This window comes from Ambystoma mexicanum, chromosome 10 (genome assembly GCF_040938575.1).
Source record: "Ambystoma mexicanum isolate Mex_15411 chromosome 10, UKY_AmexF1_1, whole genome shotgun sequence".
In the NCBI taxonomy this organism is placed as follows: domain Eukaryota; kingdom Metazoa; phylum Chordata; class Amphibia; order Caudata; family Ambystomatidae; genus Ambystoma; species Ambystoma mexicanum.
The window spans coordinates 1,361,397,075-1,361,541,253 of record NC_090932.1 but is presented as its reverse complement, the minus strand read 5'-3'; positions in this window follow the sequence as shown (position 1 = coordinate 1,361,541,253).

Sequence of the window (144,179 nt, the reverse complement as noted above, 5' to 3'; positions counted from 1 at the left end):
GCTAAGTGATATTCACGCCTCAAAGTTCGCCAAAGTCAGCGAATATACAGTTCAATCACATACAGATCACGGGTTTGCTGTGCATAGTTATTACAGCTCCACACGGATGCTATGAATGCAAATGTAACAGGAAATTCATCGTCGCGTGTAAGTAATCTGCATTTTTGTCTCAGTTTACCTGCCTGATAGAGAAGCCATCTTCCTGGAATAAAAACACGCTTTTCTTGATTCTTGCATAAAAGGCTATTTCCCATCATTCCTCTCTGATTCAAATCAAAGCTATTTAAAAAAAATCAAGCTACCTGGGATGAGATCTGTAGCTCCACAAAGGCAAAGTAGCGTGTCACAAGTTACAGACCTAGAGGGGGAAATAGCTGGAATCAAATAGCATTGCAATAGCGTGGCGAGAGAACGTGCATGCATAACACCAAAAGCTGCACTGTGGTCCATTCTTGATTGCTGTGCCCAAAACATTTCAATCACAGTAATGAGCGAGGGGCATCTGTCAATTATTTGATGAATTCACAATGGAGCATTTGCTATACCTGAACAATGAAGAGACTGCTTTATCCAATCGTGCTTGCTTATCTTGCAAAAGAGAGCAGAAGTATTGTTTTCTCTATTTAGTGTGGGTTTCCAGAAACTCCACTACCACTGAAACTACCAAAGATTTGGAATTTGATGCAGACGTGTCCCTAGTAGGCCTGACTGAATAGGTTTATCTGAACCCAAATGCACACCCTCTTTCAGTGCATTTGGGTTCATGGAGCATGCAGAGCTTTTAAGTAGCCTCAACCTCCACTGGTTCCCAGTTGCCAAACATGTCACATTGGAAACATCCAACAAGGTGAACAGAGCTTACAACAACCTTGGGTCATCCTTTCTCACCTCCACACTTGAGTGTTACTGTCCAACATAAACACCTGTTCTTTTTCAGGCAATTGCTCTGCACTTCTGCATATCACACTATGGAGAACATGCTTTCTTAGTCTGCACTCCATAACTGTGGACATGAGTGGACGGGCCAATTGGGAATTCTGGAGATGTCCCGGTAGGGCTCTGCATCCTTGGTCTCTTTTGTGTTTTATTTCCAATATGGTTCCCAGTCCACACCCGAGTGTGGAACCACCTCCCTTCTTGAATTCACCCCATTCTGGACCACATTGCCTTTCGCAAGGCCCTGACAATTGGAATCGTTAAATGCCCGACTGCTTTACCATTTCTATGTTGATCACAGTGCCAAGGTAGCACTGTGCTGGTGAACACTGCAATACAAACAATGGACATACGGTGGGCATTCTTTAAAGGTCCTCAATCTCTGCACCTCCTCAGCAGTCAATCGAATGCACACAGAGAGGACGTTGGGTGTGGCTACCATTGTTCTAGAGCCTGTTTAAGCAGTTACTGCGATATCCAAAATTCAGAGTTTTACCCTGGCTTTAATAGAACATAGTTCGTTCATGTATTTGTCAATTTTGCAGAGTCAGAAAGCAACATTACATTACCAGGATCTTTGAAATAAGAGAGAGTGCCCAGTGTAAGAAACCTGAAGGTGTCTCACCCGCTAGTTCCCAGGGATCTGTCATCCAGGTGGCCAGGACACGCCCATCGCTTTTGGATCCAGTTCCTGGGGGTGGACTAGTGCGGGAGGATCACCTAGATGAGGGGTCTTCGGGGAGTGGGAGCAGGACACCGAATGGGAGATGCAGTATTCCCTGGCCTGTAACACCTTTACACCATCCTACCAGGTAGGATACTTAGGAAATCACCCCCCACCTTTCAACACTTTCTCACAAACAGCTCTCGATGAGAGAAAACACCTGAGCCGTAAACCTGACATCTCCCAATACAATGGTCAGGCAGGGTCAGGCCATTACTGACCATCGGCACACCTACAGCTTTTTAACATGGCCCGGGTTTATAAAGATTGGGGTATGCGAAGGAGGAGGAAGAAGGTGTTGAACGAGTGAGGCAAAGCACACAAGGAAACAGCAGTTCCAAGATGACAGTCTAATATGAGGAGAAAGGGCAAAACAGAATGGGATCACAAGGGGGGAAGTGCCCTTGACCTTTTCGACAAGAAACCGTTGCTTTCACAAATCCTTAAGAATAGAAAGTGTAAGACCAGGAAACAAGGCTGAAGGAACCTACATTATGTGTCGGAGGTACCCGGGGCGCTCCCACGTTGATAGTCAAGAGTCAAGGTGGGGAAAAGAATCGCCTGCTATTGTGATACTGTCATTGGCTCCTACAACAAAGCAGCGCCAGTGAAATAAACACAACCGGTGAGTTGGGGAGACTGATACCAGACTGGTCTGTGTTGAAGCCAAGGTTGCAAGCAGCAACATTATATGGTGAGCGCTGAAGCGAACAGTGTATGAAATGCATGGGATAGCAACGTGAGTAAAATTGAAGAACAGACGAGTGATTGAACTTTGAAACCAAGATACAATACCTTTGGCAGAGCAGTCCAGCACCGTGTGCATGCTCATTCGAAGGTCTGTGTAAGATATTCAACTTGAGAGTGGCAAAGAGTTGTGCATCTGCGAATGGTCAAGCAAAATCCATTGCACAAACAACATTCTTTGATGTTGATTTTGCCAAGAAAGTTGATGACAAAGTAGATAAAGTTGGCCAGAACCCGAACGAGGGAGATCAATTGAAAGCTTTGGGTTAAAGCAAGTTCATGTTCCAGTGAATTAAATTGGTGCGAACCCAGCAGAGGGAGACTGATTGAACATTTTGTTAAAATGGATCTGAGCACAGCAGAGGGTGGTCCGTGGTGAACCGTGAATCACCTGAGAAATTGGATACACAAATATCCTACAAGCATTGTGTTAAAGGGGATCTGAGCCCGGCTGAGGGGTATCTGCGGTGAATAGTGAATCACATGAGAAATTGAGTACATGTGAAATCCTAAAAGGAAACAAACGTATTGTTTGTTTGTCGCATCAGGCCCTCTGAAAGAAGAGACTTTGAAAGGAAAAGAGACTTGGTCACGGAAAGCCCTAATGCTAATGTTTGAACAGTACCCTCATGCTAGAAAAGCCAGAAACTGCTAAACTCGAGTGTGCTGCTTTGTCCTGTGCTGAAAACATGGGGAAGGGATGCCAAAGGCCTGAATCTTCTGACATATCATTTCTTGAACACTTTCTTTCTTTTACATAACCTTTTTTCCCACACTATTTGTATTTAGAGGTAAGGGTTTGCAATATGTTTTTTTTTAGTATATTCCCTTATTATTTTGAAAAGACACAACTAGGACTGCATTATTATTATGTGATGGTTGTAGCTTGCCCCATCTTTAGATTTAGGATTAGATAGAATTTTCCAAACTTTTTTTGAAGTTCAACACACACCCTTGAACTGTGGTTACTGGTGTCTGTCTTACTGTTGATAACATGCCTTCCTTACACCAGACAGAGATATTTACTTTAAATAGCAGTTCAGAGAGGCGTTAACACACGTTTATTTTTGTATTCTTGAGGAGAGACAGAGAAAGAGAGACAGAGATATAGAGAAGAGAGAGAAGGAGACAGAGAGAGGTGCAGGGAAGGGAGAAGCAGAGGGATCTTCTATCTAGATTTTGCTGAAAGGTTTGCAGGGCAGTGCTGGGTTGTCTTTCACTGCAATTTAAGGCAGATTTCACTTTCTTAGAAGATCTTGTTCTTGCTTTCAAACTTTTCACCTGGTGCTTCTTTAATTATGCATTATAGGGAGCACTACACTTTCTCCTAAATGAGTCTCCTGCTGGTTAATTGTTTTGAAATGTCGAATTGTTCAGAGGGAGGTGCTGATAGAAGGTGACTCTGGCAGGTTGTCTGATAAGAGACACACCATTGCCTTCTTGAGGATTTCCAGCAAGTGGTTCATTGAAAGAGTACACTCCACAAACAAAGTAATATTGAACACTCTAGATATTGCTCACACTTTTTATGACACTACTTTCTAGGAATATTACATTGTTTGGAAAGTGGTGTACTTAGGATTTGTTCTCATATATACTGCAACACCACCTACTTGATCATTTAGTGCTAGGCCGCTGATTGAAACATAACTTTGGGGGTATGTTGCATTATTTAGAGGATGGTTTGGGGGAGTGCCACTGCCACTAATAAGTTGTTCTGGTGTTTATGTTAACAACAGTACTTTGAGGAATTTGCAAAATTAGTTTGAATTCTCAACAGTATAACAGAACCGTCTATATTTTGCTTTCAATTGTGGCACTACTTTTAGGGCAGGATACATTTCATTAAGAGTTATATTATGTTGACTTATTCCACCCACTGTTAGCATTTATGTACACTACGAGGCTGCACCTGTCTGTTCTCCACTGGGGCATATAGGGCCTGCTCCAAAGGAGTGGAACCCCCACACAGTAGAGAGAAATTCCACCCACAATGTCTTCACGAGCATGTACACTCATGAAATGGTGGACCAGGACACTAACTGCGAGTGAATCTGCACTCCCTGTCCTGACAACGTATCCCGCCTCCACCCAAGCACACCAGCAACCAGGCATAACATAGACTTCAAACTCTCCCCTAATGAGGGAGAGTGGTGACATATACCCTGGCCAATTACCTGTTCTCATAAATACCCAGAGGTTATGCTATTGTTTATTTTACCATTGTGGCTTATGCCGCCTCAGCTAGGCCAATGCGACAGTTCTGCATTCTCACTCCCAAACTATTTTGTGTCTTTCTCAATGGAGTCATCCAAAAATTGCTTAAGTTTCCTTCGGGTACCTTAACTTCGGCAAGCAATATAATTCCAAACCTTCGGTTTGCCAATGATGCACTACTTATGTCCCTCACTCCGAGTGGGCTCAAGCTAAAGATGACTGCATTTGGGGAGTTTTGTACTGCCAATGGGTTATCAATTAACATAGGCAAAACCAAGGCCCTGGTATTTAAAGGGAACAGGGCCAAGTAAAAGGCAAGTATCAAGTTGCAATTAAATGATGAATCTATCAAGCAGGTGGCCATGTATAATTATCTTGGGCTGCGAGTAAGAGACGATTGTAGGTGACCACCCAAATAACCTTAGCTGGCTTGACCCTGACAAGATACAGTGGTGCAATCGCAAGGTTCAACCATGAGCATGGGAATGCTGGGTTAAAGTCTCAATTGAAGCCTATAAACAGCAGGCAAGACAGGCAGCTTAGTATGGAGCGGAACTTTGGGGGCATGTTGATTGTGGCGCTATGTCTGTAATTGAAAATAATGTTATTAAAAACCTATTGGGTTTGCCAAGCAATGCCTCCAACTTGCCTGTTTTCTTGGAGTTGGATTTACAGAGATTGGAATCATTGTGGCGGTCCAAACCAATATATTTATGGGCAAGGATTTGGGCCACAACAAAGCTCCAAAGTTACAGGGAGGCAGTGAAGGACCTTATGACTCAGCCAGGGGGGGTTTCACTCCCATAGTTTTTTCATGTAACGAGTGAACTTGATACTGTTGGACTAAGTGCGTTCTAGGCTCAACCTGACTCAATGAGTACCGCGTTTAAGTTTGGGATCAGAAGGACATTTAAGCAAAAGCAGAGGTTGACATTCTGAGTTTAGTTAACCAAAAATCCAGGCTGAAGTCGTATAGGGATTGCAAGCTCATTTTTGGATAGGATGATATGAGGAATATTTGGATGCAATAACGCCCAAACCACTAAGAATGTTATACATGAAACAAGGATTGGGTAGTTTATCAGGCAGGCAATGGAATAGCAACTGGAGTAATGATGGAACAAATGTATGCCCAATTTGTGGTGACTCACCAGAGAGTATTGTCCATTTCATGATAATCTGCCAGGGTATTTAGATATCAGGAAAAAAGATCTGAAACCATTGTTCCTGGTTAGATTCATCTGTACAACAAACAAGCCAGCAATCAATAGACAGTTTAGCCGTACATTCTGTGTGCAATTATCTGATCAGAGAAAAGGAGGCGGTGAGTGACAAAAATGAGATCAATGTAAAATTGGGACACTTTGTCTCCTCCTATCTAAATATTTGATGGGGTCCAGTTGTGGTGATTTTTGTTCATTTTATCTGTGTTGAAGATCTAGTAAGGTCCTTTAATTCCTCTGCGATTTAGCACTTCAGAGCACCTGCACTTTAAAAATGATGGACCTCTCTTTTCGATTTGGTGTTTTAACTAGCAGTTATTCTGTCTTTTGTTTTTAAATATCTGGGGGGCTTGATGTTGTGATCGATGTTTGTCTTTAATGTGCTGTTTATCTAATAAGGGCCCGCAGGACCCCCTTGCAACTCAGCATACCGAGCACGTGCACTTTTTATATGATACTTCTAGTTGTTAGCTGGATGCTTTTAACAAGTAGTGGAACTGTATATTATCATTTTTTAATCTGATGTGTATTATATCTTGCTTGTGAATGTGCCTGCATGGCAGTATTGCTGAAACAACGCAGAATAATGTAAGGGCCTGTTCTCATAAATACGCTGGGGCTATTACATTGCTTATTTTACCATTGTGGCTTAAGCTGCCTCAGCTAGGCCAAATTCGGTAGCATGTCACAGCCAAACATTTTGGGGCCGTTTAGTTTGAAGAATGTTCTCCTTTTCCCAATAGCCTTCCATATAGACCACACAAGCCGCACTTCGAGGTACTGACATTCATTCTCACCAGTCACCATCTGCCTGCATAGGGACCTTTACATCTTTTCCAGTCATTCCCCTTCTGAATATTTTCCTTTTTCGACAAACACATTCTTCTTCTCATAGCACTTTGAAGTTTCATTCAGTTGGAATGTAATTTTCTGCAAATAAAAAGATCACATTAAAATGGGCTGACATAGATTCGAATCACAGGAAAGAATCTGGCTGTAATGGCGGCTGGGCTCTTTACTGCGATTTGAAACACCCACATTAAAATGAGGGCCTCAGTGCTTGAACATGGCACTATTAGCAATGGGCAGAGGTTTCTGGCTGCCAGGGGTCCAGCTAGTCGTTGAGCTACCACCAGAGAGATCTCACAGTGCTAGCAAGGCTTGGCTGTGTGCCAAGGCACCACGACGCCCACCTTCCCAGTGCCTTGGCTTGCAGCATGAACCTCACTGTTTGATGTGCCTGTCTGGAGAGGGGTCAAAACGAGCTGCAAGTGATACATCAGCTGCCTTGAGCCTTTAAATACACCATGGTTTAATGCTGAGGTGCATTAAAGGAGCTGCTACTGAGCTTCCCATGTCTACAGAATGCACCCTCGTGTGACATGTACAGTCTATTAACTGCACTAGAACACGCACATCAAAAACACACATTGGTCTGCAAATCCTCAATTAATATCCGACGGTTCAAGCATCATCCTGGAAGCAAATGTGCTGTTCATCCATATTAGAATTAGCTGTCTGCTATATATTGTTACAGATCAAAATGAATTACATGAATGCAAATTTACCAGCGGACTCAATATTATATGTATGCAATTTGCATTTTTGTCACACATACATTCGCATACAGAACAGCCATCCGCGTTTCTCGACTCCAAAACAAAGTGCTCGCTGCCGTGGTTCGTCTGTGATTCACATGAAAGGTATTTTACATAACATCAAGATATCAGAGAGGACATCAAAGGCAAGCCCGTCTAACACGAGTTAAAACATGGCGGGGAAACTACTGGGAGCCAAAGCATCTCAACAGCGTGAACCGATATTGACGTGAACATTAATTTGATATTTAAATATGAAAGCCACTGGGCAAGCTCGTGAGTAAAGCTGGAAAACAAAAACCACAGGTAACTTGGCATACTTCCGGCAAGGACGCCCTCTCCACTGCAGTGGCCATTACATTCCAAGTGTAATGAGATATATATGGATACCAATACTTTTGAATCAAAGTCACGAGGGAAGTTTAGAACCCCTAAACAAAAAGTCATACTATGGGCCTCATTACGAGTTTGGAGGCAGCCATGCCCTTATCAAGGGTATGGCTGCCTCCAAACTCGAGTCCGGGTCCGTGATCCCTGAATGGGGAAATACTGGGCCATTCCGACTTTGGAGGGCCCTGTATTTCCCCATTCAGGGCTCAATGGGAATAGGGAGCATGCTAACAACGGGCCAGTTAATGACAGGCCAGTTGCTAGCATGCTGGTCCTCTCGTGGGACCCGCAAAGGACTTCTGGTCTGACCAGACGTCCAGTGCGGGTCCCGCGAGGGGACCTTGTAATGAGGCAGTATGGGTTTAACGACCCGGCACCTTTACCGGCGCCGTTAACCCCTTACAGCCTCACTTGTAATGAGGCCGGATGTCATTTTTGAGTATTTGAAAGTTCCAGTATGAGCGTAAGACCCTCCCCTTCAATATCAACGGCTCCTCCCTAACACGTGGGTCCACACACCCTCCACTCCCTAGTCTACCTGAGATTGGGTGAACTGCTCCCAACTGTTTCCTCCCCTTATTGCTTGTAGAGCACTTGCTACAAAACTGCCCGCCCTCCACCACGCCTGTTAGCTCCCCGCTCCTTTGTATGTCTGCTTCCCACATCATGTTCTTCCGTTTATGATTGTAAAGCACTCCATTACTTCCTGAGCTAGGTTTGTGCTCAATAAATACAATAATAATAACAATAATAATAATAATAATAATAATAATAATAATAATAATAAGAATAATTATTATAATAATAATAATTCGCTCCAAGTACTAAGAATATTCTGAGTTTGGAGAAGTTTGCTGCTACAGAAAAAAAATACAAATTGCTCTTCAGACATTTTATGAACAATTTGTATCTAGCTAATTGCAGTCACAGCACTTGTACGTCTGAATTTCACAAGGCCTAGTAGGACCATGGGCCTCATTAGGAGTTTGGAGTTAACCATGGCGCTACTAGCGCCATAGCTGCCTCCAAATCCTTACCGACTCCGCCCTGGTGAATGGAGCTATTACCTCCCCATTCCAAGGTTGGCGGGGTGGTAATTCCCCATTCACCAGGGCCCTTCCCCATTCCCATTTGAGCCCCCATAGGGGCATAAAACCAGGCGTTAAGGGAGGACCCACAAAGGGAACTCGTAATAGGGCGGTAAGGGATTACCGGTACCGATGCCCTTACCGATTCTGGTAATCCCTTACCGCCCACCTCGTAATGAGGCCCCATGTTTGTATACTTTCTGTTCTTCTGCATTGTATTTACTCCCCTTGTTCTCTCCCCATTTGCCTTGTGGTGCTTGAAAACATGATTGTTGTGTATGAGTGCCTAACAAATGCTCAATAAATAAATAAATAAATACACACTAGCACTGGGACATTACCTGACCTGGTAATGTCCCCCAGCAAGGTGTTTATTGCTATTAGCATCCCGGCGAGTTATATAAGCTTGCTAAATTGTTTTATTTTTTTCAAGTTGAGAAACAGTGCTATTTCTCAACTTGAAAAGAAAACTTCAAAGCATGATGGCCGCCATAGATTAGGGAGAAGGGAACTACATTTAATCCCTTTCCGTGGCTGGCATTTGCGTGACTGAGATGTGCCTGGAACACCAAGTGTTCCCAGTTCTGGTGAGGGACAATGGAGCACAAGTTAAGGAGGTGAGTCAGGATGTGGAAATTGGAGTTTGGGAGATGGTGGAGGGAGAGGAAAGGGAGCGCAGGGCACACTTACTTGAATTGCAGCCAGGAAGATGCTGTTCTCCTGTTTCTGGGGAGACTTGGAGCGGAGATTCAATGATTTGCTAATGATTCAATGCACCCACAAATGGTCCAATGAGAATGCTTCATCAACCTTCCAAGGATTAAAAATAAGCTTTATAGACCTAAGAGTCTAGAGACTGTTGTGTCACTGCAATGCAAACAAATAAATTGACTGTATATAATAATGTTTTTGCTAGATGTGTTCAGTAGAAAAACATTGCATTTTCTTAGAGAAGATGAGACAACATATCCCCAATGCTTGTAAAAAATTAAACACAGTGATTAAAAGGTGTTGCACCATGATAGATGTTAACTCTGAGGAGAATTATGAGTGAGAGGGTAACCAACCTATCGTTCCTTATCAAATGATTATAATTTATGATGTCAGTATTTAGTCCACAGCAGATATCCCAATGCACTGGGGGTTGTGAAAACTCCTACGGATCCGTCACTGAAACCCTACCTAAAGTCTCCTCACAGGTGGACAGGTGAAGGCAGACGCTTCCTGATTTAAATCCTGGGGTTGTTGTACTGTTTGAGGATCACCTGGGAGGAGACAGGGCCCAGGGTGGTGAGGAGATTCCAAGGGATGAGACACAGTATTTTTCCACTGGAAGGAAGAATCTTCCCAAGGTACCTAAAGCCGTATTGGCTTTTTGTCATTTTAATGTCCATAACTCTCATGTTAGATCTCGAGTTCTGGACCTTAATGCTGTAAGATCTGAGCAAACTTTACCAAAAGAAAGATCCTTTTTGGTATCCCAAACTAAGCCCCTTCCTCAAACCCAAGGGTACACTATAAAAGAATGCAGAAATATTTTCTTCAATAAACTGGCTTCCTCTGTAAAGGCTGGTCTTCATAGCCAGTCTCTTAGTAACTTTAAGGGACATAAACCTACACTTAAAAATAATTTAGATATGCTAGAACCTAACTTTGTGGAAAGAAACTACAAGTCCCAGAATCCTAGAGGGACTGAGACGAGGAAGAGGGCCAAAGAAGCATGCAGTTGTCGAAGTCAGGCAAGTAAGTCTGGTCCCCATTGCAGTAGTCAGGTAATTGAGGTTAATAGCCCACACCTGAAAATGATCACTGAACCTGGAAGGCATAAAAGCTCCCTCAGGGAGTGAAAGGAGGAAGACATGGAAGAAGCTAGAATGTTGGCTGGAGTAGAGGCTGTGACAGCAGAAGCAGAAGGAAGACACAAGGCTGCCAAACCAAGCAGAAGTGGCAGAACAGGAGGGACGCTGGAATGAGGAGACTCCAGATTTCACCTGCATGTTCTGAAAGAGTCCTGCTCGCCAAAACTCTGAAGTGCAGAGACTGTGCAGGAGACGACATGCTGGAAAAACAGTTTTCCCCATGTGAGCCTGATTGCTGTGGTTGCTGAGGTGCTGAACATTGAGGAAAGATGTAATTGCCAAGTCGAGGGTCTCAGGATTAGAGGAAACTCCCAAGACGCCTGACCGGAGCAGAGACACCTTTTCATGAGAAGGGTGTGGGTCCCTAGCAAGCTACAAGCAGTAGAAGTTGTAGCAGAAGTCAGGAAAGTGCGACCCACAGAGTAAATGCTTCAGAAGCCCGGTGAATGAAGCTCAGCATTCTAAAGCATTGCACGCTACTTGCCGGTAACAGTAACCAGCTCCTTTTTCCACTTGCATAAGATTTTCAGCAAGTAGAAGTAGACCACTGCATTTAAGATGCTTTCAACAATGGAAAAGTAACACATGCGTTTTGATGAAAAGGTGTCTTGCTCATGTAGGAAGCTAACATTGTTGCAGCTCATTGTTCCTTTAACAAAAGACTTTTAATGTTCAAGAAGTGGTCAAGTGTCCCTAGTTATGAAAAGGGAATGCTGCGGAGACTATTGCAGAAAACTTAACCGTGACAATTTCAAAGTTACAATCTTTATCATGGGAAAACTACATTAACGATTGATCACGTGTTCATTATTGTGATTCCCCAAGGAGGCCTGAAGTCTATCCTTCAAGACTACAATTTCACAACCACATTTAAAGTTTGATAATTCAATCAAAGACTGGTTGTGGGTGACTAATTGTGGTTTCTCTTGAAAGACTGAACCTTTTACTTTGTATATGAGTGACATACCTTTTATTCACAAGAGTATAAAATACTGAAGAAGAGAACCAGCATTGCCCAAAGCCAAGAGGTACCCCATATTAATTGTGAAGCTGAAACTTTCTCAGAGTTTAAAAAAGTTCATTGGCATAAACTGTTAGGGAGAATTCTCCAGAATGGCTAATTTCCCTTATCTACTGAGTGTAATGAAAACTATCTAAGTTCCAATCGGACTTCAATGTTCACAGTATGCTTTATATGCCAACACACTTTCCTACCTGATCTTCAGAGAAGACTCTATCGAAGTGGTGATAAGGTAAGAAGGTATTAAGAATCCCCCTGAGACCACTGGCGCGACTCTGCTCAGTAAGGCTCAATCACAAAGGCAATCCCAGGGAAACCCTCCTGGGGGGGAAAAAAACCTGGGCTGAGCTGCTAGGGAACGTAGGTCCTGTGTTCCCCAAAAGCCATGTGTTGAGATGAACTGGTCTTGATCTGGAATCCCCAAGATGGATGATGTAATCCCACAGGTTCTCTCAGCTGGATACAAAAGTAAAATGTATTACCTCATAGTGGAATTATAGAAAGGATAGAAAATAGCCCCAGAAACTTGAAAGGGTCTTACCCTAGGTGTAAGACGTAATTATATGGCTGCAATAAAAATGGCAGGAACATGTCTCGCGTATAATTCTAATGTCAGAGAATGAAAGGAAATTCTGAATAAGAAGGAACCTCAACACGACCAGATAAAAACAAACACTGAAGTAAACACTTGCTAACCTGAGAGGGAACGCTGATTCAGAAGCACTAAGGATGAAGGATTGTGGGACTTGCAGTTCCAACAATCCAGTGCCTTTGTTAACAAACCTAAACAACAAAAAGTTGTGTTTATGCCAAATAAACGCTACTAAGGGTCTAGCCGACCTGATAGCAGTCTGTAATAACCCACTAAACTTACCCACGTAACCAGTCGAAAAGACCTGGATCATGCAGGGAAAAAGAGCACCGGTAGGAGGTAAGATCCGATCGTGGAAAGTCCTTGAAATGGGGTGCCGTTCAGGAAATAATCTCTAAGGAACTGAAAGAAAGCAGGGAATAGGAGTAGGGAGACAGGTAGACAGAGGTTTAGAACAAAATGCAGTGATTATTGGCTAGGGGACTGTCCTGCCAGGACAGCCACCCTGCTGTGTGATTGACAGCCAGGCTGTGCGAGTGGGGGAAACTGCATAAAAAGCAGGTATCTGGGAGTTGGAAGGCAGAGTCACCACTGGATAAAGAGTACTGAAGAGAAGCTGAAGGAAAAGGACTACTGCAACTACTGAACCTCTCGGTGAAGACCTGCTGTGGGTCCGAAGCTCCTACACTTCAACGACAGAGAGGATCTGCAAGGAATCTTCTTCCCCTGATCTGGTGGGACCAACCAGTTCGCCAAACACCAAGCAAGGCCTCCCTCCCCTGGTGGAATTTGCTGTGCATCGCGGCAAGGAAACGGATTGCCAGGAGGACCAGACTCTGTTTGGGTTTTAAGGAGTGCACCTTTTATTTGTCGCTTTGCTCTGCTGCTTGTTTCTTCCCTGGGCAGTGAAAGAACCTCCAGTCTTCCTCCTTCGTGTCAGTCCAACAGTTGCTTCAGGAATCATGAGCCTGCAGGATCTGCCAGGAACATCTGCCTCAGCTACAGCATTCTTCTTCTACTAAGGTACTGTTCAAATCCGGTCGTTCGTTCCGTCCGACCGCGGTGAAAGTATTTGAAATCTTTTGTTAATCTGAGGGCTTGTCCATCTCTACTCTTTTAAATACAGTTTCTTCTGACCAACTTAATTTCAAACTCTTGGCAAAGACTTAATCGCAAACTACTTTGAACTTTGTGTTCCTCTGCAAAGACACTGAACCATTGACATTGACCCAGGCCTATTGATTTGAATCCTAGTTGTAGTAAGCCTTTCCTAGATTGCCCTGCCTACTTATTGTTGGTGCTGCTTGATTTTGATTAACCTTGTCTTTCCCTCCCTTTCTAAATTGCTGGAGTGCAATTTTGCTCACACTTCATTTTTAGCTTAACTTGTCCAGAATTCATTGGGTGGTGTGTAGTGTATTAAGATTGTGATTTTCTGCTGCTTTACATTAGTGAACTGTTTTACAAATGATTGTGTAAATAAATGTATATTCTTTTACTCAGAAACCTTGAGTCAGTGTTTCTTTGAACCATAGCAATTGCTGTCCTTTGTGTAACTTCTGATATTGCTCACTTTACTCTTGAGATAAGTCTGGTTCCTCAGCCATCGCTACCACTTTACTGTGTAGTACAGGCTTGTACCAAAGGTGAATTTGTACTGTCACTTGTAGTCTTAATTGTGTGTGGTGTTCCCAAAGAGTAATGCATATGATTCTGCCTAACACTGGGGGCAGTGATTACACTTAGAGTGCTGCTATTGCCTTGGATCAACTAACCACAAGGCTAAACATCACTATAAATCAAAATGTTAATCATGTCTGATATGGAAAGCTACAGTCAGGAGACCCTCCTTAGTTACACTGTTGATTATCTGTAAATTCTGTGTAGAGAAAGGAATCTCTCTGTTGAAGGCAAAAAGTCAGAATTCATTGAAATGTTGTTAGAGAAACAAAGTCTGGAGAGTGGGTCTGAAATACCTAACCCTCCAGCAAATGTGGAAGATGATGAGGATGATAATGTGTCAGTTGATTATGGATCAGTTAGATGAGGCAGATGTGCCTCACAATGTAGGCCTAACTTCTCCTCCACCTGCTCAACAACCTCAACCTTTGTCCACTGGGACCCCATCATGTCCTACGCTCAGTCCTGTATTCATTGCTCTAGAAAAGATGAAGCTTGAATTGGAATTCAAACATATTAATGCTCAAACTGGACAAAAGCATCAAGAACTTAAGCTCAGAGAAATGGAGATGAACCATGCCTTAGAAATGAAAAAGTTATCTATTGAAAATGTTTCTCTGCCAGAGTCTTCTAGGTCTTCCAGTCCTAAAAGACCCTGTATGCCTAAAGACATTGTTGGTATGTATGAGGCTAAGCTTGATATTTTGGATTGGTTGGCAATGTTTGAGTATAACCATGGGATTCAAGACATTACAGGGAATCAGTTGTTTCCTCTGCTCCCTCTAGGATACCCACTGCTGCATCTGATGTTGTGATGGAGTTGGGGGAGGTGGATAGGATAGATTATGAGTGTGTGAAGCTAGCTTTAATTGCTAGATTTGGGAAGACCCCTTACCAGTGACATAAGAGGTTTAGGACCCTCAAAAAGCATGGTGGTACCCCTTCGGCTACCTTACCTGAGTATGTGATTTTTTGAAAAACTTAGATGTTTGGGTTAAGGGTTAAAGAGTAAAGACTTATGAAAGAATGATACATCTTGTTATGTTGGAGTCAATGTATGATGCCTGCTCTTCTGTGCTCAGACAATACTTGGCTGATTCTAAGGAGATAGATCCAAAGAAGTCAGCTAAGGCTGCTGACTTGTGGGTTGCCAACAGGGATACTCACAAGGATTCTGGGGCAACTCAGAAGAAGGATGCCAAAGAAAGATAACAAGGAGTAATCTAATACCTCCAATCCAAAAGAGGGCCCCAAACAGAGCAATAAGGGTAATCCACAAGGGAAACCGAATCAGGCTAGCGTACCATCCGAACCCAAACCAGATGGAGGTCAGAACAAGCCCCCATTAATCAAAACATTTTGGAAATGTTATGTTTGTGGGTCAACTGACCATGTGAAAGGGGATCCCAGATGTAAGGGTAAACCTTCAGGAGTCCACATTGTCTCTTTAGCCTTCTCCCCAGACGAAGAAGTACATATGGCAAGTGGAAACTTTCACCTACTGGTTGATGAACCCATGAGAGTCTCAGCTTGTATTTCTTTAGAGTCCAGTCCATGGGTTTGTGGGAACAACAGAATTTAGATGTCTATAATTCCATCCCAGATAATACTAAAGAGTATTATAAAGATAGTATTCTTTTAAATGGCCAGGAGACCCCTGCCATCAGGTATCCTGGATACTCATATGTTGAATCCTGCAGGAGCAGCAGGTCACTACATCCCCTACATTTCAACACCTGGGAACACCCTGATCCCATTGCCCCTTCATCCCTGAATAGTATCAATTACACTTACAGACTCTTGTCTATTATGTTTTCTTCAATATGGTCTTTAATTAGAGCCCACAGACTCCATTGAATTGAATGATGTGATCCGCGATAATGACAGATGTTTACATCTGACGTCCTCACGCTCACGCATGCACACATCATTCAAAAAGCGTTTGATCTATGCCTAGGCAGTAACTCTGGATCGTATGAGTTCTGCATCAATCCCGCTCGCGTCTGGGCAGCACCACTATTGAAGTAAGTTGGAGAGACAGATACTTTAGCCTTTGATGGCGAAAACATGGGTGATTATTTTAAACATCCCACATCCCGTATACGTTAGTTTTTACTACTTCATGGAGCCATTCCTAACAGGCACTACGTGGCACCTTTACTAATTTTGATTTAACAACTCTCCAATATGTATTTGCACTTACATAACGGCACGCTTCTGAAAGGTTGTTTATACTCGAAAACTGCATCCACAGTTACAATTATAGAGAGGATGCCCTTTTCATATTTATATTTTTTTAATTTTAGTTTATTGTCAAAGTAACACTTGAAGTTAGACCTTTTATGAATTCTTATTAACAGATGTAGACTATTTCTCTTACTTTACGTCATGTTATCCACATAATCTTCTAGATTCACTCCTGTTACGACTTCCAGTGCTTATAACACGGCTGGGGATTAGTTGAAGACCCCATTAATTGAATGACGATGACAAACAAATCTTGGCATATTAACCAGAGACGCTAACCACACATGACCAAGCTTCCCACGGGGAGGTAAGCCCTAATTGGTATATATTCTACAATTAAGGAACCTTTAGCACGCATCCCATTCTAAGTCATACTACATTTTTCCTTTTCAGCGAAAAGACGTGGGGCTAGGCCCTCCATTCTATATACCTAATAATCTGCACCAAGAACTAAGAGCAACCTCCTTTGACTCTACAGGAAATTCAGCTTATACTCTGGAAGTAACTTCTTAGGCAGAGGTACGTCCCATGTTACTGCTGGTTACAGATTAATAGAAACAAGCAACTTTTTGGGGAATCTCGGGTACATTTAATCATGTACCTTTGGACATTTGCAGGTTAACTTTCCAGCCATCAAATTGGATCCTTACCCAGTATAAACACAGGCAGAATCCCAGAAGGGCACCTATGCCGGGTAGTTTCCTCATTTATTTTTCCAACCAAATATTTGCAAGTGTATTTGCTTAACACATAGAAACTGAGAGATAATTATTTGTTTTACAGCACACTAACTTTAAAACCAGCAGATAAAGGCGGCGCAATTGTGGTGATGGACACAACCTTTTACAACGAACAATGCATGGCATTACTGGACGACCAAAATACATACATTCCTATTGATGAGGATCCAACATTGAGAATCTTAACACTAATCGATTCAGTCTTAGAGAAAGCCTCTGAGACGGTTGTATCCCAGAAAAGACAAAAAGATTCTTGTACAAAACAAATCCCATTATACCATTATTTTATGGTTTACCAAAGATCCATAAACAATTACCAAGACCACCTCTGAGACCAATTGTAGCCGGCACAGACAGTGTATTCCACCCATTGGCTATATACGTAGACCGTATCTTACAACCTATTGTCCAAAATACCAGCACGTACCTACGTGATACTACTCATTTTATTAACATCTTCCAGAATATCCATGATCTGGACCCAAATGATCTACTTGTCACTCTGGATGTCCAAAGTTTATATACATCTATTCTGCACATCAAAGGGATTGAAGCCCTAGAATGGGCACTACTGCAAGAACCTCACTGCAGAGCTGACAAGACTTTCATCTTAGAACTTACAAAGATCATTCTACACAATAATTATTTCAGATTTCATAATCAGTTCTACTTGCAAGCATCTGGTACCTCAATGGGTTCGGCAATGGCCCCTGCTTAAGCCAACCTATTTATGTATCGAGTGTTGCGAGTCCACAATCATTGTACCCGGTTTTCTTGTCGCCTTCACCTGTGCCAGCTGACCATCACTTATTTACAATGGCTGATTATATGTCTAATAGAGATCAAGATAGAGCGGCATTATTTGCCCCAAGGGGCAGCACGGCGAATGCATACAAAAGTAATTTCTCTGTACCTGAGACTTTGAAACAGAAATTCATTAAACTTGAGAGATTATCGAAAAAAGAAATTAATAAATAGTGGGAGCAAGCTTCCCTAACCAATTACCTTGAGAATAATCTTATCCCCAGAGGTTTACCTAATCTAACTTTTCCCAATTTTGACAATTAGGAGGATGCCGACCTAGCGGAACAGTGGGTTGATAACCTCAATCAGAGCTCCAAAAACATGTTAGAGTTACTCATAGTTCATGCTACTAGGGAGCATAAAAGAGTACTTGCTCAAATCCAGGAACTCAAAGAAGAAATCTCTAAAATGCCCAATGCTGAAGAAAATAAACAAAAGAATTTTGAAAAGATGCACGAAATTCTAGTAGAGTATCAAGATGAGATTAAAATGCGAAAATGCAGAAAGTTTTTCCGGGATGAAAAAGATTATCGTCAGGATAGAGTTTACACATTTCAATCCAAATATGATAAAAACAACATTGGTTCCATGCCTACTTCTGCTAATACTTCAGCTAATACCACTACGGCTAGTTCAGTTCCTGATTCTGAAACAGAACCCAGTGAATCACAGACAAATGAAACACCAATTACTGAAACAACCAACCAAAACGGAACATTTTTTTAGGAGAAATCAGACGTTATAAGAAAGGAAACATCAGATTTGCCAATACCAAACAAGTTTGCTTCACCAAAACTCCCACAGTATTGTCTCCAACTCTACCAAACATACCAGGGGTAGGAGGGGGGGCAAGCGGCAGCGGAAGCGGCAGTTTGGGCGAAGACCAGGCCCGTCCAGGTATCTTAACACGCTCCAAATAATGTTTGGGACAATAACTGATGCTGATCTAGTAATTAACCTTTCCAAACGTACCCTATCTGCTCATGAAATGACTGCCCTTAATAAAGGTTTATCATTTTCACCCAGTGTTTGTACCAACTTTGTTAACTTCCAGGTAGATCTGTACAAATTTCTGAGAAAACTCAAGTTAAAAGAGTCTTTGCTACACAGGTGACTATGTATACTCCCAAGCCCAAACTGGATCCTCCGAGCACTCTCAGTATTGGAGATCTGAGAGCCATTAAAACCTTGTTTTCCTTGGATCAAGAGGCCAGCAGTGACCCTGCAAATGTCTTTCCTGATTTGGAAATCAATTCACTTCATTTGGATCTTAAGGGACTAAAATCGAAATCCAAATTCACTCCACAATTTACTGGTGACAACGTCATTGAGACTTTCAATCAAGCAATAACTCGAGACAATCATCAATATCTAGACAGGCGCTCTAAACCTTATTGGAAATCCAATCTTACTAACAATCAAAAAACTACTCTAAGAGAATTAGCCAATGACACCAACATTGTGATTAAAGAGGCAGATAAGGGGGGCAATATTGTCATTCTTAATACTTGTGACTATATTACTATGGGCCTTAAACACCTCAATAACCACGGGTGTAACCTGGTACTAAAATCCAATCCTAGTAAACGGGTTGTATCGGATATAACTGAGTTAATTGATTGCTGGTACACCAAAGGTTATCTGACTGATGAGGAAAAGGAATTTTTATTGATCAAAGATCCCACCTTACCTACAATATACTTCTTGCCCAAGATCCATAAATCTTTTGAGGTCTTGCCTGAAGTCAGGCCGATAATGAGCGGAATCAACTGGGCTACAGAAGGCCTATCAAAATATTTGGATGAGGCACTCAAACCGTTTGTAGTCCAAATGAATTCTTACATCAGAGACAGTACTCATATTCTCCAAGCCATTCTTGCCATCACATGGCAATCAGACTATTTGTTAGTCACCATTGACGTTGTCGCCTTGTATACTAACATTAATCATGATTTAGCTTTGCTCACACTCGACTATGTCTTTAGAAATAGCTCGGCATCATTTCTTGAACATGTCCTTATGCTAAAGCAATTTCTACAATTTGTTCTAGCCAACAATGTTTTCATTTTCAATCATCAATTTTATCTCCAATTGAAAGGGGTGGCCATGGGGGCCAAATTTGCTCCCTCACTGGCCAATCTCTTTATGGCATACTATGAAGAAACCCATATCTTGAACCAAACCCAGTTTGCTGCCAATATCATCACTTGGCGACGCTTCATAGATGACATCTTTCTGATTTGGAAAGGCACTGAAGATGCTTTTAATGACTTTCTCACTTTTGCAAACACTAACTCATTTGGGATCAGCTTAACTAGTACATGTGATTCCAAACAAATTGACTTTTTGGATTTACATATCTTTGTAGAAGGTCAACAGCTTCTGACCAGTACTTACAGGAAGCCTACTGAGGTTAATTCTATGTTAGCATCACAAAGCAATCACCAGTGTACGACTATTAACAATATTCCAACAGGAGAATTTCATAGGGCAAGGCGTAACTGCATGCGTCCTATAGATTATGACATGGAATGTAATATTATTAACCAGCGCTTTTTGAACAGAGTCTACAAAAGCTCAGTCATCGATGAAGCTTACGCTAAATTCACTAATGTCACTCAGCTTGACCTCCTGAACAAGGTGCCAAAATCTAAAGATTCCCTACAATACATCTCTCTGGTTACCCCATTTACGACATACTCCTCTATGCTTTACAAAATGGTTGCTAAACATTGGCACATCCTGAGACTCGACTAAGACCTTGAACCTTTTTTGACACCTAAACCCAAATTTACTTTTTTCAGATCACCTACTATCAAATCACAGGTTAGTCCATCATTTTTTGAGAATAAAGTGGCCAACCCCTTTTGGCTACGACAACCGGCTGGTTTTCACAAGTATGGAAACTGCAATCAGTGTCCTTGGGCCCATCCCAAATGTCAAACTTTTACAGATAATTTTGGATCTAAAGTGGTTATACTGGATTTCATCAACTGTAAAACAACCCATGTGGTGCATGCCATCATGTGAGTTTGTGGCAAAATTTACGTGGGAAGTACCATACGTCAACTCAGAATCCGTATTAGAGAACACTTGACCAGTCTTGTGTGAACCAAAATCCTATCTAGCCGTTCACTGGCAGGCTGAACATCAATTGGATTTAACCTCTGATTTGCGCTTCATTGGATTAATGAGAGCGCATAATGGGAAAAGGGGCGGAAATCTTCAATTGAAATTGCGGCAGATGGAAGCCAAACTCATCTGTCTACTGCGATGTAACACTCGTGGACTAAATTCTGACCACGAGATGCATGTTTTTCTATGAATCTGGCCTGTATTGGAATGTTAATTTGAATGTACTGTTGTTTAAGTGTATACATTTGCTTATCAATCAATCTTTAGCTACTGGCAGTAATTATGCTAATGCTGCCAGATATCACTGTCGCAATTCCCCTGTGCTTTTTCACTCCCCAGCACTCCTCTGTAATTAGTGCTAACTCACATGGTTTGATTGTCCAACACAACTGTGTCGACATCGGATTGCTTCTTCTATCTGTCAAGTTACTGATTATCTGTGCTAATAATGAATTGTATCCGATTTCTAGTCATTCATGATAATTACGCGGTTACCGTGAACACGTTTGTAATACCACAGTCCCTTGTTGACATAACTCGTCATCTCTGCGATTTTGTTGAATTTTCTTTTGTGTTCTGTATATTTATTGACATTGATTTCCATTCAACCACGATGCGTTCAAAGACTTTAACTTTATATGAGTTATTGATTATTTGTTTGATTAGTGATTAGTATCTAATTATGAGTCACTTAGTCACACGAACGCGGCGATTGCGATCACGCACACAGTACTTCGGCGTAATGTCAGGTCCTTTGTTGACAGTAGACGTCATCTTTGCGACCCAATTGAATTTCACTTCTGCCGACGTCACAATGTTGACAATGTACGTCACTCACGCGACGTAATTCGCTCGCGCCGCTGCCGTCGTCACTTCCGTGATGTACACGGCAGCTATCAGTATTTTAGAGCAACCCAGGTAAGCATTCGTTGGATTTGTCTCATTTAATTTGCTCCATACGCGATTTACCGAGTGAGTTTATATTCTTTTTCCTTCTTGCTCGTGGCCGTCAACTGATGGTTCTGTGTTCCCATCTCTCATTCAATATGTTACTTTTTGCAGGTGATATATTCGTCCCAGCCAATTGGCTTTTCATATTGAATCAAGATATACATTCTTCAACGGGTACTTACCCACCAATCTCCAGTGTGGTAAGTTTCGATAGTTATCGTTCTCTCTTTTTTTCAGTTGATTCCAGGTATGTCCTGGCATTCATTACTAATTTACTCTTGGTCATGTACCAATAGGTTTCCCATATTCATTGGCCATTTCTAAACCCTTATGTTAAGCGTATCTTTATTGGTTACACCATTTTATACTGACCCATATGGTACATTTGACACTCTGGTTTTGGGTTGCTTTGTATTGGTCACTTCACTGGATTTGGCGACTCTTCAATGGACGCTGTTCCTGGATCTAGCCATTTTCCTTAGAACCTTTTGTATTGATCCTGCAACTCCTGTCAAGGGTGCCATCTATATATTTATTATTATTTCCTTTGATGACTATCGGCACCACTACCGATCGGACTATTTTTCTGGCTTGACACTACTACTTTGTAATTATGGCACTGTGCTGGTGCGTGATTTGCATGGGGGCCTTGCGAGGGTGTGTGTGGCATCAACTACACTTGAAGATGACACAGTATTGATTACAATTATGCTCATGTACATTCTCCATATCCTTGTTCTTTCTGTGATGTGCCTATATTGATCCATTACTGCTGTCCTACCCTTCTTACCGGATATGGTATGTCCCTCATTTATTCATTCATTTTTTCATTTTTTCATGTTGGATTATTCAATTTTGTACCTTATGTTGCTATAAATGCTGATGAATTATGCTATCGTCTATTGTACATGATACTTGAATGTGGTTTAACCATCCAGCCTTCAAGACGACGCAAGTGTCGAAACACGTGTCGGCAGTTCTTCATTCCAAACCATTAAAATACTGTAATTTGATTGTTGTCTCTTAGCCTAATGGTGTTTAGCGCAATTCCATCCCCCACATCCCACAAATTGTTAATATAGTATCAACCTGTGTGGCCAGGTTGACTGGGATTGGACTGCTGCTCACACCGCCCCTTAGATTTCTTTTTTAGACTCCAATAGTGATAAATAGCGCACAGGTACCGTGTTGCGAGTCCACAATCCTTGTACCCTATTTATGTATCATCTAGAAATTGAACACATCATCACAAACCCAAGATGGAGTACCAAACTAATTTGCTGGATGAGATACATCGACAATTTATTCATGATTTGGAGAGGTGATAGAGAACTATTACTAAACTTCTTAACATACATTAACTCTGTCAATGACAGGATAAAGTTCACCATGGAAACAGGAAATTCTAAAATCCACTATCTAGATGTCGAATTGGAAATTAAGGATGGCTTGATTGTAACCAATTTTTTTCAAAACCAACAGATGTGAACAACACCTTTCACTATTGGAGCTACCACCCCAGACATCTGCGGAATAATATTCCATATAGCCAATTTCTTCAAGCCAAAAGAATTACGTCAGTTGAATCCACATTAACCTTAGAGATTGATAAATTGGCTGATAAATACTCTAAAAGAGGTTACCCTGAGGAGTTCATTGCTGTAGCCAGAGAAAGAGCCGCTCTGAAAACACAAACTGAACTACTGAGCAAAATGCCAGAACCCAAAGAAATACCCTTCTTGTACACCCTCAAATATTCAAGTCAGAGCCACCACATCACCAGGTTGATACGTAGAAACTGGAGGATCATTCAAATGGATCCACAACTTCAGAAACTCTTCCCAGAGCCTCCATTGATAGCCTACAAGCAAGGTCTTAATTTCAGGGACCAATTAGTGAAAGCTGAACGGATCCAAGAACCATGCAAGACAAAACTACGAAAAAAGAAACTAGGAACCTTTGCTTGCCTACATTGCTCAAATAGTAATAATATCACTAAAGGGGACTATGTAAGACACCCACGCACAGGCGCAAAAATTAAACTGAAACAATATACCACTTGTGACACCACATCAGTTGTGTTTGCTCTCAATTGCCCTTGCAGTATCTACTATGCAGGCCAAACCCTAAGGAAAATGAAAGAGAGGCTCAAGGAGCACAAGAGCAACATCAGAACCAATAATCTATGCTCTCCAGTGGCTAGGCACTTCACAGAGAAAAAACACAAAGTGGCTCAACTTTGTTTCCAAATCTTAGAGGTAGTCCCACGAGCCCCAAGGGGCGGTAACCACTCTAATAGAATTGACCAACGAGAACTCTATTGGATCGACAAGTTAGACAGCATGAGCCCTCATGGAATGAACAAAGACTTTCATGTAGGGGCTTCTCTTTAAAAAACTGAAGTATCACCAACTGTTCGTCATGTCACCGTACTACACCTACCTTGGGATGCACAATGCGTCCTGATGAACTCTGAATCTGTGGGTCACTGATCTCGGGGAATGTACCTTAGACTCACACACAGAATAACTAACTGTAACCAACACACCTATTGTTCTTATACATTCTCCAGAGCCACTCTAGTGGTGTCTCTCCACTCCTTTACAAAAGTTGCAATGATAAGTCACATATCCTAAACATCTTAAGCAACATTATAGGTATTCACCAGCGATTGCACATACAATGCATACTGCAAATGTTTTAATACAAATAGAATTCTGCCAGATGATCTGGTCTTTACAACAAAATAGGGTCTCTTGACATCTATATCACCAAACGCAATAGTGAATGTAACTTGTAATGCTTTAGAACATCTGCAAAACTATAGCGTAGGTATGTCATGTTTTCAGAAACAAAATGCCATGTTGTTTGATCTTTCATTTTATTCCTCACATCTGTACACTGGCTAACTATACTATGAACTCAGTGGTTTTTCTGCGCCTCAGTATTCAACCACTAGAATGTAAGCATAGGTGCCCCATGGTTAGGTGATTTATTCCACTAAAGATACTTTGTAACATTATCTAACATTCAAACAAGTTGGGAATTAGTTCCTCCCCCCTATGTCAACATATCTTAGGTATCCTGGATACTCTTATGTCTAATCCTACAGGAGCAGCAGGTTGCTATATCCCCTACATTTCAACACCTGGGAACACCCTGATCCTATTGCCCCTTCATCCTTTAACATCTCCACTCATATTCCCTGAATAGTATCAACTTTGTTTTAGTAACAATTACACTTACAGACTCTTGTCTATTATATTTTTTCTTCAATATGGTCTTTAATTAGAGCCCACAGGCTCCATTGAATTGAATGATGTGATGTGAGATGATGATAGATGTTCACATTTGACGTCATCACGCTCACACATTCACACGTCATTCAACAAGTGTTTGATCTATGCCTAGTCAGTAACTCCGGATCGTTTGAGTTCTGCATCGATCCCGCTCACCATTCAAGCAAGTTGGAGAGACAGATACTTTAGCCTTTGATGGCGAGTACATGGGTGATTATTTTAAACATCCCACATCCTGTACACGTTAGTTTTCACTACTCCATGAAGCCATTCCTAACAGTCACCATGTGGCACCTTTACTGATTTTGATTTGACCACTCTCCACTAAGTATTTGCACTTACATAACGGCACGCTTGTGAAAGGCTGTTTATACTCGACAACTGTATCCACAGTTACAACTATAGACAGGATGCCCTTTTCATATTTATATTTTTTAATTTTAGTTTATTGTCAAAGTAACACTTGAAGTTAGACCTTTATGAATTCTTATTAATCAACATCTACCACAGATGTAGACTATTTTTCTTACTTTACGTCATTTTTTCCACATAATCTTCCAGATTCACTCCAGTTATGACTTCCAGTGCTTATAACACGGCTGGTGATTAGTTCAAGACCCCATTAATTGAATGATGACAACAAACAAATCGTGGCATATTAACCAGAGATGCTAACCACACATGACCAAGCTTCCCACAGGGAGGTAAGCCCTAATTGGTATGCATTCTACAATTAAGGAACCTTTAGCATGCAGTATCCCATTCTAAGTCATACTACATTTTTCCTTTTCAGCGAAAAGGCGTGGGGCTAGGCCCTCCAGTCTATATACCTAATAATCTGCACCAAGAACTAAGAGCAACCTCCTTTCACTCTACAGCAAATTCATTTTATACTCTGGGTGTAACTTCTTAGGCAGAGGTAGGTCCCACGTTACTGCTGGTTACAGATTAATAGAAACGAAGGGCTTTTTGGGGACCCTCGGGTACATTTAATCATGTACATTTGGACATTCGCAGGTTAACTTTCCAGCCAACAAATTGGATCCTTACCCAGTATAAACACAGGCAGAATCCCAGTGGGGCACCTATGCCACATAGTTTCCTCATTTATTTATTTATTTCTCCAACCGAATATGTACAAGTGTATTTGCTTAACACATAGAAACTGAGAGATAATTATTTGTTTATCAATTTGCAAATATCAGAAACTGACATTTCAGAATGTTTTGAATGTACCCACAAGTAACCACTCCTGATGAAGGAAATTGTTTTTCCGAAACTCCTTGAGTTTTTAATTTGAATCATCTCTGAGGACACTGTATCAATATGAATGTAATATTGTAACGCTTTTCTTAGAGTTGGATTGTTTCTTGCTCTACTCTTTTGAGTTAAAGTGAAAAAGAATGTTTCAATTTCGAATCTAGGTTGAATTAAGTTGCCTTATTTCATACCGTGTAAAGAATTAACTTTACATCCCATTCAGTTTACTTATAGTTACCATATTTTGAAAGAAATTCTAAAAATCTTTTTTCCTTCTTCCCGGAGGTTAGATAACTTGAAAGAACAGATCGTTAATTTGCTAATTCACCAATTTTCAATTGAACTTGTTTTAGTTACTGTTTGTTACCATACAATGACTCGAGTGTGCAGGGGACGTGAGTGATCCACATACCGTGGACACTTTCCTTTTTTGTACATCAGAGTCACTGGAGCCAGCATAACTGTGGTTGATGAATCGTTTCTCAAGGTAGAGGATGTTGCTAAGGCACCCAAACACCTAGTCAAGTTGGCTGGAGGCCCTCTGCAAATGCTTCCCCGGTTACCAGCTCTCATCCAGTGCAATGGCATGACAGTCAAGATACCGCTTAGTGTGCAGAGTGAAGGGCCTGTGAGAGTCCTGTTGGGTAATGACCTGAAAACACTTGGAGTTGTGTCAAGTATCCTCAGGCCTCCCAGTGAGAGGAGACAGGAGCCCACTAGGCCAGCAAGGGAGAGGGCCTTGAGAGGCTCTCCAGGGGAACTGATAGAAGAAACTACCACCACCAGTCCACAGGAATTGCTCACTGCAATTTCAGGAAAGAAAGAGACAAAGGGGAAACCTAAGACTTCCAAAAAGAACGCAGATAGCACCCCTGTGCTACCAACAAGGACATCCCCAAGATTGTCCAAAGTCATACCTGTGACTCCTCCACCTGCTGAGGCTGAGTGTGAGGGACAGCCCTGTGTGGCGAGACAGCTTCTGAAGAGTCAGATCTGGAAGAAGACATTACTGTATTTGGAGATCTGGATGCTGATGACCATCCTGAGCTGCAGTCTTTACTGGCAGCAGGTGGACCTAACAGGCAGACTTCAGCAGAGGACAAAGAAACTCTACTACTCTTGAAGGTCTTCACCTACAGGCAGCTTGTCAGCTTGATGGGCAAGAGCCTGGGAAGCATAGGTTGCACTGGGAAGATGGCCTCTTCTACAGTGAACCAACTGAGTCTATACCTGGGGACTGCAAAAGGCTTGTAGTGCCCCTAGTCCTGCAAGGCCCTCTGCCTTGTTGGCACCATAACTAGTACAAGTTGGTCTTGAGTAAACTCAACCATGTTGGTCTTCTGGTCATGCCAATGTTTGACCAGAGCTTGACCTGCTTTCAAGTTATCGATAGCTTCTGCCATCATGTGTGACATTCTCCTCCAGAGACTTATCACAAAGTCAGTCAATCTGACTGGTTTGGTGAAAGGAGCACTCTCCAATCCATCCTTAATCAGGGCCAGAGGACCTATAACTGGATGGCCATAAAGAAGTTCAAAGGGACTTTATCCAACTCACTCCTGAGGCACTTCTCTATAAGCAAAGAGAAGGCATGGCAGTAGAAGGTCCCACTTTTTTAAAGGGGTTCTTCCAAAGCACCTATCATGCTCTTCCTAGTACGATTAAACCTCTCTACCAGTCCATTTGTCTGTGGATGGTAGGCTGTAGAGAACTTGTAAGTGAGAAAACAGTTTTTCCACAGGGCTTGCATGTAGTAGGTCATAACATTGGATCCCTTGTCGGATATCACTTCCTTAGGAAAGCCTACTCTGGTAAAAATACAAAGTAGTGCCTTAGCCACAGCCTGAGCCATAGCAGTCCTAATAGGTATTGCTTCAGGATACCTAGTAGCATGGTCGACTACACCCAGGACAAACCTGTTTACTGAAGATGTGGGAGAGTCAAGGGGACCAACAATGTCGATGTCCACCCTATCAAAAGGAACTCCTAAGTTTCCATAGGAAGAGCATTTTTTGGGTGGCTTATACTTCGCTCCCTCTAGACGAATCCTCACCAACCTTTGCAAGAAAAGTATATGGCCCACTCTGAATTTATTTGCAAAGTTTGGAGAGGTTTGGTCCAGGGGGGGCAAAGTTATAGGGGGGGGTCCCAAAACGTTTGTTTTTTCCCATAGACATAATGGGAAAAAACTTTGCGCACGCCTACAGCCCAAACCGCTGGACGGATTTACACCAAATTTGAGGCAGGAGCGGGGGCTTGGTCCCGAAAGTGTGCTTTTGTAAATTTGGTGTAAATCCATCCAGTAGTTTTTTTTAAAAAATTACCAAAATATATGGCAAAAAAATTAGTGATATCTCCGTTCGCTATGCGGACAGACTTCCCTATTCGCTCCGCGGACAGTGCCATGATTGGCCGAGCGGCTTGTGCGATGTCCGCGGACACCCGATGTGTTCGCCGATTGGACGTCGTGGTGCGTGAAGCATGTCAGATTTTCTGTGCCGCCCGCCATCTTGCATTTGCGGACGACCGCGGACAGCGCAGTGAAACTTGGATTAAAAATTGTGTTTAATCAAGTGTGTTGGTGTGTAAGAGTGTTTGGGGAGGGTAGGGGAGTATGAGATAGGTTAAATGTTCTGTTTGTTTATGTGCTAGACAATTTTGTTGTGTTCGATTTTTCTGCGGACAACACAGCTGTTCTGAAATGTTTGTAAATAAACAGAATGAATTTGGTGTCAAGTTGAAAGTGTTCTAAGAAGACTCATGGGGTCTTGGAATGTTCGCAGGGGGTGTCCTGAAGACGTTGTCTGTATTGTTCGTTGTCAAGCTGAAAGTGTTCTAAGAACACCCGCGGTGTCCTGAAATGTTCGAAAATAAACAAAATGGGGGTGTTCTGAGGACGTTCTCCGTATTGTGTGCCTGATTAGCTGTATCCAATGAGGGAATGGCACTGAGAGTGAAGTGGAAATGGTAGAAGGGCTCTCTAAGAGTTATCGGTCCGCGTACAGGGCGTGCTACATCCGGGGTTTTCCAGCAAATCCAGCATGGAAAGAAGACTGTAGGGATCAGCCAATCAGATGTTGAGGTTGTGGATTTGTGTTCAAAGAGACTGTGTGTAGTGAAGATGGCAGAAGTGGAGAAAGTCAGGGTGTTGGTGCTTGGAGATATGTTTGTGCATGGTTTACAACAGTATGCTCAATGCAGGCATGTTGCAAATAATTTTGATGTTAAAGGAGTGTAGGTGGTGTGGAGCACTGTGCCTGATTTCAATGTACAGGGAATTGTACAAGTTTGTGAAGATATGGGCAGGATGAACAGTCCCCATGTGGTAGTTTTGCACTATGGTGGTTTCCATTTGGGCTATGTCAGTGCCCTTACTTTGTTGGCAGATTTGGAACACTTGCTTCAAGCAGTAATGAACATGCCAAAGTATTTTTTTCTGGATTAGTACCTAGGGCAATATAGGACAATAGTTCAGTATTTTGTCCTCAGCAAAACAATGCTAGGTGTGTAATCAACCGAGGCATGTGTGCCTTCATGCTTAGAGCTGGTATGTTCTTCTGTAAAAATGAGAATATTGATTCCAGTAATGCTGTTTATTTTAAAGAAGATGGCATTTCCTTATCTGTTATGGGAAATGCCATTCTGTTTTGGAATGTAAGGGTTGCTTTGGAGAAGGTTATGTGAAGATTTTAGGAGTAAAGTAAGAAAAAAAAAATACAAAATAACAGGTGTCTGTCAAACATCTGCAAAAAATACGGCTCTTTTCAGAGCCAACCTCAAAGGGGAAATGGGGCACACTATTTAAATTTACATTCACCATGCTCAGATTTTCGATATGTCCGCGGACATGGCGGTAGTCCGTGGACATTGAAATCACTAGCTAGGAATTCAGTATGTTCTATGTTACATGTATATAAAGTTAGGGATATTATGGTTAAGTTGTGCTACTAAAAACATATGAAATTCAGTAAAAAAAACTTTGTTAAAGGGACGTTATGGTGAAGCTGCGCTAATAAAAACCTATGAAATTCAATGAAAAAACGATGTTAAAAGGGACGTTATGGTTAAGTTGCGCTACTAAAAACCTATCAAATTCAGTAAAAAAAACTTTGTTAAAGGGACCTTATGGTTCAAAGTAAAACCGAAAAACCCCTGAAATTCGCCAGTTATGCTAAGCTAAGCAACCATAACTCGCGCCACCGTGCACTGCTAACACTAACACCCAGGACATCAAAGATCACATCACAAATGTCATTGATGACATCACTGATGACATCACATGTGCATTTACTTTTCATGAAAACTCTGTCGGAGGGATTCTTATAATGTTGACCAAAAAGTGTCAAGGATTATTTGAATAAATATCATGAGCTAATTAGTGCATTAAGCAATGCATTGAAATAAATAGCATTCTATTATGAAGTTCTATCCACTATACTAAGCAACTCATGCAGAAACTTAGGCAGTGTGTGCAGTATACATGATGAAGGTGCAATATTCATAATTTTGCCACGTAGAATAATGAAATGATAACTGCTTTCTTATTAGAGTTTTGCGTATTGTGAAACATGTAATAAGTAGCTAATAAAACCCACTTAATACATAATTACATTATTACAGACAAAACACAAAGGGGCCGATTCATGGAACAAACGTGCGCCGAAAATCCATGCAAAAGCAGGCGCAAGGGAGCGCAAGCGTGAGAAACGCAGCGCACGGACACGCGTGCGATTCAAGGAAGACGCTGCGCGTGTTTCCCGCTGTCCGTGTGCCCAACCCAGCCATGGCGCATGCAGGCATACACGGCGTGCGCCACGCCCACAGCAAAAGCGCACATAGCGTGGCGCACACAACCAAAGTGGGCGGAACAGTGGGCATAACACGCGGAATGGGGAACAACGCGTGAAAAAGAAGGCGTAACTGGGGAAGTACTGCAGGGAACTACACGGAACGCTCACACGCATGCGAACAACCTGTATTCATGGATCCGAATACGGGAAACCCCCGCACGGCAAAAGACGCGCACAGGCATCAACGCGTCCGCCACACGAAGGCAGGCGGAAGCGTCCCCACGCACAGTACAAAAGTGCGCGCAAACAACAAACACCTATATACAGCTACGATGCCCCATTTGTCGCAGCACTGATCGTGGGACACCGCAGCAGGAGGAGAATAGCCAGGGCATGCATTTTCGCACCACGGACAAGCCTTTTTGGGATGCCTGACGACCAGGTCTATGGCAGGTATAGGTTTCCATCACATATCATCCTAGACCTGGTCAGGGAGTGGGAAGATGACCTTACATCCCCCACCCTTTGCTCCCAAGCATTGAGCCCCTTGGAGAATCTGCTCAATGTCCTGCATTTTTTGGCCACTGGGTTATTTCAGCGGACTACTGCCATAGTGGGGGGGGTCTCACAGGCCATGCAGTCACGCTGCCTACACCAGGTACTGGCAATCATGACAGCGCGCCCCTCAGTCCGCAGGCACATATACATGCCCAGAACACCCGCAGAAAGGCAGGCCGTTGTCCTGGATTTTTTCAGGGTGGCACACTTCCCCAAAGTGCTCGTGCCATAGATTGCACCCATGTGGCCCTACGTCCACCTAGGGCCACTGAGCACATCTACCGAAACCGCAAGCACTGGCATTCCATCAATGTACAGGTGGTATGCGATGCAAAGGGAATCATCACCTCTGTCTATGCAAACTACCCTGGCTCCACCCATGACAGTTTCATATACAGAATGTCCGCCCTGAGCCGGGCCCTGGAAGCTGGGCAGCATGGCCACACATGGCTCCTAGGTGAGTACAAATGCCCTTGCACATGCATGCAAGTCACACACAGACAAATACCCAAACCCTAATAATCTCAACTATTATCACCTCCCCAGGGGACAGTGCCTACCCTCTGAGCAACCGCATGATGAAGCCAATCCGGAACCCCACCACACCACCCCAGGTAAGATACAACGCCGCCCATATTGCAACCAGGGCCATAGTGTAGCGCACATTCGGAGTGCTCAAGTCACGTTTCCGCTCCCTTGACCGCTCTGGCAGGCAACTACTCTATGCACCACCAGTAGTGTGCAGGATCATTGTGGCAGCATGTGTCCTGCACAATGTTGCAACACGGCAGGGCGTCCCGGTGGACATGGTGGTGCCCCCACATCCCCAACCACAGGCACAGGCGCTGCCCATGGGAAGGGACAGGGCACGTGGCGAGGAAGCCCGGACCCAGCTTGTGGCCACATTTTTCACCTAAACTCCCACCCTTGAGGAGTGCACACAGGCTTGGCACATACCAGGTGACAATTGATGATGACAAAGAGACAGTCAACTGTCACAACCCTACCACCCTCAGATAGTTGCCATGGAAGTGCCACATTGTCTGCATCCCTAGCTACTTAAACACAAGCTATCCTGTGTGGCCAAAAGGCACACATATGACATGATATGGCCTATACACAAGTATTTCAAGGTGCGATGAGGCAGGGAGGGGGGAACAAGGGAAGACAGACAACGGTACTACTAGGCCAGGTGTCATTTAGATTGTGCAAGTGCAGGGGTAGGGGGAAGGGAAAAGTGCAAGGGGAAGGGGAGGGGGAGTGCAGTACAGGGGAAGTAGACCAAAAAACAAATACATAGGTCGGCTGGTGGCAACTGCAAAGGTAAGTGCAGACAAGTGCTGGGAAGGGGGGGTGTAGGGATAGAGAGACAGGGGGCCCTGCCGCGGAGAGAGATCTACCCCCAGCTAGGTGCTCTGAGAAGAGGATGACCCTGACATGCAAGGTGTGCATCACACACACCTGCAAAACAGGCCATGGCCATCACTGTCATGTCACTCAAACCCTCCCAAACCACAACATGACATGGCAAGCAATACCCATACACCAACACAGTAACGATAAGGTACACATTGCCATGTCCAAAATCTACAGTGGCATCAGACAATGATGCCTGACCTGGAATCAGATGAAATGACAGACCAACAACCTCCCACCCAAAATAAGTCATTTCCAAATGCATTACAAGAGTTGTAGACGTAACATAACAATGAATGCTTGTCTACATGCACATTGTGCATTGCAAAATCAACACTGCAGCTTCTGTGTGCTGTGTCCTACTCCTGCAACACACTGCTCAGCGCACAGCACAGTGAACAGCCATTGTGTGTGATGCACACCCTGAGCATCACATCTAAGTGACATACCACATCAAAAAGCAAATTAGGCATGTACAGGATCCATAATTGGTCACAGAACATGTGCTGCAGGGACACAGTGGCCACCAGAAGGCAAACAGTGTACACATGGCTATGCAAGGGTGGGAGTACATGTAGTGCATCAGAGTGCAAGTGTGTGGTTCTGCAAGGACATGCACTCCACATATGCATGTGCACTCAAGTGACCATCAGTGTTCTCTACACATCACATGTGAACATTCACCATGTGTACACCCCAGCATGTCAAACCACAACTATCCCCTCGCACCTGAAAGGTAAACACAACACATGAACAGGCATTGATCAGCAGAACACAACATGTACATGGAAAACCACCATTACAATGTCAGAGTTCCCATCACACTGCAGGGCAAGGCAACTATCAACAACAACCCCCCCCTCCCTCACAAATGACCATGACCCACTGAACAACTGCACCTGGGTCATGCAGCCTTCAAACCTCAATTCCACCTGGCCACAGGATCAACTTTACCCTTCGTCACCATCTCCCACCTTGTGTGTAAAAAGGTGCCTGCACCCTCATAATCCACACTCATTTCCAAAATCACAAAATCCAAGCAAGAAAAACGAACCAGAACACCCTGCAGTAGATGCCTTGACGTAGCAGTACCTCACAAAGGCCAAGTACTACCACAATGATGCAACAACCAAGGTAGCACAGTAAAACAATGTCACAACAGGATGTGAACCATGTGTGGTACATGACATAGGATGATGCACCATGAAAGGATGTGTACTGTCACAGGTCCCGTGTAGAGGCGCGGGAGTGTCACGAAACAACCACCCCCACCGTGTCCCGGGTGCTTGCAAGGTCAAACTCACACAGGCCCCTAAGACCCTGGTGGGGAAGGAGGTTCAGGGATATGCAGTCGGGACAGGTGTTGACACACTGGATGACTGGAATGAGTGGCAGAAGAGGGGAGGAGGAATGAGACATGAAACTAGGGAATGCACGAAAATGTACTACCTGCATGAACACATACACAATCCAATCAAACTTGGACATCATTGTCATGGCCTTCTGTAGTCCAGGCTTAGGAGTGGTATGAACCAACCACCCCCTCTAGGGTTTTGGCACCTGCAAGTTTGGGGCTTACACAGGCATCCTCAACCCCAGCGGGGAAAGAGGGTTAGGGAACGTTGCTTGGATAGGTACGGGAAGCAGGAACACCGGGTAGAGGGTACAGGGTTCAAAATTGCATAGGATTCCGGGTGATTAGGGGAAAAAAACATACCAAATTGAACCACACATACATCCATGCATTAGTACACTCCCCAGCAAGCCTATGCAGAGCAGTTTGAAAGAAAAACAACAAGACACTTAGCTCTGGTTTTGAGTGCTGGCCTCCTGCCTGCACACTCTCAGGTCCGGTTACAGGAGCACTGCAATGCTGCAAAGAGAGCCACAGTCAACAACCTGTGCATGCAAATTACACAAAAACACAACACCAAACATGCCCCATAGCAACAAACTACTCTCCAAACAGACAATCTGGTGTAGATGCTTCGTACCCATATATAACATTACCCCTGTGACAGGTAATACACAGTCAATGCAGTAAGTCAGCCGCCGGTGGGTGCGTGGCAAATGGAACAACAATGTGTCACAATTCACACAACATGCAATGCTCCCTGGGTAAGCAGACAGACCCATATAGCAAGCCATGACTTCTGAGCAAGTTGCGTACCACCATGACCAACAAACAAAGTTGGCAGTGCATTTATCATAAAGTACATGGAAATGATATGCACTGCACCCGAGTATGTCCCTTGCTGTATGTCCCTGTGAGCTGCCCCTTTCCATGTCTCGGAAGGCTACATGGTTGATACAAGTGCCTCAATGGACCTTGGTGTACCGGATGGTATGTGCCACTGCCCCTGCACGTGTCACAGACAACCTTACAATCAACAGCCATCACTCCACCAACACATGTGAGCTGCATTGTGTGCTTCAACACCAATATTTGTCTAAGCTCACCCTCAGTGCTGTGACTAAGCCTGCATGTGCAACTCAGCTGGTGCAAGCTTTGCTGTGTTGTGGCCCCCTGTGCTGCTCACCTTGCCTGGAGTTCCTTGGAACACGTCAGCAGTTCTAGGATGTAGGTCTGCAATCCCTGTGCCTCTGCTTGTGCACACATGTGCATGTGGGCACCAACAAACGTGTCCAGAATTCCGTCGTCCAATGGGCCATGTCTGCTGGCAAAGGTGCTCTGGAGGCTCATCCCCCTGCAGAAAGGGCATGAAACACATGATTAATGCTTCAAAGTCATCTGTGTGTGTCTCATCAGGCATCTCATTACTCGACCATGTCAGAGAGTCACATCATAAATCACACCATCAGTCCATCTTTCACATCCAAAGTGTGGAACACTATCTACAGCATGAATTGCAACAAGCACGTGTACAGTAAAGATAAGAAACATACTACACAATGCATAGCAATTAATCTACACATTAATCATGACACACCCCATATAGCAAAAGCTGAACAGTGGACAATAACACCAAAATCATCCCCACTAGGGGTGTAAACACAAGTCACACAGCACCAGACATGCCACAGATATGACAGTCCAAAGCCCTTGTGTAAAAGTCTGTGACACCGAACCATCCTTGCGAGCCCATGGATAAGGGAGGCAGGAGTTGCATATGTGAGTCAAGGACCCCAAGCAGCAAACAAATACACAAGACAAGCCTGAAGGGCCCAGCTGGAACAGACAGTGGATGCCTTCAAAAGCCACAAAGCACCACACCGTCACATGAAAGCACAATAGACAAGCAATTTTAAACTAAATCAACTATTAACTAATTACACTAACAATGGAAAACCTACATTACCTAATTAAACTAACTATCAAACAGAAACTTAACTAACTAAACTAAAATAAAAATCAAAAATGGCCACATACCACCCGGGGGGGAGGGGAGGCACCAAGGAGGGGGGAGGTACAGGGTGCTGCTCAACATCCACATGCGATGATGCTGAGCCAAAAAAAAAAACCTCCATGGGCTCAACGCCTACACAGCCCGACCTATGTGGGAGATAGATGGTCGTCCAAGTCTAGCTCATCCTGGAAAGGAGGATGTGGCACAGTAGTCTGGCCACACCTAGCCGCAGCTTGCCCCTCGTCAGCAGCAAGTCTGCCGGACGAGTGAGCCTGGTTCTGTGTGGCGATGTGATGTAGGTCTGGATGCAGAACCTCACGTGATACACGTGCTTCCTCTTGCAAGGTAGCACGTGTAACACGGAGTTCCTCCTGCAAGGCCTGGCTGGACAACCGCTGCACCTCCCGGCAAGCCTGTAGCTCAGCCGAGATGGTACGCTCAAGCTGTGCAAACCTCTCCTCTGCCTGCTGCCTCTGGGACATCATAAGGACACCCAGAGTGGATCTGACGGAAGCATACTCCTCCCTCAGGGCATCCATGTGCGCCTCTGCGTGAGCAGCAATTGCTTCACGCAGAGACGACATTTCAGCCTGGCGTGCCCTGTCTGAGGCCGCCATGCCCAGCCTGAGCGAGCAGGCCGTGGACTGTGCCGCCTGCTGCTGGAGAAGCACCTGCCTAGCAGGGGGGAGCACAGATCGAGCCACACGCTCCATGCTCTCAGCGATGTTCTCCTTTGCTGCCCCCTGCCGTTCGGAATTGGCAGTCATGTCTTGCTCCCACTCAGTATACTGCGGTTGCGCGCAGTGACCACGTTGCCGGCTTGACCCCTGCGAGACCCAAGGACCGGGGGTCCTCGCTGTGTTGGCACCGCCCGCGGCTGCACGACTACATGCCCCCATCGACGTGATGTCCCAGGCACATCAGTGACTGGTGTGGAGGGTGACCATGCGTCCCGATCCACCATGGGCGGAGGAACCAAGACTGTCTGATCCCTCAGTGCAGGGGTCGCAGACAGAGGAGTGTCCACATCAGAATCACTCACCCCTGACACATGGACTTGATGCTCATGCAACTCAACATGGACGTCAGAGTCGTCATCAAGGCTGGACTCATAGGCAGCCAGAGACAAGATGGACTGCAGCACTTGGGGGTTTTCTTGGCCTACCACCCCACGACCCCCACTAGTGCCGGGATGTGGTGGTAACAACCCTGTGTCTGGCATGACAACACCATCCTCCGCCTCCATTGCATCATCACCTGAAAAATAGAGAGAAAAAAGGTCACTACACATGTCAGAAGCACACAACACACACACACACTGACAGCATACGCATCCGGCAGACATGTGACACACAACATATAACCTGGCATGCATGCTGGTTCAACTTTGAATAGCTTCTGTGATCAGAACTGTTGAAAGGTGGCAGTTTCCATGGAAGTGGGTCTATGCAGTGCAGAAAATGTGTACGCAACTCAATACCTACATGTACAAGAACTCCATGGTGTGTGCCAGGAAATGTGAAGGCAGTGCAATGTCAAATTCAGACATCACGTGCATTGTGCATTCAATGTGTACCATATCTAGAAGCCAAGCACCCCTCCACCCCAGTACCAACGCAGGGATGCCTAGCATGGTATCAAAAGGCTGACCATACACCTGTGTATTGACAGGCAGTGTTGACTGGCATCAACAGCTTAATGTGATTCAAGTGACAACACTGCAAATGATGCTGGGACAGTAAGCAGGACACATGATGAAAACTCTGGATTCCGCCCATGTGTGACGAAGACACAACAACAGTTGGACAGAGTCATTGGCCATTGAACAGGCTGAGGCCTGTGAGCCACACAGATTGTCAGACCCTAAACATGTGTGCAACGCAGGACTGAGCCATAGTTGACATGGGAAGGCTGATGAGATGCCAGGCAATGTATGTAACCAAGGACTTGTATTACAGTGATCATCCAGTCAAGGACACATAGGGGCATGCGTGCAATGCACATGGAGCATGAATGGGCACTCATGTCCCTACGGGACATCTGACCTATGCACAGTACAAGTGAGATACCCTGCATCGAGTACTAAGGCTGTACCACACAGCATATGTCTGGCAGATTCTACGCTGGAAGTTAGCATCTACACAGGACACATGAACAAGAAAGTACACATTGGCAAGATTGAAGCAGACCAGTGCAAAGGTGGAACTGGGGTGCAGAGTGGCAGAGGAGGGGCAAGGGAGCATGCCTACATGGAGTCCCTGCATGCAGGCAGAGGAGACATGCATGACGGAAGCATTGCATTACTTACACATCAGAACCATGTACACGTCACATGTAGCGGCAATCATGCACAACACATCCCACAAGTGAAACACACATGTCCTCAACAAACACGCATCAACACTCACTGGACTGCGCATCAAAGTCCAGCATCTCTCCCACTCCTTCGACCAATTAAGGTGTTATGAACTCCGCAACGAGAGCCTCATGAGGAGTGAGCTCTTCCTCCTCTGGTGCAGGCCCACCGCCAGTCACCAGAGTCAAGTTGTAATTAGAGGCACGCTTAGCCTTAGTGCTGCGTATGATGTCATTCCAACGCTCTTTGCACTCTTGCGCCGTGCGCACCTCATGGCCGAATGAACTGACATGTTCCGCAACATGCTTCCAGTGGGTGTCATGTTGGGCAGCCGTAGTCTGACTATTGGCACCCACTAGCATGTCACGGCTGCGGCCCCGCACGTAGTCCACGAGGAAGTCCAGTTTCTGCTTACAGAAAGGCTTCTTCCTCGACGTGCAGGAGGTCGTGGCTGTGTGTGGGGTCCCAGCCTGTGCTGCAGGTGCTACCTTCCTCCTCTTGGACTGTGGCGCAGACCCTGGCTGGCTAATGCCGCCCTGACCAGTATGGCCAGTGGGTTCGGTGGATTGAGCCAAGGGAGTGGCAGGTGGAGGGATGACCAAAGGCCTGACTTGTGTCAGTGGCAGCTGGGTGCCCACTAATGGATCCTGCGCAGCAACATCAGCTGTGGCAGGGTCATTGACCGCAACGATCGTGGTTGGCAGACTCACAACCGGGGTGCTGTTGGGTGCATCTGCCCCTGCACTTGCCAACACCCGGCTGTTCGGGGCAGCAGATGACATGACTGCCCCAGGGACACGTGTCTTGGTCTGAGCAGCCCGGCCTGCCCCTATGGTTTCCCCCCTGGCCTGTTGGAGATCTACCAAGGGCTCTTCAAGTGCCAACGCAGCCTGCGCTGGCAGACCCCGAGCCTGGGTGGCGGTGTCCACAGCTGCACCTGCAGCTACCACCACCCTTGGGCCCGTGGCAGTCGATGGAACGGACTGCTGGGTCATATGGGTGCCAGTGCCAGATGCAGGAGCTGCATCCCCCAGAACCACAGGGGGTGGTGGCATGGCTGCACCGACACATGGCACAACATTGTGCTCAAGTGGCGCACCCCTGCCTCTTCCCCTTCTGTGGCTGCCCTGGACACCCTGGAGTCCCCCTACTCCCTGGTCACCACAGCCACATCCCCGACCACGCCCGCCACGAGGAGTATGCCCAGCTGAGGCGCCCCTCACCTTTGGTGGCCTCCCAACCATGGCACAGATGTAGTAGTGCTGGCACAGATGGAGTGGTGCCAATGGGAGGTGTACACCACAATTGACCTGGGCAATTGGGGTGAAGGGGGTGGGAAGCAAGATGTTAACAGCCCTCCTGCAACTGCAAGGCTGTATGTAACCCCAGTGATGTGGTGACGGGTCATGCAACGCTCAGGCACCCCAAAACTGCAGTAAAACTGTGCACGCAACCCTGCAGCCTACGTGTGTGGATTCAACCTCCCGCAGTACGCGGTGGCACCCAGTAACACGAATAACGCGTATGCGTGGGGCACGCAGGCTACTATGACATCGAAAATGGGTGCGATACACAGGGGCACCCGCAGTGGGAAAAAGAGCGTGTGCGACTCACCGTCTGACTAGCGCGATGCAGAAAAACACGCGTAGCCAATACCCCCACCAAAAGAAGAGATACGTCCTTGATAGCTGTGAAGTTGTGATGGCGCGCGAAACAACAGGAAGCAGCAACACACGTCGGTCTCCACGAAAGGCACGTACAGCGAACTGCTGGGCCCGCTCACTTTTAACCCGTGCTGAGGGAAACGCACGCGCGCGTCACGTCACTTACGCGCATGGGCCCTTTCCTCGTATTACACGCGGACGTGCAGTTTTTCACACGCGCTGAAATGCCCATGCACGCCTGTGCGCGTCACGTCACAGGGGCGCTTGCGCTTCTGGGGCCTTCTGTCCAATGAAATTGCGTATGCGTGCAGACGCGCTTACGCGCTAAGGGCCTTTCCTCGAATTACACGCTGACGTGCAGAATTTTCACATGCCAAATCACTCCGTATCAAGCTGGCCACGCGTAAGCACACGGAAGACCACGCTCCTGCCCAGAAGGCCGAACTACTGCCCCCAAGAGCCCCGAGCACGCTCCCACCTGCCATCTGCTGCTGCCTAACTGCCTGCTGCCCACGTACCCTGCCATTTGCTGCCTGCACATCAGCCAGGGGTGCTGTTGCTGTGACCACCCCTGCTGGAACCGAAGACTCCCGACTGGGATTCCATCGCTCCACAGCCCAGCCCCAGGACCCAGTTGCCCACCCACTCCTGCCTCTGGGGTTGTCATGTCGGGCACTGCAACATCTGGCACCACTGACAACCCCCGGCCAGACAAGGAAGGACGGACTCGGATCTGGACTGTCATCGTGACTGCCATCAACGCGGAGGGGGTGGCAGTCCGTGACTTCCAACATGTCAAGAATCGCTGGGAGGACTTCAGGTCCAGGACCCTGAACAAGGCCCGGCGCCTCTTGAAGGCAGCGGATGCCAAGGGGCACCGGGACCACTTGTCAGACGATCAGATGAGGGTCCTGGAATGCATATCCCCAGCGCTCCACGTCCAGGTCCTTGAGAGGCAGACCCGTCTGGAGTCGAGCGGTAAGTGTACATGCATCCTGATTGTGAGCTGTGCGTGTGGTGATGTTTCAGTAGTGTGCAGGTTGCACATCTGTTTGTATGGGGTCGAGTATGGGTGGGGGTTTACAGGGCTGTGGGGCTAACACATGCGAGGGCTATAATGTGTGAGGCATGGATGGTGCTTGTGTGTGTAGGCTTGCATGCCAAATGCAGTTGTTTTTGCATTTGTGTGTATTTGACAAGGGTGCAACAGTGATGCAACATGGATGCATGTGACAGCCGGATGTGGAAGCCTGATTGGCAGATGTCACATGGATGCCCATCTGAACACTGCGACACTTGGCAGAGGTGTACACATGCATGCAATTGTGGTGGTGTGTGTACATGTGTGGTGCACTTCCTGTGTTACATGTGATGTCTGGCTCACCTTTGCCTGCTCATGCTGTTGTATGGGTATGGATGGTGCTGGCAGTTGCGATATGGCTGTGGTATGGCTCATGTGTGCGAGTTGAAATGACATGTGTGTTGGGGATTGTGATGGCATGTCTGAGGTTTGCCAATGCCACTCATGTACAACTGTCATGTGTGTATGTGTCCATTGTACAGTGCCCTGATGCCTGTGTTTTATTTCTCACTGTCTGCAGCATCAACTGATGAAGAGTGCGGAGAAGGTGCTGTGGAGCACAGCGGTGGGGATCCCACCGCCAGCCGGAGACGCAAGGCCCTGCTCCCCTCCCATGTTGTCATCTCGTCGTGGAGTGAGGAGTCTGGAGCCGCGTCCCAGGCCGTAGCTGCCGGGGGGAGGTCCAAGAGGCGGAGGTTGGAGTTGGACTCCTCGGCAGCAGAAGGGGCAGCTGGGACCCCACAAGGCCCAACGGGGGAAGATGGCACAGAGTCATCCAGGTTGGTGGGGGGTTTGTTGGAGGAGGAGGCCGTGCAAGCAACAGAGACGGGGTCTGGAGGTGGGGATCCCACTGGTGCTAGTGGTGCAGTGCAGGACCAGGGACAGGAGGCAGCACAGGCCGCCGCGGAGGTACTGTGTGCAATCCTGTCCCTGATCCTGTCCCTGCATCATCTTGCACCAGCAGGGATGCCTACGTCCAGACCCGTTTTCAGGCAGGGGATGAGCAAACAACAACTGGCCTTCCTCTGCCTGCAGACGTGGCTATCAGGGTCCAGGTTTAGCCTGTCCTGACTGGTGTGGCGTTGCGTCAACGGGCTATGCGAGGTGACCTGCAGTCTTTTCATGAGGAGACTGCACGTCATCTCAAATGGCTCGTTGACCACGCCAGCCTGCTGGGACAGGTAACCCAGGCCGGATTCCTCCGTTTGATGGGGCTTGCTACGACCCCCTCCTCAACTGAACCCCCTACGCGCCAGTCGTCCTCCGTGCCATCTTCCCACCCATCAGTCACCTGGGTGCCCTGTGGAGCTGCCTCTGACGGTGCGGCCAGGCTGGTGGAGGAGGCATCCCTGCCACAGTCGGGAGTCGGACGTCCAGCAGGGGTGGCCACATCAACGACTGCACCCGAGCCGGCGGAGGAAGTGCAGGCAGCAGGAGGCAGTGCACGGGCAGAGGCACAGCAGCAGCAGCAACATGGTGGGAGCCATGAAGCCTCGGGGCCTTCAACATCGGAGGGGCAGGCATCGGCCGGAAGGCAGGAGGACCCAGGACAGAGAGTGTCTTCCGTGTGGCAGCGGTTGGGCCACGCCATAGATGCGGAGCGGCAGCGGGCGGAAGAGGCACGGCTCACAATGGTCAGGGCGGAGAACTCCATGCGGAGGGCCTGAGGCGGGCCAAGTGCCTCGAGGCAATCCCCAGGGGGTTGGAGGTGGACACGTCGACATCCAAACACCTGGCCCGGGACATCCAAAAGTGAGCCGTCAGACTAGCCCGCTGCCCTTGTACATAGTTATGTAGGTAGTGTTAGGTTTCCTTTGTTTTTTGATTTATTTTGGACCTTTTGGCCACATTTTTGTATATAGTTTATTTTATTAGTTAGTGTAGTTAGATAGGTTTCATTTCTTTTGTTGGGATAATGGACCCTGGCTTGTTCGTCTGTACATAGTTCACTGTTGGATTTTATTTTTCTTTCACAATTTACCCATGGAGCAATGGCTTTCAATTATTATTTCCCATTGGATTTTCTTTTGTGTACAGTGACTTTGGACACCATTACTTTGGATTATGATTTTTGGTTTTGCTTTTTTTCACGGACATGCTTCTTTTCATTTTTGTACATTCCCATTTCTGTTTCTTTATTTTTGATTCTATTTATGTTTCCTTTAATACGTATTTTTTTATCGAACTTCAATGTGTAGTATCATCTCATTGGTTTCATGCATATCATGATTTGGGTTTTGAGATTCACTGACACCCATTGGGTGTATGTGAGGGACATGTGTTTGTTTCGAAACTTGCAATTGGTGTTCTGTCATGTAATTGCCAATTATGAGTGGGTGGATTCAATACTCGGGTGGGTGTTTTGCATTTGGAGGCTGACCATAGGGACCAGGGATCTAGATTGTGATGACATGTTGGCTGGGGAACATGAGTTGGGGCCTGCTGGCAGGTGCCCCACAGTGCTGGGGGGCGGGGGAGGTGGGGAACATGAGTTGGACATGGGTGGGGGCCTACTGGCAGGTGCCCCACAGTGCTGGGGGGTGGGGGTGGTGGGGAACATGAGTTGGACATGGGTGGGGGCCTGCTGGCAGGTGCCCCACAGTGCTGGGGGGTGGGGGTGGTGGGGAACATGAGTTGGACATGGGTGGGGGCCTGCTGGCAGGTGCCCCACAGTGCTGGGGGGTGGGAGTGGTGGGGAACATGAGTTGGACATGGGTGGGGGCCTGCTGGCAGGTGCCCCACAGTGCTGGGGGGTGGGGGTGGTGGGAGACATGGGTGGGGGCCTGGTGGAGGGTGCCCCTGAACTGCTGGGGGGTGGGGGTGGTGGGACACATGGGTGGGGGCCTGCTGGCAGGTGCCCCACAGTGCTGGGGGGTGGGGGTGGTGGGGAACATGGGTGGGGCCTGGTGGAGGGTGCCCCTGCAATGCTGGCGGGTGGGGGTGGTGGGAGACATGGGTGGGGGCCTGGTGGAGGGTGCCCCTGCACTGCTGGGGGGTGGGGGTGGTGGGGACATGGGTGGGGGCCTGCTGGCAGGTGCCCCACAGTGCTGGGGGATGGGGGTGGTGGGAGACATGGGTGGGGGCCTAGTGGAGGGTGCCCCTGCACTGCTGGGGGGTGGGGGTGGTGGGAGACATGGGTGGGGGCCTGGTGGAGGGTGCCCCTGCACTGCTGGGGGGTGGGGGTGGTGGTAGACATGGGTGGGGGCCTGGTGGAGGGTGCCCCTGCACTGTTGGGGGGTGGGGGTGGTGGGAGACATGGGTGGGGGCCTGGTGGAGGGTGCCCCTGGTGGCTGGGGGTGCAGGGGGACATGCGTTGGTGGGCAGTAGTGCAAGTTGACATGTGGGTTGGCTGGGGGGCATGGCCATGGTGGATGGGGTGCCTGCAGGACATGTGCAGAGTAGGCCCCTGTGGTGTGAGCCACCTGCAGGGGCCGTGGAGGGTGTAGAGGGAACACCTGGGAGGACCCACACGTGCAATTCACATGTGGTGCTCCCCGCGCACCCCTGTAAAACACGTACCATGATGGAATCGCGTGTGGAACTTCAAGCGCACCCCTGTGATACACGTACCCTGCTGAAATTACGTGTGGAACATCCCACGCACCCCGAAATACACATAGAAAGGACCTTCGCGTGTGGAACTTCCCGCGCACCCCTGATATACATGTACCCTGCTGAATTCACGTGTGAAAATTCCCGCGCACCCCTGATGTACACGTACCCTGATGAAATTGCGTGTGGAACTTCAAGCGCACCCCTGTAATACACGTACCCTGCTGAAATCGCGTGTGGAACTTCCCGCGCACCCCTAGAATACACGTAACCTGCTGATATCGCGTGTGAAACTTCCCGCGCACCCCGAAATACACGTGGCCTGGACATTCGCATGTGGAACTTCCCGCGCACCCCTGGAATACACGTACCCTACTGATATCGCGTGTGAAACTTCCCACGCACCCCGAAATACAAGTAGCCAGGACATTCGAGTGTGGAACTTCCTGCGCACCCCTGGAATACACGTACCCTGCTGATATCGCGTGTGAAACTTCCTGCGCACCCCGAAATACACGTAGCCAGGACATTCGCGTGTGGAACTTCCCCGCGCACCCCTGGAATACACGTACCCTGCTGATATCACGTGTGAAACTTCCCGCGCACCCCGAAATACACGTAGCCAGGACATTTGCATGTGGAACTTCCCGCGCACCCTTGATATACACGTACCCTGCTGAATTCACGTGTGAACATTCCCGCGCACCCCTGATGTACACGTACCCTGATGGAATCGCGTGTGGAACTTCAAGCGCACCCCTGTAATACACGTACCCTGCTGAAATCGCGTGTGAAACTTCCCGCGCACCCCGAAATACACGTGGCCTGGACATTCGCGTGTGGAACTTCCCGCGCACCCCTGGAATACAGGTACCCTGCTGATATCGTGTGTGAACTTCCCGCGCAGCCCGAAATACACGTGGCCTGGACATTCGCGTGTGGAACTTCCCACGCACCCCTGGAATACATGTACCCTGCTGATATCGTGTGTGAAACTTCCCGCGCACCCCGAAATACACGTAGCCAGGACATTCGCATGTGGAACTTCCCGCGCACCCCTGGAATACACATACCCTGCTGATATCGCGTGTGAAACTTCCCGGGCACCCCAAAATACACATAGCCAGGACATTCACGTGTGGAACTTCCCGCGCAACCCTGAAATGCACGTACCCAGCAGAAATGACGTGAGGTACTTCCCGCGGACCCCAGTGATACACGTAGCCCGCTTGCCGTGCTGGTACAGGGTTAGCGCAGCCCTTTGCGCTGGATTGGGGATTTTGATGGCTTTTCCCTGCGCGCGAGGCGTTTTTGGGGGCGTAACTGGCGCTGCTGCAGGGTCGCTGCGCCACTGTGCGCCACGGCTGGCTTTGGTAGCTGGTATCCATGAATACGCTGTGCGCTGAAATGGGTTTTGGCGCACGTGGCTGGCGCAGGGACACTGTGCGCCAGCCGCGTGCGCCACTTGTGCGCTGAATTCTATGAATTACCCGCAAAGAGACAACAACATATACAAATATCAGTATATACAGGGACAGAGAAGTAATCAAAAAAGGAGAAGTAGTAGCAGAAAGAGTTCTTAACCTACCTGATTATCTTTATGCAGAGAAATGATTGCTCTGTTTCAAATCTGCTACTTACTGTATGTATGTGTATCAAATGATGTCAGTGAACCCTAAGGAAAGGAGTGTGAGTACAATGTATACAAATATGAGCATATACAGGGAAGGTATAGTAATAAAAATAAAACTATGAGAAAGTGCTGATAACTCTAATGATTATCTTCATGCACAGAAAGGATTGCTCTCATTCAAGCCTGTGTCTTCCGCTATATATGTTTCATATGATATGACTTGACCCTAAGTCTACAAATATAGTACCTTTTCAATGTTTACTTCCTGACTGTTACTGAAGAAAACTATGTGGCTTAGATATGTCAGTAAAGGAAAAAAAGGGAGAGCCAGTCATGTGATGTCATCAGTGATGTCATCAATGACATTTGTGATGTCATCTTTGATGTCCTGGGTGTTAGTGTTAGCAGTGCACGGTGGCGCAAGTTATGGTTGCTTAGCTTACCATAACTGGCGAATTTCAGGGTTTTTTCGGTTTTACTTTGAACCATAACGTCCCTTTAACAAAGTTTTTTTTACTGAATTTGATAGGTTTTTAGTAGCGCAACTTAACCATAACGTCCCTTTTAACAAAGTTTTTTCATTGAATATATATATATATATACATATATATATATATATACAAAATCCCACACTAGGAAAAATACATGCAAGCAGTCAAAAATGAAAAAGTGAATCCTTTATTAGGAATAACAAGCCTCAGGGAGGTAGCAAAAGAATTTGCAGCATGCGTTTTTTGCACCACTTGGTGCGTGTGCAAACAGCTTGAGATAATGCACAGGCCAGACTATTTAAATAAAATAACAAATGCAGAGTCCTACATTAATTTCCATTATTCTATAGGTAAGCTGTACATTAAGTGCAAAGCAGAATGGCCAATATTGAATGGAGAAAAAGTGCATTTAAAGCAACACAGTGCATTTTGAAATCATGATTATCAAGAAACTCTGGAAGAGGGAAAGCAATAAATATCACATAGAAAACATTAATCAATTTTTCTTTTTATTGTATTCGGTTTGAAAAAAAAACCCTTTACAACATTTTACTTTAAATTAAAATTCATTCATTATAAAACCATAATAAATACAACACAGTAATAATACCAATCATAATATTAGAGCTGGAAAACTAAAATCAAGATGAAAGAAGGACAGTCAAGAGGTTTTCTTCAATCTGATTATAAATTATAAAGAAATTGATTTAAAAAAAACATGCAACTGCTTGCACATTTGACGTATTTGGTGAGTTTAAGCATCTTTGCCACAAAGAGCCAGTACTTCCCCAATTTACTGAGAGGAAAAATGTTAGGTGTTTTGCTGCCTGAGAAAAGGGCTTTGGGAAATTGGAAAAAACGTTCGTTTTTAAACTTTGGAACTGACCTGCACTGCGAGCTGTGAGGGGGCTCTTGCAGGTGCTGACATTAGAAACGCTGTGCTGAGGAGGCGGGGCTAGGGCCTGCCACGTGACCTATCACGTGATCCAACTCAGCCTTCAAACCCTTTGCCATCCGCCCGAGCGGTGTGTTTTGCTGCCTGAGAAAAGGGCTTTGGGAAATTGGAAAAAACGTTCGTTTTTAAACTTTGGAACTGACCTGCACTGCGAGCTGTGAGGGGGCTCTTGCAGGTGCTGACATTAGAAACGCTGTGCTGAGGAGGCGGGGCTAGAGCCTGCCACGTGACCTATCACGTGATCCAACTCAGCCTTCAAACCCTTCGCCATCCGCCCGAGCGGTGTGTTTTGCTGCCTGAGAAAAGGGCTTTGGGAAATTGGAAAAAACGTTCGTTTTTAAACTTTGGAACTGACCTGCACTGCGAGCTGTGAGGGGGCTCTTGCAGGTGCTGACATTAGAAACGCTGTGCTGAGGAGGCGGGGCTAGGGCCTGCCACGTGACCTATCACGTGATCCAACTCAGCCTTCAAACCCTTTGCCATCCGCCCGAGCGGTGTGTTTTGCTGCCTGAGAAAAGGGCTTTGGGAAATTGGAAAAAACGTTCGTTTTTAAACTTTGGAACTGACCTGCACTGCGAGCTGTGAGGGGGCTCTTGCAGGTGCTGACATTAGAAACGCTGTGCTGAGGAGGCGGGGCTAGGGCCTTCCACGTGACCTATCACGTGATCCAACTCAGCCTTCAAACCCTTTGCCATCCGCCCGAGCGGTGTGTTTTGCTGCCTGAGAAAAGGGCTTTGGGAAATTGGAAAAAACGTTCGTTTTTAAACTTTGGAACTGACCTGCACTGCGAGCTGTGAGGGGGCTCTTGCAGGTGCTGACATTAGAAACGCTGTGCTGAGGAGGCGGGGCTAGGGCCTGCCACGTGACCTATCACGTGATCCAACTCAGCCTTCAAACCCTTTGCCATTCACCCTCGCGGCGTTAAGCCCGTTAGGGGTAAAGGACGCCGGCTGTTATACGGCTGTTGGACGTGCTGTGGAGTGTGTAAAATAACTACTAATACCCAGGAATCGAAGTAAGTTAACTCCACCACTCCAGGATAATACAATTTCACCACCTGGTGGGGGGGGAGAGTCGGACTAAGGCCGCTCCTCAAGCTGTCGGGCGTTCCCTTACCGGGTGGGTTCTTTCCACTAACAGTTTGACACCACATTGATTTGGACTGAATCTATTATTTCCCAACCGACTATTTAGACATTTTCTAATATGTTATGTGATTTTAACTCATGAACCAAAAGGTGTATTTGATTGCTAACACTCACTTTTTTTTATTTTATTTTTTTTTTTTTTTTTTTTTTTTATTTTATTTTTTATTTTTTTTTTTTTAATTGTTTACTTATCAATTGATGGTATCGGCTGCCCATTATTGCGGAGGATCTTTCCTTTCCCAAGTTTTATTTATTTATTATTAATAGACGTATTGCATTTTGGGTATAGGTATACTTAAGTCTTCGGTATAGTAGGACTGATCTAATTTTTTACTTGTTGGATTTTATGGAGACGTGACTCCTTAAGGATAAATTAACATATATTATTACTAACTCTCTCTATTTCTATTTATATTACATTTGTATATACCTATTACTCTGTGTTATACTAATATGGCCCCAAGTACACGATCTAAAAAGAGGAAGAATAACATACCTACACCAAATACCAAACTAGCCACTCAGAAGCCTGGTAACGGGGAAAAATCTAAGAAGGGTGGTAAGAATGGAACTACTGGTGATGGTAAAGGTGTATTAGATCAACCTAAAATACTCAGTTTTCTAACTATTAAGGAAAAAGTAATGGTATCTGACAAAATACAATCTCTACCACCTCCCACTAATAGCTCTATGATAGATAATAATTCACTATTGACATTAGTACATAACTTTAGGCGACAATCTATGGGAACATGTACTAATTTGGAAATTTCTGTGGTTGAAGATACCGATATGAATAACAAAATTGGATCCAATTTGTCAGCTTCCCCAGACTTGAATAAATTTGCTCAAGGAGAAGAGGACTCTCATTCGTGTGATGAGTCATATAACTCTAGGGGAAACTACTCGGAAATCGAGGATAAAAGTAATAGAAGTAGGGGGTGTGAAAACTCACTGAAATCAGGTGAGAAATTAGACGCCCTAACTACTATGATGGATGTTCTTTTGACCATCTGTACCAAATTGCTTAAAGAACATAGTGATATAAAATCAATGGTACTACAGAACATTGATAATACTAGATCACTTGGGATTATGATAGAGGATTACTGTGGCAATGACTCTAACAAGGAGAAAAGACATACCACGGAGCCAAATCAGGTTATAGGAGATCTGAGTGAGTTGGTTATGGTGGCTGAAAAAGAAAATGAGAATATTATGACACAGACTAATACTTCCCATATGGAACAACTCAACTCTAGGGAAAATCTGGTTGAAGAGATTAATAATAGTGTGAGTGAGATAGAAATAAGGGTAGCCCAAGGCTCTAAGAGGCGCACTAGGCGAAATAGGAAAAATAAGAAAGCACCTCGTAAAAGGATGGTGATGGCCAAGACCAAAGTGAATAAAACTGTGAAAAGAAATTCCATGTCCCTTGCTAACACCGCCCCATTAGACTCGGAATGTGTAGAAGTAGGGAACCACTATGAAATCATGGAACATCAAAAGAAGCTGGATGAAAGGAAAAAATTGGCAATTAAAAGTAAGGGTCTAGAAAATTGGCTAAAGGGGAAGGACGATCTCATTGAGGAAAGTGAAATAGAGGATACGGTATCCACTGAAAATAACTTTAAATATGTTGAAATCCCATATAATAGTAATATTGGGCCCCTTACTAAAAGGGAGAAGGAAATTTATACCAAAGAGATGGAACGACTGGCCATGCACAGTAAGCAAAAAACAAGTAGGGTAAATAGTGTGGGAACAAATGAAGAACCCCTACTTATAGTGGGGAAAAGTATTAAAATCATAGAAAAATCCTCGACAGATGAAAGCCCTTTTCTTAACCGGGCCTGGTTACTTAATAAACTATCACATATTCCGCAGCTGCAAAATATTAACTCAGGGGATATTGAAACCATTATCCTACCTGAATATGGAAGCTGGGAAAATTGGGTTATTGTCCAATTTAGATCTGCGGTTTTTGTGGACCTCGTAAGAGAATACTCTGATGGAATATGGGGCAATAACTATGAAATTGTGATATGCCACTCTGCTATTCATAATGATTGGAATGACAAATACACGGAAGGGGTGGGAGTTACTCCTATTAATATGGAATTAAGAAATAAAAACGTACAAGCTAACTCCCAGGAGGCAAATACTATAATCCAAAATTGAGATAAGGCATATAATAATACTTTTAACCTCCTGTCTTGGAATAGTAGAGGTTTCAAATCCCTTCTACACAAGGAAGGCATACAAATGTTGATGGAGAGTGACATCTTTGCCTTACAGGAAACTTGGGTAACTGGGGAAATTTTACTAGATGGATATAGTATTTGGAATAAAGCTGCCCGCAAAGGTGAAAAAGGCAGGCCTTATGGAGGACTATGTATTGGGATAAAAAATCACTTATCATTTAAACAGTATGAGATGTATGGGAATCTACCTAATGTTATGTGTGCAATTATAGACAGGGGAAATCAATTAGGGAGTTTCCTTCTTATTAATATATATTCTCAACCAGGGCGGGAAGATATACAAGAGATTGGGGAACATATAAACCACACTATTGAAAGTTGGATCCGGGATTTCCCTGAGTCTGATATTTGTATAGTGGGAGATTTTAATGCCCACTGTGACTCCGCTGTAAAGGAGATGAACAAATGCAAAGAATTGTGGGAGGAAACAGCCATTATAGCATCATTGAAAACTCATGAGGGTAACCTGATGGCGGGTTTAAATACACAGATTAGGCAGGGTTGTCGGTGGATGAACCTTATGACCAGCTGGGACCTAGAATATTTACAACCTCACTTAGGTCCAGGTGAGGGGGCAACTTGGACAAATGGGAAGGTAGGCTATAGGTTAGACTATATGTTTGTAAGTAAACAATTAAGCCTATCAACAATCTCCTTTGAACATATTGCTACCACTCTGAGTGACCATACACCCATTAGGGGCACATTTACTAAGGGCTCGGAAAGTAAATGTTGGGAAGTGAGTAAAGAGATGGACATACAATTTTCAGCATCCGGAAATAGGATCACATGGTCGGATAAAAATCTAATCATCTTCAATGAGCTGTTTGATCGGATGCCCATTGAGGGGCAGGATATTGCATTGAATGGTCTTAATCCAATAACTAATTTGTTGGGTATAATTCGGAGGCTAAACAGCAAGGTAATTGTGAAAAATATAAGGGGTAAAAATCACTCCCACAAATATGATCAAATGATCTATGATAGGAAAAAAGAAATGCTGGGTGAGATTCGCAAACTTAAGCAGACATGTGACTTGGATGAAGAAGAGAGAAGTAAGAAAATTAAAAACATAAAGACTCATTACAAAAATTGGATCAAGGATTATAAGTATAACACCAGCAATGCCAATTGGAGGTGTTTATACAAGATATGTAAAACCCATGATTCAAAAAAATTCTGGTATCTATATAGACAGTTCCTGATGGATGAGGATTGTAGGGAAAATTCTAATGTGAGCCAAGATGCATGGAAGCAATACATTACTGACCTCTACTTTAAGACTAGTGACATGTCTGCTAATATCAATGGGATAAACTCATATGACCAAGATAGTATCCCCTTTGGTATACTAGATATTTTGAAAGTGATCTCTAAAATGAAATCCTCACGTGCCCCAGGCCCGGATGGCCTTGCAAATGCTGTCATAAAACAAAATCCTAAGAAATGGGCAGTGATTTTGCTCCAGCTGTTTACTGGTATATGGGAGACAGGCCGCATACCAGATAGCTGGAGGAAAGCCATAGTGGTCCCTATTTTTAAAAAGGGAGATAGAAAACTGCCTGATAACTATAGATTGCTGGCCATGGCAGACAGCAGTTGTAAGATCTTCTGCTCCCTTTTAGTGGAGAGGTTAAACATTTGGATAGAGGAAAAGGGACTGCTATCTACTCTTCAAACTGGATTTCGAAAAGGGTACAGTACCACCGATAACCTAACAATGCTGAATTACATTATAGCAGGGTCAAAGGATAAGGGGGAAAAACTATATGTGTGCTTTGTAGACTATTCGAAAGCCTTTGATAGTGTTAATAGGGGGCTTCTGTGGAAGAAACTAAGTGAGAAAAATATATGTCCCAAAATTTTGCACTTTCTGAGGGAAATGTATAGGGAAACCACTGTTTCCATCTGTTTGGGTAAAGGAGGGATGATATCTCCAGAGATCGCCACTAACACTGGTCTAAAGCAGGGATGTGTGACATCTCCCATACTATACAATTTGTATGTCTCAGATATGTGGGAAAGTTTTTCGACTATAAATAACTTTCCACCAATAGTAGCGGGAAAACCCATTTGTGGCCTGATGTATGCGGATGATACCGTCCTCTTGGATAAAACTCCAGTAGGGTTGCAAAGAATGTTGAATGGACTATTATTGTATTCCGAAAAGAATAACCTAAGTATCAATATAAACAAAACTAAGGTTATGGTATTTGGAGCCACCAGGCTCGAAAAGAAAAGGCTTATTACTAGGTGGCAGATAAACTCGATAAAACTAGAGGTAGTGGAGGCCTACCCTTATTTGGGGATGCCTATTCTGAGCAATCCCTGCATACAATTTTTCCAAGAGGCGGTAAGTTTAAAAATAGTAAAGAAATGGAAAGTTATAAGAAAATATATCACCAGTAAAGGAGGTCACTCTGTCGAAGGTCTACTCGAGATATATAAAAGTTGTATTATTCCTGGAATTTTGTATGCATTGGAAACTGTAGAAAGCAAATATCTGAGTAAGTTACATCTCCTTGAAGGCAAGATTTGGAGACCAGCTTTAGGACTCCCAAATTCGGTACCAATACAAGCGATAAGATGTGAATTGGGGCTAATATCCCTCTCGACCCTATGGAAAATAGAATGTTGCAAACTTTATTTAAGAATAATATTGGGGGATGGGGATGAAGGTAACATGCTCAACCTTATAGGTAAAAATAAAAGTGAAGGCAGATTTAAGAATCCCTATTTTTTAAGTTTACAAAAAATAGTATTAACATTTCTTGAAGTCCTAGGATATAATGTACATATGGGAAAAGATAACATTATGTACATCAAGAAAAGCCTTAAAGATAAGGCTTTTATCTGGGATTTATGCGAAAACCAGTCCTATTTATTCAAAAAGTCTAGATATTCCTCTTATGCTCTCCAAGGCCTCAAGCCTGCTACACCAAGACAGTATCTGCTTAACACGGGAAATAAAGCTATGAGAAGATTCATACTACAATTACGGCTGAATATTCTCCCGTGTAATGAAATTATCGGGGCAAGAACAAAAACTCCTCGTACAGAAAGATTGTGTAGATACTGTAATATCGAGGTGGAGACAGTAAGACATATTTTAACTCTCTGCCCAAACTTAAAAGAATACTACACTAAAGGGTATTCAAATTTAGTAGGGGACATGCAAAGAATTGAATCAGACCAATTTTGGTCAGTTATTTATGACGGAGAAATTAAGGTTTTTATTGGGGCAGCCTTTTATATTTGGAAGCGTGTAATGGGATGTATTTTGTAAATGTGTTTTTTAGAATCTAGTTTGTAAACAAGAATTCATTATTAAATGTGTTGGCTAATGTTTTTCTATGTGAAATATGTAACTATGTATGGTTAATGTAAACATTTTGTAGTGTATAAGGTTTTAATTAACCAAAAGCACTTTAAAATAAATAAAAAAAAAAAAAAAAAAAAAAAAATGTTACAAGATAGTTCATGCGCTGAACATTCAGAGCCGGGCAGGCTATGACTAAGGCCCTCATTAGGACCCTGGCGGAGAGGGTTTTACGCCGGCGTAGTGCATGGCGTACCTCTCCGCCAGACTACGAGTTCCCGTAGCGCCATGGATGATTTTTACGCCTGCTTTTTGCAGGCGGAGAAATCCATGGCGCTACGGGATCTTGATGTTAATTACGCCACCGTAATTTACGGTGGCGTAATTAACGCCTTCCCCACTCCCATTATAGCCTATGGGGCAAGAATGGGAATGGGGAAGGGTAAAATGGGGATTGGGGACTTACCGCCCCGCCAAGGTCGGCATGGGGCGGTAAGTCCGCCAAGCACCTTGGCGGAGTTGGCAGCTTTGCGCCATGGACCATGGTGCAAATTGCACCATGGTCCTCCGCCAAGGTCCTAATGAGGGCCTAAGTGTTTAGTTGTTTCTATGTTTTCATGAATTTTACAGAGTCTACAATACTGATCATCCGTTTCATTCTGCCCTCGTCTTTCTAAAATCTCACGGGTTGGAAGGATGTTCCAACAAAAACGAAGTAATATTGCTCTGGGAAAAATGCAGGGGACAAAATAAGATACAGAGGAATTGTTCCACTTCTTTTATATTCATGTCTCAGATGGCTCATAGATGGATAACTATGCCATTTTTCAACGGTTTCAACCCAGTCCCAGTCATAGAAACGATGTTTGACCTTTACAGGATTACCAATAACAAACTCAGTGTCAACATTCAGCTCTCCCAGAATTAAGATACCATAAGTATGCAAATCAGACAAGACAAGAAATTCACCCTCAAACCACTCGGGTTAAGGAGGATAGTTTTACCTAGCGATTTGTAAAGCAAGGGTTCCATGGGGGACAACAGTTTCAAGTACAATTGAAGGCAATTCAACGTTACTCGAGCTCTTAAAAAGGTTAACCCCAACTCAAATGTGATAGCTTAGATAGGGATACTGTTAGGAATTCCCAGTATTCTCCTCCAACGTTTAGCCTCTATTCGATCCAACCATTTAGATACCACACCAAAATATAAGTTAAGACCATAGGGATGAATTTAGGGATGAATTTCCCTTCATAAAATTTAAGTGCTGGTTTGTTCAAGTAGCGACCGCATTTCTGGTTCACAATCGGCAATTGATTTGAGTTTCTTGGAGCATAGGGGTAGATAGACTAGACAAAATTGCAAATCCCAGATAAATCATACAAGAAGAGAGTGTAAGAATAGCCCTTTTTGCAGGCCAAGCTAGCCGGGCCATTTTCCTCCCTCTACTAAAATTAAGATTTGTTTGTCTTTGAGGGGTTAATTAAGAGCCCATTCTCTACCGCAATTTTAGAAAAAGCAGTTAGTAGCCTCCTTATGCCTACACATGTGTGATCGAAGAACAAAAAATCATCCGCCAGCCAGGTAATCTTCTCGGTGCCCAGCTTAGGAGAGGCCATAGAGGCCTTACTTAGGTACATTGGTACATCTGATGAATACAAATTAAAGAGAAAAGGGGCAAGTTTGCAGCCTTGCCTTAGGCCAGATGGAGTTGGAATAAAGTCTAATGTCAGGCCATCTCTAGTCAGACGAACCCTCATCCCCAAGTTCTCATGAAGGGTCATGATCAGTTTCATCATGCCCTTCGGGAATACCCCGAGAGTCCAGTTTCCACCATAGGCGCCTACGATCCATTCAATCGAAGGCCCCAGAGAGGTCTATAGAAGCCACATAGGTAGTAGCTGATTTATCTGGACAGAATCTTTCCTGGATAGCTCTTACCACCAGACCATTCATTTTGGTCAAGTGTCCCCTATGAAAACCTTTTTTTTTAAATAGAGAACCTGTTCACAGAATTCACCCAGGCCTCTAGGTGGGGCATCAAGAGGGATGCAAAGATCTTACTATCGGAATCCAAAAGAAAGATCAGTCTTTAATTACATGGATCTGAACGTGCACACCTCATAAATATGGGGACCACAATGGCTGTATGCCAGGAAGGCGGGAGAATATTTAATTAAATTATGCTATTAAAAAGGTTTACCAGGGCGTTCGTCCAACTGAAGGGGTCTGCCCTTAAGGTACTATTAGTTAGGCTATTCGGGCCAGCTGCCCTGGAGGGCTTACATGATTTAATTAAATTGTCCCCCCTTTCAATTTCAACAATCATTTCAAAACCTACTGATGGTTCAATCGATGCTATCAAACCTGGGGATTCTTGTTTTGCATTCCCCAAATAGTAGAGTTCTGAGAAGTGGATAACCCAGTCATTCTCCAAAACTGTGTTGGTTTGAGAGAGCAATAGTGGAGCATCAAGTCCGTTGATCAATGACCAATATGTACTCACATCTTTACTAATCAGTGCCTGGAGCATGTTTTCCGCATCCCTTTTTGCAAGATCTACTTTCATTTGTTTGCAGAAATTCCTATGCCTTTGTTTTAATAACCTAATACTTTCAGCTAGCAGTTAAGTGGGTTGCCCATCTCCCCTCAGTATTTTAATATCACGCCTCATTACTGCTTTCTTCTAGGCAAGAGTTTGGTCAAATACATGCATATTGCGTCTAGGACACAGCCTCATCCTAATACTCCCTCCTCTTAGTAAGCTCATCATTAGTTCCTCCAACGTAGAGTCAAAACGTTGAAGACCCTCAGCTTCTATTCAAAAGTTGACAAAGACATTTCCCCCTTAAGTGTGTCATTTAAAGAATCTTTGTTTCGAGGTGACCACCTAATTCTATTATGGCCCGGTGGCACAATGAGATCTATCAATGTCTCTACCAAGTGTGGAGCAAGTTTGTGGTTAAGGGAGAGTATGAATGTGGCACTAACAATACTATGATCGCTCCAAGAGTTTTTTCTGTGCAGAAAACTGAGCAAAGTTCAAAAAGGTAGAGGCCCACAAAGATAAAATCCAATGTAGACTCACTAGAATGCAGAGACCATGCAGAGTTCCCCCCCTTCTGTATAACAATCTGTCCATTTAGGAGCTTCAGCCCCCAGGCAGCCGCAGCATTGAGCCATTTCAGTCCTGCCTGAGATTTCCAATCTGGAATCACCAGAATCGGGAGCTCATCCCACGTGATAGAAGTATTTTTAGGAAAAAAAAGACATTCTGCATTTAGGTCACCCCCAAACCTACCTGTCGAATCCCTTTTTCAAATGCCAGGGCAAAATCAGAATGTTTAAAACATGGATAAACTCCTCAAGAGATCGTATTCCACTTTGCCAATAAATGTTAACCAAAGGTATTCTGACTTTCTCCTCAGGAATTACCACTTTCACTGCGAATAACCCATAGTAGAGTTTGAAACCTCTCAAGCTGTTAAACCCAGACCAATACAAATAGCTATTATCAGACTACCTGCAAGGCGCCCCCCAGACCTAGGTTTTGCTGTCTGTGATAAGATACAGCAGCCATCTAGCAGAGGAGGGGTAGTCAGCCAGGTGTCATGTAAGAAAATAACTGATTCCCTTGTCAAGGTCTCATTGTTTATCGCATTAATAAGAAGGTGAGTATTACCCCGAGAGTTCCAGGACAGAAGATATAATTTGGATGTTCCTAATGTGGGGACTAGAGCCCTCTTACCATCATAGTTCCATCCTGTGGACCCAGGCGGAGCTACAGCATGCCTAAGCTTGCCACCTAACTCTTCATTACCCCAAAAAGGAGCCTTCCACTCATTATCCTGGTTAGCAGTGAACTGCACCGACGAGGCTTTTAACCAAGCGGGAACGGTTTTAGAATCAAGTTCACTTCCCTGAGTCACATCAAAGCCCAGCCGCTGCTAATTTCCCCCTGAGATATAATCAAATCCATTAACACTCTTGATCCAAAATATAGGTGAACATGCTCTGTGACCCCTCTATCAGGAAACAACACTCTGTCAATGTCTGTGATCTTAAAAGCCCAAGTTCAGCAAAAATCAAAAGATCATTTGAATGCTTTAGACATACGAAAACAGAATTGGCCAAAATACTGGAAAGATTAAGAACATTTCAACCAAGTATGTCGCCCTAGCCAAAGCAGGGCCAAATATAGGTCTGGAATTAGCCTCTTTGAAAGGGTGGAAATACTTAGGTAGAGCAAGAGACTGATTCACAGGAGGGCCAGCATTTACCAATGCATGAACACTATACGGTTTAACTGTGCTACGTTCCCATAATTTAGATTTTATTTTATAGGACTCTTCCTTCCTTTTTGAAAGCTGCGAGACACCCTCATAGAGGGGATTGTTGACAAAGTGAGAGGCTCTCCTCTGATTTAGAGGGATATGAAATTTACCAAGAGGTTTCCCCAGATTAAAGTTAGTGTCTTCTAAGCATAGTCCGCCAGGTATAGCAGCCAAAGTGGGAGGAGCTGAAGTTCAGTGATCAATCATCGGTAAAATGTTATGAGTAAACTTGGCAAAGTTCCCAGAGGCGGCTACTCCAAATGTTTCCACCAGAACAGCGCAATATGCTGAAGATAAGTCAGAGTTCGGCTTCCTTAATGGATTGATATTTAACTGCAGCGGTAAGGGAGTCTCGGTCCCCTTCGGTTTGTATTCCGTAGAATCCCTAATTTAAGAGACAGGCTAGTGCATACATATGTGAAGCCCAAGAAAAACATTCAAAAACAAAACACCTTGTCGCATCTCCCCCTCAGTGACAGGACATTTCAAGTGTGGCAAGTGTTCTGTTTGCCACCTCACCAGTAACATCAAAGAAATGGACTTAAATGGAAGAAACTGGCATCTGAAAACCTTCAAGAATTGTGCAACAGAATGGGCTATTTATGGTATTATATGCCCATGTGGGCTCTTTTACATTGGAAAAACAAAAAGGCCAGTCCGATAAAGGATAGGTGAACACCGTTTGTGTGTCGAGAATTGGGAAGCTGAAAAACCATTGGTGGAACATTTTAAGAAAGCCCACCATACACATGAAGATATTTTCTGGTTCGTGCTGCAGTCACTGGACCCACACCCTCGAGGTGGTGATAGAGACCACACGCTCCACAAGCTAGAACAAAAGTGGATTTATTCCCTAGATTCCGTAAAGAACGGATTGAACATCTGTATTGAGGGGAATCTGTTCATACATAAATATAGGCACCGTTTTAACAGCTGCTATCTTAGCACAGCAAAGTAACAGCTTCTCAGCTCCCCCTTTTACAACAACACACATTGAGCGCTTCCTAGATACCATCAATGAGCATATCAACAGGTCATTTTGGTTCCTGTAAATTGGGACTGCATGAGTTTTATAGTTCACCTTGGGCAGGCACACGCTATGATAGACTACAAGTATGTCTACAGCACGACATGTTCTTTACGACTATCAGCTCGTATATGGAACAATGACTGATTATGATACTGCATTGATAACAGTTTAGTATTGCAGTTCATAACCAGGAGATCAATGCGAAAACCAGAGGAAGCAGGCTTAAACTAAAGGAGGGTATGGAGTTAACAATAAATTACGCTCTATGACAAAACATAAGCTTGTGACCTCCCCTAGGTTGAGATAGGAGCTTATTTTGAAAAGAGAGATGGAGGCTCTCAGAGATCGTACAATGTAGAAATGCAGGGCTTTAATTCAATGAGAACAAAACAAATACAGCAACACCACGGGAAGTAACGCGCATTATGTTAGACACACTTTGCACAATAGGATGCTTACACATCCTTCCAGACCTGCAGGTCGCCACTAGTCAGAGTTTCAATAAAGAAACTGGACGCACACCCTTGACAGCTGCATGTAATCGACACAGAAAAGGATCGAGTAGCGAACAATTAGAATCACGCCACCGCAAGTTGAAAAACCTCAACGGTCACGCCCACAATACTGCAAACGTGCGAATAGAGATGGCACAAGTAAGTTCAAGAGATACAGTGGTGATGCTCTTGTTTTTTTTTACTTTATTTTTGGTTTGCATATCACATCACACTCTCTGCAGTTTCCCATCTACATGACAGGTATATATATTTTCACAATAATAACCCACATTGCCCTTCAATTTTGTACATCAGGTGTATATACCCGCTGTTAAGGAGAATTCTCTGTTTAGGCTGAATTTCCTAACCTAGTGAGTCCCCCAGCAGCTTTGCTGGATTTCTGGAGTTTGTTTTTTTCCATCCTGCCAAGAGTGAGACTCTTTTTCCTCCCACTCTTGGACATGAATGTGTGTAATTCGAATGTCAATGTGTTCTATGGGCTATGGGTTCTTTTACTCCATAGGGTCTCATATGTTTTTCTATGTGTGTTACACCGCACCCTACTGGCCGTAACACTGGGGCGTCCTAGCGGACCTCCACCATAGACTCCATACCCGGGGACTGACTACTGTCTCCCCGGGCATGTAAAGTCACCTTTGGCTTTACTAGACCTAAATTTACTAACAGAACTAGTACAAACCATCTTATTGTGGACGTGCTAGTAGGGGTAATTCGATTACTCCTAGATCTGTTACTCGAGGGGGCACTGTCCCGTCCCCCCTCGTCGAGTTTTGGCTGGTGGCAGTGGAAACTACTTGTTATGTTCGACCTCGAACATAACCCTATGGGATTTGTCCCATTGTTAGAGATTGATACTTTTCCTCGTTAATTTCTAACGTACCATCAGTCTACTTATCTTAAATACGTTTATCGGATGGTATTTTCTGCCAGAACCCGGTTTTTAAAATGGCGTCTGTGTTCGTCACTGTGACTCCTAAACCAAAGGTTGAGCCCTTTGTATCACTTTTGGCGGGCCTCTGTACAGAGACCCTCCAAAGTGGTGCCATTCTGTCTGGGTTACCACAGGGGTGTGGGAGGGGGTTTAGGCACCCTGGACCGAGTTGCCTTGACAACTCCGGTCGCACTCTGGTGTGATTGGCCCAAGTGGTGAGCCTCCCCGCTCACCACTTAGCATGTGTTGATTGACAGCTAGGCTGAATGAATGGGGGTTTTCTGCATAAAAGCAGGGCTTTTGGGACTGGATCTTCAGAAGTCGCCACAGGACCTAAGAATCCGACGAGGGTAACGCTGAGCCGACCTGCACGACGACACCTCCAGTGGAGCCCTGCGGAACCGACTCACCACTTCCCGACGACAGAGGAGATCTCCCTGCCGGAGAGTCTCTTCCCCTGACTGGTGGGAACAACCAGTCCCCTTTGCTTTTTCTTCGCTCCAGGACGCAGTGGTCGAATTGCCCGTGCAGAGCACCTCAGCAACCGGATAGCCACTACCCCTGTACCGCGACCAAAAGGTGGTGCCTTGTGACGGAGCACTCCGCGGCTGGTCTCTTCCCTGGTGGTGTACCGAACTTCACTTTTCTTCGACGACGAGATCATCTCTACTCTTGGCAAAGACCCGCCGTGCATCCACCACCAGGACAACTGCCCCCGCCGGAGCTGCCCTCCACAAACAAGGTACCGTGTCTGCCTGGCTTCCCTTTCGATCGGTTCGAGTGAGGTGTCTTAATCCTCTCCTTTCCTTTGGGTTGCCTCCAAGCTTTCTCAGGTATTGTTCTGAACTGGTTCAATCTGTCGATAACAATTTGCTACAAAGACTCGAACGCATTTCCACTAAGAGACTTTTTGGGACATATCGCCTTGCCTCTCTCCGAGTGGGCCTGGCCTCTGAACTTTATGATCTATCGTGGTTCTTGCCTTCTTGCCTTGCATTTTTTCCGTGAAGTATTGAACTGTGTTGATTTTGTAACCTGCTTATTTTTCTCTCCCGTTTTCACTAATATTAGAGTGCCATCTAGGTTGAGGCATACACCTCTGTCTGCAAATAAGTGATGCTGGTAGAACCCAGACTTAACGAAATATTGTTAGGGGGATTGATCGTTTCTTCTTCATAGAGTAATTGTGATTGAAGTGTTTGCCGTGATAGTGCCATAGTGTTTTCCATAGATGTTCCGTTATAAATAAATACCTTAATATCTTTACACTGAGCCTCGTTGCGTGTTTGCTTATCTTACTGTGAAGAATTGCCCTATATTGTATACTCCACATACTGCTTGACTCTTCTTGAGGGAAGTCTGACTGCTCAGCCACAACTACCAAGTGAATCTGTGTGGTACAGACGGCTACCAAGTGGGTTTACTGCCAAACACCTGTAGTCCTAAATCTTTTGCAGTGGTCCCAGAGGGAACTGCACAGGTTTCCGCCTAACACTGGTGTACAGCGGTGGGATTTGTATCGAGTATACAGTTTAGAGTGCTTTTCGACACTTTAGGATAACTAACCACAAAACTTAGCACTAAAAAGCAACTTTCAAAAAACATGTCTACGATGGAAACTTACAGTCAAGAATCCTTGTCAGGTGAAAATACTGAGAGTTTGCGAGCTCTCTGTAGGCAAGAGAATCTTTCTGTAAGAGGCAAGAAGTTAGAATTAATAGAGAGATTGCTGGTGAACCAAAGTCTGGGTACTGGTTCAGAGGAACCAATTTCTCCAGCAAATGTAGATAACAGTGATGGTGTTGATCTGAATCGTAATTCTGATGATAGCGATGAAGAGGCTGACGAGGACGGAGACGCTAACGAAACTGTCTCCCCTGCTCCTCTACCTGCCTTACCAGCTGTGCCTACGGGGCCCATACCAGGTCCCACAAGTAACCCTGCTTATTTTGAACTTGAAAAAATGAAGCTCGAATTAGAATACAAACGGTTCTTGGCTCAATCTGAATGAAACCAAGAGCTCGAGTTCAGACGGATGAATGCCCAGGCTGAGCAGAAGCAAGCTGAGTTAAGACTCAGGGAAATAGAACTTAACCACGAGTTAGAGATGAAAAAGTTGTCTATAGAAAATGCTTCTCTCTCCTCTGGTTCCTCTAGGAGCTCCAGTCCCAAAAGACCCTGGATGCCGAAGGAATTAGTGGGTATGTATGAACCGAGATTGGATGTATTGGATTGGTTAAAACTGTTTGAGTACAATCATGGGCTCCAGGACATCACTGGGAATGATTTACTTCCCTGGTTGTTTTCTAGGCTCCCTCCTGTTGCGACTGATGTGGCAATGGAGTTGGGGGAGGCGGATAAGACGGATTACGAAAGTGTGAAACTAGCTTTAATAGCTAGATTCGGGAAGAACCCTTCCCAGTTTCTTAAGAAGTTTAGAACCCTCAAAAAGCATGATGGTCCCCTTGGGCTACCTGGGTGAGTGAAGGGTTGAAAAACTTAGAGGGATGGATTAAGGGTTACAAAGTGAACACTTATGAGGGTATGAAGAATCTTTTTATGTTGGAGTCTATTTATGATGCCTGTTCTCCTGAGCTCAGACAGCACTTGGCTGATTCGAAGGAATTGGATTCCCGAACACTAGCTAAGGCTGCTGACTTATGGGTTGCCAACCGGGCTACTCATAAGGATTCTGGGGCAACTCAGAAAAAGGATGAGGGAAAACAGCCTAACAAAGACTCAAAGGAGAATTCTAATAGTCAGGGCTTGGAAGCACAGGCTATGCCCTTTATAGTAAATTTTTGTGAAACTAGAGAATACTGAAATTGTTGCCTTGAAGCCGTCAAAAAGTTAAAAAGTTTTCTGTCAGTTTGAAAACCTAGAAAACTTCTATTTGCCTAAAATCTCGAAATTGTGCTTTTTGTTATAACATGACTTAAGAAATTTGTTGGATGCTAGTGTTTAACATCTTGACCCTAGATTTGGCTATTAGCATTAACAACGTGTAAACGTACTAATATCGTGTTGAAATGACTATATGCAACTGAGCACTCCAACTAGCTCAGCATCATTCTACTACAAAGTGCTTTAGTAACGCCTATATTTGCTTGGAGTGCTTGTATTGTGTGCCAAAGTGTGCCTGATTGCTGCATTTACACTTTACTTACCTGCAAACTACTCTGAACTACAAGTCCCAGCAGCACTAGCGCTGCTGAAAAAGAAACGTCAGACGCTTCAGCGCCGGCGCTTCTGAGACGGTGCCGGTCTACGCCGGTCCCGACGGGCTCACTATATTTTATCCTCTTTCCCTCTCAGACACAGGTTAGTCAGGGCTTGGAAGCACAGGCTATGCCCTTTATTGTACATTTTTGTGAAACTAGAGAATACTGAAATTGTTGCCTTGAAGCCGTCAAAAAGTTAAAAAGTTTTCTGTCAGTTTGAAAACCTAGAAAACTTCTATTTGCCTAAAATCTCGAAATTGTGCTTTTTGTTATAACATGACTTAAGAAATTTGTTGGATGCTAGTGTTTAACATCTTGACCCTAGATTTGGCTATTAGCATTAACAACGTGTAAACGTACTAATATCGTGTTGAAATGACTATATGCAACTGAGCACTCCAACTAGCTCAGCATCATTCTACTACAAAGTGCTTTAGTAACGCCTATATTTGCTTGGAGTGCTTGTATTGTGTGCCAAAGTGTGCCTGATTGCTGCATTTACACTTTACTTACCTGCAAACTACTCTGAACTACAAGTCCCAGCAGCACTAGCGCTGCTGAAAAAGAAATGTCAGGCGCTTCAGCGCCGGCGCTTCTGAGACGGTGCCGGTCTACGCCGGTCCACGGCGGACTTCGGCCATCGGCCCGACACTCTGCCCGTTTCCCTGCCCTCCGCTATCAGCAAACAAGGTAAAAGATGGGTTTCTTCAACCTCCTGCACCTATTGACTGACGCAAAGCGCTTGGAAAATGAGCAACTTGTCAAGCATTACATCAACTCAAAGGAAGCACCGCACCCTGATGCTACACAACCCTTAGGTTGTAGTAGGACCATATCTCCAAAACAACCCAAGACTCCCTCTAAACCAGAGGTCCTTAAAATAGCACTACTTAATACGAGGTCCCTTAACAAACATGCGCAAAACATTCATGATTATATCCTTGAAGAGAACTTAGATATCCTCTTCCTTACCGAGACCTGGTTACAAGAACCTACCGGTCCAACTATTAGCATAGCAGTCCCCTCTAATTATAGCATCCACTTCGAAAACAGAGCAATAGGAAAGGGAGGTGGAGTCGCCATAATAGTCAGACAAGATATACATCTTTTTTCTTCACCCATTCAATGCCCGGGGTGCGAAGTTCTCCACCTTAAATTCACCCCTTCCCAAAACGATTGTATCAACTTCATTGTAATTTACAGACCCCCATCACTCATATCAGATTTTAACGACGACCTTTGCCATATTCTTAACAACCTCAAAGGAAAGAACACAGGCACACTTCTCTTGGGTGACCTCAATAGATGGAGGGGAAACCCCATCGACAAAGAGGCTATCAGCCTAGAAAAGAATCTCCTTAACATCAGTTATTCGATCGCTAATAATGGTCCCACCATCGATTCCAACAACCAACTTGATTGGATTGTCTCCAATAATGTTGACCTTACTATAACAAACATACAGCCCTGCATCTGGAGCGATCATTACAAAATCGAAGCCACACTATCCCTGCCTGTCAAAAAAAATATTCCGACAATTTACCCAAAACGACCCAGAGTAGAAATCTCAAGAATATTACGCCAGATATGTTCTCAAGGGGGATCTCACACATCATGGATAACACCACAGATTATGACCCCTGTGACACTATTATCACCACTTATAACAACTACTTCCAAGTTCTTCTAGACAAGAATGCCCCACTGAAAAACAAACTAGTGCGCCCCAACCTCAACCACCAAAGCTGGTTCTCCACGGAATTAGGCACCCTAAAATCTGCCAAAAGGAAACTTGAAAGACAGTGGCTCAAAAACCCCACAGTACTCAATAAAGACATATGGAAGAAATCGGACATTCTTTACAGAAATAAAGTTATTGAAACAAAGAAAAACTATTACAATGAGCAAGTTTCAGGTGCATCCAACTTCACAGGAAAGCTGTTTCAAATCTTAAAAACCTTTGAGAAGCCACCTACTCTCACCCCTCCCTTCCAGCCATCCCTGCTGGACTGCGAAAAGGTCCAAACTGCTTTTTCTCAAAAGATTCTAAAAGCTAGAGACACCATCTTAAATTGCCAAACTAATGACACCCCAATGACTTACAACAAGGTAAATCCCGAGATTAAAGTACCCAAATTCCAATTCACACCAATAACACCAGAAATCATGGCGGAGACTCTCTCTAACATGAACTGCACTACATGCCCTGAAAACATATTGCCCCCCAAATTCATTCTAGATAATGCAGACACTTTTTCACCCTTTCTTTGGCGCATGACAAACTCGTCTTTTAGAGACCAGACTGTTCCCTCCAGCATAAAAACAGTTACAGTTACACCATTGGTTAAAAAACCCGGCCTTGACCAGCAAAATCCAGCCAATCTCCGCCCTATCACGAATTGCAACTTTTTGTTGAAAGTTCTTGATAAGGTGGCCACTCATCAACTTCAAGTGTATGTCGACAAGCACGACCTGCTACACTCACAGCAATCAGGATTCAGAAGTGCTCATAGCACGGAATCAGCATTACTCGACCTTCAATCTAAAATGCTAGAAATCCTCGATAAAGGCAAGGCCGGCCTGCTCATCCTATTGGACCTCTCGGCGGCTTTCGATTTATTAGACCACGAGAAGCTCCGTGAGGCCCTGGGAAATGCAGGCAACTGTGCCGCGGAAGCCATCAACTGGATATCCTCTTTTTTGAATGACAGAAAATCCAAAATCACCTGGGGTGGACATTCTTCTGGCACGAATCCAGTGGATTGTGGCGTCCCTCAAGGTGCTAGCTTCTCCCCTCTCATATTCAATTTATATATCCGTGGCCTCTGTGCCCTCCTTTCACAGTTGGATATTTATTTTACCAATTTTGCAGACGATACTCAACTTATTATAGAACTCATTGGAGACCACACCACAGACAGTAACAGACTCTCAGCAATCTATAATACTATAGAAAGCTGGATGAAAGCCCACTGGATGTGTCTGAATAGTTCAAAAACAGAACTTATGACATTCGAATCTTCAAAAGCCTTATCCAATCTAGGCCCAGCCTACTCATCATTTCTTATTAAGGACTCTCGCATCACGGTCCTAACTAAGGTGAAAACACTTGGCATATACCTGCAATCCTCATTAGGAGCAGACGCTCAAGTCGCTTTTCTTAAAAAGAACTGCCAGTACCACCAGAGATTACTACGCCGCATTAGGCCATATCTCAACGCTACAAATTGCGCCACCATTGCTAGAGCCACGATATTGTCCCGACTGGATTATGGGAATGCGCTGATGCTCGGTTCAAGTCAATCTTGCATTAAACAATGCCAGATCATCCAGAATAACACTGTTAGAACTATTACCGGGAAGTCTAAGCGCGAGCACATCACCCATGACCGAATAGGCCTTCACTGGCTCGGCATTGAGGAGCGTATTAAATTCAAATCCCTGACACTTGTCCACCGCTGTCTTTTTGGCACGGCTCCTACATACCTAGAGAAGGAATTTCTTTGGTACGAACCAAGCCGTTGTCTTAGATCAGCAAAAAAAGGGCTACTCAAAGTTAGCCACACCAGAGTCAAAGCTACTGGACTCGGGAGAGCCTTTCCCACCAAAGCTATTGCACTCTGGAACGAGCTTCCTGAGAAACTCAGATTAGAAAGTAGCTACTCGCTATTTAGGAAGCAGCTGAAAACTCTACTCTTTCGATAATTCGTTACATATTCAGCATGGACTCCTTTGAGTCCCCTGTCCTCCTTTTTCATGTTGTCCTGTGATCTGTCCTCTTGTGTTGTTGTCGCGCCCTGATGCTTGCGAGCTTCGGCGCGTTATAAATATATAAATAAATATAAATATATAAATAAATAAATAAATACCTCCCAACCCAAAGAGGGCCCCAAACAACAAAATAACCAGGGTAGACCCCAGGGAAAACCACAACAGAATAGTGTCCCTTCTGGCCACAAACCAGAAGGAGGTCAGAACAAGCCACCATTCCAGAGAGCATATGGAACATGCTATCTCTGTGGGGCAACTGACCATATCAAAGGAGATCCAAAATGTAAGGGTAAACCTACTGGGATCAGCACAGTCTCCTTAGCCTTCACTCCTGAGGAGGAAGTCCAAATGACTAGTGCTCACTTTGAAGTATTTGCTGACGAACCTTGGGCTCTTCAAGCAAGTGTATCAGTAGAGTCAATGGACCTGGTTAGTAACCAGAATAGGAGTGTATATGACTCTATACCAGAAAACTCTAGATGTTATTATGTGGACAGTGTTCTTGTCAATGGCCAGGATACCCCTGCCAGGCGAGACTCTGGGGCCAGCAGAACAGTAGTGGACGAAAGCTTTTTCAGGCCTGAGGATGTTGCTAAGGCACCCAAAGGTCCCGCTAAGATGTCTGGAGGCCCTGTCCAAATGGTTCCAATTCTACCAGCCCTCATTCAGTGTAATGACATGACAGTGTTGATTCCTGTCAGTGTTCAGACTGAGGTGCCTGGGAGAGTCCTGTTGGGGAATGATCCAAAAGCTCTAGGAGTAGTATCCAGTACCCCCAGGCCTCCCAGTATGGAGACCCAGAATCAAACCAAATTGGCTAGAGAGGCCACCTTAAGGAACCACTCTAAGCCTGTGGGAACCTCTACTGAGAACCCCACTACAAGCCCTGGTGTTGGTAAATTGACCTCTGACCCAGGCAAATTTCAGGCTAACATGTTAGGGAAATGGGAGCCCCGACCAAGCTCCATCATTGTTCCCCCAGTTATAGAGTCTGTGACTCCCCCTGCTTCTAAGGAAGAGGTGGATAGACATACTGGAACCCTAACTAAGCCTAAGAGAACTGGTAATTCTCGGTGCTGGTGGAAAACCAGAAAAGAAAAGTCTAAGGTCAAAAATCTTCAGACTGTTGGACCTTCCACAGAAGACTCCAACCCAATTCCTAGGCTTAAGGGGGAAACTCCTAAAGTAGGTAAGGTAAGATCTCAGAGGAAGGAGAAGCATGTACCTTGCGTATCTCCATCCCCTCCAACCAAGAGGCCTAAAACTCAACCTTCTCTCAACAGAGAGGTAGGGAAGACCTCTGGAGGCCCCTCTAGATCTAAGGGAATCCTTTATAAGGACCCCTTGAAAAAGCCTAACACAGGTTCAGAAGTTGTAACAACTTCTGAGGGACTGGTCAACCAGATCCCCTATAAACTTAAAAAGACCGATGTTCCTAGGAAGGTTTGTAGGTCATATAGCTTACAAAGGAAAACCTGGAAACCCATTGAACATAGGTCAAGATGTCACCACCAAAATGCTGATGGTCTCTCTAGGATGTATGTCATCGACTAGAGTTATGAGATTCATCCAGGAGTGGATTAAATCCTCCTGTCCCTTAGTCTGGGGAGGGGGCGAGTGTTAGGGAGAATTCTCTGTTTAGGCTGAATTTCCTAACCTAGTGAGTCCCCCAGCAGCTTTGCTGGATTTCTGGAGTTTGTTTTTCCATCCTGCCAAGAGTGAGACTCTTTTTCCTCCCACTCTTGGACATGAATGTGTGTAATTCCTTTGAATGTCAATGTGTTCTATGGGCTATGGGGTCTTTTACTCCATAGGTTCTCATATGTTTTTCTATGTGTGTTACACCGCACCCTACTGGCCGTAACACTGGGGCGTCCTAGCGGACCTCCACCATAGACTCCATACCCGGGGACTGACTACTGTCTCCCCGGGCATGTAAAGTCACCTTTGGCTTTACTAGACCTAAATTTACTAACAGAACTAGTACAAACCATCTTATTGTGGACGTGCTAGTAGGGGTAATTCGATTACTCCTAGATCTGTTACTCGAGGGGGCACTGTCCCGTCCCCCCTCATCGAGTTTTGGCTGGTGGCAGTGGAAACTACTTGTTATGTTCGACCCCGAACATAACCCTATGGGATTCGTCCCATTGTTAGAGATTGATACTTTTCCTCGTTAATTTCTAACGTACCACCGGTCTACTTATCTTAAATAAGTTTATCGGATGGTATTTTCTGCCAGAACTTGGTTTTTAAAATGGCGTCTGTGTTCGTCTCTGTGACTCCTAAACCAAAGGTTGAGCCCTTTGTTCCACTTTTGGCGGGCCTCTGTACAGAGACCCTCCAAAGTGGTGCCATTCTGTCTGGGTTACCACAGGGGTGTGGGAGGGGGTTTAGGCACCCTGGACCGAGTTGCCTTGACAACTCCGGTCGCACTCTGGTGTGATTGGCCCAAGTGGTGAGCCTCCCCGCTCACCACTTAGCATGTGTTGATTGACAGCTAGGCTGAATGAATGGGGGTTTTCTGCATAAAAGCAGGGCTTTTGGGACTGGATCTTCAGAAGTCGCCACAGGACCTAAGAATACAACGAGGGTAATGCTGAGCCGACCTGCACGACGACACCTCTGGTGGAGCCCTGCGGAACCGACTCACCACTTCCCGACGACAGAGGAGATCTCCCTGCCGGAGAGTCTCTTCCCCTGACTGGTGGGAACAACCAGTCCCCTTTGCTTTTTCTTCGCTCCAGGACGCAGTGGTCGAATTGCCCGTGCAGAGCACCTCGGCAACCGGATAGCCACTACCCCTGTACCGCAACCAAAAGGTGGTGCCTTGTGACGGAGCACTCCGCGGCTGGTCTCTTCCCTGGTGGTGCACCGGACTTCACTTTTCTTCGACGACGAGATCATCTCTACTCTTGGCAAAGACCCGCCGTGCATCCACCACCAGGAACAACTGCCCCCGCCGGAGCTGCCCTCCACAAACAAGGTACCGTGTCTGCCTGGCTTCCCTTTCGATCGGTTCGAGTGAGGTGTCTTAATCCTCTCCTTTCCGTTGGGTCGCCTCCAAGCTTTCTCACGTATTGTTCTGAACTGGTTCAATCTGTCGATAACAATTTGCTACAAAGACTCGAACGCATTTCCACTAAGAGACTTTTTGGGACATATCGCCTTGCCTCTCTCCGAGTGGCCTCTGAACTTTATGATCTATCGTGGTTCTTGCCTTCTTGCCTTGCATTTTTTCCGTGAAGTATTGAACTGTGTTGATTTCGTCACTTGCTTATTTTTCTCTCCCATTTTAACTAATATTAGAGTGCCATCTAGGTTGAGGCATACACCTCTGTCTGCAAATAAGTGATGCTGGTAGAACCCAGACTTGTCGAAATATTGTTAGGGGGATTGATTGTTTCTTCTTCGTAGAATAATTGTGATTGAAGTGTTTGCCGTGATAGTGCCATTGTGTTTTCCATAGATGTTCCGTTATAAATAAATACCTTAATATCTTTACACTGAGCCTCGTTGCGTGTTTGCTTGTATCACTGTGAAGAATTGCCCTATATTGTATACTCCACATACTGCTTGACTCTTGTTGAGGGAAGTCTGACTGCTCAGCCACAGCTACCAAGTGAATCTGTGTGGTACAGACTGCTACCAAGTGGGTTTACTGCCAAACACCTGTAGTCCTAAATCTTTTGCAGTGGTACCAGAGGGAACTGCACAGGTTTCCGCCTAACAACCGCACATATGCATAGTATAAATTTACATTTGGGTGACCGTTTAATAAGTTGTTTCGCACGTTCATTTACTGTCTGAATTCCCAATGTCTGATGGGGCGCCCAGGTACACTCTAAACAATGTCCAAATGTCTTTTGGTTTGCATGGTGCAGGCACCATTCCTACATAGTTCTCTTCACATTCATTTATGTAAGTCAAGGCTCTGAGGAATTGTTTTATACTTGGGGCATGGCTGCTCTTCCATTTCTGAAGGATGCATTTCTTCGCTACTGCACAGGCGACATTAAATAATCTCCTGTTTTTTTCTGGGACTTTTCCGATGTCGCCGAACTGGTATTTTGGAGGGTTGAGGTGTGCAGGGATTTGTGTCATTTCCTCCAGGATGTTTGCTACATTACGCCAGAATCGAGCTATCAAGGGACGGGCCCAGTACATATGGAAAGAGTCCGCACAAGGAATATGGCATTTCGGGCAGTTGTCGGAGAGGGTATTATGAAATATTGCCATTTTTGCTGGAGTAAAGTGTAGCTTATTCAGGATCTTGAATTGTATTAGTCTTAGGCCTGCGTTTAGTCAGACCTTCTTGGAAAGAAGTAAAAATCTGGACCATGTCCCCGCCTCAATTGTTATACCCATGTCCTTTTCCCAAGTTTTGATGTTGTTCAGTGATTTTGTGTGTGTTTGGACTATATTGTATAGTTTGGATACCCTGGTGCCCGCCGGCGAGTATAATGACTGGTAACATGCATGTTCGGGGGGTTCATCTGGGAATGTTGGTCACCGTTTCTTGAACGCAGCCTTCATACGGTGGAATTGAAGAGTGACCAATTGGTTTCTCTCTACCGTGTCTGCGAAATCTTCTGGGGTGACGACTTTACCATTTGGGAACATAGTTTTCATTTTAAGTTCGTATTCTGGGATCTAGTTTTTCTCTATTCCTATATCGTTGGTTGGTTTAATACCTGGAAAGTTCCAGAGTGGGGCTTGAGAGTCATAATGGGTATCTATGCGTAGCCGCTTGTTAATTGCGACCCATGCTGCAATTGTGCAAGAGGCTGGGTCAAACTTGCAGTCGTCTTTGTGGGATTTTGCAAATATTATGGATCTCAGGTCAGTTGGGCGGACCAAATATCGCTCGATAGCTATGTGTGGTGTTCTATCCGAGGGGGCTTGCCAGTATTTAGCATAATGTGCCTATGCAACATAATAATACAGCTCGAAGTTGGGGGCAGCGAAGCCTCCCATTTCATAGGGTTCAAGCAACTTATCCCATTTCACCCTGTTGGCTCCTCCGTTCCACACGAAGGAGGTAGCCATGGACCGCAGATTATCAAAGAAAGGTTTGCCCGGCCATATGGGTACATTGCAGAAAATGTAAAGGAGCTTGGGGAGTACTGTCATCTTGAGTACCGTTATACAGCCAGCGAGGGATATGGGGAGTCTAGTCAAATTTGAAGTTTGGAGTAAATCGACTGTAATGTGGATTCGTAGTTGTCTACATATAGGGATGTCTTGTCTCAGGAAACCAGGATTCCCATATATCTAATATAGTCTTGAGCCCAAGATAGACCATGTGTCTGTGTGTGGCAAACAGTAGCACTTGTTAACGGGAAGATTTCGGATTTGGCAGTGTTGATTTTGTAGCCTGAGTGTGTAGTGAAGTCACTTATCACGGCCAGTATAGGGGATAGATTATTTTCCGATTGACGGATGTATAACAGTGCATCGTCTGCATATAGTGATATGGCTTGGTATACACTGGCCATTTTTATACCCCGCAGTTCTTGCTCGTCTCCAATTGCAGCCGCCACTGGTTCTATCGTAAGGGCAAAAAGGATGGGGGAGAAGGGGCATCCCTGTCTGGAACCTCTGCGTAAAGTGATATGGCTGGATAAAGTTCGATTGGTTAGAACTCTGGCTTTGGGCGAGGAATAAAGGAGTTTGACACACCCTATCAGATACGGGCCGAATCTGAATTTGTGAAGGACCTCGAACATATATAGCCATGAAACTGAATCGAATGCTTTCTCAGTGTCTAGTGATATGGCTGCTGCTTGTGCCTCCGGTTTGATCTGTGCCAGGATGCTAAATAGCCTGCGCAAGTTTAGGGCCGTGGATCTCGTTGGAATGATACCGCATTGGTCGGGTGTATTAGGGTAGTCATTTTGGGCAACAGTCTAGTGGCCAGTACCTTTGCATACATTTTGGCATCTGTATTAATCAAAGACAGGGGGCGGTAGGAGGAACGTTCGTGGGGAGGGCGTCTGGGTTTCAGCAGCATAGTTATGACTGTGTCTGACATTTTGTAACGCCACCGTTAACCCTTAACTCCTGATTCTGATTTTAACGCCTGCTTTTAGCAGGCATTAAAATCCATGGCGCTAACCCACCATGGTGCTAATTACGCCGCCGTAAATTACGGCAGCGTAATTAGCGCCTTCCCCACTCCCATTATGCCCTATGGGGCAAAAATGGGAATGGGGAAGGGAAAATGGGAAATGGGGATTTACCACCCCACTCACCTTGGAATGGGGTGGTAAATCCGCCATCCACCATGGTGTAAACAGAGTTTACACCATGGTGGTAAAGTTGGTGCACTTAGCACCAAGGTCGTAATGACCTCCTTGCCTGATGCCCAACTGGGACCTTCTGAGGCAACAACATTGTCCTTGAACAGTAGAACAGTCCCGTGTACCCTATGCCTACCTCCACCCACACCATCAAGCCCAACTTGATGATGACCCCTTTATACTAACTTGTGGATATTCCCAAAGAGGGGGGCGAGTGCAGAAATTCCGCTTTGTAGTCGAGCGCGTCTCATCCGGTTGCATTCAGGATTGGGAAGCGGTGATGCTTCCTTTTTCTGCTTTACTTCCATCTTTTCAGGTTAAAGACAGGAGTCAGATGGAACTGTGGTTGGCTGCTGGGAGTCTTGTTTCAGGCCTATACAGGCTGGTGTAGGTCATTCTGGTCTAATTCCTGTCTCATTGGTGGGAGGGATATTGAGGCTTCCACATAGGCTAGGGACGCTGTAGGAGTATCAAAGAAATGTGCCTGTCCACCGTGCTGTATGCGCAGCTTTAGTGGGAAAAGAAGGGCGTAGGGGACCTGTCTCAGACGCAGCTCGCGCTTGATGGTCTCGTAGGATCGCCTTTGGGTCTGGGCTCCTGCGGAAAAGTCAGGGTACATATGGATGTTATCATTGCTGAACCTCAGGGGCTCCTTCTCTCTTGCCAGCTTTAGGACAGCGCCCCTATCCCTGTAATTCAGCAGTTTGATCATAACCGTGCGGGGAGGGGCCCCCGGCCTGGGCGGCTGAGCGAGGGCGCGATGCGCTCGCTCAACTAGGAATTGTGGTGAGAATGCATCTTCCCCCAAGAGGGACTTTAAAAGGTTATCGATTCGGGATTCCATTGGGCCTTTGCAAAAGGTTTCCGAAAGGCCGTCTATTCGGATGTTGTTCCGTCTAGATCAAGATTCCAAATCGTCACACTTATCTCGGAGTTTATTCATTTCCCCTCTCAGGAGTGATATATCATGAGTGTTTTGTCGAGTTGAATATTCGTTTACGCCAATTCTGTTTTCGGTCTCCATGATTTTGGCACTTTCTTTGTCCACTCGGGCTTTGAGGGAGCCTATTGTTGAAACAATGTCATCAAGCTTGACATTGATTGCCAGGAACCCATTTGTACAGTGTTTAACAGATGATCAAATTTCGTGTCTTCCGTCGCTGAGGATGAGGCAGATGTCGGCGGGATCGCGCTTTCGGGGGGGCGACTGTGAGTTCGTGAAGGAGTCCATAGGCCCTGTCTTTCTGCCTTTGACCACATTTTTTCCGTGCATTGTTAAAGTGGTTGTGTCGCTTGTGCCAGTTAGTATGATAAGGATATTTGGCAAAGTGAGGTCGGAGATAGTTCGGGAGGAATGTGAAGCCGGCCGGGGCACAGGCGGTTAATAGTGCGTCTGGGAGGCCGGTTACATTGCAATGCTGGTCTATGCTCTTCAAAGTTAGACGGTGCGGATTTTTGTGGTATGGCGGGGCAGCAGCAGGGTCAGAGCTGCCCGGACCAGAGTAAGGGGCACTCAGGGGGAGTCGACAGTGCTTGCCTGAGTCTGTGTCAAGGATATACCTGAGTTGGGCCACAAGCAGAATGCTGAATGGACTGTGTCTTCCCATGTTTGTGCGCGTTCCAGCGCTGTGTTCTTTCAGGCTAGGGCTACGGCTTGCGCCATCTGTGCGTTCTGCTGTGGGATGTTTGCGAAACTTGGGTTGCAGGCCAGCACTCAGTCAGGAGTACTGAGGAAAAAAGTTATTCCAGGCCCGATGGATTCCGACCAGGATTATCGGGCCAGGTCCTCCTGGAGGATGGTAGCAGGGGTTTTGCTGCAAGCTCAAATTTGCCTGTGGATATCTGACCACTATTTCTCATCGGGGGATCCAGATGACAGAGACCAGGAGCCAAGGGTAATAGGCTCTCCCCCTTTACTCTTCAACAACGAAGTTAGATGCAGCGTGCCACGTAGGAGTGTTCCCTTTCTGGTGTCGGTCCCTGGAGTTCGCCCACACCTCACTGCCACGAATGGGGACCCTCCCCCGCACCCGCCGGCCAGCCGACACAGGATCGCTGTTGGCTTCGTGCTGCACGGGCCACGCCAGGGGTATGTTACATTATGTAGCCGGGCCCCGGGCCTTGCGTAGGTGCCCCGCTGTCTATCGACCGGCCTTCGGCTCGATCGGGAAGGCGGAGGAGGTGCCGTTTCACGTTCTCTGCCGAACGATGTTGTGGCGGTGATTATCACTTTACCCTGTGCCGCGAAGTGCCACTGCCATCCCAGTCTCCAGCAGCGCATCACACGCGGCGCATACAGAGGGAGTATTCCGGAGCAGAGCGGGTGAGTCTTGGGCTCTGGAATGCGGGGGGGGTGCCGAGGGAAATTCCCACTCCGCGAGCCGTGCATACACCACAAGCCACCCAAAGTGAGTCGCAGCTCAGGATGTCCCAGGGTATGGGCACAGCACCACTCCGCGTCCGCCGCCCGTCAGCGCCGTATGCTTACAGAAGCAGCAGCCCTCGCGTGGATTCTTGTGGAACCAAGGGGCGGCTCGGGTTTCCTACCTACAGACCAATTTCAGTTCTCTGGTGTAGAATGTCCGTTTTCATTCGTTCTTTCGCCTGCAAGGCGAGGATGGGCCGCGGGGACAATACCGATGGTTTTCGCAGTTCCAAGTGTTCTGAAAGCAGGGTATTATTTAATCAGGATTCATGCCAGAGAGGAGCTCTATACTCAAGCGGCCATCTTGTTGCGCAGAAGCGCCCCCTTCTGTGATGCTCTTGTTTTATGGTAGATCAGCCCGATATGGATTGACTAAATGTTCTCTAAACCTGTAGGCTGTGAAGTATCCTACTCCAATTAGAGTCCAGACTGTCATGACTCGTGGCGAACCCGGAAACAGAACATGCTGATGGCTGCTTAACATCCGTCTTGCCGAGAATTAGATACTTCTCCCCATCCTGCCGCCTATTAAAAGGTATGTCATGTGTCTATAAATACAACTAAATTAGAATAGATGTTAAAAAAAAAAATCTAAACAGGACTTTGTCCGCCTTTCAAGGTGGCTTCTAAACATTTTTGAGACAGCAAACCACACAATAAGTAGGTCTACTACATGTGTCAATAACACACAATATAGGGGAAGAGAGATCAACACTCTCCCCCAAACCACAGAAGCTGAATGAATTCGACCCTCCCACCGTGGGTGGCACAGCCACCTGATATCTATTAAACAGGTCACCATGTGGCAGCCAGTTGGGGAAAGAGGAGTTAGGGAGAGGTTGTGGATAGGGTAGGGGAATTTAGGAACACCGGATAGAGGTTAAGGGAACACCTAGGTTGGATAGGGAAGGGGAAACACCAGGGAAAAACCCTAACCTATCTAAACATATGCCTTTTTTTCCTACAACTTAAGTACCAAGAAAACTAGTAGTCCTGACCTAAACATAAACCATGTACCTGCTCACTGCCTGTACCTGATTAAGCACACCTTAATACGTGTACTCGGCCATTACCCCACACAGAATGAACACATTTTGTAGAAAGCGTGATGAAACAAACAAATGGGAATCTTCCCCAAAATGATAGACAAAACACATGGCCCCTTGGGCAAGCTCAAGCAACATGTACAGAACAAACAGAACAGTCATAAACCATAACTAGTTTGCAGCACTAGTTGGCATTGAGTTGATTCACACATGTCTTTGTGCTCCTATACTCTCGTGGGCGGTGAATTGCTTAACTCCGTGTGTGAGCACTGAATGCGTAACTGTTAGCAATGTGCCCGCTTCATGTTTGCTAGCAGGGTTTTTTGTAATCACTGCACACCAAGAACAGAGTCGGGTCCTTGGACCGTTTAAAATAACAATGCAGGGTGCACAAACCCTCCCTCGAATCCCTCCTGTACTTATTTGAAGTCCGGGCAGCCCCTCGGGTCTTCCCGGACAAAGATTGCACTGCGATAAGGCAGCCCGGCAGCGTCCTCGCCCCTCTGCAATCAATCAGGGAACTCAGCAAACCAGCATGTAGGGAAGCGCGCAGACCTCTCGCTCCTGCTCCGACACCAACCGCTCCATAGTACCAATAAGCCACACCTGCCATACGGCATTGCCTGCTAATAAGCTGTCCTTAATCAGAGTCAACTGGCAACGCACGTGTGGCTCGAAACTACACGATTCCCAAGTGCTGCTGGTAAATGTAGTCTTTTAGTCTTTCCCCAACTCCTTGTCCTTAATACGCACATTTAAGCACTCCACTCCTGTTCCAGCCCTTATTGCTGACATTACCTCCTCTCCCAGGGCTCTGCCCAGGACCTGGTTTTGACAGATGTCGCAAATGAAATTATTTGATGAACTTGGGGGCATGCACGGCTCCTGCCAGTTCCCAAGAACAATCCTCAGGACCATAACCTTCCCATTAAATCAAATACCATAGTTTCTGGTGTCTTATCTTGACATCCAAAATGCATTTTACTTCGTATTCCATTTGACCTTCTTTCACAATAGCCGGAGGCCGTTTGGTATTCATCCCTGGAGCTGCGGGTTTAAGCAAAGATACATGCAATACCAGATGTATAGTTAAAGTACTAGGAAAACGCAATTTCATAGCTGCAGTGGACACATACTTGTTTATTTCATAGGGGCCAATGAACCGAGGCATTCATTTAAGTTACCCTACTAAGGATAAATTCCTTGTTGACAACCAAACCCTGTCCCCTACTTGATATACTTTGGACTCTCCTGCCTGTGCTAATTGACCTGCTTCTTATATACTTCTTTGGTTTGTTCCAAATTTGCACGTGCTCTCTGCCTGATTTGAAGAAGCAACTGCTTGCGCTCCTGTAACACCGGCATGTGTTCCATCTATGGTAAGTGTTCCAGTATCATGTTCTGTTCATGACCATATAAACATTCATTGGGTGCCATTTCCAAAGAGGTGTCTGAGGTGTTATTATACGTAAATTACGCCAACCATAGTGCCTGCACCCAAGAGTCTCTGCCATCCCCCAAATAGCCTTGCAAATATTGCTCAAGTGTTTGATTCACCCTTTCAGTCTGGCCATCTGTTTGGGAGTGATAACTGGTAGATAGAGCACAGTTGATTCCCAACATCCGACAGAAAGCACGCCAAAATCTTGAAGTAAACTTCGGGCTTCTGTCTGATACATTACTCTTTGGTAAACCATGCAATTTTACCACCTGTTGGAGAAATAACTCAGCTAACTTGCCAACCTCTGGTATTCCCACACAAGGAAAAAATGGGCTTGTTTAGACAAAAAATCCACCACAACCCAAATGGTGTCAAACTGATTATTGGGGGAAGATCCGTAATGAAATCCATCAAAATGTGAGTCGATGATTTCTCAGGAGTTGGTAACAGTTGTAATAAACCTCTTTTCTTAACATGATCTGCCTTGTTACGCACACAATTCTCACATTGTAACAAATACTTCCCCACATCCTGTCTTAATTAAGAGCACCAGAAATATTTCTCCAACATTGTTTGCATCTTACTTTGACCTTCATGTCCTGCTAAAGGAGATTTATAGCACCAGTATAAAGCCTTATCCTGTAAATTTTTGTTTGGCAAATACAAACGGCCATGATGATAAGGCAGCCCCTCCCGCACCGTTCGTGCTGGATGACTGTCCTGCCATTTCTGAAGTTGCATGGGTGGCAAGGCCTTCTTTACTTGCTCAATTAATTGTTTCGTAATAGCCCCAATTACCTTTTCCGGGGGAATGATTGCTTTTACTTCACCCACTATGTTGTCTAAATGTTGCTGCCTTGACAACGCATCTGCTTTCCCATTCTTACTCCCAGGCCTGAATGTCACCACTAAATAAAATACAGTAAAGTACTGGAACCAGCAAAGTTGTCTAGGACTAGGTGTCTGAGCGGTCTTGAAATACTGCAGACTCTTGTGTTCAGCTACCACCACCACCTGATGCCTTGCTCCGAATAAGTTATGCCTCCACTCAAAGAAGGCTGATTGAATAGCCAACAACTCCTTATCGGTGATAGCATAGTTTTGTTCACAACCAGATAACTTAATAGAGTACAACGCCACTGGATGCCATACTCCTTCCTCATCTTTCTGCGATAATATGGCTCCTACCGCAACATTACTAGTACCAGTCTCCACCTGCAATGCTCTATTCGTTTTGGGATGTTTTAACACTGTTGCTGTAGTGAAGGCTACTCAAAAACAAAGAGGTGATGGCTGGAAGGTTTAGAATGAATCTTAACCACTGGCAATGCTCTGGGCAACCCTCCAAACCACCGTTCTTCGCCTGCCAAGCCCTTACAGAAGGGGAGAGACCATATGCAAATCAGGTTTGGCCCAACCCTAAAAGGGGCAGTCCAGCCCGAACTGCTAGGCCACATCCCTTCTGCACGAGACCACAAGCATCCCCAAACATGTTTCGCCCTTGTTGGGGCTCATCAGTGAGCAGTAGCTTCGGTCTCTAGGCCCAGCAGGCATGGTACACACGTCTGGGCATACCCGTCCCACTAGGGATGACAAAGCAAAAACAAAGAGGTGATGGCTGGAAGGTTTAGAATGAATCTTAACCACTGGCAATGCTCTGGGAACCCCCCCAGACCACTGTTCTTCACCTGCCAAGCCATTACAGAAGGGGAAAGACCATATGCAAATCAGGTTTGGCCCAACCCAAAAGGGGCAGTCCAGCCCGAACTGTTAGGCCACATCCCTTCTGCACGAGACCACAAGCATCCCCAAACATGTTTCACCCTTGTTGGGGCACATCAGTGAGGAGTAGCTTGGGTCTCTAGGCCCAGCAGGCACGGGACCCACGTCTTGGTATACCCGTCCCACTCGGGTTCACAAAGCAAAAACAAAGAGGTGATGGCTGGAAGGTTTAGAATGAATCTTAACAACTGGCAATGCTCTGGGCAACCCTCCAGACCATAATTCTTCACCTGACAAGCCATTACAGAAGGGGAAAGACCACAGGCAAATCAGGTTTGGCCCAACCCCAAAAGGGGCAGTCCAGCCCGAACTGCTAGGCCACATCCCTTCTGCACGGGACCACAAGCATCCCCAAACATGTTTCGCCATTGTTGGGGCACATCAGTGAGGAGTAGCTTGGGTCTCTAGGCCTAGCAGGCACAGGACCCACGTCTGGGCATACCCGTCCCACTCGGGTTGACAAAGCAAAAACAAAGAGGTGATGGCTGGAAGGTTTAGAATGAATCTTAACCACTGGCAATGCTCTGGGCAACCCTCGAGACCACCGGTCTTCGCCTGCCAAGCCATTACAGAAGGGTAAAGACCATATGCAAATCAGGTTTGGCCCAACCCAAAAGGGGCAGTCCAGCCCGAACTCCTAGGCCACATCCCTTCTGCACGAGACCACAAGCATCCCCAAACATATTTCGCCCTTGTTGGGGCTCATCAGTGAGGAGTAGCTTGGGTCTCTAGGCCCAGCAGGCACGAGACCCACGTCTGGGCATACCCGTCCCACTCGGGTTGACAAAGCAAAAACAAAGAGATGATGGCTGGAAGGTTTAGAATGAATCTTAACCAGTGGCAGTGCTCTGGGCAACCCTCCAGACCACCGTTCTTCACCTGCCAAGCCATTACAGAAGGGGAGAGACCATATGCAAATCAGGTTTGGCCCAACCCCAAAAGAGGCAGTCCAGCCCGAACTGCTAGGCCACATCCCTTCTGCACGTGAAGACAAGCATCCCCAAACATGTTTCACCCTTGTTGAGGCTCATCAGTGAGGAGTAGCTTGGGTCTCTAGACCCAGCAGGCACGGGACCCACGTCTGGGCATACCGTCCCACTCGGGTTGACAAAGCAAAAACAAAGAGGTGATGGCTGCAAGGTTTAGATGAATCTTAACCACTGGCAATGCTCTGGGCAACCCTCCAGACTACCGTTCTTCACCTGCCAAGCCATTACAGAAGGAGAGAGACCATATGCAAATCAGGTTTGGCCCAACCCCAAAAGGGGCAGTCCAGCCCGAACTGCTAGGCCACATCCCTTCTGCACGCGAAGACAAGCATCCCCAAACATGTTTCGCCCTTGTTGGGGCTCATCAGTGAGCAGTAGTTTCGGTCTCTAGTCCCAGCAGGCACGGGACCCACGTCTGGGCATACCCGTCCCACTCGGGTTGACAAAGCAAAAACAAAGAGGTGATGGCTGGAAGGTTTAGAATGAATCTTAACCACTGCCAATGCTCTGGGAAACCCTCCAGATCACCGTTCTTTGCCTGCCAAGCCATTACAGAAGCGGAAAGACCATATGCAAATTAGGTTTGGCCCAACCCCAAAAGGGGAAGTCCAGCCCGAACTGCTACGCCACATCCCTTCTGCAGGAGGCCACAAGCATCCCCAAACATGTTTTGCCCTTGTTGGGGCTCATCAGTGAGGAGTAGCTTGGGTCTCTAGGCCCAGCAGGCACGGGACCACGTCTGGGAATACCCGTCCCACTCGGGTTGACAAAGCAAAAACAAAGAGGTGATGGTTGAAAGGTTTAGAATGAATCTTAACCACTGGCAATGCTCTGGGCAACGCTCCAGACCACCATTCTTCACCTGTCAAGCCATTACAGAAGGGAAAATTATTATTGAAAGCCCTGAGCCACTGAAGCACGAGGACGCCCGCTTCAAGATGGCCGCCGGGATGCAGTAGGCACCCATCTTCCCCTCTCTACACCCATCCGGAGGCTCACCCCCTGCCATTGGCTAACCGGGCTAGAAAGTGCCCAATCAGCCGCCGGCAGGCGAAAGCCGGCCCCCCTCAGGAAGGCCACCGAGAGAAGGCTGAAACCTGTCTTCAGCCTGTCACCAGCCGTTCGCCAGCCGTCGCTAGACTCGTATCGCCCAGCACTCGAATATTGCAGTATTAGGAGCTCCAGGACCTGCCCTACCCCTCTTGAACACCAGGCGAGCACCCTGCTTCCTGGCCCCACTTCCCTGTCAGCAACAAGGTAAGCGCTGCTATTACGAAGCGCATGTCCAACAAACTTTACCTACATCTTAGCTGCACCCTTCAAGCATACTGGAACGTTATCCCGTCTGTCCTGTGACTCTGTGCCTCAATACATGTCTCACTGTAAGCTTTCATGATATTCAAAGCTTGATCCCACTGTGTCTCCTCTGTTCCCATTGCCGTATTCTGCATTTACTGTGCCACCTCTTGTCTCCAGGCATGACTTTGAACTGTGCCCAGATGCACGCCACTCAATATGTGTGCTCTCTTAATATGTAGCCCCATTCTCAGCTGCATTGATGCATTCTAGTTAATGTGAGACCTAAAGTGCCTGTGAGTTGCATTATACCTTTTGGTCGCCTCCTGACCGCATTTGAAATGTGTTGTACCTTATGGTCACTCCTTGACTACATATGTGCTGTACCTTATGGTCACCTCCTGACCGCATTTGAAGTGTGTTGCACCTTATGCCTAGGCCTTTCTGCCTCCATTACTAAACTTTAATCTAGGTGACCCCTATTTATGCATTAGATTGATGTGCCTTTCTGCCTTTCACTGATAATCGAATCTAGGTGTCCCTACTTATGCACTTGATTGGTGTGCCGTTCTGCCTTCATTGCTAAATCGAATCCTGGTGACCCCTATTTATGCATTAGATTGCAGTAGCCCCCGGGCTTTCTCCCTCCTACGCAGGTAACTAGGACGACCATCATGTACATTAGTGCTCTCCTTCCACTTTACTACACGCTAGCTTTACGACTTGCCCAAGTCACGCAGCTACATACGGTAACCACCTTACCACTCCATCCTAAACCTGATCATCCCTTTCTCAGTCTAGCTTCCCTACGACTTATGGTGTCGCTCAGAATGAGCCCGGCAGCCTTTGCTGGAGGACAGATCAACCAATACCTTAATGACCCTGCACTCTGGCTAGAACACTTCGTTAAGAAACCTACACCCAACCAACCTTGCCCCTTCCTTCTTAGAAATAAGGGACTAGGCACCAGATTTCGCCTACGTCACTCCCGTAACAATGTCTCGAAGCAAACATTACTACCTCCACTTGGTTCACCGCCTATCATTACCACTTGCAAATCCACAACTATAGAGGTTAAACTGCCCATGTTTAAGGGTGCCCTTATTAACGCCAGATCCCTCACTGCACATGCACTAGACATAGCTGACCTTATCACCACATCTGACCTTGACTTCCTAGCTATATCCAAAACCTGGCTTCATGCTGCTTCTGGCCCCTTACTAGCGCTGGCTCTACCGCCTGACTACGGCATCACACGATGTGACCGCCCCACTACCCACTCTAGAGGTGGGGGTGTAGCCTTCATCCACAAAAATGCGCTTGACCTAAGAGTGATACCTGATGCCAAACTGGCATCTGCTGAGCTGCTGTCAGTCAAATTAGCACTCACCCCCAATCAAACGGCCACTGTGCACCTCATTTACAGACCTCCGGGTCCGGCACTGTCCTTTGCCAATGAAATCTCCACCCTCCTTCTGGACAATACTAAAAACAAATCACAAACTATCGTCCTAGGCGACCTTAACTTAGGTCTTGGAGACCTAAAGGATCCTGTGGCAACTGACGTGGAGAACATACTCACTTTGTACATCCAAGAACCTACCCATATCAAAGGTAGAATACTTGATTGGTTAGCTGGCTCCAATTGCAACATTAAGGTTCTTAGCAACACCCCTTGTTTATGGTCTGACCACCACGTCATAACCTTTAACATTGAAGCATCCCCAAGCATCTCGACTCCAATAGCCCCAGCACTCCCGACTAAAAGCAAAAAAGATATAACTAAGGAGAAACTCCTCCCGCTGCTACTCCCAGCTCTTGATGCAGCCATCAACACCTGCCCTGACCCTACGTCCTTAGCAGACATCTACAACCAAACTATGCTAATGGCTATTGACTCCATAGCACCTATCAAACTTAGGAAGGCCAAATTACAAGCTCACCTTAACTCATGGTTCACCCCACAGTTAAGAACTCTCCGCAAAGCGAAACGCTGTGCTGAAAATAGATGGAAAAGCCATCCCTCTGACGAGCACAAAGATGGTTTCCTTCTTGCCTCACTCTCCGATAAAGATGCTATCATTACTGCAAAAAAGGAATCCCTCAACAACCGCATTATGCAAGCTGACTCGAACACTAAGGAACTTTTCAAAATCTTAAAAGAGCTTGAAACTCCAGTCGCCCCCCCTGACACCTGCTTGAAAGACAGCAAATGGTGTGCCAACATCCAAGCAGCCTTACTAAATAAAATGTCCTCACTACAAACGAAAATTAAAGATAAACAGGACAACCTGAAGCGCGATAACCGTGCTCTCTCCCCTGCCAAGGCACCCACTCTAGTCACTACTAACACCACACCATTTACATTCTCACCGCTCGCCGTCGTCGAGGTAGAAAACATAATTCTCAGAATTAAACCCTCCAACTGCCAAGGTGATCTATGCCCAGCCCCTATTATCAAGGACTCGGCGCATGAGTTGGCCCCATTCATCACTGCCTTCATTAACTCGTCATTCAAAACTGGTATTGTCCCAGATAACCTGAAGGATGCTTGGGTGATCTCTTTGCTCAAAAAACCTTCCCTCGACCCAAGCATTCCTACTAATTTCCGACCCATCACAACAGTATCATTTCTGCTTAAGATTCTAGACCGTGCTGCGTACCTTCAGATTCAAAACTAACTGGAATCCAATAACATGCTAGGTCTACGACAATCTGGATTCCGCCCCAGACACAGGACGGAGACTGCGTTAATAGACCTCAAAACCCAAATCGAAGTCCTAAAGGATCAGGGTAAGCTAGCAATGCTATTACTTCTCGACCTCTCGGCCGCTTTTGATTTGGTTAATCACCAGATCCTTTGCAAGCACCTCCACACCGCTGCCAACTTCTCATCCTCTGCTGCAGCATGGATCAAATCCTTTTTGAGCAACAGATCCATGAGAGTCTTTGCCCCATCCGCAGCTGCCGACCCTTCCCCAATTCACTGCGGCGTACCTCAGGGCTCTTGTGTGTCAACCACACTCTATAACATCTTCACAAAACCACTCTTTGATGTGCTTGACTATCTGGGTGTCTCCTACACTAATTATGCGGATGACACCCCCCCATTACTGGTGATTATCTGGCTGACACCAAGGTCCTTAATGATGTCTACCTGGTTATACAAGCCTGGATGGCCCAACACCAGCTATGCCTCAACGATGATAAGACGGAGCTTCTCATTTTGGGCACTGCACAACGCCTGAGCAGACTTGAACCGGCATACCAATCTTTCACTATAGATGGCAATAGCATTCGAGTTTCAAAAGACACTAAAACATTAGGGTTCTACTTTGACGCTGCGCTATCATTAACCCGACAAACGAATGCTGTCAGATCTGCGTCAGCATACACATGCAAACTCCTTGCAGCCTGCAGACCTTTCCTTACCACCTCCAACAGTGTCACACTAGCAAGAACCCTCATCATGGCTAAAATTGACTACTGCAGTGCTCTCTACCTAGGCACTAGTCAAGAGAACTTAAATAAACTCCAAACTACCCAACACAATGCCATTCGTGCCGCCTTAAACATCCCTCGTAACCACCATATCTCAGAAACCAGATCAAAGTTAAAGTGGCTACCTGTCAAGCAAAGAATCTCACTCAAAGCACTCGCCATTACGCACAAATGTCTGGCCAGCAAGGCCCCCATCTATCTCGGCAGTCGATTGTCGCGACACTCGACCTACCATCCACTAAGAACTGCCCAGTCCCATTGCTTAGCAATCCCTAGATTTAAACTGCAAAAAGCAGGAGGTTCAAGCTTCCCCGTCCTAGCGTCCAAGCTCTGGAATTCTCTCCCTGTTACTATCAGAGCGGAAGAGTCTTTTCACACTTTCAAAGCCAATACCAGATCCTGGCTTTTCGACCTGCCTTAAGTCCCACACAGCGCCTCTGTCTTACTCTCTCTGACCTGCTGACTGTTTACGTGTACTTAATGTCCTGTTCATATCATGTAATGTCATTCCTCTGTAAATTCATGCATCGTGACTCCTGTATCTATGCATTTCTGTAACCTTACAAATTGCGCCCTGATGCCCCCGGGCCTACGGGTTGCGCGTTATAAATAAAATAAATACAAAAATAGAAATACAAAAGACCGTATGGAAATCAGGTTTGGCCCAACCCCAAAAGGGGCAGTCCAGCCTGAACTGCTAGGCCACATCCCCTCTGCACAAGACCACAAGCATCCCCGAACATGTTTCGCCCTTGTTGGGGCTCATCAGTGAGGAGTAGCTTGGGTCTCTAGGCCCAGCAGGCACGGGGCCCACGTCTGGGCATACCCTTCCCACTCGTGTTGATAAAGCAAAAACAAAGAGGTGATGGCTGGAAGGTTTAGAATGAATCATAACCACTGGCAATGCTCTGGGAAACCCTCCAGACCACCGTTCTTCACCTGCCAAGCCATTACAGAAGGGGAAAGACCATATGCAAATCAGGTTTGACTCAACCCCATAAGGGGCAGTCCAGCACGAACTGCTAGGCCGCATCCCTTCTGCAGGAGACCACAAGCATCCCCAAAAATGTTTCGCCCTTGTTGGGGCTCATCAGTGAGGAGTAGCTTGGGTCTCTAGGCCCAGCAGGCACGGGACCCACGTCTGGGTATACCCGTCCCACTCGGGTTGACAAAGCAAAAAACAAAGAGGTGATGGCTGGAAGGTTTAGAATGAATCTTAACCACTGGCAATGCTCTGGGAAACCCTCCAGATCACTGTTCTTTGCCTGCCAAGCCATTACCGAAGCGGAAAGACCATATGCAAATCAGGTTTGGCCCAACCCCAAAAGGGGCAGTCCAGCCCAAACTGCTAGGCCACATCCCTTCTGCACGAGACCACAAGCATCCCCAAACATGTTTCGCCCTTGTTGGGGCTCATCGGTGAGGAGTAGCTTGGGTCTCTAGTCCCAGCAGGCACGGGACGCACATCTGGGAATAACCGTCCCACTCGGGTTGACAAAGCAAAAACAAAGGTGATGGCTTGAAGTTTTAGAAAGAATCTTAACCACTGGCAATGCTCTGGGCAACCCTCCAGACCACCGTTCTTCACCTGCCAAGCCATTACAGAAGGGGAAAGACCATATGCAAATCAGGTTTGGCTCTACCTATAAGGGGCAGTCCAGCTTGAACTGCTAGGCCACATCCCTTCTGCAGGAGACCATAAGGATCCCCAAACATGTTTTGCCCTTGTTGGGGCTCATCAGTGAGGAGTAGCTTGGGTCTCTAGGCCCAGAAGGCACGGGACCCACGTCTGGGCATACCCGTTCCACTCGGGTTGACAAAGCAAAAACAAAGAGGTGATGGCTGGAAGGTTTCGAATTAATCTTAACCACTGGCAATGCTCTGGGAAACCCTCCAGACCACCGTTCTTCACCTGCCAAGCCATTACAGAAGGGGAAAGACCATATGCAAATCAGGTTTGGCCCAAACCCATAAGGGGCAGTCCAGCCCAAACTGCTAGGCCACATCCCTTCTGCACGAGACCACAAGCATCCCCAAACATGTTTCGCCCTTGTTGGGGCTCATCAGTGAGGAGTAGCTTGGGTCTCTAGGCCCAGATAGCAGAGGACCCACGTCTGGGCATACCCGTCCCACTCGGGTTGACAAAGCAAAAACAAAGAGGTGATGGCTGGAAGGTTTAGAATGAATCTTAACCACTGACAATGCTCTGGGCAACCCTCCATACCACCGTTCTTCGCCTGCCAAGCCATTACAGAAGGGGAAAGACCATATGCAAATCAGGTTTGGCCCAACCCTAAAAGGGGCAGTCCAGCCTGAACTGCTAGGCCACATCCCTTCTGCACGAGACCACAAGCATCCCCAAACATGTTTCGCCCTTGTTGGGGCTCATCAGTGAGGAGTAGCTTGGGTCTCGAGGCCCAGCAGGCACGGGACCCACGTCTGGGCATACCCGTCCCACTCATGTTGACAAAACAAAAACAAAGAGGTGATGGCTGGAAGCTTTAGAATGAATCTTAACCACTGGCAATGCTCTGGGCAACCCTCTAGACCACCGTTCTTCACCGGCCAAGCCATTACAGAAGGGGAAAGACCATATGCAAATCAGGTTTGGCCCAACCCCAAAATATGGCTCCTACCGCAACATTACTAATATCAGTTTCCACCTGCAATGCTCTATCCATTTTGGGATGTTTTAACACTGTTGCTGTAGTGAAGGCGACTTTCAAATCCTGAAAAGCTTTCTCTGCTTCCGGCTCCAAGTAAACCGCACTGCCTTTCTAAGTAGTTGCGTAATTGGAGTGACTATTTTTGAGAAATTGGTGATGAAACGCTGATAGAAATTGGAGAACCCTAGAAAGGATTGGATGTCTTTTATCCACTGTGAAGAAGGTCAGTCTCTTACTGCCTGCACTTTCTTTTGGTCCATAACAATACCTGTTGGGGTCAGTATAAATCCTAAAAACTCAACTTGCGTCACGTGGAACACACACTTCTCCAATTTTACAAACAATTGGTATTTCTGGAGATGTTTCAGCACTGCCCCCACATGTTTTACATGTTGCTTTGGAGAATCTGAATAAATCAAAATGTCGTCAATGTAGATGATAGCAAAAACATCACTGAACTCTCTCAATACCTCCTGCATGAAAAACTGAAATGCTGCTGGAGCATTGCATAACCCGAACGGCATGACAAGATATTCAAACAAACCAAACTTCGTCCGGAATGCAGTTTTCCACTCATTCCCCTCTTTCACTCATATTAGGTGGTATGCGCCTCTTAAATCTAACTTAGTATAGACCTTTTCTGACCTACTTGATCTAGTAGAACTGAAATCAAAGGCAATGGAAATCTATTCTTTACAGTTACCTTATTTAGTGCGTGGTAATCAATGCATGTTCGTAATGTCCCTTCCTTATTTGGAACAACAAATAAAGGCGACAAGACCTGGGAAGTAGAATGTCTAATAAACCGCTTAGCAAGCATGTCATCCAGATATTCTCTTAAGTACTTATTTTCTGTTTCAGTAAGAGCGTACATTCTGCTGCAAGGCAACTTTGCCCCTCCTCCAATTCAATGACACAATCATATGGTCGATGGGGAGGTAATTGTTCTGCTCCCCCCTTGTCAAATACTTTAGCAAAATCCATGTACTGTGAGGGAATTCCTGATCCCACTACTTCCACCACCGGATCTACTTGTCCCTTTTCAGCCAACAAAGCTGCTGGTCCCAATTCTGGCAGCATGTGATCCTGATATCTCTGCTCCTTAAACAAAACCATTTGCTTTTCCCAATCAATCCTGGGATTATGTTGTACCAACCAAGGCATCCCCAAAATCAGACAAAACTGAGGTGCTGCTATCAAATCAAAAGTAATTTCTTACCTATGACCTGATGTGCATATCATCTCCAATGTTTCAGTTTGTTTTCATATTGGCCCTGACACTAAGGGTGAACCATCTACAGACTCCACTCCTTCCACCCTCTGTTTATCCTGCAACGGCAATCCTAGCTGTTCTGCCAGAGTAATATCCACAAAATTGCCCGTAGCCCCTGAATCAACCATTGCCATTATCACCTGCTTAGTCATGGCAGAACATAACGTCACCAAGATATATAAGTGAGAAGTCGTACTCCCTACAGTATTTGCCACCCATCTGGAGAACCTTGATTCATTCGGGCCTGTCACCTGTGTTCCCCCTACGGCCGGCTCATCTCTTTACCCACTTCCTTATTGCTCCTCTCCCACACTTTTCTGTGGAGTATTAGGGCATGTACGTATAAAGTGTCCTGCCTGCCCATAATAAGGACACAAATTGTTAGCCTTACGCTGTTCTTGTTTTGCTGCTGACAATGGCCCTTTTACACTACCAATCTGCATCGGTTCCATCTCACTAGTCCTTCCTCACCTACTCCTGTCTAATCTCAAGAAAGGTGCTGCTTCTGGTCTCTTCTTATCTCCCTTCCTCTCATTCATTCGATGGTCCAACCTTAAGGCTAGATCTATCATGGCAGCACAATTCCCTGGTTGCGGCTCTACTTGAGCAATTGGATCCTTCAGTTCCTCGCGTAACCCTTGATAAAATAAAACTGTTTTCTTTGCCACTGGCCATTCTGTCTCGATCACCAATCTATTGAACTGTGTCACATATGTTACTAGATCCCGTGATCCCTGCTTCAAACCCAACAACTCCTTATCTTGTGCCAATGACACTTCCCGCCTGTCAAACAGCCTGCCAACGAACTCTGCCAAAATTCCATCCCAATTATATAACAAGGGATCATCTTTTTGAACCAACGGCATCGCCCATGCCGCAGCATCTCCTGTCAAATATGATATCACAAATGCCTTTCTGGCCTGAATTGTCACAAAAGCTGTTGGTTTACACAAAAAATGGAATCTAAATTGGGTAAGACACATCATATATTTCTAGGATCTCTCGAAAAGCCTTCAGGAGCTTCTAAAGGTACACTACTGGGAGGTTGAACAATTACTGTGGGATTCTGAATTGTAGAAGCTCCCATGGATGTAGACGCACTGGCCCCATCCAAGGGGGTACGCTGGGCTACCAAACTCTGTACTTGTTCTTTCAAAGTAGTGGATTCTTGTCGAGCATGAGCTAATTCCACCTGAATCACTTGAAGGGCATTTAGCACATCGGCCAAAGGCGGAGGAGTCGCTTCCATTTGGCTTGGGTTGTCGTGAGTATCCCAATATGGGGCTGGCTTATTATGTCAATGACACACAATATAGGGGAAGAGAGATCGACACTCTCCCCCGAACCACAGAAGCCGAAAGAATTCAACCCTCCCACTGTGGTTGGCACAGGCACCTGATAGATATTAAAAAGGTCACCACGTGGCAGCCAGTGGGGGGAAGAGGAGTTAGGGAGAGGTTGTCTATAGGGTAGGGGAATTTAGGAACACCGGATAGAGGTTAAGGAAACACCAGGGAGTAGCCCTAACCTATCTAAACATATGCTTACCGTTTTTCCTACAACTTAATTATCAAGAAAACTAGTAGTCCTGACCTAAACATAAACCATATACCTGCTCCCTGCCTGTACCTGATTAAGCACACCGTAATATGTGTGCTCAACCATTACAACACACAGAATTAACACATTTTGCAAAAAACGTGATGAAACAAACAAATGGAAATCTTCCCCAAAATGACAAACAAAACACATGGCCCCTTGGACAAGCTCAAGCAACATATACAGAACAAACAGAACAGTCATAAACCATAACTACTTTGCAGCAATAGTTGGCGTTGAGTTGATTCACACATGTCTTTGTGCTCCTATACTCTTGTGGGTGGTGGATTGCTTAACTCTGCATGTGAGCAATAAATGCGTAACTGTTAGCAATGTGCCCGCTTCATGTTTACTAGCAGGGTTTTTTGTAATCACTGCACACCAAGAACAGAGTCGGGTCCTCGGAACGTTTAACATAACAATTCAGGGTGCACAAACCCTCCCTCGAATCCCTCCTGTACTTATCTGAAGCCAGGGCAGCCCCACAGGTCTTCCCAGACGAAGATTGCACTGCGATACGGCGTCCCGGGAGCATCCTCGCCCCCCCGAGCTACAATCATTCAGGGAAGTCAGCAAACCAGCATGCAGAGAAGCGTGCAGACCTCTCCTGCCTGCTCCGACACCAACCGCTCCATAGTACCAATAAGCCACACCTGCCTCGCGCCGTTGCCTGCTAATAAACTGTCCTTAATCAGAGTCAGCTGGCAACCCATGTGCGGCTAGAAACTACATGATTCCCAAGTGCTGCTGGGAAATGTAGTTGTTCAGTCTTTCCCCAGCTCCTTATGCTTTTTACGCAAAATTTGAGCACTCCACTCCTGTTCCAGCCCTTATTCCTGACAAAATGGGTAGAAATAATGAGTTCCTGCATTTCACAGACGTATTTACAAGGTAAAGTGAGTTTAGCACATAAGTAGTTGTTATGTGACGACTGTGCAATATAAAGATGCCTTGACTATTACCTGCAGAAAAATAAAGAAGGAGCATGTGTTTAAGTAAAATGTGAAAACGTTCCTTTACCAATATGGCCAGAGCTATATGCGAGCCCAGTATTGTGTCAAATAAATAGTAAAAGATGTAATGTAGATCAACAAGTGAATATAGTCCTACTCTAAAAGACAACAATCCACATACATGAAATGTATATGTATTTAAGTTAACCCACTTAAGATTCTAAGATGGATGAATGAAAAAACCCTGAATATGGGATTGAGAGGAATTTTCGACAATCTTAAATCAAAGCAAGTAAAAAAATGAGCTGAATGAATTGGGCTTGATTGATTTGAATAAGATTTAGTTGTAAATGTAAAACACAAAATGCTAGAAGAATAGACGTGGTAAAGGTGGTAATAATATTGCCATAAATTAATTATAAATACTATGTATTTGTTTGTTTTTAGATGTGCCCTTTGATTCTATTTCATTGAAGAATCTAAGACATGTCCATTTTACACTTCAAACAGTGTGTTCAAGGGTCCCGAAGACAGCCTTGATTGAATCCAAAAGAAAGAATGAATCACTACAGGTCTGGATAGAAGGCCAGAAAGATACGTAGCTGCCGACACATGTTCTATTAGAGCTTTGTTCATACATATGTGTAGCTGCCGACACATGTTCTATTAGAGCTTTGTTCATACATATGTTATTTAATTGTGGATAAAGGTCACTCACAAAAGGTTACTAACATCCTCTCTGATTATTATAATAACTGTGATCCCAATAGAGAATATGAGACTGTCAGATGGCGAATTAGATAGCTTTTTGTTGTGTTTGTGTGGCTTTTTTTTTAACAACTTGTATTTTGTGAGTTCTGATGTAGCTGTATATGTCTTTTTTAATGGAAATCTATTAATTCATTGTTTTTTGATATATTAGTGACCCTTCACCATCCTTTTAATTTAATTATAAGTTTGGTAACAACACCTTTATGTAATGTACTGTTGTCTCTAGCTAAAAGTGTAACAACTGGGTAGCTTTTTTGGAATCTGTGTGTTTATGAGTTGTTGAGGTCCTTCTACAAAAAAAGCCCCCTTCAATAAAAAGAGGACTTGTCGTGCTCAGTTTGTGTTCACTACACAACGGAGACATTCTGCATCACCTCCTTTCCAAATAATAAACAAGTCATCGATATAGCGATATATAACCCGTTCTCTAAACGGGTTCTGTGGATAGACATAACAACACTTCCATCAATTGTTGAAAATCAATGATCCTGTAGGACGAAGTTCCGATTTGCTCATTGCTTGATGTGCTTTTCACTCTGAAGTAAACTGCAATGGGAATGGGCATGTGTGGCTGGCTGACATATCCCGGACCAGACGTTGGGGTGAGGCAAAAGTTGGTGTGCTGCTGCATACTGGGACCTACTGTGCTGCCTCCCCACCTGTTGCCTCACCCTGGCGTGGTGCAGTTCTTTGCGTGCATTTTAGTAAACATGTCCCAGAAACCATGTACTCTGGGGTTGAGGACTGGTCCTTCTATGACAACATTGATGTTTCGTAGATTTCAGGCAACCATATTATGTGGGAAGGTGCTGAAATTCCGGGAAAGGTGTGGGGTGTCCAAATGTCATGTAGCCAGTAATGTGCGATTGGTGAAACAGTATGGAATTGTATAAGGAACAAGGCTTTGCCAAGCCACAAACCCACAAACAAATTTAGAGTTTTGCTGAATTCCAGGGAAAGGGGTGGGGCTTCCAAATATCATGTAGCCAGTAATATCCTCAGGGTCCTAACAGGTAACTATACAACATTTGGTGCACATTGGTGAAAAAGGTTCAGAATTGTATAAGGAACAATGCTTTGCCAAGACACAAACAAATCCACAAATGTTCACTTTTATAAATATAGATACATTTAAATTCAAACCTTGCTTCTGAATCTTTTAACAGGAAGACTAAGCTTTCACTAAGCTCTTACTTTTACAAACCTTTAGTTGACTCTGATTTTGAAACAACATAGAGTCTAGAATAATAATGCATAGAGAGGCTTTAACAATATCTGAGAGCAGGTTCCCACCTTGAGTGCTCCAATGCAATGTAGCAACAAAGTAATATCATCCAGAGTGCCTGGAGTGGTGGTTATTAGCATGAATCGCTTTGAAGTCTTATCCGGTCTTGAGGAAATAGACTTACAATTAAGCTCACAGATAATAGATCAATTACCCCTGTCCACTTGTATAAATCTCCCAATGCGTTTGGATGATGCATGTGTATCTTCTTTTGCTATAACATCCTGGAATATTGCTGGGTGTAAGATAAAGCTGATGGAACCCCTCTAGTAGCAATTTTACAGACAGCTGATATTATTTGGTTCTAGGAAACATGGGCCTGTTCAGAATTATCTACTAATGGCTATTCTGTGTTTCAAGTTAAGGCAACGAAAAAGGGTAAAGTTCAACCAATGCATGCTTTGGTGGTGCTTGTTAAAGCAGCATTTCCGGCAATCATTATTAATCTTCCAACTAACTCTGGTAACGTGCAGCTTATTAAACTATGTGGGCATCAGCAATATTTTATACTGTATGTGGTGAATTTGTATAATTGTATAAAAAATGATCATTAAGATTGTTGCCTTAATGATTTGAAAGCTATGATAAATGCGTTGTTGGAATCTAATGAAGATGGTATTCCTTGGATTGCTTTAGGAGGTGATTTTAATCTCAAATTTGGTAATGGACCAGCTATGAACCTCTTTGATCCTAAAATGGAATTGTCAAATAATATTGTTCCGCCTCACATGATCGAACCCAAAATGTGTGCTAGAGGTTTAAAACAACATTCCTGGCTATTTGAATGGGGAGTGAGACCAGTTAATGGAAGACTCCCTAGTCACAATCCATGAAATGACACCTTCAGTGGTCACCAAGGAAAGTCAGTCATAGACTACTTTTGTGTAACTGTCCAGAAATGGAATTCTATTTTTGACTTTACAGTTGTTCAAGATGTGTTGAGTGATCAACAGCCTGTTGCTTTAAAGCTTAAATGGAAGCATCAAGGAAACTCTCGAAACAACAGCCAGTATGTGCATAATACTGTCTTGAGCACAAATAAGAAAATAATCAGATGAGAACCTCATGTATCTGATAACTTTAATGAGATGATAATTGGAACACATTCTCAACTTATAAATAACACCTTAGAAATATCTGCCCAACAGCAGCTTTAGCTGCTTATTTCGAAATTCACCACAAACGTTTTTAAAACCTATTGGGCATCTTAAGACACCTCATCCAGCAGGATAGTTTAATACTGGGTGTAAACCTGCTAAATTAGCCTTATTAAGAGCCTTGAAGTTGATGACACTGTTTGAGCAGAAATCATGAATGCCAGGGCTAGATATAAAAAGGCAATTAGTGACCGCAAATTGGAACTCCAAGGTAAAACTTGGAACAAGCTTTTACAATCTGCAGGCAAGACTAACTCCAGAGCTTCTATGGATCTTGTCAATGAAGGATCACTTTTTACGATAACGACCCATCAGTCATCTAATAATATACCAGACACCAAGTATGTTAACTGCTTCTCTGTCTTATATGGAAATCACAAGATGGATTATAATGACATAAAAACAAGGGACCTATTGAGTCAAGATGTATCTCTTGATTTAGTTCTGCAGAAGGAATTTCAGCCCTACAAAAGCTGGCCAAAGGAAAATAGCCCTGCCCTTGATGCTATAACTGTAGACCTTTTCAAATTAGTAGAAGAAATGTTGTCACCCTTTTTGTTAATTAGTGTTAATCATATGATTGCACTGAGCACTTTCTCCAAATCCTTGAATCAAGATATTATATTTCCGATCTTTAAAAAAGGCGAAAGAGAGTCTCCATCAATTTAGGCCCAAATCTCTGCATGATGCCCAATAAAAAAAAATTGGAAGGCTAGTTGTGGCTCGCCTCTAGGAGTGGTGTGACAAAGGTAATATTTTAAGTGAAATACAATTTGGTTTCAGAGAAGGACTTGCAACTCGTGATTAGAATTTTGAATTTTTACCTTATTGTTTCAAATTGTTTATATCTAAAAAAATTAAAAGATCTACCTTGAATTCATTAACCTCAGCACTGCCTTTGACAATGTCATCGATCTAAGCTACGGCAGTTGCTGAGGTTCATGAATTGCCCAATGGAATTAGTTGTGCTACTGGCTAAATTATAGCAGGACAATGAAGCTTGTGTTCATTCGGGGACTTTGGGAAATTGTACCTCTTGGTTCCCTGTTAAAAGCAGAGTGAGGCAAGGTATGTTCCCTAGCCCCTCTCTCTTCTCACTGTATATTTATGTTCTAACCACATGCACGGGTGATGTATTTCACTTGCACAAAAATCTATAGCGGTCCTTGGATATGCAGACAATGCTGTTCTGTTTGCATGAACACCTAGGGTCTAGCAATGTTTAACTGATGCTTACGTAGATTTCATGCAAGAGCTTGAGCTCACTCTAAATGTATAGAAATCAGTCACAATGATCTGTTACCCTTCCTGGGCATGCAGCACTTACAGGAATATTGGTTTTGGGGTCATGGATAGACAACTACCTATGGTACACTCCTGATTATCTGGCTGTTACATTTGCCTCACATTTTAAATGGGATAACCATATTACAGAATCAGAAGCCAAGATGGCGCAATCTCTAGGTGGCACTGACCACTTTAAAAAAGTTATGAAGCCCAGCAATTAAGATTCTACTAAAAATATATACAATAAAAGCTAGAGCAGTGGTTAGATATGGCACTGCGATCTGGGGATTTGCTGGTAATGCTCTATTGGGCACCTTGAGAAATACATTTTTGAAAAAGATCTTAGGCCTTTCTCAGTTGACACCTTACTATGCCATACATATGGAGTTAAATATCCCTTATTTAGTTTCTTTTTAGCTTATGTTTTACAGTTAGACCCTATCCTTCTCTGGCTGAGAGTTTGCACCAATGAGTAAAATGGTCTTTCTAAATATATATGCTGAGAATAATTGTATGAAAATACCTTGGTTAATGTATATTAATACCTCCTAAGTAACATTAACACAAATATGTACTGCTGGGATGCATCTGCGATTAATACACACAACAACATTTTTTAAAGAAAATATGTTAAGAAGAAGTACAATCAGTAGAGAGGAAAATAACTAGATACAATTTCCAACAGAAGGCATGTATTTCTTATGTATGGTCATATTCCCGGTTACTTATTATAGCCCACGTATAAACATGATAGAATTTTGATCATACACGCGCAATTCAATTTACTTTAGCTAAGAGGTGTGACAGCCAAATGGATTAAGGAGAGTACTAGTAACTGCCCATTTTTCACAACGGGCAAAGAAGAGTTGTCGCATCTGTGTTTCTTTGTCCGCCATATAGCGAACCATGCATGCGCTTTTATTAGCTGTTCTTAAACCTATGAATTTTAAACAATGCTTGCCTGTTTTTATTGTCTGCTGCAGACTACTACACCATTCACTGGCTGGTCTTTTCTTTCTTTTTGACGAGAGGCAGTTAAAATCGGAAATAGTTCGTGGACTTGCTGCAGCTGATCAGTTTAGTGCTTTTTTCATATTTATTAAAATACATTTTACTAGAAGTTCATATTGCCATGTCTTTTATTGTATTTTATTTTTATTTGATGTTTAATGTTTCATGGAACAGGTTTTCGTAAATACACTTGCTATTGATATATATTTATATATATATATATATGCATCCAAAATACACCTTATTAGATGATATGCATCGCATTTCTACAAATATTCTGAATTCTGAACCTTCTCAACAGCCTTAATGGAAGCCTCCTCTTTACTCTGTAACACAAAAACTGTGAATTTCTATATGTTTTACTCTTTGTGTGCCGCTTTCACCTTTGTGGCCCGTTGCGGGAGGGGGGGGTCAGGGGGGCGGAATGTAGGGCAGGATGTGCGGCTTTTCGGGCATAATGGGCGTGGTACTGTGATGCCTGTAATGTGGGATTGTGTGAGTGGTTGCTGCCTGCACCTGATGCCTTGGATCAGATACAGCACGATTCCCTGCTGCAGGCATTCAGACCACCTTTGGGGTGGATGTTCAAATCTGACATGCAGGGTATGATGAACATCATGACTCCACCACTGATCCCTTACCTGTGCTGCTTGAACTCCAACACCTGTTCACTTATTTAACTTGCGAGATGACTTCATCTACAGTGCGTCTTCTAGGGCCCTCTTTCCATACCTCTCAGTAAGCATATTCCTTTGTTGGCACATCTTGGAGTGAAATGGGCTTTGGCTTTAGATAGATCTGAGCTCATCACCCTGGACAGTGTCTACTGCTTCTTGTGATAAATCAGGTTGGATACTGACGACGGTGGCTCCTGCATGATGTCACAGTGAGCACATTTCTGGTTTGATGATTGACAATAGACAAAATGGGTGCAATGAGGATGTAATCATACTTTCACACATCAGCATGGGTGCATATGGCGGGTATATCCAAATAAGCAGCCCTTGCACACATGGGCATCTGTATAAAACATATGTGGTGGATGAATGTACTGCAGGTGTCCAAGTGTGCCGCGCTGCAGTGTTGATGAAAAATAATATTCTCCAATCTTTAATCTCCCTAAATCAACCTTAGACACACACATGTATTCCAGGTGCAACCAGACATTGGACCTCATTCTGACCATGCCAATATCCTGCCGGTAGAGTCGCCAGGATACTCGCATCTGGTACTTACCGGACCCAGTCAGGTGGCCTTGCTGCCGGATTATGGGTGCCGGATTATGGGTGCCTGCGGAGCAGTGTAAATCCCCATTCATGGGGATTTGCCGTCATTACCGCCACCGGCAATGCCGGTTGCAGTAACAAAGTCTTTTTTGGCCAGTAGGGCGCCTACCTTACCTCCAGCATTTAGCTAGCTGGAGGTAACCCAGGTTCCTCACTGGCGCTCCTGTAGTCGGGCGGTCCAGTAAAGTGCTGGTATCCTCGGATACCTGCACTTTTTTACCAGATCACCCTACTCGGAATGAGGCCCTTTGTGTTATTTCATAGTGTCAGGTTGAATTCTGAGAAATAACTGTTCTTCACTGTTGTACTTTTTGGCAGTGAAGCATAGGCATTATAGAGAGCAATCCCAAATGTATAGATTGTATATTTGGAATTTTAAAATCATGAACCTAGCTGGAAACTAACAGAGCCCTCAACATAGGAGACACATCTAGGGTTGTTACCGGCAGGGTACCAGAGAATCAGAGGTTGCTGCGATGTGTATTGGGGAGAATGGGACGTCTACGGATATAATGACAGGGAAGTATTGCGCGATTGTCAGGATGTTTTCTGAAGGGAAGGGTCTTTGGTTGTGGTCTAGAGGGGGGCAGTCTAATCCGAATTGGAAACTCGGCCCACAGATGGTGGCTTGTAGGAACATGGCTTTGTTTCCCGGCTGGTCCTTTATTCTTTTCAAATCTTACTTAAAGATGGCAAACTAGTGAAATCCTTTGTAAAGCCTGGAAGCCGGTGCATGAAGCACGCCCCTTGGAGGCTTGGCGTTCCGGCGTTTTTGTTCACATCTTGCATTGGAACATCTGACGGATTCTGTTTGAGTTAATTGAAAACCACATGCCTCTTGTAATTGAGCGGCGAAAGACATAAAACTCACTAATTACAATGCTATGTTCCTTCTGCTTCATTGTTGCTCTCCAGAGATAACACATTCGCGGACATCAGGTTATTCCCTTCTGACAGGTGCCTGCAGTCTGGCAAGCTCTAGGCTGTTGCTACTGTTGTCTTTCACGTTAAGGGACGGGTATCCTGTTCACGCTGCTGGATTGAGCTCCTCTATAGTTAAACTGTCAAAAGAGCACCGAAAGAACAGTTGTGTTATTTTCAAAATAACATGTTGCCACATTCTAGCCCTGTCAAGTGCAAGCTTAAGACACATGTTTCTGCAATTCCTGATGAATATATGTGCCTAGGCTGTCTTCTTTTTCAAGAAATCTCTAAAACATTGGCCAGAGCGAGATCATTTTTTCCCAGTTCATCAAACACATTCCGCAGAAAGCCCATACTTTTAAAATGGGCATTGTTATTCTGTGTTCCTGGGATTTCTACCACACACCATTGCCATTTACATGGTCTCCAGGAGCTCTGGAGGATTCGGAAAGGAGGGTGCACTGGTGCATGCAGCGGTGGAGTTCCCTGAGCACTGTGTAGTGGTCAGTGTGTAGGTGTTCTACGTCATAGGGATAGAGGCATGTGTCTGTGGCTGTGGTCCTCGGATGCATTGGCTTTCAGATGAGTAGTGTTCAAGTGTCCTAATGTTTTATCTTTATTTGGGAAGGGTGTTCAATTGCTATGTGTGGGTTTCTTAATTAGTGTGCATATTGTGGTGTATATTGTGCGTTGTAGTGCAGAATTTGAGCATGTTAGTGAGAGGAGCAGTCAGAGGCCTAGATTGGCAGATCGGTGAGGGCCACACACAATGTTGAAGCCAAATACAGCAGCACATAACATGACATTCCAGCATGGACACGTCATGAAAGGCTTAGCAAAGCAGTAGTGGTCATGGAAATGCAAGTGAAAGGCCTAGCAAGGCAAAGCAACCTGGTTCTCCCCACACTCCTGGCACAGGCTTCTACTCTACAGACAGCACCCATATCACTTTCTAAACTTGCTGTCAAACTCTCTATCTCACTCCCTCTCTCGCTCCCTTTCTTTCTCCCCTTCTTCTTTCTCTCTCTACAGCTGTCAAATAGATACATTGTGCCCCACATTTAATCAAGAGCTCCTAGTTGGATAATTAAGGGGCGCAATCAGGAGACTCCACTTATAGCCGTAGGTGAAGTGCTAAGGTTTATGGGAAACATAAACTTCTGGTTCAAAGAAAGGGCTGACTGAGACAGAAAAACAACAGGCACCAATTGTATCTTCCTTATAAAGTAGGTTGGCAGACTGAGAGCATTGTTAAACCTCAGTCTAACTTGATCACGGGGTGTGCTCAGTATCCAGCTGGGAGTTGTGTCTGTCAGGCATTGGTCGGCTGATCACACAGGGGCCAAAATCCCATTGTCATTTCTTCCAGAAGAGCTCCTCTCATACAGAGTAAACAGCCACAGGCCAAAATGAAATAATCTTCAGCCCTGTACATTGATGTTAAGGCAACTGCATATCTTCATTGTCAGAATTATGAAGAAAGGTGGAAGTGGGGTTTGCAGAATGAGATGAGGAGCAGGATAGAACTGTGAAGTGTGGATTCCTCAAAGTAACTCACACATCTGGGTGCACCGTCCTTTGTTATAAAGGGAATGCCACAGATGCAGGAAGTGGAGTGAACAGAACATGGTGACAGTGAAAGAAATCATATAGGGGGGCAGGAGGAAATAGGATGGGCTGTTAAATATCGCTGTAGACTCTAATGTATATCTGGATCCCCTTACTAGATACTCATCTGTGCCAGAGCCCCAAGGAAGGATTTGCAAGAGCTAATGGGGGGTTGGTCCCGAAAGCGTGCTTTTGTAAATTTGGTGGAAATCCGTCCAGTTGTTTTTTTAAAAACGACCAAAAAGTAGGTCTAAAAAAATTAGTGATATCTATTTCCGCTCCGCGGACACATTTCCCTGTTCAGGGCACCGATTGGTAAAACGGCTTGTGTCATGTCTGTGGACATGCAACGTGTTTGCTGATTGGTTGGCATGAAGTGTGAGGTGCGTCAGATTTTTGGAAACGCCCGCCATCTTGGATTTGCAGACATCAGCCAGTGTCAGCGAACATCGCGGCAAAAACATATAAAAAACACAACATTGCATTTGTTAAATTTATCAAATAATCTCTGGGGAGGTGAGGGGTGATGAGGATGGGATGGAATATGGCTACAAGAAGCAAATAAATGCGTATTTTTCACTGCGAAAGTCTGAGTTTGCCAAGTTTGGTGGGATTTTGTCAAGAGGGGGCAGAATTAGAGGGGTCACAAAATATTGTAAAGGCTTATAAATGTGGTGCCATTTGACAAATCTACACAAAGGTTTGCAAAAAGATTATAGATCTAGATATAAATGTTTTCGTAAAGTCTGAATGGATTTTGTCAAGTGGGGGCTAGGTTATATGACAATTGTATGTAGATCATTTGACACTTTTGAAAAAATAAAACATGGGTGGATTTCCAGCAAACTTGTGTAAGGTGCATTGAGAAGGACCTGAAAGCATGGTTTTATTTTTTGACAAGTGTCATAATTTAGGTACAAAAAATAGTGATATACCTTTGGTGACTGATGTGTAGCCTGTGGCCATTTGCAGTGGTCAGATTGTCCGGGTCATGGAATAAGGTAATGATTCAGACAATCAGGCTACTGGCCATGACCACGAGGGACAACACATGGGGTTAAAGTGGCCATGTCCACCTGGGACTGGCTTTGTGGTAAAGTTATTTGAAATTGGGATAGGTTTGAAAGGGAAGAAAAATGTGCTTTTGGTAATATGGTCATAGGGTTCTCTTTCCACCTTATGCAGGCTGCCATGGAAAGCGAAGTGGGCCCTGTACGGAACCCCGCCTTCCTTTCCATGGTGGCCATCATGGAAAAGGATTTTCCTTCCTACACCGGGATGCCACAGGCATCCCGGTGTAGGAAGAAAAATCTTTTTTTTAGCACCCCGGGTTCCCACTTTGGGAACCTAGGGTGCTAATGGCCTTCATCCCCCATTACAGTGGCTGGAATGGGGGGATAATGGTCCGGAGTCCTCGTTATCCACCCTTGCTTCGCTTGGGCTGATAACTTGGGATGCCAGGGCGGTATCCACTGTTCCATCCCTGGAACGGGGGATAAACACCACAATATTGCCATTAGCATAACACAAAATACAAATGGAAATGTTGGAAAATCTTATTGAGTCTATGTACTGAGAAATATAAAGTAGATGGAGTCAAAAAGTTTTTTTTTTAGTTCTATTTTTTAACTCTGAAAGGTGGTTCCTAAAGGAAAATTTATTTTATTGTTTTTGGATGCATTTTATTTCGGCAGGAGGGCTTAGAACGAAAGGTGGGGAAGGAAATGAGGGAAGAGGCGGCAAACACTAATATGGAGGGGCAGGTGGACAGGGGAAAATGTTGCACGTGTGTTATTTCTAAGGTAGGGGCAGTGTTTCTTATGCTCCTTGATTACAGCAGTTGTGGTGTCTCTTGGAGAGGAGGGATGGCATTAGCTGATTCCATTTTAAGATAAATAGCAGTTTTGCTAAAAGTATGTACTGTGTACTAGATTGTTAATGGATGAGTAGGAATAGCTGTTGGAGCTGTGCAAGGGAAATTTTGAAGTTGAAAGTTCCTAGATCAGTAGAAAACGCAGTTCCGTACTGTCCGCGAAGCACGGATCTTATCGTGAAGTGCGGACGGGTTCTCGGACACATCATCATGCTGCGCACCAGCATATGGTCATGTGGCACTCTCCGGAAGGTCTGCAATGAAGTCAGATGTTCGTAGACATTATGGTTAAGTTGCACTAAAAAAAAACAATGAAATTCACTGAAAAAACTTTGTTAAAGGGACGTTATGGTTCAGTTGGACTCATAAAAACAATTAAAATTTGATGAAAAAACTTCGTTAAGGGTACGTTATGGTTAAGTTGCACTAATAAAAACCTATGAAATTCAGTGAAAAAACTTTGTGAAAGGGACATTATGGTTCCAATAAAATCCAAAAAACTACTGAAATTTGACAGTTATGGTAAGCTAAGCAACCATAGCTCGCGCCACCAACGTGCACTGCTAAGACTAACATCCAGGACATCAAAGATGACATCACAAAGTCATTACTGACATCACTGATGACATCACATATCTGGCTCACTCTTTTTTTCCTTTACTGATATATCGAGGCCAGTAACAGTCAGGAACTAAAAATTCAAAAAGTACTATATTTGTAGACTTATACTTCAAATATGTTCTTACAGTAATTCACTTAGAGTCCACTCACAGCATATGAAACATATACAAAGGGGAAAACACAGACTTGGAAGACAGCAATGCTTTCTATGTATGAAGATGATTAGTAAGGTTATCAACACTGTCGATTGTTCTGTTGTTTTTTATTACTGTACTTTCCCTGGATATGCTCATATTTATACACATTGCACTTACACTACTTTCCTTAGGGCCTAGTCACAATATGTGATAGTTATACATAGGGAAGTAGTAGCTTTGAAGTAGAGCAATCATTTCTGTGCATGAAGTTAATCAGTTAGGTTACTTCACTTTCCCTGTATATGCTCGTATTTGTATGTGTTGATGTCTGTTTGTGTTGTGTGTGCATTAATGCAATAATGTAGTAAGTGGGTTTTATTAGGTACTTATTAAATGTTTCACAGTATGCAAAACTCTAATAAGAAAGCATTTATAATTTTAGTATTTAACATGAAAAGATTACTGATTACTGAAGACTATTAATATTGCATCTCCATCATGTCTGCTGCACACTATGCCTATGTCACTACATGTGTACCTTAGTAAATTGGAAAAAAAAAAGCATAATACAATGCTATTTGGATTAATGCATTGCTTAATGCACTATGTACCTCATGATATTTATTCCAATGATCCTTCACACTTGTTTTATTAACATTACAATAAGAATCCCTTGTACAGACTTTTCATGAAAGGTAAATGCACATGTGATGTCATCAGTGATGTCATCAATGACATTTGTGATGTCATCTTTGATGTCCTGGGTGTTAGTCTTAGCAGTGCACAGTGGTGGCGTGAGTTATGGTTGCTTACCTTACCATAACTGGCGAATTTCAGGGGTTTTTCGGTTTTACTTGGAACCATAACGTCCCGTTAACAATGTATTTTCACTGAATTTCATAGGTTTTTAGTAGCGCAACTTAACCATAACGTCCCTTTAACAAAGTGTTTTCATTTAATCACATTTTAAGACTGTTCTTGGAGAGTAAGGGAGGGCCTGTCATGGCTTATCATATGCATTGCAACATAAATTCCCATTAAAGACAGCAGCAGTCGTCAAGTAAAGACTGTGTACCATGTTCTTTTGGCAGCGTGTTGGTGTAAAAATGCAAGAAACAATGAAAAACACAGGTACCTTTATCAGGCTTACACACGGTTGTGGCAGCTAGTTTTCAAGACCACAGTCGTGGCTCCGTAAAGCAGCAGTGCAGAGCAATCTGGCTTCACATTGTAGTTTAGGAAGAAATGCGCAAAGTATCCTGCACTCCCTAGTGAATTCAAGTTTATAAATAAATAAAAATAAAAAAAACACTAAGGTAGAGAGTTTGCCACCATGCAAAAGTGGGCGCAGCACATCATGAAAAGTGTGTTCGAAGTTTTCCTTAATTTTTCATGTTAGTGGATGAATTTACTCTATTTGACTAGCACATATAAAAGGAAAAGGAAGATTTCACATTGAGACTATAACATTATGGGCCTGATTCACAGAAGCGTTTTACAATGGTGCAGTCCCATTGAAAAATGCTCCCTGAATCAGGCTCTATATCTAGAATTGGTGCAATGAGATAGACATAACTGTCATGATGTGATTAAGAGAACTTAGAATATTCTCTCTCTGATAAGGAAAGATCTAAATTAGAAGTGTGGAGTTTTCACTGCCATTATATTTTAAAGCATGCTGAATGCAGGCATGGCTGTCCAGTCATCAGGTGACCAACTACTGCTTACTGCACGTCAATGTCGGAATCCATTCCCTTCTGTGCCAACATGAAACATGCTGCAGGTAAAGGTGGGGTTCCAGTACCACACACACCTTGCATGACCATCCAGTCCTGCATATTATATTTTGAAGCATCCTGCATATAGACATGGCTGTCCAGTCGTCATATCAACAATTACTGAATCCTGGATGCAGACGTCACCAGCAATTGTCGTCCTTGCCACCATGAAGCATACTCCATGCAAAACTGATGTTACATTGCCGCACACCCTGCAGTAGCGTGCCTGCAGGCATGGCCTTTCAGTCAACCCCTTTATGTGTCCAGAACTCCTGCATCTAAACACTGCAGTCCAGGTATTTCTTATCCCAGCATACATCATGCTGCATGCAAAAACGGCTGTCATTCCGTTCCATTAGATTATAAGAGTCTCCTGCTTTGGAGATCAGACCATCCTGCTGCCGTTTGATCACAATTTGTCTTGCATGAGTCCTGCTTTATTCTTCAGTGAACAACAAGGGCCTGACGCATCCCTTTACATTTCCCATTCCACACAAATGAGGTGAAATAAAGTACATAACCTTGGATTGAGAACATTTTGGATGTAACCCAGCATGATGGGATTGAGAGCCCTGGTGGGATGAGGCATGTGTTAAATGTTTTCCTTGTCTCAATGTTAATGGATGGCTATAGGTGTATTGCGTGGGTAAATATCTGGGAACCAGCATCAGAATGTTACTAAAACAAATTCAGAGCCGGCGGTAGCATTGGGAATCTACTCGGATTCAGTCGAAAAAAATGGATGTTGTGTGGGAAAAAAGCACATACTCGATAACATATCACATAATAGTGACATTATTAACAAGCTGGACAGCCAATCAGCTACTGCTTACATATGAAAGCACTAGAGCAATGCCCACAAATCATGAAATTGGCATTTTCAGAACCATTTTAAACCAAAACATAACCAATACAGTACCTCCTCTATTTTTATACACAATATTTTAAAATATGTAACTTGAAAGCATATATTTTAAAGCATCAATCAAATAAATAACATTTTAATAACCTTAAAACATGGCAGCTGACATTTTGGGAGGAACAATGGCTGACAGATTCAAAGAAACCAAACAATTGATGGGTGGAAGGTTTTGAACTAATCTGAAACACTGGCATTGCTCTGGGCAACCTTCCACACCAATGTTATTAGCCTGTCAGCACCATTGCAAAAGGGATCCAGCCATATGCAAATCAGTCAGGTACTGCCACCAATGGGAGAGGCCCTGCCGGAACTGCTAGGCCAGGTCCCCTTTGCACAGAAACCATAGCAACCCCAGACATGTTTCCACCTTGTTGGGCCTCCAACCTTCCAGCCATCAGCCTTTTGTTTTGCTACAGTTACCCCGAGTCGACGGGTATGCCCAGACCTGGTTCCCATGCCTGCTGAGCCTAGAGACCCAAGCTACTCCTCCCTGATGAGGCCCAACGAGGCCTAAACATGTTTGGGGATGCTTGTAGTCTTGTGCAGAAGGGATGTGACCAAGCAGTTCGGGCTGGACTACTCCTTTTGGGGTGGGACCAAACCTGATTTGCATGTTTTTTCCCCTTTTGTGATGGCTTTTCAGGCAAAGGCCGATGGTTTGAAGGGTTGCTCAGAGCAATGCCAGAGGTTAAGATTTGTTCTAAACCTTCCAGCCATCACCTATTTGTTTGCTACAGTCACTCTGAGTGGGCCAGGTATGCCCAGATGTGTGGCCTGTGCCTGCTGAGCCAAGAGACCCAAGCTACTCCTCATTGATGAGGCCCAACGAGGCCAAAACATGTTTGGGGATGCCTGTGGTCTTGTGCAGAAGGGATGTGACCAAGCAGTTTGGGCTGGACTACCCCTTTTGTCGTGGGACCAAGCCTGATTTTCATATGTTTTTTTTCCCCTTTTGTAATGGCTTGGCAGGTGAAGAACCATGGTCTGGAGGGTTGCCAGATCAATGCGAAAGGATAAGATTTATTCTAAACCTTACAGCCATCACGATTATGTTTTGCTACAAATTCACCACACCGTAGAAAATCAGCCAAGAGTGCAAATATAGGCGGGATGTGGGAGGAGATGGGTGAGAATGGGAGGAAAAGCCTATAGATTTCACTTGCCAATGGGCGATAAATGGGAGGGACACATGGCCAAACTACATAATATCCATCCTCATATGTCAACCGGCATTGAAAAGCATTACAAACCTGCATCCAAAGGCCCTACTTCAAGCTCTCATGTTAAAGCTCTGATTTTAATGACAATAGTTGTGGCTTTATAGTTAATACTTTCAGCGACACCTAATAGCCAACACAAAAAATGCTCAGAGTGATGAGCAGACGCCTGGCGCTTCCAAGCATCGAAGATTGTAGGCCTACAGGTTGATAGACAAGAAAAGAACAAGGTGAACTTCCTAAGGTGATAGACTCTGTGTCACAATGTTTTCCTTGTGACACTTCAGTTGGATACTTGAAAGCAAAAGCGTGCCATGGGTGTTGAATTGAGCTGCTGATGCAGGCGTTATTCTTTCCTACTTTCCTACTGCCCACTGTGAGTGTAAAGGTAAGTTTGAAAGACTGCCTATCTCTCCGTCTAGTGGGAACAAAGAAGCTACAGATTTCCTTGGGTGCAAGAATAAGTTTGAATAAACATGTGTGCATATTTGAATGAGTTTGTCTATGCAAGAGTGAGTTTGTGCGTGTTTCGGGCGTGTGTTTATTGTATGTTTGTTTGCATGTCTGCGCAAATGTGTCAAGTGTGACTGTTTAGCAGGAGTGGGCACCACATTCTAAATGATTTACAGATAGAAGGTTAGGTTATTTTGTATGAGTGGGGACAGCCCCATAAATGTGAAATAAAGTTCAATGCTTCTCACATCCGTGTCTTCAGTCAGTGGGGCTCAAAGCACATAGCTGCTTTCATTTTCATACAAGTCATATCCTTAGCAGCTTTTACAGGGACATTCCTAAATGTTGTGTGGCCTACCACAGCAGTGATTGCGCCCCTCAATGGAAGACATGCACACCAGTACGTAGTCTCTCATGGACTCCCTCCCATGACTGGGCATGGTCATCTTCTATTTATTTATTTTATTGTATTTAATTTTTGGGGGTATTTGTAAGGTGCCTATACAACAGAAGTGTTTCAATGCGCCACAAGGCAAAAGTTAGGTGGGAGTATGGGGAACAAATATACAGTAATAATAACAAAAATAAACAATAACGGTCCTACTAAGCCTTGTGACATTCATATCCTACAAGTGCAGTGAGCAGATGTGCAGGAGAGGATGGGGGGGGGTGGCAGGGAATGGTAAGTGCTGGTGGGAGCCCAGGAGGGGGAGTGCCAAGGGTGCCAGGGGAGGGTCAACTGGCTAAATGCAAGGGCAGATGTGTCCAGGGATGGGGGATGGCAGCTACCGGCAGTCAAGGGAAGTGGTGAATGGGGTGTGGTTGATGTTAGTGACTGGTCAGAAGGCCTGGTATCCTGTAAGACTCCTAAGGAACCAGGCCATCAGTCTTAGTGGCAGTGGGTAGATTATCAGGGGAGGGGGAGAGGGAAAGAGGAATTTAAAAGAAAGAATTTCAGAGCTTTCTGGAATTTAAGGTGGTTCGGTTCAAGATGGAAAGGGGCATGGTGGCTGTTGCAAAGTGAGGTACCAGCCGAGGAAAGAGATCTGCCACTCACTCTCTGCTTGGAGAAGTGTTTGATCAGCAGAGAGTTGGAACTAGAAGATTGAAGGGATCTGACAGGTAAGTATTTAGGGAGAGGAGGTTGGAGATAGCATGAATCCATGCCCCGGAAAGCCTTGTGAATGATGCAGAGGGACTTGAATTTGTTTCTTGCTGCCACCGGGAGCCAATGGGAAGGTGTATGAGCTGGAGACATGCGTTCCATGGGCTTAAGGCTAAAGATTAATCTTGCAACCCTATTCTGGGATAGTTAAAGGGGGGGCAAAGGGAGGAAAGAGGTAAATGGAGGAAGAGGTTGTTGCAGTAGTCCAGCCTTGAGAGTACAAGAGCTCTTGAGACATTGAGCTTCTGGGCAAAGGTGAGGAAAGAAGGAGAAGCTGAAAGTGGGCCTTCTTGGCATGGTTGAGGAAGTGAGGGCTAAAGGAGAGGGAGGAGTCGAAGATGACCCCAAGATTTTTGTCCTCGGTAGATATTGAGGGAGGAGGGCCCAAGGAAGGTGACCAGAGGGAAGGAGGGACAATGGGCACAAGTGTCCCAATAAGAAGTCAGGCAAACGGGGATGGGAGCAGAGGAAGTAGTGGGAAGCTTGAAGGAGAGTTGTGTGTCAGCAGGATAGCAATGGACATAAGGGAACAAAGAGGAGATCAGGTGGGCAAGAGGAGCAAGGTAGATATTGGAGAGCCAGGATGAGAGGACAGAGCCCTGTGGAACACCACATGTTGAGAGAGAGGTGGTGGAAGAGAATGGGCCCTGTTGCACCTGGGAAGGGCGATCAGTTAGGAAGTACCTTGCCCAGTCAATGACACAAGGGTATTGTGGAGCCGGTTTATGAGGATGAAATGGTTACCAGTGTCAAAGGCTAAGGAGAGATCGAGGAGAATGAGAACAGCTGGAGAGTTAGAATCAAGATTAGTGAGCAGGTCTTCACAGGTGTTCAGGAAAGCAGTTTCCGGGCCTCTGGATGCCCGGAATCCAGATTGGTGGTTGTGGAGACAACCAGCAAGCTCAGTATGGTGGATCAGTTGAGGGAGGACCAACTTCTCCAGGCTTTTGCCTAGGAATGGGGTAGTAGAGTTATGGTGCTAGCCGGGCAGGAAGGGTCTGCAGACAGCTTCTTTAGGAGAGGGTGGACAGGGGAGTGCTTGAGGGATGGAAAGAAAGAGCCAGATGCAAAGGAATGGTTGCAGAGATCGGGTAAAACAGGGGAGAGAGAGGAGATGTTGTACTCAATAGTTCTGGAGGGCAGGGAGACACCTGTTTGAATGAGACCTTCATAGAGCAAACAAGTATTAGAGACCTCATCAGCTGTTAGCAGTGAGAAGAAGGAGAGAGTGGGGGGGAAGGAAGAGGAGCCAAAGGAGGTAGCAGAGCAGGGTTGGGGGAAGAGGAACGGGAGGAAGAGAGTGAGGACAGGTTGTCATAGGATTCTGATGTGAAATGGGAGGCCAGTGCAGTGCAGAGGACCTGGGAAGGAAGAGGAGAAGTAGAGTCTACAGTTGGATTGGCAAGTTCCTTGCAGTTTCGAAAGAGTTCAACTATGTTGTTAATGGCTGCAGAGATGCAGGCTTGAATGTGGGCTCTCTTGGAGCAAATGGAGAAACGGTAATGCCTTTAAAGTAGGCGGTAGGCCAATTTTCCAGTGGATGTGCCGGAGGTCTTCCACTTCCGTTCAGCAACTCTGCACTGACACTTCAGTGAGGCTAGATCAGAGTCAAACCAAATGTTACAATTGGAGGTGAGTTTCAGGCAGATCCTCATGACAGGGGCAAGGATATCAAGAGTTTTAGAGTTGGCGAGGTGGAGGTTTGAAAGGACAGTCAGTGGGAGAGTCATTTTCAGAGGAAGGAGGGGGAATGAAGGTAGAAGGAAAATCAGCAACTGGCACTCACTTCATCCATTGAATGACTGTGAAGGAAGCTGGCAGTGCGGGAGAAGGCTCAGTCGGAGGGCTGAGGGGTGCTAAGCGAGTGGAGAGGATAGAGTGGCCAGTCCCCGAAAGACGGGTATTGAGGGGATTGGAGATAGGGATGTCAGCGGAGATGAAGGCATCCAGAGTGTGCCCGGCTAAGTGAGTCGGACCAGAAGGAAGAATGGTAATGGAGAGGGAGTCGCCAATGTTGCAGAATGATGTGGTGGCTGATTCAGAGGAGTAAAGGTGGATGTTAAAGTCCCTGAGGAAGAAGAGTTTGGTGGAAGAGGCCAGGAGAGGGGAGGTGAGGTCAGCCAATTCTGAGAGGAAGGGAGAGAGGGGGCCACAGTGCCTATAGATATTAGCAAGTGTAAGAGAGAGCATAGGAGAGACACTGAGTCTACAGAATAGGCATTAAAAGGAGGAGTAGAGTTGAGTAAATATGATAGAAGCAGGGACCCACTCAGGGAGGATTTGGGCGCATCCATCACCAGACCCGTTGGGCCTGGGTTAAGAGAGGAGCTCATAGCCCTCAGGAAGGAGAGGGTTAATAGCAGTGATGGAGCTGGCCTTGAACCACGTATTTGTAAGGGCGAGGACATCGAGGTCAAAGTCTTCAAGAAGGAGACTAATGTCAGAGTAGTATTTGACCGCACAGCAGGCATTCAGATTAGCAATGGGGAGGTGATTGCCACCTTTGAAAGTTTTACAAGGGGGGGTACAGGAGGAGTGATACTCTCATCGGAGGTGGTGAAGAGGTAAGAAGGGGAGGAAGAAGGAGGAACAGCAGGAGAAGGGAGGACGTTAATGAGAGATGGCAGGCAGCAGTTAAGAAGGTGAATATTTGTTTGAGAACCCCGGGCCATGATAGTGCCAGTGTGATAGACATTGATGATGCAACTAGAAGATGAGAAGTAAGCCAAGAGTACTTCCCATCTGGTGCCACCATTAATGGGTGAAGAGGAGAAAGGGAAAATGGTTGAAAACAAATGGGGTGTCCAAAGGTATAGGAAGGGGACAGAAAAGAGAATATCAGTAACAGTCTGCCTGGAGGAAGCACTCACATAGGTGTCAAATGGTATGCCCAGATTAGAGACCAGGAGTGCTTTTTTAAACTTGTTTCTCCCAGGCTTTCGAAAGTGTAATAGGGTAGGTGATAGAATAGCAATTAGAGTAGACAGGAGGGATAGAGAGAACCACAGGGGTAGAGGGACAAAAGAGCAGCTGTACTGTGCATGAGTAAACTCACCAGGCAGGCCTAGTAACCAAAGGGCAGGTAGGTGAATGCTCAAAAAAGGTCATCAGGCCCAAACAAATGCAACAGGTGCCGTAGATTTTATATCTCCCTGATGTGGAGTTCCTGCATTTCTACATGCTTCTAGTGTATCACTGTCTCTTACCTCGTGACATAGGGCACCACCTGACATGGGTGGTGTCCTATGTCACAACATCCAATCTAACCTTTATAAAACAAACAAACAAACAACTGAAAATCAACAGTATAACCACAACTGTCCTCAGACCCTCCTGTTAATGCCTTTCCCTTCTTCACTCAAGCTGAGCTCTTTCCCGGGCCTTGCAGGAACCACGATAGCTGCACCTCTTGACGATCCTACTCGACTCTTATTCATCCTCCAGTTGTGGTATGGGCACCCCGAGAGTCTCCAGTGTGTACTGGTACTCAGGCCCTGGCCTGTCACCCTCAGGACCACCTTGAAATTGTCTGAAACTGGTACATTTCTGGTGAGGCACCATGGACCCTTGTTTGTTGTTTGTTGGTCACTACTGTCCTGGGGCTCTGTTTGATTTGGTAACCAAAACTTGTGCTAGGGATTTCACATGTGGGATAACTCCATGTCTCCCACCTCCACAGGGTTTTCTTCCAATCGTTGCAAATTCTTTCTTTGCTATTATTCATCTCCTGCGCTTCTCTTATCCTGACAGGACCGGGCAGAGCTAGGCTCCTGGACACGTGTTCTAGGATGAGGAACCACATGTTCCACCCCAGGAAGGCTTCCATGGGAGCAAAGCCTTCCAGTAGGCCATCAGAAATTCTGTGAGGGGGTGATCCAGGCGCTCTTCCTTGTCCAAAGCGATGCACAACACTTTGGTGAGCATTCATAAGAAACACTCAACCTCTCTGTTGCTTTTGGCCAGCAGGGTTTGATGCATCAGTGATCCACTCTGTGGAACCGTAAAAAGTATGCAACCTCCTCGCACTGGAACATCTGCCCATTGTCATACCTGACTGACTCCGGAACCCCATGGGCCACAAACAGCTCCTTGAGAATAGGAATGATCACTCATGCTGCAGTGGATACGAGGAAAAGCTCCATCAGGTAACGCAATCATTTGTCAAGAATGAACAGGAAGTGTGTTGATTGATGCATCCTGACAAAGTTCAGGCCCAGGGAACACTGCAGCACTGTCGTCCTCATTGGACAAGTAATGGGAGGTTCTTTAGTCAGGGGACTGGGTGATTGGCACCTCATAAACCGACTGAGGGCATCATCCACCATTGCTTTATGATCTGGCAACCACTCTTTTTTATGAATGCATGCCTTTGTCTTCCCGGCTCCCACATGGGATCATTTCAGGATGTGTTCCTTCAGCTTCAGGGTAATGACCAGCTGTGGCCTGCAAAGAAGTACCCCTTCATGACCAACCAAAAACTTGGCCATGACCTGTATAAACGAATGAACCTTGGGGACAGGACTGTCTTCCACTGTCTTGAACTTCAGTTAGGCCACAACGGTACAGAGACCAGCGTCTCTCCTAGTGGCCTCAGAATTATCCTAGGGGGACATGGACTTCGGAATTGCAGCTCTGGTGACTATGGGAAAGAACCCATCAGCGTTCCCATCTGTTTCCCTGTCCTCTATAACCTGCAGCATGGGATGCCATAAAAGGTAGTCAGTAAGGGAATCACAGGCTTCCTCCTACTCCTGCCTTTTCATAAATATATGTAGTTGGACCCAAAGAAGTATCTCAGAGTTAGCAATGCTTTTACCCCTTACAGACCAAACTACACACTTTTCTGATTGTAACAGAGAACCACATGTTATTAATATGTGTATCAAGGTTCCTGTGTTTTCAAACCATAGTTCCTTATTCATTTAAAAAAAAACATGTAACATAAAACAGTTGTCTAATAAACATTTCACAAAAACAAACTTTCATTCTGGGTTAGTATATCGTACAGCATAAAAAAATGTGCCGTGGTTTATCAAATATTCGTGTGTCCATAATTAGAGAAGTTCATAATATTGCTCAGACTTCTTGCACAGACTAACAGATTGAGAGGATTTGAAAGAAAACAGAGAATGCTAAAATGCACAATTATTGTCGAAGGAATAGACCACCCAGGTTTATTCCTGTCTGAACATCTAGACTGATGTTATTGCGTATTTGTTAAAGGAAGTAATCCTTTGTTGTATTTCAATTCTTCGAAGATGAATGAAAAACCCTTTTTGAAAATGTTTAGAAACCCAGATATTGGGTTAAAGCCTGGGAGATTACACCAGGCAAATGTAACTACTGCACATAGCATTCGTGTAGAGAATACTGCAAAATGCACAATTACCCTCCAATTCTATATTTACCGTTCTTTGCATTAGTTTACAATTCAACGGATCTAAGTTAAAATAGCAAAAATAAAAAAAATGAGGCCACAAACAACAAATTTGTTTTGCGCGAATCACCAAAAATACATTCTTTTTTTCTTATTTTTTTTAATGTGAGGGGCGGGAGGAGACTGCACACCACTCGCTCACATCCCCACGCACTTTTTTTACACGTTCCCCACCTGCTATCTATTTTAAACATGTACGAATTCCGCCAACAGAATTCAATGTGTTCAGCCCCGTTTTTTGAGGTTTCGTTTTTTTAACACGATAACCATTTCAACGTGGTCTTACATTTCTCTTTCTTTGTCTTTAACTATTCTGTCATCATATGTCAATTAACTTACTATGAATGGCCAGGAAATGGTGTAGTGTTACATGGGTTAGTGCTCAGAAAACCATATTACATATTTTATTCAAAATATTTAACTTTGACAGAGTATTCAACTGCTTAAGGTATTGCTACGTATTCTAATTCTCAAACTTTCATTCAGTACCACCTGATGACTCTGTATTAATAGGTCAAATAGGACGTTCATAACAATTGCTCAGTGCTTGATGGTAGAGGTGGTTGGGGAGGGAGGGGGGCGCCTAGAGAACCCTCCTCCATTATTAATAGTGAAGAAATCTGCCTGAATAAAAACACCACCTGTACACTTTATTTCTTGAGATCATGTCTGTCTCATGGCACTAAGATGAAAAGTTAAAGTGTTCATACATTTAGGATTTATCAGCTATAAGCACAAAGGGGGTCTCTGTTTGACGATGACCCACATCACGAGGTTGGACGTCAGTAAGAGCCAGGTTTTTTGTGCTTGATGGAAGGATTAGAGGTCAGAAACGTTTTTTATCGTGATCAAAAGTCAGCATAAGGCAAGTCCAGTGAAAAACATATACCGAGTGGTGTCTGTTGAAGATCAGGGTGTTGTGATCTGGATGAGGAGGGGGTGTTTCTGGAAGGAGTGTTGTGATTCAACTTGAGAGAGAGGAACTTTTGTTGAGTGACACATGGATTTGAAGATACTGTGTTTAGGAGCAGGCAGCCAATGGATGGCGCAAAGAGAAGGGGTGATGTAGTCATCTCTTCTTAGGAGTAGGATGATGGTGCTCTGGATACTTGGAAGTCTTCAAAGAGGGATGAAGGACAATTGAGGTAAGAACTGTTTCTACTGCCCAGGCGGGATAAGATTAGGGTATTGATAAAAGTAACTCTAGGTATGTAGGGTATTGATAAAAGTAACTCTAGGTATGCAAGAAGCCTCCTAGTCGGGCACAGGGGAAAGAAGGAAGAGGTCGCAACCAAGTTGATTTGGGAGATAGTTAGAGCTTGCAGCTGAGGTGGAGACCCAGGTTTTTGACCATTGATATGTGTTGAGGACATATGTTGAGAGATGTATTTGAGGTGAAAGTAGCCCTATGGTGAGAGTGATCATGTCTGGTGATGACCTCCAATTTTGTTACCATTTAGCTTAACCAAATTGCTTGCAACCTGGGGTGTGTTGCAGCAATTCAACTGTGAAGGCTGTCAGGAGTGGCTTCAGTGGATGTATCTACTGTTGCAAGAACGTGAGTGTGATCAGCATAGAAGTTCAGTGTGAGGCCAAATATTTAGATAAGAATCCTGAGGAATCAAGGAATTGAGTGCTGGATTGGTGAGGTGGAAGAACGATGATTTGTCATCTGTTGGAGAGGAGTGTGATTACCCAGGATAGAGAAGATGTCCTATTACTCATGTGTGCATGGAAAGAGGGAACAATTTGTTGAACACCCATATCACAGACCACAGGTGGAAAGAGGACCATATAGGCTGCTGTTCCTCCATCAACCTAAGAGCATTCACAGGTTTTTCAAGACTGAGGTCATTTTTGATTCCAGCCTGGTTGTCCTCAAGATGGCTGTGGAATTAATATAATCCAGTATCTTGGTAGAGAAGCCAGGATTTTAGATACAACTGTAATTCGTATGGACAGAAGGTCTGAGTGATTTTTTGATGAGAGGGACATAAACTGGCTTATTTCAAAACGGGAATGATGACTAAGTGTCTGAAGAGTTGATAGGATGGCAAAGGGAGAGTTCTTCGAAGATGGAGGGAAGCAGAAATTCAATGGAGAGCCTGAGTATGGAAAAAAAGAATGAAACAGGGCTCGATATGTGAAATAAGAAAGGAACCGGAAGGCATAAAATGTGATAGTGTGTGACTGCCTCTAGTGGTACAAAAAGGAAAGGGTTCTCAAAAGCAACTTTGTGGCGAACAGCATCAACTTTATTAATTAAGAATTTTGAGAGATATCTTGCACATTGATTAATGCTGGGGAAAGGGAGGACGTAGGAATCTCGGATTTGGGGAGTTAACCAAGACCTCTGAAGTGTTCCCTAAGGGGTATGGGACATTCCACAACCTTCAGAAAAAGTGGGATTTGTTTTGCATTTCAGATGTATTTTGTTTGTTTACTCTCTGAGGTGAGAGAGACAAGGGGGGTCATTACGACCTCGGCACAAAGGGATACCGGGCACCGGTAATGACACCGGTGCCGGTAATCCCTTTGCGCCCTATTCCGAGGTCCCTTTGCGGGTCCCTCCCTTAATGCCTGGTTTTACCAGGCGTTATGGACGGGACCCGCAAAGGGATACCGGGGTCAATAACGGTACCGCAATTTGCGGTACCGTTATTGACGCCTTCCCCCTTCCCATTGAGCCCTATGGGGACTCAAATGGGAATGGGGAATGGCTTTTCAAATGGGGATTTACCAGTCCTGCAATGGTCGGAATAGACCGGTAAGTCCCCATGCCACCAAGTCGGTGGCAGTACCGGTATTTTTGCTAGTCATGGCGCTAATAGTTCCATGACTAACACCAACCTCGGAATGAGGGCCAAGAAGTGCTAGCCGTGGGGTTGTAGGATTGATGCCAAATATGTTTCAGATAGCAGAGCTGGTGCTTGAATGGTGCTATCTTTGGAGTGAATGATTTTGCTTGGAGCTTTCTGGGGAGAGTCTGATTTATTTGCATAGAGCTATGTTATTCATATGAATGATATTTTAATCAACTGCCCACTTTGAAACCTAAGAGCCTTTTTTTAGCTTGTCCTCTGGTCACAGCAAAGATGCTTGAAATGAATTATATATGAATAATCAGCCAATCGAGTATGCCTCTGTATGCCAACATGGCGTGAATTCAGACTCAATGTTACCAAGCAGGTTGTTTAGGCAACAGATGGCAGAAGAGTTTGGTGTTTCTCACGGCCTCCAAAGCCTGGGCATGAACGGGAGGACAAAGATCTGGATCTGAGATGAAGTTCTTTGCAACTGGATGATAATGCCATGTTTTAAGGTCTAAGGACAAGATCGCTAGTGATATCAAATGTGTTGATTACAAATTGTTGTGTGAGCAAAAAAATAGGGTTATCCTTAACCACTGCTCTCGTACTTTCAAGAATCTATTCAATCACTTTGTATTGTCTTTGATTTATCCTTTTGAAAATGTGTGTACAGCCTCACACTGTGCATCAGTTCCTTGCTTACAGCATTGCATTGATTGTTTTTTTCCGTGCCTCCTTTAATATTTTATCAAAGTGGATTGTGTCTAGGTAACCTATTGGCCACTCAATTTGGTCTTTGAAGACAATTGTGTTTGCTACTGCTTGCTTTTTCGGTTTCTACCATTTGACATTTGGGAAGAATTTGCCTGAGCCGTTACTGTTCAAATTGATCTATATGACCTTTGGCATTTCAGATGCCCTATTTTTAAAATGGGTTAATTATACAATTTCTCCAAGTCACAGGAAAGTTACTTGCAGTACAGAAATGTGAAACCCAGGTCACCACTATTCTTTCTGTTCACAGGAAGGCTCACTTGGCTATGAATTTGGTTTAGGTTCTTTCGGGATCAGGTTCACACAATGATCAATAATTAAATAATATACTCATCAATTGTACAGTCAGAGTTTTTTCAACATCACGCTCTACCTTTTCTTCCTCTATGTTTCTAGTCTTCCATTCCTTGTTAAATTTGTCATGGTCCCATGGAATTTTCCAGAAGCTCTACACATTCATCACAGGATTGTGGTGTGCAATCAAAGGCCCCAAACTGAAGGTCCGTTTCACATGACAAACAAGATTTTTAAACACTGACACAAAAACAGCTGTGCATCTGTGTTTGGAGGTGAAAACAGAAGGGCCATCTGAAAACGGCCGGCCTGTCATCGCCACAGGAAAAAGCAGAATTTTAATCCACAAAGGAAGGAGGAATTTAAAGGTCCCTTTCACATGAACAACAGGAGTTGTACACAATGACGCAAAAACGGCTTTGCATGTGTGTTTGCAAATTAAAATAGTTTAAATGTGAAAGTGCGCCCCTGCTATCATAAAAATGTCAGGGAAAGAAATGGTGCAGATTGACAAAAAGTAATGTATATTGTGTTTCACATGCAAAATACCAGCAGACATTTGAAAAGAAAAGCCCACTTTGCCAGCTGTGGGACACATGTCCTAAAGACCTCCCGCACTGGAAGGCTGGTTTTATATCCCCCCAGCTATTTTACAACTGCAAGAAAATGTGGCCTCTGAAAGGTGTGGAAACCAAGTGTCCTTGGACTTTATGTCTCTGCAGGACAATTTCCCTTTGCTGGAGCATGACCAAAAGGTAAGAAGGAAGTGTGTAGACAGGGGCTACCATTAAGGGAGGCTGAAAATCCAACTTCAAAGAGGAAAAAAAAACAATTTAAAGAGACTTAATGAAAAACTGTGGTACAGACTGGCCCAGAGTGCAAATGGTAAATGCCTGGAGACAGGGGAATTGTCATTTGTCAAACATGAAGATTCCCCTTGTTTAAATGACTATAATCATTTAGGGCTTTTTCCCAGCCCCCTAAAGTTCAATTGTCCTTATGTATGTTTCATTTTCTAGGTTATTTGCAGGTGGGCAATTTTGGTGATATAAAATTCATCCAACTGCTGTGACTCAGAGAATAGCAATAGCCCTCTAAGATGAGTTTCTGGCTGATTTGACAATGTTCCAAATTTGGGAGTTAGTGAACAGGTGGAGGGTGAAATTAGCAATGCTGTTTGCGAAAATGGCAGGAAATTGAAACATGGTCGTTGAAAATGATGCGGACATGGCTGTCATAATTCCCCATGATTAGCTGAATCAGAGAAAATATATATATATATATATATATATTATGGCAATTGCAAGTCAAATTATGAAGTTTTGCCACATAATGAGAATTTTGCTAACATTTGACATGGGAACAAATGGGAATTCCAAATGGAAGCTGCCATATGTCTGCTCCAGACTCCTAAACCAATCCATAGAGCTTGGCTGGAGTAAAGAGTAGAGAGAAGGGTAACTGTCTAATCCTAGTTGCAAGAACCGTTGCAGGGTACTCACCCATGATTATAAACGTGATGGCGTCATCACTGCCATATAAGGGGGAATGCACTAGGAGGAAAGGTCAGAGCTGCTCAAATTTACCATTAAAAGTGCTGCTAAAACTCACCAACTTAAAGCTGCAAGGAAACACAAGAGGAGATTGATGACAGTGCATCTAGGTGGAGCTGTCTATTTCTAGGAAGGCCTAAAAGCTGACTGGGTCCTATGTTGGAGTGCGGGAGGCCATCCTTGAGAGTGGAGTGGCAGACCACTGCCCTATCTTTCCAGAGGGTCCTGACATGCAGCTGGCTGTCCTGAACATTAAAGAAAGGTTTTCAATGTAATCGGACTTGAGCCCTTTGTAAACAAAAGGTGGGGGAATCTGCTGTTGTTGAATCCTTCCCCTTTATCGGGGGGAGGCAAAACTGTGTAGATCCATAGCCTATTTTTTTACTAAAAATATTAATGTAATTAATTCCCTTTGGCAGCACACCTCGGGGTGATTTTGTTAAAATCCGAAATGAACAAAGCTCACTTCCCAGTGTGTGCTCAAAAACTATAGCCTATAATTTAATTGGGTAATCATTTTTGTCCGGTTGACCCCAACATCTTTAAGGAAGAGGGGTATCGTTGTTCTTAAATCAGTCCAATGTTTGTCCAACTTTCCCCAACACAGGCCTTTCAGTGGAGGGGGTCTGAAATCCAAAATTCTTCAAGCGTCCTAATTTTTCTATCAGACTTTCCCATCCCCCACCAAACTATGGTGGGGGCTGAAAAACAAACTGCTAAATCACTCTGTGCTTATTTTAAAGCGAAAGTGTATTGGGCCAAATTTGAAAAATTAAACTACTAGGCTTTAAGTGAGCAGGAAAATCAAAATTGCACAGCACTACATCTATAAATTGTTTTCACTGACCAGCGCTAACTATTACCCAAATTGAAATTGAAATTAAGTGCTGTGATTTGTTTGTTTTTTTCTTAACTAATTTCTAGAATAGATTTGTGTAACAAGAAGTTAATGGTGATCCACAACAAAGGTGGCATGTGTAGTCTGTGTGATTATTCTTAACACCTGATTCAAATAAACCTAAATATATTTTCTGTACACCGGCCTGGTTCTTGGCTCATTGGTATCCCAGGCAGAGGCATCCAATGGGTATTAGATGAATTGGAGATAGGGCTGAATAAAATAATCCATTAAACAGTATGTTGCGTGACATCTTGAGTGGTTAGAGAAGGAACTCTAAATGTTGTGGCTGGCCTCTCAATACAAATCAGGGGCTCGTGGATGGGATTTCACTAGCTATTTTTGACTCATGTCAAGTGCATTGTGACAGACTATTAATTTTGATGTAATTGCATTAAGGTGGAGGGAAAGTCATCTTTGCCTTGTTAAAGTGCCACAAGGACTTGTGCTCTGAGTTCCAGGGAGGTGCATATGTGAAACATTAAGATTAATAAAAAACAAATTGATTTGATTTGGCATTGTGAGTGGAAATTAAATGGGAACACATCCATTTTGCCCCTCCACAAAAGGAATTTCTCCAAAAAGTACAAAATGACATTTTTTAACAATTGTATTTGATGATGCCAGGAGACACTTGCTCACTAAGCTGTTCATTCTTGGTGGGTGGGCAGAGGCAGATGAAGGGTGTTGGCAAGCTAAAATAATGCAAGATGTCACATCAGAAGGAACTGACATTTGGTGTCAAGGTGGGAGATTGCACAAAGCATTGGAGGCATTTTATGTGACCTGAAATGCTCAAGAAAAACAGAGTCAAATGGCTCAGCTCACGGCTTATCTGTACTTCCACGTGCAGTTAATGAAAGAGCAAGTGCAGAAGATTGAGGCCTGTGCATGGTGCCAGACTGAGAATCTGAATGAGGCACAGAAAATAACTGAAACAGTTAGAACATCAAGCACAGCAGAACCATATTTTTGAGCTAAAACAAAAAAGCCCAATTGAACAACTCAAAAATGAGTTAAAAAACCAGAAGCAAAAAAGTGCAAAGCATGAAACACAGTTTTCTGCACTGCAAAATGCACATAAAGAGTTTATAGAAAATTTGAGCACACTGCAGCATAAAGTCAATAATCAGACTCATTATAATAGAGGGCTACTAGATGACTTTATTGCCTTTCAATTACAAATAAAGGAGTTGAAAAATGTAAACAGAGAGTTCATTATAAAAGGGGCTGATTCCCAAAATGAATTTGATCACATATATTAGCAGGTGCCTACTTTAAGACAACAGGAAATTCAGCTGGTGAAGGAAAAATACCTCTTGAACCAGCAGAATAGGGTCCATGCACAGAAGGTGCATCAGTTGAAAATGGATGTACAAATGAGTCAGTCAGGATCTCATGAATTGACCAGAATTAGAGAAGAAAGGAATGAGCTGGTAGAGCGAGTGAGACAAATAGAAGCTGCACTATTAGAGGCAGCTAATTGTAAGGATGAGCAAGAGAATGAGGTTATTCTCCTGAAGGAAAAGTGCCTTGAATATGCAATGAGCATAGAAGACTTGCGGAGGGAGAATGAATTACTTCAGCATGAGGTGCAGAAAACAAAACATCATTTGGTAGCTGTGAGCAGGGTGCTTGATGCTAATCAGGCCTTAGTGTCAGAATTAAAAACCCAGCTTGCTGACTACCACCATTAATAAGGAAAGGGAAACAGAAGGAAATTGAACATTATAAACAGGCCTTGAGGCAACCTGACCAATCAGAATATGAGACATGGCCCACTGATCAAGGTGAGACTCCCATCCCATCAGAGGCCTTATGCCAGTCATTTACAACCTCCCAGGTACAAATGGGAACTGACTTCATGTTTGCCACTGACAGAGAACAGGGTGACATGAGGCAATTATACTTACCCAGGCCTAGCCCATCCAATCTAGAAGGCCAATCCCTGTCTGATATTGATGAGTATTCATCTCTATCACACGCAAGGGACGGTGACTGGACCAGTGTGTTCTAGGAGACTAAGAGGAATACTGTAAGTACTTCATACATGAACACTCTTATGATGAGAAAGTCAGGGAGTTAGATTGTCTGAAGATTAGAATACAAAGAGACCACCTCAAAGGCTTTGCTGAAGGAGAAATGTCAGGCCCTCAGTCTAGGAGAGGCATTCTAAAAACCTGCATACATTTAGAGGAAAGGGTGAAATTCCCCAGACTCCCCGGGAGGAGGGAGGAGGAAACTGGGTTCTAGCCTGGGCCCAAAAGTAACTAAAGAGAGAGTTCACTTTTGCCTAGGCAAGAGGAGTGTAGACCCTTTGGTTCTGGGAGATATTCCCAGTCTCACAGAGATCAGAGATAGGGAGCGCCTAGAAGACAGGGAATGGAGTACAAATAGCAGCTCTGAGTCAAAAGGTGAATGGACCCATATGCAGAAGAAGAAAAAGACAGGGAAACAGAGAAAGTTTTTGGTGAAAGACCCAATAAGACAAATTAAGGCCATAAAGAGCATCCTGACCCCATACCACAAGAATGCCAAGTATTTAGTATGGGAGCAGCTGGAACTTTATAAACAGATAATGGCCTAATTCCAGATGAATTGTATAGCATTTGCTAAATGGACTTTCTCACCTGATTACTCAACTTTCTTTGTGGGACTGGAGGGCTAGGATCATTATAAATGGTCCACCTATAAGGTGTCCATTTTAAAACATTTATCCTCAGACAAAAACTCACAGGAGGCCTGTTAGGCTGCATATAATTTGCAATGTGGGGAGGATCAGGCACCTATGGAGTTTGTGCAGGAGTTAAAGTGGACATTTGCTCAGACTTCCCGGCAGGTGAACACAAATAGTAGGGAGTTCATAATGACATATTTCCATGCACTCCCCAAATATATCCTGACTCAATTGGTGCATGATTTTCACGAGCATTGGACCCTGGATAGGGTGATTGAGCAGGCCACCAGGATCTATGAAATCCAGAAGCCTGGTGAGAGTACAAACACCCCCGAACCATCTAACACCCCTGCTGCTGCGAAGGTAGTGCACATAAAAACTACCCCTTCATTGGATCTGGAGATGGGGGGCCTAAAAGTAACCCTTCTGACAACAAGAAAAATAGAAGGCAGAAGGGACCTCTCAACTTGGCTCAATGGAATGGTAGTCAGGCAGAGGTTCAGACCAATGACCACTCTGACCCTGCCACCTATGTAAACCCCAGATACATGGGTAATAGGCCAATCCTTGGGTATGAATACACTCCCCTGGCACAGAGGGGGGCACAACCAGGTAAGTATTGCCCCAGGAAACTTCCCTCCAAACTTCCCTCAGGAAATTAGTATTGTAGAGACTGGAGGGGGGGATCTTTACTCCTGCCCTCTATATGTTAGTGTAGAAGCACAGATCACCCCAGCCAAGGTTCTCTATAGAGTAGCTATGGACAAGCACCCAAGGCTTAAGCTCACAGGAGGTAATGCAGGCTGGTTCTTAAGTACAGTGTAGTCCCCACGCCCTTCACAAACGAATGTCCACACACTATGTTATGAGCTAACATAGTTCTTTATATACAAATAAGGCTCAAGTTATATACACAATTAATAACACACTTTGTCCTCTTGCAATTCTAACATGGCAAATATATACAATCTCTAGGTTGTACCACACTTAGCTATTGACTCCTTTAAAATGCATCCACTGCTAACAGTTATGATGGCATACAAATCATATAACAATGTGTATCAGCAAAGATCTTAGGAAGGAAGACACGTTGGGATAAATAATGGCAGAATGCTGACCCCTTCTACGTATAGGCAGTTCTAGCGAGGATCCCCCCACCTGAACAACATGTAATAAAGAGTATTGACAAGCCCAGTCTATATATTTTTAAATAGTCTCTTTTTCTGGTCAAAATGTTTAGCTACCCCAATATACCTGAGTTGGAAGAGTTTCTTTGACCATTCGTTGATGGATCCCTCAATAGTGGACTCCCTTTAAAGCAGGAGCCACAGGGCGCAGAGATTCCTTCGAAGAAATGTGAACACTGTCATCGAGACAACAGCTTCGACCTTTGCATCGACAATTGATCGTGGATGTCCTGTGAAGACTAGGCATGTTATGCACTTCGATGTAAAGAGTTTGGTGCCACAAAGAAGACTCAGTGAAGAGTGCAGGCTCGGAAGTGGGTGTGGGCATCGGCATCGACAATCGGGACTCGATCAAGGCTGGATTTTGGATCTTCAGTCGTAGGCATCTTTGTAGACTTCAGGTGGTGGGAAACCCACTGGTGGATCTTCCTCGGTCGACAACCTCGACTTTCTCCAGTGGGACAAAAATGCTGATGGTGATCAATGAAGATCAGCTTCTGGGTGATGTTGCCTCGTAGCACAGGGAGAGGTCTCCTAGCCAGATCCACTCTTGGATCAGTCCTTGACAGACTCGACAGCTTTCAGTTTTCGTCAACAGAAAGCAGCAGCAAACCTTCTTCTTCCAGCTGGGCTTCAAGGATATGCAGCGTCAAGTTTCAACTTCAGCTTCTGAACAAATTGGGAAGTGAGAGGTCCCCAGATATATACATCTGTCCCTCATTCACTCTGCTGAGCCAAGCTCAGTCAGCCAATCAGACAGAAGGGTATTCATGCAGGCAGACAGCCAATAAGGCTTGCAGTGCATTCAGGCCATTCACAAGCACCCAGCCTTTCAGCACACCACACTGCACTCATGTCAGTTTCAGGCAGGGCTGTCTCAATCAGTATGTCATACACACAGACACCAGACACCCATAACATGGACTGCATATTGGTCATACACTCCATTCACACAGGTCACACCCTAAGGGTGTACCCACAACATACAATCACTGGGAAGGCCTCAGCTAGACTGGCCGGTCTTCCCCACAATACCATATGTGGTTCTTCCACCCAACAGCCAGTCAGGGGGAGGGACAGAGTCAGGGCTTCTCAAGACTTTGGGAAAACAAGATAACAGGTAATAGAAACCAAGAAGCCACAGGGGCCATCTTGCTTTCTATCAGGAATCCATTGATTCCTATGGCAGAGCCTGGGAATCCCAAAATGGAGGATACTCAGAGCACATGTCAAATTCAGCATGGAGCTGCCACCAGCCCATACCCTGCTCTGCGAGCCACACAAAAGGTGCCCAAAAACATACACTAGGGGTACAGGGTTGTACCCCCACCCATGGGTGCCATAAGGGTATCACAAGGGTCTCTGTCCACCATGACCAAAAAGAAGAAAAGCTGCACTGCAGGAGTCCCAACTGGACTCCTATGCAGAAAACATCACAGAACACACATGATAAGGGAGTACAGGACAAGGACATGAAGGCCCTGTCCCTCCAGTGTATTTTAAGCATCACAAGTATCATGCTACCTCCCAACCTGAACTCTTTCCCCAGATATCCCCCAAACTCGAACTTCCAAAACAATCCTCTTCTCTCTCCCAGGTTCCCGCACAATAGATCCCTGAACCCAGGAAGAGGGGAGATTCAGGATGGAAAATTATGGGGTGAATTTCCAGTCCCCAAGTTACTCTGGGAGAAGGAACATTTTTGTGAGCAGCAGAGGCTTGACTTGAGGCCTGCCTACCACTCAAAAAATGTCTTGATGCTGGAGCAACAGGTTCAGCAACTGACTGATGACCTGGGGAACATGCTGAGTGCTCCATCCAACCCTCAATCTAACACTACCTTTAACAATTCTCCAACACCCAGAGCTGATGCCTCAGGGGTAAATGACAGGTTGAAACCTCTGACAAACCACAGGTTCTTGAGGAGGGGGCCGGGGTAGAGGGGAGATGCCAAGCCCTAGAGAAAGCTTCCTAGCATCAACCAGACAGAACCCCTAAAATCCTCTCAGCCTGAAAGTGTCTCTAAAATGTTAGAACCCAAAGAGCAAAGTTTAAGAAGAACCCACTTTGTGGAGGAACTCTGGATCATCCCCTTTGAAAGAGAAGAATCCCTGGAGGAAGGAAACCTTCTCTTTAAAAAATGGGGGCATCCCTCACATATTAAAATGGGCCCCAAACGGACCCTAAGTGGGACAGGGTAAGTATGGAGACCAACCCAGAACAAGAGACTCTTCAATCCTAAAAAGACAAGCTAGCTAAAGGTGGACAGCCAAGGAGCTGGGGAAAAGGAGGATTCCCAAACAACTCTCATTGATCGTTGCAAAGTTTTCTTTACAGATTCTTGAACTCTGATACAGAAAATTACCCAAGATCACACAATGTTGGAATTCAATATTAAGAAAATGATCATAGGGCTGTCAAATCCAACCCACCCTCCTATCCAAAAAGGCTGCTGACCAACTAAACTCAAGACAGGGGGAGGGCCACTAAATTCCCCTCACACCACTTCCCAGACATCTCCAACATTTCAAAAGGAATTATATTTCCATCGAAGGGACTGCGGATCTGGAAATAAAATTTGGACAACATTGGCTGAAACATCTACTGATAGTCGTCACTTCAGAGGGCACACCTTGTTTACTAGGGGAACAATGTCCTGAGGAGGTTATCACCTGTGATCGACTGTGTAAGAAAGGTCCTCTGGACTCAGACTAACTGCCCTATAAAATAAAAAATGAGCACCAATCATGTGAGAAGGAATGTGACCTGTGATGTAATTGATCAACGTTCTGAGAATGTAGAATACAATGTCCAGAAACCAGATCCCAGATATCACTGTCATCTCTGTAGGAGAACACACTGGTGATTGGAACTCTTTACCATTCTTGAAAATCAACCTTCCTCCCAGTTTTGTGGCAATCCACACTGGATGGGACCACTCTAAAATATTACACCAGTCTAAAATCAGACGTAACATTGAGTCCCATGAAACCAGACAAGGAAGAACCCGCTCAAAGTCTGACATAAATTCAGAAAAAGGGCAAGCAGTTGTTTTTCCCCATTCAGTAAAATGAGGGAGAGGAGCCGGTGCTCGCCAGAGTATGCCTGAGTAATGGAAGGAGATTCATCAGTGAAGAATTTTTCAGGAAACCCACAAAAGATCAGACTATTCCCACATTTAAAATGATTGACAAATGGAAAGAAAGTCTGGAAACCCCAAATTCCAAACATCTCCAGCAAAGCAGGTTTATACTTAAAATGTCCTTTGGCAACAAAAGCATATACCATATTTGTTGGGCAGTGACATTTTCAAATGTTTCGCAATCTATTTGGACCTCATTAATGATAAAGCCTGGTGCCAAATGGGGGGTAAACCCATGGGCTTTGCCAACACTGAAAAAGCATTCAGTTCAGCTCAATTGCTGCCATATGCCATTGAAGTTCATGTTTGAAAAGAAGTTACCATCCCAGGAGAGGTGCGACAATTTACTCTACCCCTCAAAATTAGGCAAGGACAGAACCTCAAACATCAGGACGCCTATATAGATGTAAATTCCCATCCTCCAACAAGGTTTGTATTTAAGTCTGACACCTCTAGTAGACCTAGAACATGACACCAGTCTAATATTAGTCTAATAGACCAGGCAGATAAAGGATGACTGAAGACAGTGTGAAGAAGTATTGCTGAAGCAGTGTGCAAAGTGAGATTTTCATGACCAAGGTGTGGAAGGCGTCCGGAGGCGGTGGCAACCCTCTGTTGCCGTGCAGCTTGACATCGGTGTAGGTCCTTTTCTCGTAGCTCTCTCGCGTTGTCGGCATTGCCAGCGCCCTGACTGGCTGGCTGCAAGCTCCAGCAGGGGCTTTGTGTGGAAACGTCCAGGACCTCTCTCGTGAACTGACCCGCAGTTCACCCACTACCTGGAATTATCAGCTGTCTCACAGCGTTGCCGAGGGGTCACTGCCTATGAGGCTAGGAGCCGTCTATATCAGCGTAATAATACCATGGTGAGCGTGTACTGCATGCTCCATTGCTGAAAGCTGATTGTCATGCAGGAGGAATAATTCATTTTGTTTCACTCTTGCCCGCTTCTGCATCAGCTGCATCGGCTGTTGTGCTTACGGATCCCTGTCCTCATTAGGAGGACTGCAGTCAAATGCATGGCCCTAACGGAGAAAAGTGGCTGGAACAAGCCATCACTAAAACCTTGCCCCACTAGTCTTTCACTCCCGGATTGCTATCAAAAGCCTGATACCTCCAAAGCAATGGACTCAATATCTCTGCCAACTACGTCCCCACAATAAGGACGTATCACGTCTGTGCAATGGCCTCTTCTCATGGCCAGCATTGCCAAAGAGCTTTTGCTATGTACCACCCATTTGGTCTCAGGATATTGGTTGACTCTTTGAATGATTGGGTAATGGATTTATGTAAACCTAGATCGGATTTTACTCCTCCGACTGGTGAGCATCACAATTCAGACACCCTGTCACAGCTGCATAAAGCGGATTATGCCTGTCAAGTCAACATGCACAGGGAAAGGAGGGACCACGCCTCACAAACTTCATCTCCTATTGGGAGGCCTATAACACTAAGCTCCAACGAGAGTGCAAAAATCTCCAGTTTAGAAACAAAGGCTTAGTTCAAGAAAAACCCTGCTCGTTATCGGATCTCTATCCTGATCATAAAGCAGCGAAACCGCCCACAGAAGTGATCGTGAATTTTAAAATGGTAGCAGTACGAAGGCTGCACCTAAGTAAACAACAGATGCGAAATATACAGGCTGATAGCTCCTATGACTTTATTATGGACCACAAAAATGTGGTTATTGCAAATATTCCAAAAGCTGAATTTATAGAGTCGAGACAAGCATTGTGCTATAAGGTCCTCGCATGGCTTTGACAGAGAACAGGGCCTGGCGTAGTGAGAATGGCGGATATGAAAATTCTTTGCAGATTGGACCGAAGTGACTGATGCACACAGCCTAACAGTGACTGTGTCCTAGTAGGCTGTGTGGGCAGTTCTTTAACCACCTTTCTAAGAAGGTGTAAATACCAACCTAGAGGATCCTCTTTGTGCAATCTGATAACTTGATTTGCCAACCCTACTGGGCTTCTTTCCTTTGTGTTTGTGCCCCTTTCTAGGACCAACCTGTTCTATTTCTTTCTTAGCCTCCTGCTTGTCTCTATGTTTGATGATACACTGCTAATGGTATCTTTACACTCCCATGCTGTATAAGTTATTTTATGTTTTATGTTGTATGTAGTGTATGCTCCCTCACACCTTCGGGTTTATGGTTTGCGCAATATAAATGCAATAAAGTAAAGTAAAGTAAAAATATTGGTGAAAAACAGCAACCCTCGAAGTATCACTTTGGGTGCATACAGCTTTATTGCAATGTTGGTTGATGCCAACATTATTCTATCGATCTAGGTAATGAAATCATGGGATCAATCCCAAACAACTGTTTCAACATCAGGGATAGTACTCCTCTAGACAAGATGTTGTACTAGGCATGGGGGGAATTAAATGGTGTACTCTTCCTAAACCAGAAGTCTCAAGCAGATGGTTGAGGAAAGGATCATTCTTGCTGATGCCTGTGAGATCAAGGAGCAAAGACAAAAGCTGAAACAGGTCTTCCTGGAATTCCAAGATATCTTTGCAGTCGACTCATACAACTATCAACCCACATCCATTCATTCAACCACCATACCCATGGACCCTGAGATGGCCACCGTATTTGTGAAACAATACTGGTTACCTCTCGCATTCATGGAATCATGCACATAGATTATTACAAACTTAGAATCCTGTGGGATAATTTGTCCAATTCACAGTATCTTCAACAAACTACTGGGGATACTCAATCCAAATGGCCAATGGAGGCTATCTGCAGACCTGAGGGAGTTGAACAAACTGGTCCACATGTGAAGATGGCCCCTTCCCTACATCAATCAGGGACTGGCCCAGATCCAAGGGTCAAATGTGTACATCACCATTGACCTGACCAACAGTTACTGGACAGTATCCATGAGTAGGGAAGACCAGTACAATCTTGGCTTTGCCTTCGGGGGGGCAACAGTACATGGGGACCTAAATCTCCTTTGGGTACATAAACACCCAGCAATGGGTTCAACATCTTTGTACATAAGGCCTGTGGAGGAACAGATAGCACACATCTGCAATGTTCAAACCCAGTTGCAGAAAGCCAGAGCAAAATTGTCCTTTCAGAAGTCACATTATTTTTGTGCATTTGTTAGGCCCTTTTACAGCAGGTCAATTCTGTTTCAAAGCGCCCACATGGCAACAGGCAGGGACATGGGGTTCAAACAATGAATACATGATAAAGACTGGCCCTGCTATGCCCTGTGAGTATTCAGAATGTGCAAGTGCAGAGAGAAGAGGTGAAGTGTGAGCAGGGGTAGGTGCTGGAATAGTTGTGCTTGTGGGTGAGGAGCAGATGAAATGCATGGTATGTTAAGTGCTATGCGACATGGAGCCTCATTAGGTTAAATGAGTCAATCCTTCAGGATGACGGCCTGGGGGTGCCGAGGCAAAGTGCTGCGAAGTGGATAGAGACTGCAGCGATTGGGTATAGAAGACCAGGATCCCTGTTCGATAAGAGGGAGCCAGATGAAGAAAGAGATCGGCCTCCTGCCTTCTGTTTAGCGAAATGCTTTATACACAAAGAGTTGGTGCCAGCTGAAGCAAGAGATCGGCCTCCTGCCTTCTGTTTAGCGAAATGCTTTATACACAAAGAGTTGGTGCCAGAGGAATGTAGAGGTCTAGAGGGAGACTATTTAGTAAGAGAAAGTTGCAGATAGCATGGACCCTGGCCCCAGACAGCAGGGACGTCATTTCACCAAAATGCCAGGGGTAGCAGAAGTGACATCACATGGCCCTTGACCCCCTGATGACATCACAGGAAGTGATGTCATTTGACCCCACCCCAAAGTGATATCGTGGGAAGCGATGTAGCATGACCTTTCACCCATTGACAAAACAGGAAGTGGCATCACATAGCATTGTACACTACGAAAAATATGGTTACGATATCACTATAATGTGATGTATATTTCATACAAGAATGGATCGCCATATGTATCGTTAAGATCAGTGTGTATAGGCCCATATTACCAAATTACTGTGAATGCAAGCAGACGTCCATGACCAAAGAATAATGATGTGTTATTATATAGCACTTACGCTTAAGCGCTTTATATAGAAAAAATAAACATCCAATATCACCCAACCTGTGTTGGTACTCATTTATCGACCTCAGAAGGATGAAAGGCTGAGTGGAGGTGTTTAAGAACAGACTAAATTAGTGACTCACCCTCTGTAGTGTGCCTGAAATAAACATTTAATGAGTCTATCAGTTATTGTATAGAATTCCAGAAAGACACACTCGGCCTCATTACGAGTCTGGCGGTAACCGTGCCGGAAATTCTGGCAGGTTAGCGCTGGACTCATATTACCATTCCTCCTCCGTGATTGCTGGAATCAACGGGGCATTACAACCCCGGTGACCCGGTAATTCCGGAGGCGGAATTCTGTTAATCCCCATTCCCATGGAGTCCCCTAGGACTCCTTGAGAATGGGGAAGTGGAAACACTGGCACCATGCTGTAATGGTGCCCGTGTTTCCATGTCCACTAGCAGGCGGGTGGTGTTAAACCCGCCAGGTCAGACCTGGCGTGAGTGACACCTCCTGCCTGCAGGACTCTTAAACAGCCGATCCGGAAATAACGGTGGTGGCGGATTTACCACCACCGTTCTTTGCGGACCGGCTGACTCATAATGAGGTCCATTATTTGGTATTCCTATTCTTTCTTATTTAGGGTCAGAACTGACAGTTTTAGACTTGTAGCACTCCTGTTCTGTTCTTATTTTTCTTCTTTTTTTAAGGGACCTGAACAAGAAAGCCAGCCACTCCAGAAGTAAAGAGCCCTATGGTGCTAGCCACAGCCCAGGAGCTTTCATTAAAAAAAACATGTTTCACACAAGGGAGACCACAGAGGTCGCAAGGGAGACCAAGAGGTCGCTGTTGCTACCTCTGGCAACCCCTAAATGACATCCCTGCCAGACAGCCTTGTGGATGATGCAGATGGATTTGGATTTAATCTGTGCAGCAACCAGGAGCCAATGAAGGATTTTTAGGGCAGGATAGATGCAGTCCCTTGGCTTGAGTCCAACTTCTTAGGGCACAAGATCACCCCTGAGGGTCTTGATCCCCAGGCAAAGAAGATGGAAGCCTTATTCAAATTAAAAGACCCTACTACTCTGCGAGAATTAAGAAGCCTTCTTCGACTAACTAATTTTAGTTAAAAGTTCATTGAAGACTACGCAGAGGTCACTCGGTCCAAGGTCGCAGTCAAGTGCGAGTGGGGTCCAGAACACTCAGAGGCTGTTAAACAACTGAAAAGAAGCCTTTCACAGGCTCCTTGTTTGGCTTACCCCAGAAAGAACAAGTAGTTCTTCTTGGTGACAGGGTTCTCAGATACTTGCCTAACAGCATTATTGTACTAAAAGCATGACAAGGTCCACAAAATCATCTTGTACGCTAGTAAGAAATTTTCCTCTGTGGAGGAAACATTCAATGACTGGCCGAAGGCACTCCTGGCAATGGTGTAGGCATTGAAAGATTACTGACCATTCTTATAGGGGGGCAAATCATTGTCGAGACTTGTCACCAACCCTTGCAATATCTCCAAAGTGACAGACTCCGGGTGGGGAATATTACTAGTTCTGGAATTACTTCCTGGATTCTGTCCATACAAGGCTTTCCTGTGGAGGTCAGGTATGGCCAAAACAAGAAGAGTCCCCTAGAGTAACAGTTGGCGGACTTGCATGATTATGCTCAAGAAAACTGTCTGTAGGCTGAAGGTCTAATGACCTACAACAATATGGAGGCGTAATTAACTTCCACACACAAGGTCTATGAAGAGACACATGTCCAACAGACAGTTTATGTGGATATGTGCTCCTACCATGTTGATAACAATAAAGAAAAATAACTGGTGGCTGGCATTGGGAATGCCTGAGTGACTGTTATACTGGAACCCTCTCCTGGTTATAAAATAGGACCCCCAAATAGTCAGGTAGCAGATATGATGGACGTTCATCAAGCCATTGTCACTGCAGTGACCACCAACTCAATGAACTGGTCATAATCACTGACTCTGATTATGTCAGGAATATGTTCGTGGAGCACCTGACTAACTGCTCAATTCGAGGCATGCTTTGTGCCAACAAAATACCTTTAAGGCATGCCAAACTGATCCAGTCAGTTCAAGATTTGGTGACCTCCAATGAGATGACCCTCTATTGGAAGAAAATAAGGGGTCATTCCAAAAAAGAGCAGTCAGATAAGACTGGGAATTACCTGGTAAGCAGCTTGTAAAAACAGGATCCCTGCAGGGCGATTTTATAGAAACTTAATCCCTGCTGGGTGAAATCAAGTTGCTGTTGTCATCAGGTCACAAACTCATGTGAACAGTGCACTCTCAACTGCCCAGTGGAGTGAAGATACCCCAGATGCAGATTTTATCACTGCACAGAAAGAACACCAGATCATTGGGAATTTTTATTAACATATTGAAGACCCCTTGAGCTTTCCTCTAGAGTCGGGTTGTGCCGGTAAAGAGAATCTCTGGGTGTGGATGAAGTTTTCCAAGATGTTCTGGATCCAAGACGATTTGTTGGTAAGGAGAGCCAACCAGTGGGTGGTACCTACCTCTTCCAGAGCCCGATGTTGAACCACGCCCATGACGCGATCACTGCCAGTCAAAGGGTGTTTCATACAACATTAGAAATCTTGCATGAGGTTGTCTACTGGCTACTCATGGACCAGGACCTTGACACTTACCTAAAGGAGTGTCTTATGTGTGCTCAGTTCCAACCCAGTTCACTCACATAAAGAGCTCCCCTACAAAAAAGGGGAATGACACTGCCTCTAGAGGAAACACATACATGTTGGCTGTGACATGCTTGTTCACAAAGTGGGAAGAATGTCTTCCAGCTTCAAACAGACAGCTGCTGCACTAATAATCAATCACATGTTCTCTCATTTCCGCCTCCCACAAAGGATTGAGCTGGACCAAGGAACACATTTGACCAGTGAGGTGATGGAGAAGATGTGGGAGATAGATTCTAAGAGTAAAAATAACACTCCACATTGCCTAACACCTTGCCTCAAGCAGGGGGTAGGGAGAGAGATAAAAAAAAAAATGGTGTGTATTTTAAAGAAGTTTGTGCCAGACTCTGGACTCAGTTGGGACATACAATTACCACTTGTCCAGATGGCTATTAGGTCTACAGCATCTTCTGCAAAGAATATGTCTCCATTTGATCTCATGGCCAGACAGAAAATGGTGTTACCTCACCATCTGCTCTACTGAGCTCAGGAGCAGACAATAATAAATGTGTCCACAATGAGCTCCTCCTCATCAGCTTGACAGTTAAACTGAATAATCTGAGCAATCAGTTTAAATCTTTCACTATTGACGGTATTAATATTAAAGTCTCTAAGGATGTGAAAACCTTAGGTTTTTACCTTGACGCAGATCTAAACTTAAATAGACAGGTCAATGCCACATGCTCGGCCACGGCATACACCTGCAAATTAATTAATGGGTGTAAACCCTCCCTATCTGCAACCAGCTGCACTACCATAGCTAGAGCTCTATTTTTATCAAAATTAGACTATTGCAATGACTTACACTTAGGATCCAGCAAACACAATGTGAACAAACTGCAAATTCTGCAGAATAACACTTTAAGAGCTGTCTTCAACATTCCCAGAACCCAGCACATTTCAGATGTCAGACGCAGTACTAAATGGCTGGCAGTTAAAGATAGAATCAAATTCAAAGTTCTAACCCTCATACACACATGTCTCTATAACAATGCCCCTAAATACCTAGTCAATACATTTGCCAAAAAAACATCTGAACGCCCTTCAAGAACCGCACTCTCTCACTGTCTGAATGTCCCCAGATTCAGACTACAGAAAGCAGGAGCAAGTAGTTTTCCATTGATAGCCTCCAAACTTTGGAACTCTTTCCCTGTTGACCTAAGAGTAGGACCTTCCTACCAGAGTTTTAGGAATAAGACGAAATCTTGATGACTAGCTCTTGATGTATAACTAACACTCTAATCTGATATCTTTGTATATATCTGTAATTTATATGTTCTCACCTGCAAATACCTTACTCTATTGTAAATACTTATACTGTTGTTTATATCTGTAATATATATGTTTTCACCTGCAAACACCTATACTTTATTGTAAATACTACCTACTGTTTGGCTTTCCTGCCTATATATAACCTATGCACTATGTAAAGTGCCCAGATACTTTTGGGTTTGGTGCGCTATATAAATAAATAAACAAACAAGAAAACTACTCATGAGTACATTGAAAATGTAAGGAAGCACCTCCAGTGCGCTTTTGCTTATGCCCAGAACAATTTAGAAAATTAGACTGAAGGAATGAAGACCTACTAGGACCCAAAGACCACCAAGAAAAAATATAAAGTAGTGGACAAGGTTTACCTGTACAATTTTCAAAGGAATCTGATCAAGGATCGGGCATTCCTTCCATTTTGGTGTGGTGCCTTTGAAATTGTAGCCAAAATATCATCTGTTGCCTAAAAGATCGGCATCCCAAAAGGAGAACAGACAGAAGAAAAATGGGTCCAAATCAATCAGTTGAAAAGCTGTTATCCCAGACACGCTTTGCAACTGATTGAGGAGCCAAATGAAAGTCGAGCAGAGGAACCATCTGAAGAATGAAATGGAAGGATGAGAAAATGGATGGAAACTAAGGATATATATATATATATATATATATATATATATATATATATATATATATATATATATATATATATAATATTACATGGACGCGGCAGCGTCCATGTAGTTATGGTTAAATTGGTGTTTCCATAGGAAGAGCATTTTTTGGGATAACTTTGCTCCCTCTGGACGAATCCTCACCAAACTTTGCAAACTTTACAAAAAAAGTATATGGCCCACTCTGAATATTTTTGCAGACTTTGGAGAGGTGTGGTCCGGGGGGGCAAAGTTATAGGGGGGGTCCCAAAACTTTAGTTTTTTCCCATAGACATAATGTGGAAAAAATTTGCGCATGACTACAGCCCAAACCGCTGGACGGATTTACACCACATTTGGAGCAGGAGCGGGGGTTTGCTCCCAAAAGCGTGCTTTTGCAAATTTGGTGTAAATCCGTCCAGTAGTTTTTTTTTTAAATGACCAAAATGTAAGGCAAAAAAAATAGTGATATCTCCGTTCGCTTTGCGTGATGTCAGCAGACATGCGACGTGTTCGCTGATTGGACAGCGTGGGGCGTGTGGTGCGTCAGATTTTCTGTGGCGCCCGCCATCTTGCATTCGCCGACGACCGCGGACAGCGCAGTGAAACTTGGATTAAAAATTGTATTTAGTGGAGTGTGTTGGTGTCTAAGTGTGTTTGGGGAGGGTGGGGGAGTATGAGATAGGTTCAATGTTCTGTTTTTTATGTGCTAGATGCTTTTGTTGTGTTTGATTTTTCTGAAGACAACACGGCTGTTCTGAAATGTTTGTAAATAAACAGAATGGATTCAGTGTCAAGTTAAAAGTTTTCTAAGAAGACTTGTGGGGACCTGGAATGTTCGCTGGGGGTGTCCTGAAGACGTTGTCTGTATTGTTCGTTGTCAAGCTGAAAGTGTTCTAAGAACACTCGCGGTGTCCTGAAATGTTCGTACATGAAGAAAATGGAGGTGTTATGAGGACTTTGTCCGTATTGTTCGCTGGCAAATTGAATGTGCTCTAGGAACACTTGCGGTGTCCTGAAATGTTCGAAAATAAACAAAATGGGGGTGTTCTGAAGACGTTCTCCATATTGTGTGCCTGCTTAGCTGTATCCAATGAGGGAATGGCACAGAAAGTGAAGTGGAAATGGTAGAAGGGCTGTCTAAGAGTTACGCGGTCCGCGGACAGGGCGTGCTTCATCTGGGGTTTTCCAGCAAATCCAGCATGGAAAGAAGACTCTAGGGATCAGCCAATCAGATTTTGAGGTTGTGGATTTGTGTTCAAAGAGACTGTGTGTAGTGAAGATGGCAGAAGTGGAGAAAGTCAGGGTGTTGGAGATATGTTTGTGCATGGTTTACAACAGTATGCTCAATGCAGGCATGTTGCAAAGAATTTTGATGTTAAAGGAGTGGAGGTGGTGTTGAGCACTGTGCCTGATTGCAATGTACAGGGAATTGTACAAGTTTGTGAAGATATGGGCAGGATGAACAGTCCCCATGTGGTAGTTTTGCACTATGGTGCTTTCCATTTGGGCTATGTCAGTGCCCTTACTTTGTTGGCAGATTTGGAACACTTGGTTCAAGCAATAATGAACATCCTTCCAAATGCCAAAGTATTTTTTTCTGGATTATTACCTAGGGCAATATGGGACAATAGTTCAGATTTTTGTCCTCAGCAAAACAATGCTAGGTGTGTAATCAACCGAGGCATGTGTGCCTTCATGCTTAGAGCTGTTATGTTCTTCTGTAATATTGAGAATATTGATTCCAGTAATGCTGTTTATTTTAAAGAAGATGGCATTTCCTTATCTTTTATGGGAAATGCCATTCTGTTTTGGAATGTAAGGGTTGCTTTGGAGAAGGTTATGTGAAGATTTTAGGAGTAAAGTAAGAAAAATACAAACAAAAATACGAAATAACAGGTGTCTGTCAAGCATCTGCAAAAACCCCCCAAAAAAACGGCTCTTTTCAGAGCCAACCTCAAAGGGGAAATGGGGCACACTATTTAAATTTACATTCACCACGCTCAGATTGTTGATATGTCCACGGACATGGCGGTTGTCCGCGGACATCGAAATCACTAGCTAGGGGTTCAGTATGTTGTATGTTACATGGATATAAAGTCAGGGATATTATGGTTAAGTTCTGCTACTAAAAACATAAGAAATTCAGTAAAAAAAACTTTGTTAAAGGGACGTTATGGTTAAGTTGCGCTAATAAAAACCTAGGAAATTAAATGATAAAACTTTGTTAAAAGGGACGTTATGGTTAAGTTGCGCTACTAAAAACCTATCAAATTCAGTAAAAAACGTTGTTAAAGGGACGTTATGGTTCAAAGTAAAACCGAAAAACCCCTGAAATTCGCTAGTTATGGTAAGCTAAGCAACCATAACTCGCGCCACCATGCACTGCTAACACTAACACCCAGGACATCAAAGATGACATCACAAATGATTTTCATGGGTTTTTCGGTTTTTCTTTGAACCATAACGTCCCTTTAATAAAGTTTTTTACTGAATTTTACTGTCCCTCCAATACATTTCCAGCATCACTTTCTAACAAAATGCATCATCCTCAACCTCAACAAAAGACCACTTGAGACTAACACAGCCTTCCTCAATGAATTTGCTGACCTGGTCATTACCATGTCCATTACACATTCCATCATCTTCTTTCAACCTTCCAATCAGCACTGCCGCCATGACAATGAAGGCATCACTCAGTATCATACTTTACACATGGGATGTTAACCACATCACTGAGAACACAAACATGGGAGTCTTACCAATGCTCCAATACAACACACAATATTACCTCTGCATGATTAGACCACCTCACCTTTCCTTTAACTGGCCCCTTTTCATCCAGACCAATCACACCCAAACAAAGCCTGTCAGGCAGATATCTCAATCATTCAAATAATCTCCAGGAAACTATCGACAGAAGAACTGATCTACATCATCACAAGTCTTTCAGGGTCCCACAACGTGGATTGTAAATTCATATTAGATGTTGCCAACATCAGCGTGAAGTCAAACATCAACATACATGAACTAGAAAAATAAATAAACTATCAGGCTCGAACCGTCAGCTGCTAGGAAAACTCAAACACAATAGCCGCAAATGAGACAACCAGAAAGCAGGATTTAAAGGATCATCAGTCAGAAACTAAACTGACTTGACCCTACTTTCAGCAGAAAAATTATCACCACAGCAAAAGCATCTTACTATCAAAACACCATACCCAAAGCAGACAATGAAAGCAATGTTCTCTCAAAGACAGTCAAATCTTGCATAAACCCGCTCCACAACACTTTCATACCTCACTCCACTGCAAACTCGACTGTCACCAACTATTTATTAATTGACAAGTTCAGCAAGATCTACTAAAACATGAATGTGACCAATGGGGGCATCCCCCTAACCATGTCACCATGCAGAATTACAAAAACAAATGGGTAGGGGAGCCCCTAGTGCTTAATTCATAGGGCTAATGAAACTCAATAGTATACAAAAGTAGAATGAGGATGTAATTTGAATACCACACTTATTTTTATTCAAACATTATTTTTCTTTATAAAGCTGCCGTAGCTGGCATGTATTTCATTAGCAACACATTGTTCACACAATAATGATTTAAAAAACATTACAATATACATAAATACACAAATACACAGAGAAACCTCTTACAGTGCAGTGTGCAATAAAGTGCTAGTATCCACCATAATATCCTCAGAGTAAGGATATATAATAAGAAAAACATTTATATCTGCCATAAATAGGCATAGGTAGACAATACTATGTCACCTAAAATCAGACACCTATACATAAGTGGAACATTTGTTAGAAAAGACCCATAGTCTACTAGGTGAGGCAGCTTGTGAAACCGCTGTCTTCCAGATTCTAATGGAGCTCTCTGAAGAGTATAATTAAATTCCCCTTCCTCCTAGTTTCAACATCTCTCCTATATAGGGGAATGTTTTCATCAGGAAAGGTTATCCTTATCTGAAAAGTGAAGAGAAATAACATTGCTTGGTCATAATCCATTCTCACGTGCACAACGTGTGCCATCATGATAAATTAGCAGTGTTAAATTGAATACACTTACTGGTATTGTTGCCAATTGTGCATGGAAGGAGTTGGTTCTATAAAGTCACTCAACCGATCCCTAAATCACAAAAAACAGTAAAGACAGTGACCCATTATTTGTCAGTCTAACTGCAATGAGTCTACACCTACTGTGGCATTACTAGTAGTAAATGTTTATTCGAATACAAATATTCATCAAACACATGCAGCACATATCAAGAAAGAAAATACATAATCCATAATACATAAAAGAGTAATTCATTACCTGAACATGTTAAAAATACTGAGACAACATAGCAATACATTCACACATTTCCAGAAACAAAAGACGCAGCATTTTAACCTCGTAAAACCCCTTTCTCCAATAAATGGCAGCCTACAATTAGGAGAACATGGCCCATGCCGTTAATGCGGTTCCCGCCGTTAAAAGAAAAATCATGGCCGGCCAATACTGCAGAAGATTAGTACTTTTCAAGACTTGCAGGATAGTCTGCTTTCTTATGCCCCCACCAGGACAGAACAATAAAAAGTGACTAAAATGTTCTTTCACACAGGGCAGCTTGGATCATCTGGGTAACCTACCCATTCTACAGTGTTGCCCCTCAGTCGTAAGCAATCAGGCCGTACCCTTCGAATAAGCCAGATTTGGTGTTTTTCCCTAGCCCAAACAGAAAACAGCTGTAAACCCACTTATGAGTTTATGGAAACTGTCTGAGTGTGGCACCCATGCCACATTTATACGTTTAGCCACAAGTTCCCGGGTCACAGCTTACTTGAATGCTCGTACTTCCTGTGGCAGCAACAAGGCTGAGGGAGGTGGCACAACCGGCACATTACACTGGGAAATAAGCCATTTTACTGTCCTCAGCCAAGGTATTTTAACCCACAAATCTCTATTCAATGTTGCTTTTATAATAAAGTGACATTGTGAGGCGTGTTTATTGGCCCATATTCTCAGACATAACCTACTTGGGG